The 108,309-nt window shown below is 41.0% G+C and overlaps 11 protein-coding genes across 13 annotated transcripts; 7 read left to right on the top strand and 4 right to left on the bottom strand.

Moving 5' to 3' along the window:
• Nucleotides 1-349: 349 nt before the first annotated feature.
• urb2 (URB2 ribosome biogenesis homolog) lies at nt 350-19,370 on the bottom strand. Its single transcript, XM_022193560.2, has 12 exons — nt 19,302-19,370; nt 18,020-18,166; nt 17,670-17,846; nt 16,209-17,389; nt 15,953-16,091; nt 13,418-15,809; nt 12,761-12,918; nt 12,441-12,551; nt 10,153-10,395; nt 6,628-6,724; nt 5,834-5,967; nt 350-1,283 (listed from the first exon to the last, which is right to left on the bottom strand). The coding sequence occupies exons 2-12, from the start codon at nt 18,143-18,145 to the stop codon at nt 1,086-1,088; spliced, it is 4,956 nt and encodes a 1,651-aa protein (XP_022049252.2). The 5' UTR covers nt 18,146-18,166; nt 19,302-19,370; the 3' UTR covers nt 350-1,085.
• Nucleotides 19,371-19,797: 427 nt separating this feature from the next.
• abcb10 (ATP-binding cassette, sub-family B (MDR/TAP), member 10) lies at nt 19,798-31,467 on the top strand. Its single transcript, XM_022193559.2, has 14 exons — nt 19,798-20,758; nt 21,728-21,934; nt 22,744-22,946; nt 24,321-24,455; nt 24,746-24,892; nt 25,714-25,849; nt 25,960-26,055; nt 26,240-26,449; nt 26,588-26,667; nt 26,825-27,005; nt 27,810-27,853; nt 28,149-28,183; nt 28,360-28,418; nt 28,521-31,467. The coding sequence occupies exons 1-14, from the start codon at nt 20,323-20,325 to the stop codon at nt 28,712-28,714; spliced, it is 2,163 nt and encodes a 720-aa protein (XP_022049251.1). The 5' UTR covers nt 19,798-20,322; the 3' UTR covers nt 28,715-31,467.
• A 4,201-nt stretch (nt 31,468-35,668) lies between these two features.
• On the top strand, nt 35,669-39,773 carry acta1b (actin alpha 1, skeletal muscle b). Its single transcript, XM_022193558.2, has 7 exons — nt 35,669-35,817; nt 36,721-36,857; nt 37,404-37,728; nt 38,068-38,229; nt 38,684-38,875; nt 38,986-39,167; nt 39,295-39,773. Exons 2-7 carry the CDS (start codon nt 36,729-36,731, stop codon nt 39,436-39,438), a joined length of 1,134 nt encoding a protein of 377 aa, XP_022049250.1. The 5' UTR covers nt 35,669-35,817; nt 36,721-36,728; the 3' UTR covers nt 39,439-39,773.
• A 1,017-nt stretch (nt 39,774-40,790) lies between these two features.
• ccsapb (centriole, cilia and spindle-associated protein b) lies at nt 40,791-46,892 on the top strand. Of its 3 annotated transcripts, none has more exons than XM_022193555.2 (5): nt 40,791-40,923; nt 41,868-42,238; nt 43,493-43,603; nt 44,151-44,371; nt 44,455-46,892. In XM_022193555.2, the coding sequence occupies exons 2-5, from the start codon at nt 41,887-41,889 to the stop codon at nt 44,635-44,637; spliced, it is 867 nt and encodes a 288-aa protein (XP_022049247.1). In that variant the 5' UTR covers nt 40,791-40,923; nt 41,868-41,886; the 3' UTR covers nt 44,638-46,892. The 3 variants fall into 3 exon arrangements, with proteins under 3 accessions (XP_022049247.1, XP_022049249.1, XP_022049248.1); XM_022193556.2 differs by lacking the exon at nt 40,791-40,923 and adding an exon at nt 41,474-41,730; XM_022193557.2 differs by lacking the exon at nt 43,493-43,603.
• Nucleotides 46,893-47,097: 205 nt separating this feature from the next.
• rab4a (RAB4a, member RAS oncogene family) lies at nt 47,098-56,842 on the bottom strand. Its single transcript, XM_022193554.2, has 8 exons — nt 56,686-56,842; nt 54,563-54,643; nt 54,032-54,146; nt 53,236-53,298; nt 52,966-53,120; nt 52,674-52,769; nt 51,672-51,818; nt 47,098-50,214 (listed from the first exon to the last, which is right to left on the bottom strand). Exons 1-7 carry the CDS (start codon nt 56,699-56,701, stop codon nt 51,703-51,705), a joined length of 642 nt encoding a protein of 213 aa, XP_022049246.1. The 5' UTR covers nt 56,702-56,842; the 3' UTR covers nt 47,098-50,214; nt 51,672-51,702.
• A 172-nt stretch (nt 56,843-57,014) lies between these two features.
• phf10 (PHD finger protein 10) lies at nt 57,015-67,303 on the top strand. The gene is made up of 12 exons (XM_022193553.2): nt 57,015-57,264; nt 58,892-59,001; nt 59,388-59,518; nt 59,765-59,848; nt 59,971-60,095; nt 60,205-60,354; nt 60,470-60,579; nt 60,733-60,880; nt 61,125-61,277; nt 64,985-65,093; nt 65,784-65,972; nt 66,070-67,303. The coding sequence occupies exons 1-12, from the start codon at nt 57,193-57,195 to the stop codon at nt 66,165-66,167; spliced, it is 1,479 nt and encodes a 492-aa protein (XP_022049245.1). The 5' UTR covers nt 57,015-57,192; the 3' UTR covers nt 66,168-67,303.
• Nucleotides 67,304-68,177: 874 nt separating this feature from the next.
• On the top strand, nt 68,178-70,835 carry psmb1 (proteasome 20S subunit beta 1). Its single transcript, XM_022193526.2, is given in 10 exon segments — nt 68,178-68,210; nt 68,212-68,275; nt 68,278-68,293; nt 68,656-68,763; nt 69,112-69,193; nt 69,310-69,319; nt 69,322-69,382; nt 69,384-69,436; nt 70,006-70,112; nt 70,249-70,835. Coding segments are annotated over 10 exon segments (705 nt in total). The 5' UTR covers nt 68,178-68,192; the 3' UTR covers nt 70,435-70,835.
• A 5,359-nt stretch (nt 70,836-76,194) lies between these two features.
• psmc3 (proteasome 26S subunit, ATPase 3) lies at nt 76,195-78,908 on the bottom strand. Its single transcript, XM_022193549.2, has 2 exons — nt 77,931-78,908; nt 76,195-77,443 (listed from the first exon to the last, which is right to left on the bottom strand). The coding sequence occupies exons 1-2, from the start codon at nt 78,873-78,875 to the stop codon at nt 77,105-77,107; spliced, it is 1,284 nt and encodes a 427-aa protein (XP_022049241.1). The 5' UTR covers nt 78,876-78,908; the 3' UTR covers nt 76,195-77,104.
• On the top strand, nt 78,909-85,238 carry tbp (TATA box binding protein). Its single transcript, XM_022193551.2, has 9 exons — nt 78,909-79,042; nt 79,493-79,723; nt 80,740-80,890; nt 81,033-81,210; nt 81,523-81,610; nt 81,765-81,856; nt 82,045-82,212; nt 82,407-82,501; nt 83,748-85,238. Exons 2-9 carry the CDS (start codon nt 79,673-79,675, stop codon nt 83,825-83,827), a joined length of 903 nt encoding a protein of 300 aa, XP_022049243.1. The 5' UTR covers nt 78,909-79,042; nt 79,493-79,672; the 3' UTR covers nt 83,828-85,238.
• Nucleotides 85,239-86,301: 1,063 nt separating this feature from the next.
• pdcd2 (programmed cell death 2) lies at nt 86,302-91,889 on the bottom strand. The gene is made up of 8 exons (XM_022193550.2): nt 91,571-91,889; nt 90,451-90,559; nt 90,247-90,303; nt 88,878-89,057; nt 88,584-88,733; nt 88,373-88,473; nt 87,620-87,733; nt 86,302-87,089 (listed from the first exon to the last, which is right to left on the bottom strand). Exons 1-8 carry the CDS (start codon nt 91,748-91,750, stop codon nt 86,907-86,909), a joined length of 1,074 nt encoding a protein of 357 aa, XP_022049242.2. The 5' UTR covers nt 91,751-91,889; the 3' UTR covers nt 86,302-86,906.
• An 898-nt stretch (nt 91,890-92,787) lies between these two features.
• rhoua (ras homolog family member Ua) lies at nt 92,788-102,580 on the top strand. Its single transcript, XM_022193548.2, has 4 exons — nt 92,788-93,440; nt 94,026-94,084; nt 95,670-95,858; nt 97,401-102,580. The coding sequence occupies exons 1-4, from the start codon at nt 93,149-93,151 to the stop codon at nt 97,683-97,685; spliced, it is 825 nt and encodes a 274-aa protein (XP_022049240.1). The 5' UTR covers nt 92,788-93,148; the 3' UTR covers nt 97,686-102,580.
• The last annotated feature ends 5,729 nt before the right edge of the window (nt 102,581-108,309 follow it).

Raw genomic sequence — 108,309 nt, 5'->3', positions numbered from 1 at the left:
AGAATAAGCGTCTGCATGCAACAGTGCAGCATAGTGGATGTTACTGGCATTTCTGCGTGGTACAGGAAGATCAATCAGTAACGCAACACCATCATGGAAGCGACTGACCATCCCTGATTCATTTTGCAGCATGAAAACAAACATAAGAACCCGCAGCCAGAGTCACACAGAACTACCTTCATCAAAAGTAGATACTAAAGCAGTGGAGGCAGTATAAACCTGTAACAAGCTCTTCAAGATGCTATGACAACCTACCTGCCAAATACATGCTGGTGCTGCTTGAGAACCTTGTATGAAGCTAACTGAGAGAGAGCTTATTCACAGTGATGTATAAAAATGACCATAAACAGAAGACAAAGAGCGGCACTGTATTTAAATCATTTAGTTCTTGTAAAAATACAAAGAAAGTAATATAGAGGACATGAAGTAGAACTTACACACACATCCATACAGTTTTCAGCAAATCAATACATGGAAATACCTCACTGATTCTTTAAATTCTAACATTTTGTACATTATGATAATCGTATTTTCAGTGACAGGTGGTGGTTTTTCACCGACTCATTCACACAGCGTCTGGTCTGTGTGACATCTGAGGAGGGTTAACAGCTACTTCTGCTCCAGTCATCCATGTGCCGTGTGTTTACGGTGTAATCAGACTTATCTGTCTGTAACCAGCTTTGTTTGTCTCAGCCCTGTTGCAGTTAAATGATATTCATGTGAGGTGGTGCAACTGTGTTTGTAATACCTGCTGCTCTGGTTACAACCCTCTTCAGGGGAATTTCAAGCATCAACTTAACAGGCCTCTTTTTAAATATTTGCGCTTCGATCTGTTGCAATATTCAGAGAGGTGAAACCAGTTTGTTCGGGGACGCAGCCGTTTGTTGTCTTTAGGTGTACATTGTGCGAATTGTATCAAAAAACTGTGTCAGGAGCATGAACAAATGTACAGCGAGCTCATCCCATGCTATCCACAAGCCGGTGTGCCTTTGAAAAGCCAAAGTTGGACATACACACAGCCAGGAAACGCATTTCTGTTTAATTACATTGAAAGTTAAAAGGTCGCCAGTCTTTGTTTGTGCAGTTCAGACTGTGTACTTGTCCTCTCCTTGCCTCTGAGCTTTGTGGTAGTGGGTGTAGCTGCTGTACAGCTCGTTGAACACCTCTCTGACTCCCATCTGCAGCCCGGCCGTCAGAAACTTGATATCCTGCTCCACACACAGGTCCAGTATCTGATAAATGCCCTCAGTTAGATGCTGCTTCACATCTGGTCGCAGAGTCACCTAGAGAGGCAATTCAGAAAAAGGAGAAGACCGCAGAGGAGATGATGAGAGGAAATATTGGATTTTTAAATATGGCAAAAGCAACACAGATAATCTGAGATCAAATGTTTCTCTGCTTCATTATTTAGATCTTTGTTTCACTTGTTGGTATTCCATCAGTAGGCTTTTATACAAGGCAGTCATGATGCTGCCTCTGCTTCCCCGTTTTCTACACGCTCTACACCGAGATCATCTTTTTATGGTAACATGTTACTATATTTGGCAATACGCCACAGCCTGAGGGACAGCCTCAGGCAAATATATCAACCATAAATTATGCGTCAGAATAGCTGAATAATTATTTAAGTGTTACATTCTGCTCTCAATCAGAAGCATCAAAGCACAGACATCACCAAACCTGGCAGCATGTGTAAATGTTAATAGCAGGATTACTGACACATCATATTTTCAAAGAGGTAAAATTATAGCAGAGGGTTAATTATATTATAAAAAAAAAAAGGATCCATTAACTTGGATTTAAACTGCCGGAGGCTTAAAGCCAAAGAAGAGTTTTCCTATTGGGATCATATCCATGTGTTATTATTATAATCTTTCCACTTTGCGGTTAACCCTCCTGTTGTCCTCATTTACGGGCACCAAATAATGTTTCCTTGTCTGAAAAAAAATTCAGAAATTCAGCAAAAGAATTCCCCAAATTTCAGAAAATTTGCAAAACCTTCAGGAGGAAAATTCCAATAATTCCTTAAAAATTTCCCTTAAAAGTTTAATTTAAAAAAAATCCCCCAAATGTGGCAAGAAAATTCTTGTAAATATTTTTTAAAAAAAATTAGTAAAAAATCTTCCAAAGAAAATCCTAAAACTATCTAAAGCGATTACATAAATATCATTTAAACTTCTAATATTTTCTTTAAGAACATTCACATAAAAATCAACCAAAATCCAGCAAAATTCACTGGATTTTGGTTGATTTTTTTTGTGAATGTTCTTAAAAAACATCTACAACGTTTCTTTTTTCCACCAAAAATGTTCAAAGATTTCCCAAAAATGTTGAAAATGTAGATAACAGAAGTTTCACAGTGAAAATATATTTTTTTTCCACATTCTCAAACTTTAAAAATGGGTCAATTTTGACCCGCAGGACGACACGAGGGTTAAATTTTATGTTAAGAATCAGCTTCTTTCTTTCACTGTTGCTCTGAACTGAGCTGAAAGCTGAGTGGACAGCATTATTTTTAAACCCCACTGAAGATCAGACATGAAATTCAATACAGGATTTTGTCAAATGATCCAGAACTGCAGAATATGATCCAGCCTCTATGGACTAATAGTGTTGCAGAGGATCATGAAAACAGGGAGCTGAATGCATTTCATATGCACCTGAGTGACAGAAGCAGAGCAGTGGAACACAACCAAAACTAATTACTGCAGTCAATGAACCCTGCCTAACAAGCCACCAGGATATTCAATAGCATTTGGTTATTCATCTGCGTTACACAACACCCACAGAGGTATACAGGTGTTCCACCCCATGACCTGATGGTATCCACGGCGACCGCAGTCTTCAGACCTTTGACATACATCATGACAAAGAGTGAGCAGGTGACGGCTGCTCTGTGTACCTGCTACATGATCCGATAAAACAATAATGACAGGGTCCATGGTATGAGGGGAACAGGCCATTGTGGGTTTTGTGTACTCAAAGACAACCAATTAAATGACGTGGATGCCATTTGTGCACGAAACTCAAGACACATTAAATAATTCTAGTTTAATGGGTTTTACTGGATAGTTGTATGAATGTTTTTATTGTGATGGTCTTCCATATTTTTTTGTTTTTTTATTTTATTTATTATGCACTTTAAGCACTGCACTTTCAATTGTGTTGTTCTCATACAATTACAATAAAGACATTCTGATTCTGATCACTAACTGTTAGAGCTACTGGAAAACCAAGTATCTTCAGACCTAATGTTATTACACTGCAAAAACTCTAAATCTTACCAAGTCTATTTGTCTCATTTTTAGTCATAATGTCTCATCCCACTGGATTTAAGATAAATTCACGTAACAAAAGACATTTCAGCAAGATGGAGGGACTTGTTTTTACCCTCGTGTCGTCCTGTGGGTCAAAATTGACCCGTTTGGAAGTTTGAAAATGTGGAAAAAATATATATATTCACAGTGAAACGTCTGATGTCCACATTTTCAACATTTTTTGGAAATCTTTGAACATTTTTTGGTGGAAATAAAGAAATGCTAATGTTTCTTTAAGAATATTCACAAAAAAATCTACCAAAATCCAGCGAATTTCGCTGCATTTTGGTTGATTTTTATGTGAATGTTCTTAAAAAAAATATCAGAAATTTTACTGATATATATGCAATCACTTTAGATGTTTTTAAGGGTTTTTTTGAAGATTTTTACTCTTTTTTTTGAAAATATTTACAAAAATTTTCTTGCCAAATTTGTTTTTCTTTTTTTTAAATAAAACTTTTAATGGAAACTTTTAAGGAATTATTGAAATTTTTTTTTGAAGGTTTTGCAAATTTTCTGAAATTTGGGGAAATTTTTTTGCTGACGTTTTGGATTTTTTTCACACATAGAAACAATATTTTTTGGTGCCCGTAAATGAAGACAGCAGGAGGATAAAGAAATCTCAGATTAGGAGATTACATGAAAGCAAAAATCCATTTATGAGTGAAAAACTGCTATTTTTTATTTTATTTTTTTTAGCATATCTTGCTTATTTTAAGACACCTAAACCTGACAATCCCGGTAAAATACTGCTTAAACTAAGTTATCCCAGCTAATTTTAAGATCTCAATATTCTAAATATCATATCTTATTTCAAGAAATCTTACAAAGCCATTTTTCACTTGTTCTATTGGCAGATTTTTTTCACTTATTTCAAGTTAAAAGTTCCTTGTTTTGAGAGGGGCATTCCTTCCAGTGTACACCTAGATCTGGATTCAGACATGGACCAGAATGTTTCTGTTTGTTTGTAATTCTGCTTTTCTGTCTGTGAATGTGAACATCCTCTATTGCCCTTATTGAGGGTCGTCTTCCTTTGTTTTGTTCATAAAATCTTCAGACTTTCCTTCTAAACCAAATAGTGGAGCAGAGAGGCGGGTGTCACATGTTGTACAAGTGCAGAACTCTACAGTACAATCTACTGCCAGTAAACAAGACTGGCTCTGCTCAATTACACACTGTAATATTTGGGTAGACTAGCAGAGTTCTTTCAACAGTGTGATCACCTCTATCTGCTGATGCCGTGTCCATTTGCTACAGCAAATGTACACGTGACATGTTATTACCTAAAACTAAACAAGCATACCGGAAGAAGGTTACAATTAAAGGTTGATTTTACACATTGAAGTCTGTTGAGCCCCACTGTTGCGTAAAGCCTTCTCAGAGAGGTATTTGTCCGATAAATGTCCTATATCCCGAATCACCAACTTTCACTGGCTGAGGTTCACTGTGGGTAATGCAGGTGATAAGTTTTGACAAGGAGGCAGAAAAAAAAATGAATATTTTAGCTTTGCTGCATCCATCCTCATGATTCTGACACTGTGCAACGTTCACTTAGTTGTCAAAGAATAGCAGAGAAGACTTGTTCAGTATAAAAAGAAACTCCAGCAGCTGCTCTACTAGCTGCAGCTCCTGTCTAATAACACCTGGCTGCTGCATAAGTAGTTCAGTCCAGATGAGTGCCAGCGACGGCTAAATTACGTCTGGCTTACAAAGAGGACCTCTTTGGTCCTCCATTAAAAGCACATTATAAATCCAATTTTAGGATTCCTACATGATTCACGCAGACTTCAAGGAATCATAAAACACCTCTTCCACACTATTTGTCCTGTCTCTGCCTGTCTGTCTGCCCGTCTGTCTGTCTGTCTGCATGGGTGCTTTAACGTCTTCCTCTCCGTGTGGAACTCGGCTGGAAACTGCTGAGTCAGGCTGGCGTCACATTAAATACAGTCTGGCAGCGGAAAGGAGGCCCGCTCCTGAGCCAGACGTGACTCACTGCAATGAGGGAACATCCAGCCCAAAGCTCCACTCCAGCACATGGAGTTACAGTAATCCTGGACCTGCTCGCTCAGATTTGGGAACATCTACAATTTGGCCGATGGAAACGCTTCCCGTCTCGGCTGCTGAGCGTCAGCGTCTCCGTCACTTGGCTCGACGGGCAGCAGACAAACTGTGCAGGATCAAAGGATCAGCTGAGATCCTGCTGCCTCTTCCATACATGTGTGTGTTGTGTGTGTGTGTAAGTGTGTCAGTCACAGCTGCAGTAAATCACAGAGGATGACAGATGGCTTTGGATGAGGAACTGTATTGGCTTTGTATGATATTATGACTGTATGTGGTTTTGTGTGTGTGTTGTGTTGTGTTGTGTGCTGGCTTTTCACTGTTCTGTCACCAAATTGTAAAACCATCAGAATGAATCATTTTCCAGTGCAAATACTGGGTAAAAAATAAAATAAAAAGACATGAAGAGCACTCAAAATGTGTGTCTGTGTTGTGTGTTGTGTGTGTTGTGTGTGTACCTTCTGCAGCTCTGTGACATACTGAGCCACCATGAAGGCTGACAGCACGGTGAAGCTCTCAGCCGCAGCAGCGATGTGAGAATACATCCTCTGTATCAGCCTGGAACACTGCAAATAAACGTCACCATCCGCACCTTCACAATGGAGACAGTTTACAGTTAGCTCTTTAATTTGTCCACATGTAGCAAATAAAGTTAGTCCATTTACACATTACACCTAGGATTTCTTCTCTGAAAATGCATTTAAGGCTTAAAAAGCAGAATAAACTGGTCTGTAAGAACATCAAACATTGAAGATGTTTCTATGGTGACCAAGTAGAAATGTTTGTAACAGATGTCTGCAGTTCCCACATTTAGGATGTAAACTGAAAGATGAATCAAGACTGTCTTTAGTTTTCTTATTTTCTGGGAGGCTACTGCCAGCAGTGTGGAAATGTGATTGAGCATGACACAGCGTACCTGTCAGTTCCAGCTTACACAATGCAATTAACTCTCTTCAGCAACATGCAGCGCTATTCTTGGTACATTTCAAGGACAGAAGGGCATCAAACCACAAGTCAGACCTGGATTTAATCGTACATGCTCGTAATCTACAGACAGTTTTCTTATATCACATGAAGGATTGGATAAACTCTCCAGCTTTTCATCGTGCTTTCAAAAGAGAACACCTTGATCTATCTGATGCAGCAACTACACAACATCTAACAATTATTTTCATAAACAAATGTAAAACATTTCTGTTTGACCAAAAACTTTATTATTTGACAACATGCTTATCTGTCCTGTGTGTGTTACCTGTATCGCTGTCTCCTCTCTGCCGACCCTCCTGCATGATAGAAGCCACCAGACGATAGAAGACGTTTATGAACGATGGAGCTGCATTCAGCATCACCTGTACACACAAAGAAGAAGTATATAGTCATGCAAGTATACATATGCCTATCACCTATCACTTATACCTATTTTATTTCGTTATTGTTATTGTCTCAGTTTGGAACAGGTGCACAATGCAATCACTGCGCATTATATGACGTATAACTGTGTTTGTGACAAATAAATGAATGCATCCTGAATCAGCCGCACCATTTAAAACCACTGTCAGACAACAAAACTCCCCAGTGACAGCTTCCCTCCTTTAGCAGAACAGTGCACCAACCCACAGCATAAAAACTGATCAGAAACAAAGAACTCAAGGCATTGATCTGGCCTCCAAATTCCCTTAATCCTAATCTGATGAGTAATGGGATACACGGGATATATAGCAGCAGAACCCAAAGGATCTGCCGCTAACATCTCGATGCCAGACGCCACAGGACACCTCAGAGGTGCTGTGTCCTCCACAATATGAGGCATCTGGTTTCAGTGTTACAGTTGATAAGTATATTTTGTATATACTCTTCCTCACAGATAAAAGGCTGTTAAACTCTATGAAGAGCTCCAGTGGTATTGCTTTAAGGCACGGTGGCTGCAGACCACACCGTTTGTGGTGTTCATGGGAGAGTTGGGACGTATATTCTTGAGGATTTCCAGTTGACTTCATAGAATATTCCTGCCTACTGACAGCTCTAATACGGTCAACGTTCACATGAATCCTGCTCAACCAGATGTCTTGATGTGAGGCTGTCATAGAGTAATAAAACTATTCTGAATTTAAAGACACTTTTAAGGAGAAGTGAAAAGTTTTCCGACATTCAGATTCAATGGAGAACGGGAGGAGAAAGCAGTCCTGAAAGATCCATTTCTGACGTCATTTTCATGGCTTGAGCCATAACAGAGCAGTCACAAACTCGCTGCTCGCAAAACGACTGAGGTAAAAGTTGGATTCCCATGAGAGCTACGTGTGCGTTTCTGCCTGTACGTCTCTCCTCTGGTGCCTGTTCAAGGCCTGCAGCCGACTGAAGGAGGGATGAAGAGGCAGAGTGAATATGAACGAGGGAGGGATGATGTCACCGGCTCTGGTTGGAGCTCAGCGATGGTTTCCATCGACTTAAACCCGCTTCATGCCAACCTACTCTGCATGCCAACCCCGCTACCTCCCCCCCCCCCCCCCCCCCCCCCCCCCCCCCCCCCCCCCCCCCCCCCCCCCCCCCCCCCCCCCCCCCCCCCCCCCCCCCCACCCACCTCTCTGTCCTATCACACCTCCTCTCTCCAGCTCACACCCCTCCTCTTCATTTTGTCCCCAAACTTCTCTTATGTATCACACCCTGGCCAAATCTTTTTCTTTTGTTCTCCAGCTTATTCTCTCGTCTCTTTATCACTTGTGTTTTATTCCCCACCATGAATGTACTCTGCTTTCCTTCACAGTGTCCTTTCTCCTCTCTATTATGCCCCCCCCCCCCTCCCTCCCCCTCTCTGTCGGTCTCCTTTACTGTCTCTTGTCCGCACAAACATCTGATATCAGTTAGCTGGTTCCTGGCCTGTTTGATTCAATGCAGCTGCCCCAGTTCTGTCCTGCTGTCACTGTTTCTGAACAACAACAAAAAAAACACTGTCAACATTTCAGAGAGTGACAAACTGGAAAATTTTCACATTAACACCAGCACAACAAACAGCACTGTGTGGGCAGGAATGTGTACGCTCCCATTTAAAACTTTAATGCGCCTTTCTTTAAGGAAAAACAAAATGTTTTTCCCTTTCTGATTCTTTGGTGTAATTTAAACACTTCCAGTAAAAGCCAACCATGTGGACGTTATGAGGTTTTCATGCAGCTGCAGCACGACTCTGGTGAGCTGCAATATCCTTTGGTCGAAAGCGACATTCCTCTGGGGCATCCTGTGGGCGCGCATGCTGCATTTTCTTCAAATCATGGATTCAAACCAGCGATCTTGACCTGTAGTGACCTTCATTACGCAATTTGGTTTCATAAGTGGGGAGGGTGGTTATTTCTGTCTAAACTACAAAGAGAAACCCTGTCTTTGGCTGATGTTTGGAGAATGGTCAGTAAGCACAAACAGCTTAATCATTATTTTTAAACCAATTAAATGCACAGGTATGGGAAGACTTTGAGTCCTGAAGAGTGTCTACAGTCAAGATTCAGGACAAAATAAGTCAACAAATCACCAGTAAATGCTTAAAAAGTGTAGATGCTGAGAGTGTAGAGTAGTAACTTAACATAAAATCTCTAAATGACTTAAGAACAAATACATGAAATTTAAAAAAGAGCTCTGTGAAATAATGATCTTTTTATATCTCCTGGAGTAGATAAACTCTCTGATTTTGAGGTACTCGAGCTCCTCAGCAGCTCAGTGTCACCTCACATCTGTTTGGGTCTGATGTTCTGTTTAGGTCTGATGTTGTGTTTAGAGTTTGCATGTTCTCTGTGTTTCTGTTCGTTGACGTGTTAAGATGTCATTAATATGGTGCCATTAAACGCTCAATTTAAAGGTGCAGTCGGCAATTCTGGTGAAAAATTGCTGATATTTAGCTGGTTAATATATTTAAACAGTGAGAATGTTGGATAGTTTTGTGTGGATCGGTCCAAGCCACTGTATGTACTTACATTTAAAGAGCATTGGCTTGATATGAAGGGTTTCAGATTATAAATATTTGACTCTACCTTTAAAGGCGGACTTGTAAACTGGGAGAAACAAACACTGAATGCATGTTTGACTATTTGTTCCTCTCACATGATCTTTAACTTGTCTCGGTCTTACATCACTGATGAAGGAACTGCCTAAGCTGAAAATAAACACACCTTTAGATTCAAGCCAAACAAGTTCACACAATGCGGTTAAGGTTTATCAGCAGCAAGTAATCTCTCTGCAATTCACAGTTTACCAGAGTTGTAACTCAGGTGTCTGTGATAAGAATCCTGTTTTGACACAGCGGTCCAACAACTACGACTGGTTTGTCAGAGCTGAAGAGTGAAGCTACTGTTAGTGATAGAGGTAAGGTAGGCTAAAGCAGAAAGGAGCGCCCAAGGAAAGTTTATGATGCTCCAGATTAAAAAGAAACGTGTTGTTCAGAGGAAAGGTTACGGTCCGAAAAAGGCAAACGTCATTAGCATGTGTTGACAGTATACTTACTGTCATTGCCAGAAATGGAAGACAAAGTTCTTCACTGCAGGGTAAATCAACTACTTTGGTCAACTGTGTCAGTTCAGTGCTAAAAAAGATCTAATTTGATACAGTTCAGGCAGTAAAGGGTAATTTTCTGAACACGCAGCTCACATGTAAGGACATTTCTTTGATCTTCTTGCCATCCAGATAATGATACATATTCATCTATAATGAAATGACTTTTCTTTACACTACTCTGCCACTTCGCCTCATTCTCATTTCACTTCCTCGCTCCACCAACAGCTCATTTTCCTCCTCGTACCTGAGGATGACACTGGATGATGGCAAACAGCGCCTCATGAACGGCCAAGAACGCCGACTGGTAGACGGGTGGGATCAGATGGTCGAGGGGCACCGACTGGAGCGCTACGAGGATCAAAGTCACATGATGAGGGTTGGTGATAAGCCCCTCCCCCTGGCGCAGCAGTGATGTCATTGAAGTTACCGTGGGAACGGTAAAGCGAAGAGTCAGGGAGACATCCTCACTGGATGCTCTTACCAAGAACTGTAGCACAAAGAAGATGCACAGAGTGAAAGTTAGAAAGAGAAACACAGTCAAACACAAATATAAAGGCAGGGACACGCAAAATATTTAAGGGATTTTCTTCATGAGTGAAGTTGTTACAGCTTCTGGAAATTAGATATGAAACTGACAACACCAACAGGCCTTTTTTTCACTAGACATTTTGACTGATAAGGAACAACACAGGTGTTACTAACTTCATAAACGATGGTCATGTTGTTCAAGTGTCCCAGTAAACGCTGACAGTGAGCCAACATGCACAACACCAGCTGAAGCAGCTAAAAGGAGTTCAGCCATCACTGATTTAATTATTTACACCTGAGATTTTCCTACTGTGACAAACTGCCCCTTGTTAAAAAAAAACAGGCCTGGTATGTTGGAACAAATTCTGATAAAATAACCTTTTGGGATACGGTACTGTTTTACCCAGTTCCACAGCCTGCTGATCAAGAGCTGCACATTTAAAAAAAAAAAGGAACTTAACAGAAATTCTGCCACTTTTGTAACATTTAAATTTATTGCTGGTAAAAAATGAATAACTTAGGACTAGTAAATGGATGTAATGTCACACTGTCTGGAAGAAATCTGTAAACTACACATCAGGCAGATAACATACGGACATGGTGAGTGTGGCTAACAGGACAGAACAGCATGGTTAGCATATTTAAGTGCTGCGTGTGCGTGTGTGTGTTCACCTGATGGAAATCATACTGACCAAAACAGCCTCAGTGGAAATTACACTGAGCAGGCATCCCAGCAAAAATCAGCACACTGTGATTGTCACATAGCTGCTGGGTCATTTAAGACGGCTGTTACATGTACATTCAGCAGACTGTCACTAAAATGATGTCTGATTTGGAGCAGAAAACATAATGTGAAATATTCCCAGCATGGCACTGTCCCCTACTCGCATTAGCATTGCTGTGCAAGTCATACTGAGGATTCTGTCTCTATGGTTTTCCTTTCATCTGCACGTGAAAAAACGAAGAGTTAAAGCGCTAAATTATTAAAATGTAATGATAGCTATTTTAGTGGCAGTGTGCAAGAATCTCACTAAGCGAGTGCTTTAGATGCACAAAGACAGTTTCACAGGGGTGTTTTCTGCACACATAAGTAAATCCTCATTCCAGTGATTTGTTGAATGATGGGCTTCCTTTGTGAAACAGGCATGTGAGCGATGCAATGTCAAAGAGCTACCAAAAAAAAAACAAGACTGTTTGAATTCTGTTAGCCTGAATGGCAGTTTCTCCTGAGAGGCTGGGAAAGAAATTGCCCCCATGACATATATCATCAAATACAAAACTGGTTTCATCTTAAATGTCTTTCTTATTTTACACATATCTACAGTTGTATATAGTAGTTTAACCTTTAATTCTGTAACCTGTTGTCCTTATTTAAATGTATGTGTGTTTAATTTTGTGTGAGTACTTCAAAAGCAAGAAAACACTGAAGTCAAATTCCTTGCTAGTGTTCACATAAATGGCCACAAAAGCTGATTCTGATTTTGATTACTGAACTGATTCAAGCAAATCCAAGTTACAGACCTGTATTTAAATACATGCACACATGTGCATCTGATCAAAAGCGTACAGCTCTAAGTAAAGTTGTGATCACTCAGACCACAATGGGAAGACTGCAGACTCAACTGATGTGCTCAATATCAATGGAAGGATTTACTCATTTGTGTGCCAAATGCATCAGCAGGCAACAACAAAAGTCAAATTAGCGATTTCTTTCCTTTTTTAAAATTCCCATCAGACTTTGCACGAGAAGTGAATCGCTGTTGGTTAAATACAGCAGTCCATCAGGTTTGTGCCAGCAGAAATTACGCACACGTGTATTTGCAAAATGAGTGAGGAAGTGAGATCTAATCACAAGTGGTCACTTGTGGAGTTGGATTTTACTGCCTGGTGTGAACCGATGTACTTTGACTATCCACTTCTGATCGGATCACCCAAGATGCCTGTTAAAGCAAAGCGTTGATAACTGCATGTGACTCTGCATGTGTTTGAGTGTGTTTTTCTCACCACCATAGCAGATAAAATCTGTGGTGCAATGAGCCACAGAGCTTTAGAGCAGCCTTCAGGTAACTGACAGCAGGACAGCAGCTTAATGATGATCACTGCAGATAGCGGCTCCTGGAGAACAGTGAGTAGAGAAAGAGTTAGTTCTGTATTTCATGTCACACACACAAAAAAAAAAAAAAAAGCCCACTTTCCTTCCAGTCAAGTAAGTGCAAATTGGAATTAAAAACATATATTAAAAACATCCCTGAAAAAACAGATCAGACAGGAACCTCCTTCAGAGATAAAACAATAAAAAGTTGTCAGAACGTTCTTGGCCTCACCCTGTAGTTTCCTGCCCTTAGCTTGCCACTGTCCAGTCCCTCCCTGATCATCAGCAGCAGAACATTAAACTGGCTTGTTGTATTTTTCTCCACCAGGTGGTGTAACAGCTCCTGCACTGATGGCTCCAGTTCACTAACATCTGAAGACAGCCAAGGAGCTGAAAGCAAAGTTGGTGTGCTACATTTAGGTAAAAGATGAACCATAAGAAGACAGAACTCAATTCAATCTAATATACAAGTACATAAATTAGTCTATTAAATAGCAAATTAGACATAAACACTTCAAAATGTTAGCAATATTTGCAGCAAGTTCAACCTGTAATGTTTTTTAATATATATGGGCATAATTTGATGCTGGATTCCCTGAAACTAAAAATAAAGGCTGTGTGATGGAACTTTATTTGCTTTGTGTTTTTTTAAATACACTGTCAAAGAATTGAACAAATTTGGCTTTAAACTTTAGCACTGATCACGGTAAACAGCCAAATCTGATAATTTCTCATACTCGTGAAGCTATTTCAGTGCAAAAGCTCATTTTCTAAGACTCAATGTCAAGCTTATGTCAGTATGTGCACTATGAAGAGGTAATTTATGAGACTACAACACTGAAAGACTGCACAAGCAAATGATGTTTGTTCTTAATATGGACCCATATACCTGTCAGCAGCCTGTGCACATTTTGAAGTATCTGAACGAAAAGCTCATCCAACTCCTTTCCTCCCTCCTTTGCCTCTCCTTGCTGCACCTCCTGCTCTCCCTTGGTCTTCACCACTGCTTTGTAAAAAGCAGAAAGAAAATGAAGAGAGGAAACCAGGAAGTCCTTGGGCCGGGGCGCAGAGCTGATTTCTTTCAGGATTTGCTGGCAGAAGCACTGATAGAGGGTCCTATGTTTCAGCTGGGCGCCACTCTGCCTGTTCTCATCCTCTACCGACAGCGAGGAAAGCTCAGAGTGCAGCATGACGGTAACAACTTCAGCTACAAAGGCTTGACCGAGGATGCTAGCCGGCTGGACGTCGTTCTCACTCACAGTCTGAGGCTTTAGGACAGACTCGACAGCTGGTCCCAGTGAAGCAGTGACTCTTCTGAGCATTTGAGTTAAGGTTTGATCCATTGGTTTGCTTCTTCCCAAATTAGAGGCCATTGCCTGAGAGAAAGATGTCAGTGACGCCAGCAGAAGATGAACAGATAACATGGATGCTCCTGAACTGGATACAGCAGTTTTCCTACTCTCCATTGCCTCACCAGTAAGATAAGAAGCAAACTGGTCCAGGTTGAGTCGAACGCTGCTGTTTCTCATTATAATCAATTGGACCAGAGATCTTATGAAGCCCTGCACTTCTTTGATTAAATCCAACCAACCCGGTCTGCTCATGGCTCGAAACCTTCCACTGTTGCTCTGCCAGAGTAGACACGACACGGCAGCTTGCAACAGAGTACCACCGTGGATGAGCTTCAAGACACTTTGGAAGTTTCTACTCTCCACAAGATAAGTCAGAATCCTGAGCAGCTTCTCGAGGAACAGAGCTTCAACTCCAGATTCAGGAGGATCTGTGGCTATCTGCTCTGGCTGACCAGAGGTGGCAGTGACCATGAAGAAGAGGACGAGGAAAACAAAAGAGAGATCCTCCGAGCTCATCCCATCTGGATTTAGGTTTGTTAGGATTTGGAGTAAAACTCCCAGCTCCTTCATTTGTGTGCCAGTCAGCAGTACATGCACCTCTCCAGTTTTAGATGATGCTAATATGTCCTCAACTATGGTCTCTTTCTTCACCAGTGAGGACAGAGGCTGACTGGCAACTCTCTCTGAAGAGGGAGCTCCAGTTTCTTTCTCCTGAAATGTCAGTAGCGTTGGACAAACCTTGAGTGTACGTGCTGCCTTGAGCACACTGATAATCTTTTGTGTGAGGGACTGAACTACAGCAGAGAACAGTGAAGGCAACTCAGCAAGAATTGAGCTTTGAAGAAGCTGTGAAGATATGAGCGAGACAGTCAGACAGCTGGACACCCGGTCTTTGGATCTGTCCATCTGTCTGGTCAACAATGAGCTTACAAGAACATTTGCTATGCAGCCAACATCTTCTCCACTCAGGTGGGGAACAATCAAAGGCACATTTGACGTGATAAGATGCCAGTGTGCTACATGGTAGGAGTTAGCATTCACGCTGCTTATCTGCCCATCCCACACCTGCTCTCCATCCAGACTCATCTCAAGATTGGACTTAGCTAAAATAAACTGGGTTGCTCTGGTCAGCAGTGCTGCAGTGCTGGATTCACAGCTGGAATCCCACAAAGCCTTCTTGATCTGCTGTAAAGTGAGGAGCTTGAGGAGCAGACAGCTAATGGGACTGCAGGAGGGGGAAGGATGGAGATCTGCTGGTAAGATCTCCCCTGATAGAAGACTCTCTATGTGGGTTAGGACTGGAGCACTAGAAGAAGCTTGGTCTTCATTCTCTTCATTAGCTGCTGAGTCAAGAGATGTGTATTTGGTGCAATGGATATGGAAGAGCGTGTCCACTTCCACCCAGGTGTATCTGAGCAGGAGAGCAGCTTCCTGGGTCTTCTGCTCCCACAGTGCTCCAGTTTTTGGCTTCTTCTCTGTTGTCAACACATGTAGTAGCTCACTGACTAACTGCTGCATTGCCTCCATCAGGTTTTGACTCTGCCGGACAAACAGAACAGGAGACGTGTTGTCTAGCGTCTTTACATTGAATAAAACAACATGAAGCAGTTGACTGAGAGAGGAGAGCTTCAGAGATGCATCTTTTCTCTCTAGGTCCTCCTGCTCTCCATCAATCTCCATCTTGTCTTTCACCAGGTCAGGCAGTAGATGTTTCCTTATGCTCTCCAACACTAGTGAGCAGATCTCTAGGCTCTGGGATGGGGGTGTGTCCAGAAGACAAGTCTTGAGGGACGTAGAGATGCCTTCAGACAGGAGAGGAGGTCGGAGGTCATCCAGAGCTGGCTGACAGATCACAGACAGGAGCTCTGAGAAGAGACGAGGCAGCTGACGGAGCTTAGTGTAGGTTTGGAGGAGGCTGCACACCGTGAGCTGTTGGGAAACAAACATTGTAACGGTCAAAAATGTTCCTCTGAATGTCCAGGTATTTTCATTTTCAATTATGGATGTGGGTCATACTTTTAATGCAATCGATTTGTAAAATATAAAATGTAATTGACTGATTAAATCAAGACCTGTTTTGCCCGTTCCACTCGTGCTTCCATGCATTCAGCATTAACCCACGCTGCAGACAACAGCTGGTCCAGGTCTGGTTCAAGAATCAGATGATTGAGACTCAAAAGCACCTTTAAGCAACGGTACCATGCAGGTATGCTGAAAGCAAAGACAGGAAGATTTTTAAGCATATGACCAAAGAAATAGGATAGCCAAAATGATTCTGAATGTGGAAAATCTTTCAGCAACAATAAAAACGCATCAGCAGCCTGTTACCTTGGCTGGGCCTCATTGAAGAGCATTTGTCCCAAGGCTCTGTAAAAGCTGAGCTGGACCTCTCCATGTCGAATCCTATCTGCAGCTACATTATAAATATCAGCTGACAGAGCCTGGCTGAGCAGGGACTCCACAGCCAGCAGAGCCAGGCTCCAGCTCTCAGGGGAGCTGAGGGAGGCTGGAGGTGACTTCTGCCTGGAGGAAACAGAGCCGGGCTGCTCCGCTTTGGCAGGTGAGGCTGAGCATCCATCAATATGAAGATCTAACGCTGGGACCAATTTGATGAGAAAATAGAAGCACAGCATCCTCTGCTCCTCCTCACCTTCTCCCCTCCCTTTGCCATATTTTTCCAGGAAAAACTTAAACAGCAGACACAACGCATTGGACTTCACAGAGTAGTGCAGCGATGGCTCACAGTAGCCCTGGGCACTCAGCTTACAAAGTACAGCACTGACGGGCTTCAAAGGCCCTTTTGTCCCTCCAGAACCGCGTTTCCTAGAATCTTCTTTTGATGGTAAGAGCTCGTCCTTGTATGAGTTCAGCTGCTCAGAGGGGAAGAGAGCTAACTGAAGGATGGAGTCTACCTTGATGCGGACGTCTCTGCACAGCTGCTGACGGAGGCGAAGCTGTGTGTGAGAAGACGTAAAGTCTCCGGAGGTCAGCAGGTGTCGGAGCAGGACCAGCGGCTGGAGCAGCTGGTTGGTCACCATAGTGAAAACTCTGTTTGGGTTGGCTTGTTGTCGCTGCACTGACAAATAACATGACAGCACCTGAAGCAACACCTCAAATAAATGAGCCGAACGGAGCTTTTCCTTTGGCTTCGTAGGAGATTTATTTCCGTCTATCTCTGGCTGATCTGGTCGACTCGCAGCGATCAGGTCAGTTTGGATAAGTTCCAAACTGGTAGTAGGTTCAGTTTGATGGCATTCATTCATCAGTTCATCTTCACATGTGTCACCCTCGGTCATGTTGACTTCTGTGAGTAATGGCTGCTGTAGTTCATGGCAGGCCAAAGAGGAGAGCTTGGCCAGCAGATCAGCCATAAGTTCATACTTAGTGGTAAAAACCGATGAGAGCGCAGGAGAAGAGAGAATACCCTGACACACACTCAGTATGGTGGACACACATACTGGTGACTTGGAGCCGACGTGTTTACGTTCCTGCAGATGGTCAAGCAGCAGCTAGAGGCAAACAGAACAAACTGTCATCAAAACCTCCACAAATGTAACACGATCCTTACATAGCGTATACATGCATAACACACACCTGGACCCAGCCCAAGGTCATTTTGTTTGTGGGTATATCTATATTAAATGGCCATATTCTATTTGTCTGTGATTTCTGATCATCAATAACTAATAAACAAATGCTGCATTTCTGACAATATCATATGGGGGAAAGAACAGCCTTGGTGGAGTACTGCGCTCTCTGAGTGCATTTCTTGCTTAACTGTTGATGTACCTGTGCCATGTTGAGCCTGAGACTGATGGTCTTTCCCTGCTTGAGCAGAGACTGGAGCTTCCGGCTGTGAAGCACGTCATCAAGGTAGCACCACAGACCTTCCAAGACATCCTGTGAAAACTCCACCTTTTTACTGTACCAGCCTGTGAGGGCATGGGTGCACCAGTCCAACAGCACCTACAGATGGAGAGATCAAAGATGACATGTTGAGAACTAGATATGCTGTAGGGCAAAATTAGGGTGGCCACTTCTCACTACTCTGGGTTCCCATTATTAAAAACACACCTGCATTGAAAACAGGCAAAAGCAACATTGTCATCCTTTGAAGATGCAACAACTCCATCTATTACCTGTTCCTTGTTGGGCAGTAGGCACAGAGAGGAGATCCAGGCAAAACGAGCCAATTTCAGCTTGTCCTCCCATGGAGTCTGTGGACTCTTTAGTTTCAGGTGGATACCTGAGTAGATGGCAGCCATCGCTGCTACTGGTGTGCAGGCCTTAGGAGATAGAAAGACAAGAAGCTCATCTCATTTCACAGTTTTTAGCCACCTCACCACCTTTGTCCTCCATACTCCTGCTTGTGACCTGGAAATAAATTCTGGCATGCCACTATTAAGGATATTTCAATTCCAAAAATGCATCTTGAGGACAGAGGAGGCTTGTTGAAGGAACTCTACACAAGGAATCACAGGTGTATCCTTGATGTTTTCTAAGCAGAAGTCTGTATGGCAACTGTGATGTATAAAAGAGGCATGCCATACAGCAGGAGAGGACTAATAAATGTGTGCATATAATATGTAATGGCTGATTTCTCACTCTTTACCTACTCAATTGTTTGTCTCGCCCCATTTATACTTCATGGAACATGTGTGTTTCACTTACAAAAGCAAAACTGTTTGTAAGTCCCATTATGTCATGTTGTAAAGCAAATTAAAAGTAAAAACTATAAGCTCTACTGAACACTGCTCATCTGACAGGAACCACAAAACAAAAGTATTCGTGAGGCAGCTGTGCCACACCTCACTGGATTGACATCGCTGTGATACAATAGATCTGTCACTGGATAGATAAGAGAATCTGTACAGTAGAAAGAAAAGTGAACAAAAACAGTCAAGCTAAATATTCTCGGTGATCAGCAGTGCTTTACTTACATGTAAGTATCTAGACAACATAAAGACAAAGAAAAATACTAAAGTTAAGGAGACAGGAAGATATGTTTGCAGGTTGCTTCCCAGGAAAGGACCAAAGTAGCCAAAAGCACCCACACCAGACCTGAATCTTCTTTAAAACATACTACTTTCTTTCTACAATAACTCAGAGCACAGATCTTGTTCCCACTCAGATTCAAGAATAGTACAAGTAAAGAGGTTTGCACAATTTGGCGCAGGTGTGATGGACAGGAAAGTATTAATTTTTCCATCTGCTTGAGTCTCACTGACTCACACAGTTTACACTGACTGGCATGCCTTAAAGCTAACTACTAGCTCCATGGCATACTCTTGCTAACGTCAAAACAAGCTAATACATGAGCTGCTACTCGTCTGCACGCAAGAAAATCGTTCCCGAGCTTCAGTTTTACTTGTTTAAGTTACACTTAAATGCACTTGAGAACATTTAACTGATTTAACTTACTGATTTTCTACCGGCACGTGTCTCCTGTTTTCAGATTTGGACGAACTTTCAACTTTCACCCTGCCGGCCAGGCCAAAGCAATAGAGAACAGATGTACAATACCGGTCATACCCATAGATATATACAAACACCGGCCGACGTTTTAACGTTTTAACTATCAAAGCCACAAATATGCTTTTTCACTTTTGTCATTGTAGAGACCCTGTTAAAAAAATATACATATTTTAGGGTTTTTCTGATCATTACAACTGAATTTTGTCAATAAACAAAAAACGAAAGGCAAATGTCTGTATTCTAGAAAATGATTTACTTAATGTAATTTGTCCTGACTGCTCTTAGGCAAAATGTGTGTGTTTATATAAAATTAATTTTAAATATATATAATAACTTTGTGCTTTTTGCGTAAAAATGACGATGAGTTTCGCTTTTGGATCCTCTTTAACCCGGTGACTGAAACCATGAAACTAACGATCTGGGATTGTTTGGTTATGCCTGGGGAAACTTTGCTTATATCATCAGCCGTTGAATTCCCGTCGAGGAGGAGGAATCGTGTGTACATGCGAGCCAAACCGGGGTCACCTTTTCTGTTTCTGTTCTTTAAACCCTTTTCCACTCAAATTAGTTTCATTTTGTAGAACGCGTTTGGTGCTAGCCATTCTCCGTTAGTGTGTGCTCGTCGTCCGCCCGCCTGCCAGGCTAACATTTAGCGGCAGATGACAGTGACAGCAGGGTGTTGGTAGCTGCTCGGTGATAAGAGATAAAGTGGGTTAAAGGCGGCTGTTGGGGGCAGATAAAAGCAATAATAACGGTCTGAACTCGACAATGTAGCAACCACAAGCTCAACAGGAGGACTCGGTGTGTTGATCAACCGGCTGGAGCACTAAAATGTTTCCTCTGGTTGACTCACTCAGCAGGAAACACATCGGTCACTGAATCTGGCTGGACGAGACGGACGATACGCTGAGTTTTTATTTTTTAAAGTTGTTGTCATATTTAGCTAGTACCTGACCAGTTGCTGATAATGCGGCTGTTAATTCGCATTTCAAACTGCACACACAGAGTGCACCTGTGCAAACTGAAGCTAACTCAGTCCAGGCTGTTATGGCTGGAGCACCGGCCGGCTGGAGCAGCTGCCCCCCGGAGGAAGAGACAGTCCGCCGGGGTGAAGTCTTCAGTCCATCCGGTAGCTGCCTTCCCTCCCTGCTCCTCCAGGACCTTCGTGTCGGCGCTGTCCTGCAGTCCCCTCACAGCTCTCTGCTCACACACACCTACAGGCCGAGCACGGACGGTCACACACACACCTGTTGCCTTCGCCAGCTCCTCAGCAGACTCCACACCAGCCGAGTCAGGGAAGACCCAAACGGACAAGGAGAGGGAGAAGACTCCCACCACCGTCCCCCTGGAGGATGTCAAAAGGATTATAAGACTTGCTCACCCGGAGAGATGGACGCTGGCAGGTAAACTGTATTTCCCTGTCTGATCACACAGAGTTATGATAAAGGAATCCATCCACAAAACATATCCAACATCACTGTCTTCTCACCTTCACTAAAATAAGGTCACATATGTTTTAAAGGCGCAGTCTTTACAAATAATAACACAGATGTCATTTTTATTGTAATGTCGCTTCCGTTTTTAAGCTCCCAGCACTTTTTAGCACTGAAAAATGGTTCCTGCTGGGTTTAAATGTTGCATGTTGTCAGTCCAATGAAGTCTCAGAGCTGATAGTCATTTTTTTCCTCCTATCTTTCGTCTAAAGAGGGGATGTGGTGATTGCTATCTCTGTATCATCATTCTCCCAGATCACACGGTACTTTCATTTCAGCTACTTCCTGATTTGGAGTACATTTTTAGGCCTGTTTTAAAAGTCTCACAGTGTGAAGTAGCGGTATGAATCCACTGCAGATGAATTTACAGCTTAAACTTGTGCAAAATGCTCAACATTTAAACACTGTAGTTGAGAAGCACCTGACTCAGCCGTGTCTCGATGGAAGATGAACAAAGAACTTGTTTTTAATCATATTTTCATTTCATCAGTTTCTGTCTGGCAGCTGCTCACAACACACCATCTGACTGTACTTCCCTTTTGCACTTTGTACTGAGGACATACTAGCTTTTACAGGTTTCTCTCCCTCACCCTTCTTAAGTATGTGTTACTTGCTCTGACCCAGTTTAAACTTGGTGTTTTCCAGACTGTAAGCGTGTACATGTAGTGAGTAGTTGGCTACCCTCCAACCCTCAGCTCTTACTGATGTTTCAGAGAGCTTTGCTAAGTAGTTTGAAAACCACTCTGAGCGATGCTGTTTTGCATTCGAAGATACGACTTAATTTTTATGAATTATAGCTCTGGATTTTGCGTTCTTTAATCAACTTTCTTTGCTTTGATCTTTCTCTGTGTTTGTGTCTTCTCTTCTTCTCCTGAGCAGCTGCTGTAGGCTTCCTAACGGTCTCCAGTGCAGTCAGCATGTCGGCTCCCTTCTTCCTGGGCAGAGTGATCGACACGATTTACACCACTGGAACAGACACAGAGACGATGACCGCCTCCCTAACATCGCTGTGCATCATGCTGACCGGAGTGTTTCTGTGCGGTGGAGCTGCCAACGCTGCCAGAGTCTACCTCATGCAGGTTTCAGGTGAGACGAGGGGAGGTCATGTGGCGAAAACAGACACATTTTCAGACAAATTGTCATTAAAAAGAAACACTATACAGTACATACAGCTAAAACTAGGTGTAAACTCACTGATGCCTGTATCAGTAAGCAGAATGTGAGAAATATGCACTTTTATGAATCTGAATGTTTGCTTCCAGTTAGATTTGAAGACCACTCTCACATCTGTTTAACTTGTGAAACTAAAACCACAGCTAGCTATCCTCAGTTAAAATGTAACAGAATCTACCTTCTTGCACCTTTAAAGTCATTTACTAACACATTTTTTCTATATTATTTCTCTATAACCGACAGAAATGACACATTGTTGGTTTATGGAAAGTTCCTTGCTGTAGTTATTTGTTTCCAGCCATCATCCAGATGTAGAGACTTCCTGGAGGCTCTGCATGTTGCCTGGCAGTCTTTCTGTTTGCATTCAGATTACACAAATGAGGTGGCTTTTTAGCGAGCTTTAGAGGTGCAGGTGGCAGATTTTGAACCTTTTTTCACTGACAGTTACATGAGATCTGTACCAAAAAATGGATAAATGCATCCCCCACAATATTGATCGCTCCTTTTTAATGCATTTTCTTTTTGTCTGTCATTTGCCAGTTTGTCGTTGTGACTTAAGAAAGCCTAAAGTAATGTTTTCAAAGTGTTTCCACGTGTGTTAAGTTGAAGATAAGCTTTGTAATTTCATCAACTGATTGTCTGTTAATTAACTGATTGGTGAATTTGCAGATTGATTCATTGCGGCAGTCAACATCTTCCTCACTAATCTCTTTTCTCTTCAGGCCAACAGATTGTTCGTAATCTCCGTGCGTCCTTGTTCTCATCCATCCTCAGACAAGAAGTGGCATTTTTTGACAAGAATAGGACGGGCGAGCTCATCAACCGGCTCTCGTCAGACACAGCAGTGGTGGGTCACTCCATCACGGACAACCTTTCAGACGGGCTGAGAGCCGTCGCCCAGGCAGGTGCTGGTGTCAGCATGATGGTGAGTATGAGTGGTCTGCTGTGGTCGCTTGGTTTGGCCATGAGCGACGGGTCAACAGACGTTTATGCTGTGAAATAGAATACAAAATAAGGTCGCCCTTACTGTGCTATTATTAGCCGCAGAAATAATTCTCCTCGCTTAGATGTGTCAAAATGTTCCAGTGTTTTTCTGTTATCAGTCCGGCTTTAAGAAATGAGGAATGGTGAGAAATGTCATCTTAAACCTGACGTGACAAAGTTCTCTTTAGAAACTTTTCACGAATGTCTCCTTTGCTTTTATAGGAGCTCATTGTGCTTTAGTCATTCAGTCTGATAACAACAGAGCGGGCATGTTTTCTTTTGTGTTCACTACAAGGAAGTAATTCTGAGTTTTATTTATTCTTTACTGTTAGTGCGATTCTTGCAAAACAGGTTTGCTAAAATGCTTCTAGTCCTTACGAAGAAATGGTTAAACTCTGCTGAAGGAGTGCCTTTATGTGTGTACGTGCCACAGTAAGTGCTGACCAACAGGTTGCTGGGCTTGTAGTCGTATTTTTCAAAGTGATTCTTGACTGCATATGTTCTGTCACCATTCTGTCTGCCTTATTTACATTTTACCATCAACCAGTCATTTGCAGATCTGTCATCTGAGACCTTTTCTTCATCTGTATTTTTTCTAGTTCTATTTTTGCTAATTGCACTGTCAGGAACAGAAAATCATTAAACACAAGACGTGCTCACAGCAAACAGTTTGGCTTCCTCACAGGGAAGTGAAAGGATTTCCTGTTGTAATGAACATTATGGGAAATCAGTGGAAATAATTACTCCAATCAGGTGTTCAACTAAGCAGATCTACAGTCTTCAAGCTGAGAGGAGAGACATTTACACAGGTGGCACAGCAACAGCAACTGCACTGACTATTGAAAGCCTCTGTCATGTCATTCTACATGCAGATTTCTACAGTAGAGTCCAGTCAGTGCCATCATTTTTATCTTCTGCTCGAATGCTGCATATTATTTCCTCCAGAAATTAAAGTTTACTTTGTGTGTGCCATATCTCAGGAATTATTAAGGAGCGTTTTCTGCTGATGTAATGTGAAAATATCTGCAGGAGTTGGTGCAGAAAACTTTTTTTTGCACTAGTTCATGTAGATCCCTCAATGCAAAGATCTGCTGTTGCAAATAAAACACAAATAAACACGCAATTTTACGATAAAATAATGAAATTTGGTTCTGCTTTCTACATCGTGGTGTCAGATTTAATTTGAGATTTGTGGCTTTTGAAATTTCACCAATACAATGCTGTTAATGTTTAACCTCCTCTTTTATTCTTCCTTTTCTTCCTCTGATTTTATTTCTATTAACTTGTACTTTGTTTTGCCTCTCTCCTCTTCTAGTTCTACATCTCCCCCAGTCTAGCGAGCTTCGTGCTGCTGATTGTTCCTCCTATGGCCGGTCTGGCTATCATCTATGGCAGATACCTTCGCTCCATATCCAAACGCACACAGGACGCGCTTGCACAAGCCACACAGGTACACAAACAGACTGAAGAAGCTGCAGTAGGAGCAGTGGAGTTACAGATCTCATTTGTCTTTATCTATTTTCATGAAAAATGAGCCAGTGGTTTTGCCATTGTGGGATTTTAATCATATCAGTGAAGCTGTACTGTTTGTCCGTCTCAGTTTTGTGTACATGCGATATGAATGCAGCACTGGCTGTGCTAACTTAATTAAATTTGCAGATGGAGTAAATTTGCTTGTTGATAATTTGATTTGCAATCTGAAAAAGGCACTAATAAAATTGTGTGTGCTTTTGTGTGTAGTTGGCAGAGGAGCGGATCAGCAACATGCGGACGGTCAGGGCTTTTGGTAAAGAGCTGTCAGAAGTCGGCTCATACACACTGAAGACGGACCATGTCTTCGACCTGGCTAGGAAGGAGGCTGTAATGCAAGCTGGCTTCTTTGGAGTGGTAAGTGCATGTGTGTGTGAGTCTGTGTGTGTGTGTGTGTGTGTGTGTGTGTTCTTTCACTGATGCAAACCAAATCCACTATCGGCAAATGAGGTGTTACACAGGGACTTCTCCTTTTTGCCACAATACTTCAGGTTTGTCTCAATACCACATTCTCTGAAACGAGTTGTTTCACCATAAACGAGTAACATCCAGTCGTGCATGCAAGGACAGAGAGTACCAGGTCCCACTTGTGTGCTTCAAAACGGTGTTGAAACAGCTTAAGGGACACAAACCTTTCAGCTCTTTAGCAGGTTTCCCTCTTCACATTCTTTAACAATTGCACGTTTGTAAACATTTTTCACCTGTTAAGTTGTTCCTAAAGTTGGATTACATTAAGCTGTCCTCCTCCCTTTTACATCAGTGTTGACAGACAAAATATCAGAAAGACCTTTCAATCTAACCAGTCAACTCAGTCACCAAAAAAAGGATGCTGTGTAAGAAGATAAAAATATAGTGTGGGCTGTTGAATGGGACATTTCAGTCGGCAGATCTGATAAACTTACAGTATGTGTGCGGTATTTAGAAGAAGATTAAATTCTTACTTAATGTGGAAAATATTTTCCTCTTAATTTGCAATTAAGTTTGTAAAGCTGCCTGTATCTCCTGTTCAAGACTCTGTCTCTAATTCATATCATGAATTGAATGTGAATTGTAGGTTGTAACAGACATCAAGAGAGGCTCATCCGTTATGCGTGTTCTGTGCTGTGTCAGGAAGCCGCAGTGACACCAGATGTTGCATTAATTAAACAACATTGTGTGTGTGTGCGCGTGTATTTCAGACTGGTCTCAGCGGGAACATCATGATTCTGTCAGTTCTGTACAAAGGAGGCCTTCTGATGGCCAGTCATCACATGACTGTCGGAGAGCTCTCATCGTTCCTCATGTACACCTTCTGGGTGGGCATTAGCATCGCAGGTAACACATACATATGCATTCCTGATCTGTGCAGTTTCCAAAGGTGTGCACCGTTTGTGTGTGTGATCGCTAATAGTGTGATGCTTTTTTTTTTTTTTTTTGATGTGCAGGTCTGAGTTCATTCTACTCTGAGCTGATGAAGGGTTTTGGAGCAGGAGCCAGACTGTGGGAGCTGCTGGACAGAAAGCCAGAGTTTCCTCAAAATGGTACACACACACACACACACACACCTGTTTTACCAAGCATCTTATTTGTCATTGTGTTAAAAAACAGCTATATTTTATATTTCTCCTTTTGTTTTTCTTAAATTGTATTGCCATACTAAACCAGCCAGGCAAGTTGAACTTAATATTTCTGTGTTTGTGTCCTTCTTCCTCTCCTCCTCCACAGAGGGCCGAGTCCTTTCTTCAGACCAGCTGAAAGGCCAGCTAGAGTTCTGTGATGTCACTTTTTCCTACCCGACTCGCAAGGAGGCTCCTATTTTCCAGAATCTAAGCCTCTCAGTCCCGGCTGGCACCATTATGGCGGTGGTGGGACCCAGTGGATCAGGGAAGTCAACCCTGGTCTCACTGCTGCTCAGACTGTACGACTCGGATGCTGGTGAGAGCAAGTTTGTTCTGTGTTCCCCCTTACACTGATACGACAGCCACTGATTGGTTATTAGATGCTTAGAAAATCTGATAGTGACAAAACACAATAAGCAAGAGTATGTCAAATTATTCTCCTGTTTGTCTCCAGGTGTCATCACTGTAGATGGTCATGACATCAGGGATCTAAATCCCTACTGGCTCAGGAATCATGTTGGGACTGTCAGCCAGGTAATAAATTGGTATTAGCAGCAGATGTTACCCACACAATACACTTTGCATACACACAACACTTAGGTTGTATTTTCATTTACGGTAGGTGGCCAAAAAAAACATTTTCTTTGTCCTTCTGACTCTCCTCCCCTCCTTTTCCCACCAATGTTCCCAGGAGCCGGTGCTGTTTTCTTGCTCTATTAGAGATAATATAGCCTATGGTGCTGTGGACCCAGGTGCTGTAAACACCGAGGACATCTACAGAGCTGCCAGAGTGGCCAACGCCTATGATTTCATCCAGGGGTTTCCTAAGGGCTTTGACACTGTGGTGGGGGAGAAAGGAGTGCTGCTGTCAGGTGAGGGAACGGAGGCAGACAAAATGATGGAATCAACACCTGCTTCACTTCACAACAGTCAGCTATCCATGCGTTTTAGCAGGATTAACGCCACTGAAGAAACACGTCCACCTTATCGAAATTAGGATCAGTAATGTATTTATACTCCATCATGCATTCATATTTTCTAATGCTTTGCTGAATGTGAACTTCACATAAGAAAATCCCCAAAAAATATTGTAGATTTGCATTTAAAAAATATGTCTTAAACTTATAAAAGACACTTCTTATGTTTTTAAAAGACATGAAACACCTACTGCTTCAAAGTCTTTTTCTAGCTCAAAGTTTCTAGTCTCAAATCACAGTTTTTTTTTTTCACAAGTTATCTTCTAACTTTCTCACAATCATTTGTATTTACTGTATTTGCACATTTTTCATCACATTGCAGAATTCTGGTCAGTTGCTTTTCCTAATACTTGGGTCACATCCTCTCCAGCTGATGTGCTCAGAGTTTATACTCATTAGTATAAAGGCCTCTTTTTTAAAGCTGAATTTAAGTAGAGCAGTTCTTTCTTATTTTTCCCCTCAATGTTTAGTCTGTTTTTATTTCATAAGCAGCTGTAATGTTCATTGAGACTTCCTTGCATTTGCTCTTTTGCGTCTTATTTCGTTTATTGTTTCATTCCTGAGAAGCATCTTTGAAAAATGTCTATTCTTTTTCACAGAATATAAATAGTTTTTAAAACTATCATGTGCATAGTGCAGTCGACACTCTTTAGATGTCCCCTTTATATTTGTGTTCATGGGTAACTGTTTGTTTCTCAGGTGGTCAGAAGCAGAGAATAGCCATCGCCAGAGCTCTACTCAAGGTAGATACAACAGCATTCTTTTTTTTCAACATATTAAGTGACATTTCAGTAAAACAATCTATCTGGATCTATCTATTTGGACACTTGGTTGACTGTTAGTTTTCTTTTTCACGAGTTACATCCACTAATCAGGTAATAGTATGACAGCTGACGTAGTTCATTGAAAACTGGGAGTTCCTGTCTTTGCTTAAGGCCTATGAAAGTAGCTTTGAATTAACGGTTTTAGTCTCACCTTTCATTTTTATATGAAACCTGAGTCAGTATCTTTAATACTGTTTGGGTTTTCTTTTCACAGAATCCTAAAATCCTGCTTTTAGATGAAGCCACCAGGTAAGAATATGAGATTCTATTTTATGAAAATCAAATGTACTGTTGGTCTATGTTGATCATTTTGCCTTTATTTACTGATCAGATAAAATGTGATGCCTGTGCTGTCTTTATAAAATCTAGTTTCCATTATGCTGATTGGAAACACTTCCATAACACGTTATTTTGTCTTTCTTCAGTGCACTGGACTCTGAGAACGAGTTCCTCGTCCAGGAGGCAATGGAGCGTCTTATGGAAGGTACATCTTGCCGTCTTTTCTTTCTTTTCCTTTTAGCTTGCATCAAACATCTAATATCAAACTCAGCTTTCCTTATTTCCTGCTCTTCTCTCCCATCAACAGGGAGGACAGTGGTGATCATCGCTCACCGGCTGTCCACCATTAAGAACGCTGATGCTGTCGCTGTACTCGACCAGCAACGTATAGCCGAGTGTGGGAGGCCAACAGAGCTGCTAGGAAACAGGCAAGGACTGTTCAGGAAGCTAATGGAGAAACAGGCGTTTCTACAGGAAGAACAGCAACGAGCACTTCTCTGAGAGGACGAGGAGCGCAGATAAGTGCGAGAAATCAGGAGGTGAGCTCAGTACCTGGGAATAAGTGGCTTTATTCCAGGTTGAATTCCCCCCTGTGCTGTCTCACTGCTAAAAAGACTACAACAGGTAGCAAGAACGGAAATGTGTATCAGTGAATTCTAAGAAACTGTGTTGGACGTATCTCACTGTGCACTTAAAAAGAAAACCAGGATGAGGTGAAGGAGGCTCTCGGTAACTCTGATTTGAGATCGGTGTCACTGTTTTACACAGTTCAGACACACGAGAGGAAAGTGCAGAATCATAACAAAACCAAAAAGAGTTCAGTATGTCTTGGACAGACCAACTGCTAGTATATATTTGTTTATGGATTTGTGTCTGTATTATTGTTTTGGTTTTTTTTTAACTTGAAGCCTACACACAGAGACTTTTACTGTCATTTTGGAGTCAAAACAAAAAGCAGCTATATGTGGTTACACTGTGTTGTAGAACAGGACTGAACACTCTTCTAATATATTTTGATTTATATATGCACATTTGTCACAAAAGAATATTAGTTGTCCTGAAAATCCAAGCTGAGGTGCTACGAATTTGAAATTAATATTTTTCTGGTCTGAGTTGTATTGGCAGTGAGATTGTTTTGCTTGTACAGTTACGTTCCGTCGTTCTTGAGTTTAACTTGCCTCGGATTTAACTGACAACCGTGAAACTTTGCCATCTTTGTATGTCAGAAAAAATGTAGTGAGTTGGGGACTGAGGCCTCTTTTCTGAATGATGTGCTTTCATCATCAGTGTCAGAAGTGCTCTGTGTGTCATCTCAACAGTGACCTCTAAATCCACAAATCCTTCATCACATCTCATTACTCATTTTTACAATGTTACCCTGTACTCAGCCTTTATGGTAGAGTTTGGAAAAAAAAATGAAACCTTTATCACAGACATACTCAGTACACCGCTTGGTGTTTACAGGATGTGCACTTGACCAGCCTTAAATTCGACATAAACAGCTCTCAAACCACCTACACTTTCACCACGGTTCTGTTAAGCCGGCTAAATATTATAGCTGGCATGGAGAGGCTGCCTAAGAACTCAGAATTCTCCTCAGTAAATATTTGGCTTGTTAACTCCCACTTCCCTGCTCACCGAGAGCCTACAGCAGAATGTTTGAGGATTTCCCTTTTAGTCCAGACATTCTCATACCCCGAGTCGGACTTAAACGTAGTCACAGCTGATTGGAATGAGCCACAGCTGCTGCCAGCCTCTGTGAGAGTGAGAGTGAGAGTGAGAGTGAGAGTGAGAGTGAGGCTGAATCCCAAACCGGCCCCTACACACTATCCCTACACACTACCCCTCCGTTTGCGCGTTCCCGCGGAGGGTCCTCCATATTAAGGGCCGTCCCAAACCGCGTAGTGCGGAGGGAGAGTGGACTGTTCAGCCCTTAAATAGCGAGTCTGCATCGATGCTCACTCTGGACAACTTTTTCAGGAAGTGCAACGTCGAAATGGAGGAGGAAACCAACATATTGATTTGAGTTCCACATGCGTCCCTTATTTCTCCCACGCCTTTTTTACACTGACAGAGCATCACAAAAAGAGTGATGTAAAAAGATAAATCAAAAGAAACAAATCTTCTTCTCTGCTGACGTTTGATTTAATTGTGCACCCCCTGACACCTTAAAATTTGAACACAACTGACAGAATTCATTTATTCATTTGTTGGATTTGAAATGCCAGATAATAGGATTGGAAAACATGTGAGTGAAAAAAAGTGGGATGCGTTCGTCTTCTGGAAGCAGCAGCGATCCTTGTTAGTTGCAACCTGTGCCACAGCGGTACAGCCATGCACAGTAGGCGTCTTTATGTTACCATGGCAATGACGTCTTCCGTTTTCCGGTGAGGCGACGGGGCACCCCATTCCTGACGATCGTATTTATACCCTCCCCCTTCAATAATAGGTGCCCTCCACAGCTGCGAGTGTGACTTCTTTTGGAGTGACACTCGGTAGTGGAGGAGGAGTGTGTAAGGGGCGGTTTGGGATTCAGCCTGAGAGTGAGAGTGAGAGTGAGAGTGAGAGTGAAAACTGCCACTGTGACAATAATGGCATGAAGACTCTCATAACAATGGATTATGGCTCATAGCAGAGACTGAAATCACGTCCACCCAGCACTGATCACAGGTGGTTTAAATACCCTCATGATGTTACATAATTAACCATTACAGTGTGTTGACTATATGGTAGCACAGTTGGAATTCTGTTCTGTATGTTAATCAACACATCCATCACAAAATGTTTATTGTAGTTCTGGTTTTTTTAATCGTCGTTCTCTTCATTCCTTGTCTCACATCAACAGCAAGTCATTTTTACTTGAATGGCGTTGGATGTCCGTGTCACTGTGACATGTTCGTTCACGTTTCAAAGGTAAATATCACTTCAAACGATGCGTTGAACGTCGCCTCTGTTTTGTGTGAAATGATATTGCCAAACTGTTTTCATTATAATGTAAATGGAAAGACATGCAGATAAAAATGACTCATCATCTCGTTGCACTCTGCACTAAATGATTAAGGTGTTTTGAAGTTTAATAGTTGATAATAGATTCATGTATTCATGCAAATCACAGAACACAGCTAAGAATTTCTTTGTATGTAATGAGATAGAAATATGATCTAAAGGATATATGATAGATTTTTAAATGATTTTTTGTGTTTAAGTTATTATACTTCTATGAAAAGATGAATAAACTGAAATATTAATAGTTATTTGCTGAAACGTTTTTTTTTTTTTGCTCATATTGAATCTGAATGCATTTAAGTTTCTTTAGAAAAACACCTTTAGTCACTATTCCTTTACAGAGCTACTAAAATCGATGGTAAAATGAGACAGAGCCAGTCTGTCGCTGTAGGTAAGACTGACATTTCTCTTAACACATGCAGTAAATCGCTTTATAATGAACTTTGTGTGTCCAGCTGTCACTAGGTGGCGCTGCTGCTTCATACACTGAGGCTCTGAGGCGATCTCTGCTCAAGTCGGTGGGATCAGTGTTTATTGAGTCTGTCATACCAAAATATAACTTTGTGGTAATGATATGAGTAATGTGTATTCAGCTGTTGGTAGGTTGTGTTGACATTGTCGTGAGCTCCTCTGTAAATAGACACTCATGCAGCAAGTGGACGCAGTCAGTGGGTTTAACCTCACAGGAGATTGTTGGACCCTGAAGGCAGCATAAGACTAAACAAGTGCTCATCAACTCATTTGGATTGTTTGAAATGGTCAGTTGTCTATTTGCTGTCATAGGAAAGTGACTTCAGAAAAGTGCAAGCACAAGAAGAAATAATGTATAGTTATACTTGGTGTAGACATGCTCACTGATGTTAATTTTTGAGTTTTGTTTACAGAGTATGGTGCTGAATATCTAATTCAAGGACTTAATCTTATCTAAACTCCAAGGGATGCTTTCCTGGAGACAAATTAAGCCTCATTCTGGATTAAACCGAGTTTTAATGGAGAATTTTCAAACAGAAATCAGTTTAGTCCAGGACTAAGTCATTTTCACCTCACTCCTTTAGAACTTCCCTTCTTATTGTGACTCTACAAGGAAGTGTCATTCTCCTTAGAGCCAGCCAGCAGTTGTGTTCATGCAGCAGACCAGGTGCCGCTCAGCCCTGCACAAGTTTGCAATTCCAACTCCATGTGCTGCAGCTCCCCTCACTGCTCTCTGGAGCTGCTATTTGAGGAACTACGGGAAAAGAGCTTCTGACCCTTCCTGGCCTTACGCAACAATATTCCAAGTCTTTATTAGACTAGGCTAGAGGCTTTTATGTTTTGAGATGGGAACACAAAACCTATTTGCAACCTGGACAGAGATGCATCCGTAGTTTTCTGCTGCATTTCGCTCCACTTCAACCATGCTACAGCAGCATGGTTGGAAACTGTTGAGGAATCAGGACCTGCTCAGCCAAGCAGGCTTTATTTAAAGTAAGTCTGGCTGTCAGGATGTGATTCCCATCAATCAGAGGACCTTCATCCGGCTCTGTCTGTCTACACTGTCTGTGTTTCCTCCCAGGCAAACACTCTGTCTTCTTCAGCCTCATTCAGAGCATTACAGAGTAGCAGAAAGCTGATTTGTTTCTCCCCCACCACTTCAATAACAAAATAAGAGAAAACAGGAATTGATTAAACAGCTGAGATTTAATCAATTTAGTTAGGTGTTCTAAGTTTTACCTGTCCATTACAATATCCACAGTATCCTCAGTCATTCTTCAATGCAACAACATACGTAGATAACAAATTGATCTGCATCTCCAGTGAGATGCTCTGTCTGCTCTCTTTAAAAAAAAAATAAAAAGGCTACTGTACATGGTGAGCACGCTGTCGCACTTTAAAAGGTAGGACTCTCGTGTACAGCCAGAGTATTGGTTCCAGCTATTGAATGCCGGCGCTTGTGCTATTCTTAAACTTTCTGTGACTCGCTCACCCTCTGTGCTCTCAGGAGAGGAGAGAAGAAAACCTAACTGAATATGTAGCGAGGTATATTTACTGAGCGCGCTCCTATAAAATAAAAAAATCTAATTCCCTGTTTTAAAAAAAAATGGCTGGCTAAAGTGCATCAGTGATCACTCTGACTACATTCACAAACACTAAAAAAACAAATCTCCAAAGTCTCCCTTCAGCTGCCGTCTTGGTTAGACATCTTCTGACAAACTAAACTCCTGTTTTCTGCCACCTGCCATGCACACCCTTTCACCTCCCCTCTTTCTCCTCCCCCTTCCCCGGCCAGACTCCTTCCATTCTCCTCCCCCTCGGCCCCCCTGACCTCCCCGCCCCTCCTCCCTCCTTCGCTCGCTCCCCAACAACTACCAGCCCCTTTACATTTTAGGCGTTTAACGGGCCCTCGGATCGAGAACGGCTCACAACAAGTGCATAAAAGTAGCGCAACCTTGCCCTGCAGCCCCCAGCCGCCCCCTCCCACACACTCACACATTCCCTAATCCACACTCTCACTACTTTCGGCCTGCGCCCAAGAAGGCCCTTCCCATTTGCTTCCATCCATGAAGACTTCGAAGATTTTTCACCCTCCTCCTGTCCTACTTCTCTGGAGGTGTTAGGGTTCCCCTCAGAAGGTTTTTTTGGTCTTAAAAGAATGCAAGTTCAGGAAGACTACTAAAAACCTGCAGGTTCAGTACATGTAAATAAATACTACCTGAAGAAAGAATGTGCCAAAATATCCAGTAATCCCTTTACATAATGTAGGCGCATTTATATAAGTAGTGATGGTGTCATTTCCAACTACTGGCAATCTTAAGCAAAGCAGAATCCTGCTCATAAAATATTATTTATTGATTTTCTTCCATTTCCACATGAATACAACTGTAGGTGATGACATGTGGGTGTTTTAATAGTTGATTAAATATTGTCTGTGCTACATAATAAACTACTTCTAGTCATTTGTACATAAGCAACATCCACAACCACTGTCTAGAAAGAAAAACCTGACATGCAGCTCTGACTGAAAAGCTCTGGCTGTTGAATTTGTCATGATTTCGTCCTGTTTTCTGCATTCTGTCCCTGCAGCATGTGCTGCTTTCAGTAAGGACCCTCCAGTCGTCTCCAGGTGTCATTAGACATTCCACATCTCACGGCGGTTTGTGTCTCTGTCTTCTGTTTTTTTATTGTTTAATTTACCAAATCATGTTTGTGTCTTTTTCCTTTACACCTCACCTTTCATCACTTATGAGTTTGTTATATGCACCTTGGCATCTCCCATTATTCTGATTAAAACTTGCACTTTTTATTTATTTTTAATGATGTAGATTTGTATTAATATTAACTGAAAGCACTTCATGTCAGCTTCTGTTATCTTAAATGTGCTATATAATCTAAAGGTGACTGGATTCTTCTTCTACTTTTGGTCTGCCAGGCTTCAACACACACAGACATACATGTGCATGCATGTGCACACCCTCTCCATTTGTCACACACACATGCACCAGTTCCCCTCCTCCGTTGGAGTTATAATTAATCCAACTGCTCCAGTGACAGAGCAGAGTAGTCCTGACAGATAAGGTTTCAGCTGTTGGCTGTTCGAACTCACACAGATCTGTGTGAATCTGCAGCCATGTGGTCTGCAGAAAAGCAGATTTGGACAATAGTTATTGCTAATTTGCACTATTAAAATTACTGCATGTGAAAGTAGAAAATAATAATTTTGCAGTCTGTTAATGCTGAAGAGCAAGATGTGATGTCCACATTATTCAATGACATGTTTTATGTGAGTCTGAAAATGGTTGTAATGTTTATATGCATAAAATCCTTCAGGTTTCTGCTCATTGAGGTAACATTATGTAAGTTAAAGTCACTCAGGCTACAAGATTTTATGCAAATAATTATAAATAGTCAAATGAAAATTTTGTTACTGTGATTTTGTGAGTGGAATAATGAAGCGCATGTCAAACTGTTTACATACAGAACGTCCTTCTATGGCTTTTATCAGTTCCTCCTGAGTGATCTATTGATCCCCATAATGAGAATTGAACTCTTAATTGATGTTTTGCAGAAGCCTCCTTGTCAGTCGGTGGTTTAGGACCTGGCTCTCACTGAGGCCTAAATCTGTTCAGATGAGGGAAGCATTTTCCCATTTTAAGGCTGGATGAGGCCTACTAGCAGCAAATCTATAACCCTGCTTGGTAGCAACTGGCGTCTCCCCTAGAAACCCCCCAGTGGCCCGCGCGCTCCTTATACGGCCCTCTAGGTGGGACTGCGGGGCTCGATGGGAGGTCAAAGCGACAGTTCCATATATGGCGCACGCTCTCTGCACATCGGGGGTGCGCAGCGTCACTCCTGATCCCCGTCCTGCAACCTGTTGGATGGAGGCGCGCCCTCCTTCCCACCGGGAGGCGCGCCTCCTTGCTGCTCCCTCCCCACCCACTCCTCAGCCTCGGCCTGTCAGCCTCATCCTAATATGGCAGAGGGCCGGGATGGGGGCCAGTGCTGAGGTTTGTGAATGGTGGAGGTTGGGTATATAAGGTGGACAGGCAGCAGACAGGACCGTAGCTGGTTCAGCAGCAGCACTGGTTGGGTCATTCTCTCCGAGCCGCAGACACACTCCTAAGGTAAGACCCAGCGAGAACCTGCCACTCCTGCAGCCACTCATCCAGGTTGGGACAGCAGACTAGGCCTGATCCATGCAGGGAACCACTGGAGCATCTACTGGAGCAGAAGCTAGGCAGTATCCCAGGACAGGAGGCCTAGGATGAGATACTGCTAAAGGCCACATGGGCATCTTCTTTGGAGGACAGGCTAGACTGTAGAGACCAGAGGAGAACAACTGTTGGTAGCTGAGGCCTGAGAGAATACATAGAAATATTAGACAATAGAGATCTGAATTATCAGGTCTAGAAATTCTGGATAGATGAATTATTTTCTATGCTAGATAGAGCAGATTACTGATAGACAATTTTTTTCAGGGCTGTAACACTGACTCCTGAAAATCAGATCAATTTAAAAGCCAAAATAGTCTCTCAAGATCCAAAAATGAGACAGAAAAAATGTAGATTTTGTTAAATTTTAGCACATCTTAGAGCACTGATTTTGCTTAAATTTTTGAATAGGTTTAAATTCTACAAATTAAAACATTATAAACGACAGATCTTAGTCAGATCTTGCCAAATTCCGACTGACATCTGAAGCAAAACTATATTTAAGCTTTACATCCATCACTTTTAATGATACTTTTTGATTCAAACAGGCCTATACGTCATGCGTAATGGCCTGCGTCAGTGTGCCATGGAGACATTTAGCGCAAGCCATGGGCCTGATCATGTTCATGCTCCAGTGGGTTCAATTATTTTTAGTTACTTAAGTCTAAAATTAAGACACCTGGTATGAGTTTTCAGGAAACTAACGCGTGAAGCAAAGTTTTATTTTGGAAGCAGTTCCTGCGGCATACAGTATGTCGCACCATGGAGATTTGATTCCGTGACACTAAATATTTTTCTTCCGCTCCTCTCAAACAGAAGCCAACATGTGTGACGACGAAGAGACTACCGCCCTTGTGTGCGACAACGGCTCCGGCCTGGTGAAGGCTGGCTTCGCCGGAGACGATGCCCCCAGGGCCGTGTTCCCCTCCATCGTCGGCCGCCCCCGTCATCAGGTAAACAGCGGAGAAAATCCTCCAATAGGTTAGACTTTGAGGGAAAAGACCAATTGGCAGCAGTGATTATTTGACACTGAACGCAATTAACACACCTCAGCCAATTTATCTTGCAATACAGATAAATGTTTAAACTAAATTTAAAAAAGAATAGCTGAGCAATCTTAGCTACGGTATTTTTTGACAGAGGTATCCTGCTGGATTTACTCTAAATATTTGGCAGACATTTAATTCTTTCAGTGTGAGAGTGACAAGTGATATCAGCGTGGAATAATGTACCTTGAGCCATGTAGTTGTGGCTCTCTTTACCTCCAGCAATGTGGCCTTTGCCACTTTGAGTCTAAATTGGTCACAGGTGAACTGACAGTCTTACAATTGCTCTCTGTCTGTCTCTGTGACTCACGCTGATATTTAGCACATTTACGCAACTGTCACTATGCCCGTCCAAAGATTTTTAATCTGTCGGAAAAGGTCATACATTTGTATGGATTATTTGACGTCCCCGCTAACCTTTTACTTATCCCTTTTCTCTTTCCCCCCCTTCAGGGTGTCATGGTCGGTATGGGTCAGAAGGATTCCTACGTCGGCGACGAGGCCCAGAGCAAGAGGGGTATCCTGACTCTGAAGTACCCCATTGAGCACGGTATCATCACCAACTGGGACGACATGGAGAAGATCTGGCACCACACCTTCTACAATGAGCTGAGAGTTGCCCCCGAGGAGCACCCCACCCTGCTCACTGAGGCTCCCCTGAACCCCAAGGCCAACAGAGAGAAGATGACCCAGATCATGTTTGAGACCTTCAACGTCCCCGCCATGTATGTGGCCATCCAGGCTGTCCTGTCCCTGTACGCCTCCGGCCGTACCACCGGTAAGACCGACAGCAACAAACAGCTGCCAGTCACAGCTTCCTAAACACACATAACACATCACCTTATCATAGAATAGAATGCACTTAACACTTCTGACTGATAAAATTACAATGCAAATGCAACACATATTAACTGAAGTGTTAATGGGGCATTTTCCCATTTAAAGCATTTTACGCACAACTTTTACGCACAGTCGACAAGCCTTTCTGCGACTGTTTGTTCACGTTTACGGCTCTTATGAAACTCAGTTTTCCAGTTTAGTCACACTTTTACGCACAATACTTCATAGGATTTTTGTCAAACGGACTTTGCTAAACTCCCTCCTTGCCTCTCTTAAGGTATTGTGCTGGATGCTGGTGATGGTGTGACCCACAATGTCCCAGTCTATGAGGGTTACGCCCTGCCCCACGCCATCATGCGTCTGGATCTGGCTGGTCGCGATCTGACCGACTACCTGATGAAGATCCTGACTGAGCGTGGCTACTCTTTCGTGACCACCGGTGAGGAACTCAGCCAAAAAAAGGATATGGAGGGGAGGATCTAAACAAAGGCTTATACACCACTTTTTAAACAGATACTAGCTGGCGAAATATATTATGAATTGGCATCAAAATTTAAATTTTCTTTTATCGGCATATGTGGAATAATTTGTTCTGACGACTGATGTAAAATCGACCCACAGCATCAGAGATTTGCGCACAAAAACAAAAGCTTTAACCTTTATACTTTTAGGTACATTTTTATCATACCTCTGTGCGCCTTGTACCTGGAAATAATGCTGGGGATACTATTTTAATTTGTTTATTGAAGCAACGAAAAGGAGATGTATACATTTCTGTAACTCAGAGTAAAATGTGTAGTCTAAGGCTATAAATTACTTTGTTATTACGCACATTTTGTCTGTGGTCTCCACTCTGACACTCTGAATAATCTCATCAACTTGTCTCCCCACAGCTGAGCGTGAGATCGTGCGCGACATCAAGGAGAAGCTGTGCTATGTGGCTCTGGACTTCGAGAACGAGATGGCCACCGCTGCCTCCTCCTCCTCCCTGGAGAAGAGCTACGAGCTTCCCGACGGTCAGGTCATCACCATCGGTAACGAGAGGTTCCGTTGCCCAGAGACCCTCTTCCAGCCTTCCTTCATCGGTACTTCAGATATTCATTTATTTCTCTCATAAATACACGAATCAGACATATAGAGCCTTGCGCCATGCTGGGTGCCCCTCTCTTAACACTTATTCCTCTCATCTGACTAGGTATGGAGTCTGCTGGTATTCATGAGACTGCCTACAACAGCATCATGAAGTGCGACATTGACATCCGTAAGGATCTGTACGCCAACAATGTGCTCTCCGGCGGTACCACCATGTACCCTGGTATTGCTGACCGTATGCAGAAGGAGATCACTGCTCTGGCCCCCAGCACCATGAAGATCAAGGTACTTGAAACTTAAATATGAGACCTAAAAGCATAACTTCTTAAACAGAAACTGATATATTTTACGCGTAAATTACACAATTACGCACGATTCCACTTTACTGATCCACTCTCTCCTCCTCCTCTAGATCATTGCTCCTCCCGAGAGGAAGTACTCCGTCTGGATCGGTGGCTCCATCCTGGCTTCCCTGTCCACCTTCCAGCAGATGTGGATCTCCAAGCAGGAGTACGACGAGGCTGGCCCCAGCATTGTCCACAGGAAGTGCTTCTAAATCCTCCATCTTTTTCTCCAGCTTCTCCATCACCACCAGCTATCTGGAGATCAAGCAAGGAGGAGGAACAACCTCTGCGGCACAGCAACACTCTGCTGTCAATGGACTTTCTGTCTGCGCTATTGACATTCATATGCATTTTTTATCCTTTTAAAATGTGCATATTTTATAGCTGTCTGTTGTCTGTGTTGCACGGAGAAAGGCTGTGAAAACCATCACTGAACCATGCATCCACCAAAAAACTTTAATAAAAAAAAATAACAACATGTTGCCCAACACATGTGAATGTAAGTGTATATACATATTGATAATTTATTAAAGTCCATTATTTGGTATATTTTGCCCCTGGCCTTCATTTTTCATATTAGAGGGACAGTACCATATAAACAAAAGCTTTTTGGTCAATATTACACTAAATGGTCAAATGTGGGTGATTTTTAGCATTTAAAAGATACCTTCAAACTGAATTTGCCTTCATAGCCACACAAGTAGGCTACAATGGCATCTTAAAGTACCTACAATGCTTAATAACTCCAGCAAGAATCAGGGAAAGATTGGTAAATTAATCAAAATAATCACAAAAATTGACCTATGACAAACTTCATCCCATATAGGCCAGCTGATCGGGTGAAGGGTGGACTTCATACATTTCAATAAGAGTATTGAAACTGATCCCTGGATCATTACTGGATGAGTGAGAGGAAGGTGACTTTCTGTCCCATCAGCTACTGTATGCTGGGGGGTGCTGGGTGAATGAGGGGGTAAAACGCGACGCCCTCCAGCTCCGACAGTCGGAGTTTGACTTGCCAGGAATGCGCCAAGGCAGCAGCAGCAGCTCCGCTTTAGACTGACCCGGATCAGTAGCATTGGACACCTGACACCCGGCTCTGAATCCCGTTGAGCTGCCTGCCCTGCGTCTCCCTCGGCCCCCAGACCATCTTTAGACAAAACCAGGCTCCGTGTACAGTTGGGCATCTCCACAGCCCTGCCTTATATGCATAGAAGCTCACCCGGTTGTCTGGGCTGAAAGGACAAAGGAGGGCGCAGGGCGGGTCTGAGGTTAGGTGCGCACATTTGTCCTTTTACGCAGCCAGTAATAAGGCACCTTTAAACCATTTTCTCCCGCTCCGGTATTTTCACGAGGTCCCTTGAAGGCATCAGTGGTCAATTAAAAGTACAATCTACCCCAATTTAAGAGAAGACACCCAGTGAATCCCCTTTAAAGGTTTGACTTCATGCGTCAGTACAATGAAACAAATTGTCCTTTCCTCCTCTTTTCCCATCTGACAGAAATCATTATCAGCCAAATGCTGGGCTGCATTCCTGACATCCCAGCCCGGGCCACCTGTTGCGGGTGTGTTTGGCTTTTTAAAAACGTCTCCAGGCGGGCGGAGCTAAGCTGGGAGACGCAGCCTGTGTGATTACAGCAGCGCTGTCGGTGAAGACCATCTGTTCTGCTGCGCTTCCGTGAAATCCGAGTCCAGTGTAAGTATATTTACTGTACATAAAATTAGACTCTTACCGCCCTGAATTTCTCCTGTCGGGCTGTGCGCTGTTGTTGACCAAAGCCGAGGGATTGTCAGCGAGATTTAACGTTTGCTGGGCTATTTCTGCGAGCGCTGACAGGCGATTATCAATGCACCGTATTACCATATGATTAACAGACATCTATACATAACATGGACACATTTATCATGAGGAGGTGATATAGTGCAGAGCAATAAAATAAGCAGTACATTAACACTGTTGCCGCGTAGTGGCGCAGACGATATTGCTACATTTATAAGCAACCTGTTTAAAGTGCTGGGGGTGCAGATCCACCGTATTCTAGCGATTAAAACTAGATTATAATGTGTCAGGTGAGCAGGTTGGGGTAGCTGTGGTGTTTTCTCATCAGGGCTGCGGCTGACCTTTCATCTAGTGTTCAACACTGCTTTTACCACCACAGCCAATCAGAGCAAGAGCTGGCGCCTACGTAATCACGTTCAAGAAATTTCTGCTGCGAACGTCGTAACGGTTAATCAGATCTTCACCTGCGGCTCCCTTGTAAAGGAAAACGCTGAGTTCATTTTCTGAGCGGTTGCTTTGCTTTGTAGTTTGACCAAAACTAGACTCTTGAGTTTTTTGGTGACCTGCAGAGGGGAACTACAAACCTTCTGTGACTGCTAACACGGGTAGGAAGTAGGCGGGTTCTTGAGGCAGAGGGGGAAGCCCTGCTGCTCTTCCATTGGTTTTAACTGCTTCCACATTATGGTTTAAATGTCTGGCGGTGAGGTTGCACAGTGCAAGTAGGTACGTTGTTTAGGTTAATACACAATGTTTTCAGTGTAATAGTGTATGTCATTATTGTCGTTCACTTCTGTGTGTGTGTGTGTGTGTAACAACATTTTTAGCAGAATTTTCAAGCTTTGTTGTCTGTCTCATTTCAGTTTCCTAAAAACCGACAACATGGTGACGAAGAGGATCCGCTCGGAGTACATGAAGAAGTTCAAAGACCCCAAATGGGAGACTTACACTAAATGCTACGAGGAGATGCTGAAGTACCGGCTGACCCGCAGGCTGCTGGAGCACACACACAACCCCTGGTTCTGGAGTGGCTCCGACACTGATTCAGACTCCGGAGGACGAAGCCCGGCCACTCCTCCTCCACCTCCTCCACCCAGCAAGAACCAGGTAGGGGCCGAGGAGCTAGAGGAGTGTGAGGGGGCGAGGAAGGAGCAGCAGACCTCCACCACAGGCCCTGTACCCAGGCTCCCTGTCCAAGAAGAGGAGGAGAACAAGAACGGATCTGCAGGCCAGGGTAATTATGAGCTACAAAAACAACACATTAGGCAAATTTTTGTGTTGTTTTGAAAATTGTACTTCAGTATTACATTACTTGGCTTTCTTTTTGCATCAGCTCTGCTCACGATGACATCAGCTATGTGCCATAAACACCAGCATTTTTTCATTTGCAGCCATTGTTGGATTGTTATTGATGTTACTACTGTGACTATTTTTCAGAAGAAGGATAATAGAGGGCAGGAGGCCTGTGCTTTTCATTCAAAATTGCAACATTTTAAAAACTCTTTGTATTGTAGCAAATTTGCCTTCAATATTAGATTGTTTAGTTGCCTTTTGTAAAGTTTTTAAGTGTTTAAGTTATATTACCATATAGTTTTGTGCTATATTATGAGTATGTAAGTAGCTGATTTGAGACCGTGTGTTTTTTATGATGTAGTGAACTTTGATAATCTCACAACAGGAATGAAACAGGCTAGTTATTACTTAACTTAGCTCTTTGTTAATTTGTCAATGGGACCAAACTTTATAATGTAGCTCCTGTTCATTCTGTAGAGACCTACATTTTCCAGATGTTTTTGTAGTTGTAATTGGTCATGTATAGCAGAAATCAACTGAGCCAAAATATTCATTTGGTCCAGGATGGTATCATTCAAAATCTTCCTGCTCCAGAATTTTTAATCAGTAAGGAGGAAGAAGTGGAGATTTCGAATTGCAAAGCTTCACAAGCCCTGAAATTTGACAGTACAATCTGGTTTAGTGAAAAAGGAAAAAGTACCAGATTTCATGAATGAGTTTCTACAGGTCCCCTCATTTCAAACTAAAAATTATATATTTACATTACATTGGTATGGGGCTGCACAGTGAGGTAGTGGTTAGCACTTTCGCCTTGCAGCAAGAAGATCCCCGGTTCAAATCCTGGGGTGGGCCTGGGATCTTTCTGCATGGAGTTTGCATGTTCTCCCTGTGCATGCGTGGGTTTTCTCCGGGTACTCCGGCTTCCTCCCACAGTCCAAAAATATGCTGAAGTTAGTTGATTATTCTAAATTGCCCGTAGGTGTGAATGTGAGTGTGACTGTGATATGTAGCCCTGCGACAGACTGGCGACCTGTCCAGGGTGTCCCCTGCCTTCGCCCGAGTCAGATGAGATAGGCTCCAGCACCCCCCGCAACTCTAGTGAGGATAAAGCGGTGTATGGAGAATGGATGGATGGATTACATTGGGATACATGCATGTTCTTCTATAGTATTATACGTTGTTACTCCCTCCTCAGGCTCTCAGCATGATGGTGCCGAGGAGACAAGAGTGCTACAGGAGGAGAGGGAGGAGCAGAGAGCCAGCAGCCAAGGCAGCAAACCATTAACAGCTCCTCACAGAGACAAAGGTGATCCAGAGTAGAAAAGTACTGACCCTGAGAGTAAACAATCAATTTCAAATCAAAATTGCAATTTGAGACAGTACAATGTCTCAAATTGACAGTACAATACAAAGACTGCAATTTCTGATGCATGTTGTGCAGCATGTCTGACACAGGGTTTAAATGTTTGTGACAGCTTTTCACCAGCCTCCTTGTGAGGTGGTTCCATTTTTGATGATGTCTTATGTGGAAATACTCAATCTCATGTTTTAAATCTATTATCCAATAAATATGGAACCTAAGCTTGACTTTTAAAAAAATGACATTGCAAATCAAAAATATCAGTTGCTTTATCTTTCAGACAAAGTTGCAATTACATATTTTCGTTCAGCCCTACTGTTCTTAGTTAGAATATAGTGCCTATCAGATATGTGTGAAGCCTGAAACTTCTTCTTCCTATTGAACCCATTTAAACATTTTATTATTAGCAAGTGCAATTACCCTTCATGCTGCCTATTTCTTCTGGGGCCTGCTGTTGGTGATGGTTTAGTCTCTTTGTCTTTTATTTCTATAGTGAAAGACACTGGAGGACCCCAACCACAGCAGAGTAAACCCTCCAAATCCACAAGACAGACTTGGCGCTCCCAGCGGGTCAGGCCTGCACCATCACGGCAGCCCAGGGACGACAGTAAGGAGAGCAGACATCCTTTTGCTCTGTACGGCTCAGGGGAGAAGGATGCAGACATGGCAAGCAGGAAGACGCACAATGTTGGCCCTGCAGCTTCGACTAAAGAGGTAATCTTCTACACATTGTTGTGTCGATGTGTGGATGTAGAACCAACAGCAGAACCTGACCTTTAATGTTTTTTTTCTGGTAGATCCACGAATCGGCTTTGCGTGCTAAGACCAGGCGGGAGGTGGAGCGTCAGATCCAGACCCAGCGAAGTGAGCGCCGGAGAGCTAAGTCTGCTGACCCGGACAAGGCCAGGAAGCTGGTTCAACCCGAGTACAACCCCTGGCTCACTGAGTACATGCGCTGCTTCTCTGCTCGCTCCCGATAGGACACATACAGTAAAAACAACAGGATAATTCTAGACAAATGTACAAATATAAAGCCGTCATTGCCTCTCAAACACTTACAGATGTAGAGTGCGGTGTGGATTTATACAAAGGCTCCTAAATGTGTATAATATTCTCCCATTCAGGATGCAAACTGACAAAATCTTGAACATTGAACTTCACTGTGTGGCTTATATTCTCTCAGATGTGTACTGTCACATTTTTATATACATCAGTTTTAATAAATACAGTACAGTAAGAAACATTTTAAAGAACAGAAGATATTCTTGAAAGAAACTATAGTAAATGAATACATCTATAATGTGCAAATATATAAAGAATCCAAAATGAATTTTACAGCCATACTTTGATGCAGACCCTTTAAACACATGCTGTATATGACGTGTCCATATTTTTATACGGAGATATCAAACCACAGTGGAGGCACAGTGTCTGACTAGATGAAGTCCTGCCGTTAAAACACTGCAGATGTAAAATGAACAGTTATGGAAACAAACACACAGTCACATTATTTGTATTCTAACTTATTGTGTAAAATGGCTTCAGCGGCTAAGTTTTTCCTCAAATTTTTGCCGCTTTCGATGTTTCTAGGCATTTTCTTTTCTTAGTACAGTGCAAAGTATTTATCAACACAGAAATATGCCTAATAGTGTTACAGCTTTAGATTTTTAGGTTACTTACTGCCGTGAAGTGGTTCTCATTTGTGTAATGCTTGATGGATTGATCCTATGGGATTTGGTTTAGATAGTTAATCACTCTGTACTGACGGTCGAAATCACACTTGTGTGTTGTGGCACTTGCATTTCCTAATGAGCTCATGAACACTTTGACATGTAGTTGATGATTTGTAGTCAATATAATGGTTTTATATTCAACCGCCAGATGCTAACTATGTACTTTAAAGCCACTGGATGAATGTGAGCAGTGTGTTTCTGTGGATACTGTAGTATTTGTTTTATACATCTAGTGGTTGTGGGACATTTCTCATCAGAAAAAAGTGTAATATTAAAAACGACATACATGTAGTTTAGATCACTTTCAAAGAAGAACAATCAAATGTTTGTCGAGGCCAAACTTCACACTGAATCAGCTTTAGAGCCAAAAAGAGGACATTAAATGATGCTGAAATAACCTGTAGTCAGAAATAACTAAGTATGTTTTACCAATTTACTGTTTAGTTATGACCAAATCAAAACTGCACTTTCATAAATTGTCACCTTTCTGAAATAATATCTGTACAAAATTAACTCAAAGCTAATTTACGTAATTTATATGTGAATGTAGTGAACATCAGATATTTGTACTCACGTAAGAAAAATGTGACCTTTTGCATTAGAGATTGGATCTCCTCATTGCTATAAAAATCAGTTCTAGTAACCATAACATCAGCTATGTGCCATAAAGACAAGCATTTTTTTTCCTTAGCAGCCATTGTTAGATTGTTATTGTTGTGAATATTTTTCAGAAAAAGAAGAGAGGGCAGGAGGCTTGTGCTTTACATTTAGACTTTTAATGGCTTTTAAAAAAAGTGTTTTATAGCAAATTTAGGTTCAGTGTTGCATTAAATTTTCTTTTTGTAAAGTTTTTCAATGTTTTAAGTTATACTGCAATATAGCTTTGTGCAATATTCTAATGTAAATGACTGCATTTGAGCCAGTGTGTTTTTATAATGTAGTAAACTTTGACAATCTCAGAGATCAGGAACCAAACAGGGTAGTTATTACTTCACCTAATTCTTTGTTAGTGTGTTAATGAGACCAAACTTTATAGTGGAGTTACTGTTTATAATGTAGAGACATTTTACCTATACTTTCCACATGTTTTTGTAGATGTACTTGGTCATGTGCAACAGAAATCCACCAAGACAAAATATTCATTCGGTCCAGGATGGTGTCAGAATGTAGAATGAACCAGAATGTTTAATCAGTAAGGAGGAACAAGTGGAGATTTTGACCAATGAAGCACCAGAAGTGCTGAAGCTTGACGGTAGTCTGTTTTAAAGAAAAAGGAAATAAAGTACTAGATTTCATTCATGAGTCTCCCTCATTTCAAACAACTAATAAAATCTTAAAGACTTAAAGAATGTAAACAACTTGAATACTGTAAAACTGCCTAAATTGTCACATTTTCATGTTTACATATGAGGCTTTTAATATAATCCATGTACATAACTGATGCTTTAGAAGATTTGTTTGGCTTAAATGATAAAGCTTATAATAAAGCATTTAATAAATCACTTTTTTACCTGTTTGTCTCTGCACAAAGTGACATTCTTTGGTTTAAATCTCATTTGGCATCAACAACAACAGACGTCAGTTCTTCCTCTGGCACGTTCTGGCGTCTCAGCGGCTCATAACAACATCATGTTTGTGTTTTCTGCTTTCTTGTGTGTGCTGTCCATTAGAGCTTAAAAAAACCGTTTGAAAATGATGGAATAACAATTCTGGATTTGCAGTAGTTTTTATTTTAAAAACATATGCCTTTTGTCATACACAATAAATTAAAAATCTATGATATTCATAATGACAACAGAAAAACGGACATACATAAATAGAAAACAAAAGGACCTGATGAGATAAACACAAGACAGGAACCTGATGTGGAGCAGCCAAAGCCACCATCAGATATCAAACACATGAGGATAATTTAATGTGAAATACTTCTACCGTTTGAAGTGTGCCTAATTTAAAAGTCTAACTTTTAAGGGATAAAAACTGCTTAAGGTAAAAGCAATAATGACTTGTTGCAATGCTTGAATGCACCAGAAAACAAAAAACATGCCTCTGAATCAATCTGTAAATAAAAAAAAAATCCGCATGTAACTAGCGTTTCATGTGGCAGAACAAGAGACAAAAATAAATAAAGCACACATTAGAAAGTTTTGCTAAATCTTCAAATGCTTTCAGTTAGTATAACCCCACAGCTGGCAGCGTCAGTCAGTCTCATGTAAACAGGCAACATTTAGAAGTGAGAAATCAGTCTTTGTCATGAATGGAATCGTTCTGATAAAGGTGTGTTACGCCACCATGTAACTCAGTGGCGAATCCTGAATCTGCCACTGTAAATCCAAAAATAACATCTCACACAAATGACTTCAACAAACAAACAGAAAGCCCAGTGCTTTCTCACAATATTTCAGGCTGCCTCGGTCTGATTTTTTTTGTCAGCATTCATCCTCATAATGATAATAAAATCCACATCCACGATACACATGATTGCTGAAAACAGTACTGCTCATCTGTACTGCTCACAAGTTGCCAGTGTATTGTAGCTTAACATGATAATACAGTGGAGCATGAAACAGATGCTGAATATGATATCGACTTTAATATACATATATCTTCATAATGAAATACTCTGATATTCTGTTTGAGAAAACATGCGTCAGTCTCTATATACAGGAACACTGTACAGTGTGTAACGATGCTGCAGGAGGACCGGAGGAGAGAGAGGAGGGATGTAAACAATGCAAGAAAGGTACAGATCGAGGGCCAGAGGGCACAGCAGGGAAACTGATAACATGTCATTTGGTGGCAACTTTGCTCAGAGAGAACTTGTATAAGGGGAAAGCAGAGCAGGCATACAGAGAGAGCAAAATGTACAGGCAGTCTGTGAACTGTTAGTGGTGTGTTTAAAACAGCTGAGCAGGAGGTTAATAGAGAAAGAGAGGTGCAGTGAAAAGGGAGGACTATGTAGTTAAAGGTTACATAATTCTTCTTAGATGACAGAACTGATACCTTGCATTAGTATATCAAGCTGAAGTCAGGAGGCAGTTAGCTTAGCTTAGCATGAAGGTTCGTGTGATTCGCTCCAAAATTCCACGTACCTTTAACTGAAGCCCCTTTCAAACATGCACTCCTATCCATTAATCTGATGGCATCCAATCATGTTGACTTCATGGCTGAATGATCACACTGGTGAGTGTTTTGTAAGCTACTAGGTCGGATCTAGTAGCATTTATGTGTCACTTTCAACATGGCACATGGCTGAACTGCATGCAGTCACATTAATGGATAGGGAATGCACAAGATTATGACATACCAACAGCTCAATCTTGTATGTATGGTAAGTATCGTGTGTGTACAGTGCCTCTCTCCATCACTATTGTGGGTGTCTCCAAACGAAGCAGTGAGGAACATTAATGTAAATGTGGTCTTTGTCTGAACAACAGAATGCAGCCAGCAATGTTACTTATTGCATGTATGAAAAAAGCTTAAATAATGTGTGATATCTGCTCAAAATGTCGATTGCTCCTTTAAAGCTGCTGTCCGGAGTTTCCGTTTGTTTTCAATTTATGTATCATTTTTTAACAAAGCTTAAATGTGTTAGTCTAGTTCGATACTATAATATAAAGTTAGTATAACGCGATATGAAAATTTATTCCTGAGCTCCGCCTTCCTCTCATAGACCCCCATGTTATTCCAAAAAGCGCCGGTTGCTGCCGACCAATCAAGTTCGAGCTTCAGCTTTGTCATGCTGTCAATCAACGGTTACGCGCACAGCAAGCAAGCCCATGCAGAGGTGGGCGAGCTACGCACTACGCAACCGCGCGCACATTTGTTTTGCTTGTGGAGGAGAGAGCATCAGGGCTCAGCAACTTCCAGAAAAGTTACCAATCCCACGGCTTGTCAGGCCAAGAGACTGCAGGACGTTTTTTGGCTCGGGGTGCTCGCGTCGCTCCCCGACCACGGCCTCCATAGCCCGCCTGACGGCTTCGTTTAGATGCCCGACCTCTGGAGGAAGATGCTGGGGCGTCTGGGACACACTCTTCGTCAGAGGAGTCATGCAATTCTGAACTCTAGCTAGAAATAAATAAACAATCTAACACATATACACGCGTAAATGCACTAAGTTTGATAAACAACGTCATCGAGAGGGATACACGAGTGTAATCACATATTGAAACTTTACTCGTTCGTCCTAGCAGATTCATGTTATTTTGGTATTAGGACAAGTTAGACTCAATACAGCATTCTAACGTAATTCCTTTATTATTTACTAAATGTACTAAATGCAGAAGAGGGGAAAACAGCAAAACAGGCGAGATGCTGCAGCACTCCGGGCACTCCTCTCATGTACTGCGCGCGTGCACAAATAAAGGGGCGAAATCAGAGGGAGGGACGGTGGGACCAACAGCGTTTTGGGAGACGCTGCGATTCAAACTCCGGACAGCAGCTTTAAGTAGTGCAGCCAGAAGCTGGACAGGAACCAGTAGGAAAACAAAGTGTGAAAAGCGGCGTAGGCAGGTGTGAAGTAGAAAGGTAGGAGAAGCTAGTCAGTAATTCACATCCTGGCTGGAGGACTGGGGAGAGTTTGGTCCAATAGGGGGGCAGATTGTTGGAGGGTGGGCGGTCTCTGGTTACCTTGGAGATCTTCAGAGTTCTGAGAGGGGGCGGGGCTGGGAATTCTGTTCAGTTCTCTGCAGGTGCAGCCATGACAACAAAGGTTCTGAAGGGTCCGTGCAAAGGTCGAAGGTCAGGGAGGAGTCACCAGCATAGCAACCTGAACCCAACATGGTCGGGTTTCCCGTGGCTGTTCTTCTCCTGGTCTTCACAAACCTGTCACACAGAACAGCCGTGAAGCAACAATGTGGGGGCAGAGAGCAGAGGTGCCTCAACAATTTGTACTCAAACGCCTAATGAGCAGTTCTCATCATTACTGGACAAAGACCTGCAGAGATACTGGAAGCACCAAAATAGCATCAACTAACTAAAAGCTATTCTCTGTGTAGCCAAAGCCTGATGCAGTTTGTTCCTCTGAGCCACAGAGCTCTATTGTCCAAAAAATGTTGAGAAGTAAGTCAGTGAGTCACACTGTTGCATTATGTCACCCACAAACACACACTTCATCAGGATCGACACGTCTACTGTCATTCATTCTGAGTCAGTCCCACATCTCACTGCTGGAAATCCTCATGAAACAGACAAAACCTGCCACCCAAATAACTGCTGTGTGAATAGTGATAAAAACTACCAGGGTTCCTGCAGGGCATTTAGAAGCATTAATAGCCATTAAATTGATTTAGTGAAAATGAAGGCCTTAAATGGCATTAAAAATCATTAAATTTGATTCTCAGGGGCATTAAAAATTCTTTGTGCAGTTTTCAAGAAAAATATTTGATAATAACAATATATAATTATAGACTGCGATTCATCAGATATGTGCATCTGCATAAACATGGCGAAGCATTGTGATAATTGTTCCAGCCAGTCGGGTACCGGCAGGCTGGACCAGGTATAGGAGAGCTGGGAAATGTAAATTCCAGCAAAAACGGCTAGAAAACGTGGAATTCAGAAAATAACTACAGCCCGTGGGTGTTCAGGGGTGGTTTCCAGATTCAAAAATAGTGAAATGTAGGAACAGTTTTCATAGAAAAATCATCTTTTACAAAAAAACAAACCTGTGTAATTTGTTGAGTTCACGGTCACGGCATTAAAAATTTTACAGTAGAGCATTAAAATGGCATTAAAATGCATTAAATCTGACTGGCTGATTTCTGCAGAAACCCGGATACAGTTCCAGCACATGTTTTGGTAAATTATTTATCCAATTTCTGAATTTAAGATTTATGTCTTCAGTAGGAGCAAATGGCCATGGAGCTGAGAGAAAAGGTGGGAAAGTGAAAAAGTACTAAGACACAAACAAATGTTGGTTTTGGTTGTTTCATGAGATTTGATGACAGCCACAAAACATATACCTCTTCCTATAAGTCTCTAATTAATGACTATCAGCATTAAAAACCTCATGTATCTTAAGGAGGCATACAAGAGTGCAACCTCTGACAAGTACTGAAGCAGAAAAAATTAGGATTCTGACTGAAGCAGAAATGCCCCCAAAATCGCTCCACTGTCACCGGATGACTGACATAAGCGTCGCAGACCAACAGTGAACGACTATCTGAGAGATGCCGCAGAGAGAAATGAGCAGCATCTTAAGCTGCTTCAGTCTGCTTGTACACAACGACTCTATCATTGTTGTATATCGTGCACACACTACACAACTCTGCTGCGTTCACCTTGTCTGTGTACGTTACAGGATGTGTCCAACTAGCAGCCGCACTCCTGGCTGCCCTGTGGCTGAGCACGACGAGGAGAACGAAGCTGTCGTAACGCAGCGTCGCCATACTGGATACCTGAACCCATCCTCTCTGGATCCAGCTCCCCTGAAAAGAGAAGTGAGAGTGAAAAGAGTGCAAAGACTTTTACTCACTTAACCAACAAACACACAATAATCCTGAGCTTAATTCTTATTAGGGTTGTCACAATATCACATTTTAATGCCACAAGTAAGTTAGTAAATAGAATTCACAGTGATGACATTATTGTGATAATTGTAGAAAATGTAACTTAATAAATTGTATTTGTATAGCACTTTTCTGGGCACTCAAAGACACTTTACAGGCAAGTAATAAAAACAAGTAAACAAATAAAATAGAGCAGGTATAAGAGCATACAACAGTTAAACATTAAAAGCGCACTTGAAAAGGTGACTTTTTATAACGGATCTGAATGTGTGGAGGTCTGAGCATCTTATCTTCACCTTATTGTGTGTTTAGTATCTATTACAGTTACTGCTCTGTGTCGTTTCACTGCTGAAAGTTCAAGCACATAGTCACTGTCACTGTATTATTTACAATAGTATAATGTCTCTATTATTAGTATGATATCAATGATAGTATATCGTAACACTCCATTTCAAATGATCTACTTTGAATTTAGACATCCAAGTTTTTCTTCTGCTACACCTTTAGTACCATTGTTGTACCGTAAACTCATATATATATATATATATATATATATATAGCTGTTATTTTTAAAACTTTGTTCCAGCTCAATGATGAGTTCATAGTCTGCTCTCGTAACTGATGGAAATATTGTTTGTTTGTGACTTGAAAACTCTGAGGACTATGAGGCAGCGGGGTCTGGAGTCATACCTAAGCCTGCTTGTTGATCTTGTTAGCATAAGAAGGGATTTAGACTCGGCATTGTCAGTTATGGGTGAAGACTGCAGCTCCTACCTGACTCTATCTTGTTGAGGATTTTCCGAGCGCACTGGACGAAGGCCTCTTCAACGTTCTCCCCTGTTAGAGCGCTGGTCTCCAGGAACATCAGCTCTGTGATACAAACAAGTGTTATCCGATTACAGCTGCAGCTAGTGTATAAGCTATGTCAGTCAGCATACTCTATTTACAATGATCAGCATAGCAAAAACAGTAGTAAATTGCTTATGACATGGCATAAAACAATGCCTCCTCAGATGTTAACAGTTTTTGTCATCGAGAATCCCACCTGATCAGCAAATGATCTCACCGTTTTCCTGAGCAAAGCGGGAAGCCTCCAGAAATGTGACCTCCCTGTCAGCGTCCAGGTCCTTCTTGTTCCCACAGAGAATGATGACGATGTTTTGACTCGCCAGCATCCTGGCGTCACTCAGCCATGTGGTCAGAGCGTTGTATGTCTCTCGACTGCAGCATACAGAGAAGTAAAGAAAAAGAAGAAAGACAGGAACAGATTACATTTTATGACTGGATAGAAAACACAAATTAACAAAGGACTTTACAGAGTCACACTGTGTGATACCTGGTGATATCATAGACCAGCAGAGCTCCTGCTGCTCCTCTGTAGTAACTCCTGGTCACAGACCTGAGACATAGAATGAAAAAACGCAGACAGAATACGTTACATCGCTATAAAAGTTAAGTTGTTAATCATAGCCCCTACTGGAAGAAGAAAATAATTAATTCAGGGACAGTTTGATTTGTCACAGCAGAAAGTGGAACAAATTATATTACAGCTGTGTTACAGTTGTCACTACAGCACAATACAATACAACACAAACAGCTTTACTAATTCCAGCAGGAGCAATTTGTTTGGAGCAGCTCGTTGTACACAGTTATAGTAACATACAAACAAGTAACGCAATACAATGCAAAATCTGGCTTCTGTATTTAATACCCACCACTCAGTGATAAAGAATCTATTTGCTCAATAATACAGGACTGCAGTGTCACAAAAAAAATTTAGCTGTTACACCTGGCATTTATACACAAGTGGTAAATTACAGTTCAACTATATATATCTTCTTCAACAGAATTACATGCGTGCAAACAGGTAACTCTGTTTTCAGAAAACTCATTTTTTTATTATTTACTTGAGATAATAACAATAATAATTTATTTTTTCTCTCTTTTGTTGTGTATTTTCTACTGAGTCAAATCCACTCAGTTTCAGTTTGATTGATATCATCTCAAGTAAACAATAAAAAAAGTTTTCTGAAAATTTATCAAAACGGAGTTATCCGTTTTTGCAAATGAACTCTTCAATTGGTGGGGTTTGAGGAGTAAATGTGCCAGTAGTTCTTGGGGTTGCTTCCTACCTGAACCTCTCCTGTCCTGCAGTGTCCCAAATCTGCAGTTTGACCATTTTGTTGACCACACTGATGATTTTAGAGCCAAACTCCACTCCAATGGTGTGGTTGGATTCATCCTTAACTAGAAAACAGAGTAAAACATGGAATCATGCCATCATTATTCAATAACTCAGATGAACTGCCAACGCTACATGTTTTATGTAGGTATTAAAAAACAAAAAATCACTATCTGGTCTGAACACATCTCTACAGACACATCGTTCTCTTTAAACTATGCTAAGAAAAGGATTCCAATTATCACCTCTAAATATGTGTCTGTTACTCATTAACACTTGTTTCAACACATTTACAATTTTACTTCTATAGTCTGCAATGCAGTGTGAATTACTACTGTGTAACTCTCCCCTTTGTCTGAAGTATTACCAGTAAATAGTTCACCTGTAGGATTCTAAAACATGACAGTACCTGAGCTAACATTACAAAAGAAAACGTGTGAACAGTAGACAATGAAAGATTTGCTGCAGGGTCCTGACTTACATCTCTTCTCTATAAACTGGTGCAGCAGACAGGATTTGCCTGTTCCAGCGTTCCCAATCACTAGGAATTTAAACAGGAAATCTGCAGAAGGAACACAGAAATAATGGCTCATGTACACAACATGGGATTTATCGACTGTTACGGCATTCACAGCTGCCATAACATCATCAGACAACATTAATCTTTACAGTTTGGGTTTCCAGCCTTTAGCTGGAAGTCTAAAGTTTGTGTTTTCTATCACAGCAGAGATTCTCACACAGAGCCAGAGTGTATAAAGTGGATCAGAGGATTATGTTTTTATTCCACCAGGCTGTATTATAGATGAAAGTCTCACTGTACAGTTCAAATCTAAGCTTGCTTGTCTGGTACAAACTGCCACAAAGGTTACACAGAGGAATGATTATGAGTCCCTCCAGTCAGTGTAAGATCAATCTGTTTTCAGACAAGCACAGACAATACTGTCTGACTCCTCTCATATTCTCCACTCTAGCAGACAATACGAATTACCCAATGTAAAATCTGTCATTTTAAAAACTCATTTGTGTCTTTCTCAGTTAAGATATTAAACGATGCTGATTGAAGCTGCATGGGTTGAGCAAAGTGTTTGTTGTGTTCTAATTCCTTTTTTTTTTTTTACCAGTGGTTGTGTAATTTGTGCAGTAATAGAAGCTTGCAATCTGGGGTTGTGATTGAGCAGCACTTGAGTTTAGGACTGTAGAATATACCGCTTAGTACAGCATCTTGCTCGTAATTACTTAATAACCACGTTTATGTGTTTATGTTAAACTAGAACTAGCTACTTAATTATGATTACGTTATGATCCCTGCTTCTGGCTCTTGCCATTCCTCCTTTTCCCTCTTTCCTTGTCATTCATTCCTGTATCTGTCTTGTTTGATCTGTTCTCCTTTGGCTCCCTCTGTCTGTCACCTCTCCCTTTTGTTTCTCTCGTCCCTTTGTCTTGTCTCTCACCTGTCCACACTCAGCTGATTACTGCAGTGTGAGTCACCTGCAGTAATCAGCTCACCTGCCGGCAATATCTCCTGCTCGCTACTTAAACTTTGCTCATTCACTCTATCCCCGTCCGATCATAGATTCTGTTTCCCACTAAACCTACCACCTCTGGACTGTTTCAGTTTATGGACACTTCTGTTCCCCCCTCTTGTACTCTGTAGTGCACCTGTCTGTTTTGGAGTTACCTCAGCCTGTTTGTTCATTTCCCTGAGTGTGAGTACCTCTCCTTAGCTCTGTTTTGTCAATGCTGTTTGGTTTATAGATCTCTGTTTTTGTATTCCTGGTGTTGGTTCTATTGTGTTGTATTCGAGTGTTGGTGAGTTTTGCTTGTAGAGTTTTCATAGTTTTGGTTTGGTTCTTTCCCTCTAGTTCTGTTCTCCATTATGTATTAGTTTAGTTTTTAGGTTAATAAATCCCTTTCAATTATCAACGTGTCTGCCAGTTTGTGAGTCTGTGCTTGGGTTCTTCAGTCTTAACAGATTATTGGAGTTTACAGCTCTTCAATACTGATACTCCAAATTCCACATGCATGACATCATAAACCACAATACAGCTTAGTTGTGTACTGCTTTCACATGGCTAAAAACAATCTGACTTCTTTCATAAATGCACAAAACCATAACTCCAGCTAGTTGTAGGGATATAAATAAACCCTATTCTGTGGCATCTATAAATAAATCACTGAACACCAGCATATATACACGGTGGTTCTGTGTAGTACTATCCCAGCTGCACTTCAAAATAATAACGGTCCTAAATAAAAATGGTGAAGCTAGAGCAGCAGAGCCTCAGTGAGATATTCAAGCAGCAGCTCCATCATCATCCAGCCAGCTGTCAGCCTCCTGTCCGGTAACCTCTCAGCCGGTTTCTGACCTCGTCAAGTCGGTACATTTTGTTTCTACGACGCCAGTGAACTCTACCGTGAAACCTCTGTGGATTTGCTCCCGCTGACACGGCACTTTTAAGGCCAGCAGCCTCTACTGAGGCTCGGTTAGCCCGTCAGCTATCTGTTTACGGTGAGAAAAAGCTTCGTGGGCACACCTGCCTCATCCCCGCTCGGTGGCTGCGGGAAGCCGTTAAGAGCGGCCGCTCGGCCAGACAGCCTCCTTACCGTAAGACTCCGACATCGCCAGGGTGGCGGTTTGGCAGCCAACAGAAGGAAGGGTGGGATAGAAGTTGACAGATGGATAGCTAGCTAAGTAAAGGAAAATAGTCCTGTGGAGGATTTCCGCGGATTCCAGCTGATTTTCCCCTCCGACTTCCCGTACGTGGTTGTCTCATCCGCGAGCCCAGATTTGTATTGTATATCCAGACTGCCGCAGGGTGGCGCTGTTGGTCTGTATGACACTTGTCATACACACTTTATAGATTCGCTTAAATTTGTTTACAGTTTGTGTTGACCGTACTTTAAAATTCGTATTTACATAACCAGACAATACAATTATTGTGTGTTGTTAAGTATCCAACATTATTAGCCTATTATTAATTAAAACTCCAGTCCAGCGGGTGTTCGTCTTGTTTCTAAACGTTTGCCAACTGCAGCAAAACCGCACTATAGAAGAAGAAACGAAGACACGGCTCGTGAGCTAGCCTAGCTGCTGGCGTTATTTAGCGAAATATGGCTGCTGTGCTCCCCGTCAGACCGCCCTGCGACAGCAACCCCGCTACTCCCGGAGCACAATCCATTAAGGTGACATTTGTACTCCCTAAAAACCCCGAACCACTAACAGCTCCGTCCCCGGAGCTTTGCGCGGTTGCTGGCCGAGCTAACAGCTACCTGGCTATCCAACGGCCACCTCCGTCCATGAATGGCAACTGTTAGCCACTTTAGCATCACCCCTTTGTTTTCAGCTGTGTGGTGAATGATTAGCTATGTTGTTCAGCGTGCATTTACATGTGGTGGTTGTAAACAGAAATCTGTGTGCTTTTTGAAATGTCTAAGTCAGAAATATGATTTTTAATACTGCATTAAGAGTGGTCTGACCATTTCTCTTCGTCCTTGCTGTCACTGTTTCTTTACCAGCTGTGTATGTAAACTCATGTTTTTGTTTTGGTGTAATACAAATACAATACGCAATTAGATCTCATCCTCATATCAGTGATGGGTAGTAGATTTTCATGCTGGTCCATCAGTCCAATGAAAGGTTTGTTCCAAAAAGTGATTGTAGGAGCCATTATCCAAATGGCTGTTATTTCACATGTCTCGTGCTCTACATTAGTTTTTACATTGTGGGATTTTTTTCAACTCATATTTCCACCTGCTTGAAAGTGACTTGGTTTCATGTATTAGGGTTATATTTGAGAGATTGTAGCCCATAGAATAATTAGAGAAAAAAAAAATCCTCAAATCATGTTAATTACAGTTTAAACTAGGATGTCAGACATGCCAAACATGTGCAGCCTAAACATCAAAAATGGGCCTATGGACCTAAAGATCTGTGTCTATGCTCAGTATGACTATTTGATCCACACAAAGCAGGGGCTGATGTTTAATAGTGAAATGATTTGGCTTTACCAAGGAGTACACAGCTTCTCTTTTTTACAAAACACTTGATTGTAATTCGTGAAAAGATTTTAGTGTCTGTATGTTTACTGCATTGTCATTGTTCTTAAAATGACACTTGCTACAGATGGCCTAAATCATCAACAAGGCAACCTTTTGAATACATTTGAACCTTCACATTCATGCAGACTGAGTGCTAATTTTTCTACCTTACCTGAAAACATTTTCAAGTTCAACATACTGCGTGTCTGATTTTATGTCCAAAAAGTGATGCTGAACTACACAGATTCATAAGTTGCGTGTTACATATACAGTAATTCAGGGAGCAATACCTTATATGCATGGCTGTAGGGATTTTTTGGCTTTTGACAGACACCTGTTATTTATTTTATTTATTTCTTTATTTAGGATGGGACAGTGCATATTAATCAACATGAGTCCAACAAAGTCCACATGTAAATATGTCAGAGTTAGCCAGAGTGGCTAATTTTCATCTGTAGTCCCAGGGCAGGTTGATGTTACAAGATTAAAACAAGGTTGTGGCTGTTTCGAATTCCTAAACCTTCTGTCTGTCTTTCATCCATGACCACTGAGACTGAAGACGTTAAAGAAACGTTAAACTAGTCTTCAAGAAATACTGCATTGTGCTGGCCTTAATCATAGAGTGGGACAGCAACATGAACGTTGCGCAGTCATTATACAATAAACACTCTGTGAATGTGTCCCATTTGCAATTATAATTACAGTTTTTGTGTGTGAGCACAAGCATACCGTGTTATGTTAAACACATATTTTTTGTTCTTTTCCACTGTAGGAAGATGTAATAGAAGAGGAATCCAATGATGGCAGCCAACCTCCCAAGAGGAGGAGGATGGGTTCAGGTGACAGCTCCCGAAGCTGTGACACCTCCAGTCAAGAGCTTGGGTAGGTTGGCTTCACTCTTGGCATGTAGCAAAAAAATGACATTGCCATTGCGACAAGATGGTCAATTTTATGTTTTGGTACAATATATTTTGCTGATCCTGCACCCCTAAAAATATATTTGTTGATACATATTTTCATTATTAATGATAAAACTGAAAGACATAACTGTCAATACGGAGCCCTCCTTTGTCTTTGGTGTTCCCCCTTTTTTTTTTCTTAATTTTTTAAAGACATAATTTCTACATTTTTGTGTGAATTTGCAGTTTCAGCTTAGAACCTGACAGTTTCTGCTGATGCCCCATAGCAGTGTTCATGCCCATAAAGAGATGCCACAGAAGATTCATCATTTAAACAGTTGCTAATGCTCTACCCACCTCTCCTTCTAGTCCGACATATTTCCCAGCAGAAAACCTGACAGAGTACAAGTGGCCGCCAGACGACACAGGAGAGTATTACATGCTGCAGGAGCAGGTCAGCGAGTATCTGGGAGTTACATCATTCAAGAGGAAGTATCCTGGTAAGAACTGGAGTGTATTATTCCAATAGTATGCTGTTCAAGTGTGGTTTCTGATGTTAGTGAGAAATCCTTTATCAATGTCTTTTTCGAAACACAGGTGTATTATATTGTAAATGTGTCATATTCTATAGTGAAATATAATTATTTTTTAAGAGAATTGAGACCTTTAAACAATAATACTTGTCCAGTCATGTTTGCCTCCTTATTCTGTCTACCAGTGATGTGTTTTTTTTAATTCTTTTGTAGATATGGAGAGGAGGGACTTGTCCCACAAAGAGAAGCTCTATCTTCGTGAACAGAACGTCATCACTGAAACACAGTGCACTTTGGGTAGAAACCAAACACAGCTCGCACTATAGTTTAACACAAAGTCCTGGCATTTTCTAAGGCAATTCAGATTGCCCTGTGAGTTCGATGCAGGGTGTTTACTGTCTGTGAATGTTTGTCTCCAGGTCTGACAGCTCTGCGGAGTGATGAGGTGATAGATCTGATGATAAAGGAGTATCCCACCAAACACTCAGAGTATTCAGTCATACTGCAGGAGAGGGAGCGGCAGAGGATAGCAAAAGAGTACTCTGTAAGTACACAAACTGCTGATATAGTGCCTATTTTTGCATTTCATGAAAAATATCTACATACATTAATATATTTACTGAACCGTGATGTTCTTTGTCGTCCTCTCACAGCAAATGCAGCAGCAGAACCCTCAGAAGGTGGAAGCCAGCAAGGTTCCTGAGTACATAAAGAAGGCAGCGAAAAAAGCTGCAGAGTTCAACAGTAATTTCAACAGGGAGCGTATGGAAGAGAGGAGAGCCTACTTTGACCTCCAGACTCATGTAAGCTCAGTTTAACAATACAGCTGATGCAGTGATTTCTTTTCAGAGATTTATCGTTGGCAGTGTTTTTAGTTGAATTTTTGGACATCTGTTCTGTTGTTTTCCGTTGTCCCAGATTATCCAGGTGCCCCAGGGCCGGTTTAAGGTGCTGGCTCCAGAACTAACCAGGACAGGGCCCTACCCTGTAGCTCTCATACCAGGACAGTTCCAAGACTACTACAAAAGGTACATTAAAGTTTTCTTCTTTTCTATTCAGAGTAACCAACTCAAAGCCAGTTGTTAGATTTTCCTGAGTGAAAGTAGCCTCAAAGCAGCCTTTATTATCTGCTGTTGTGTCGAGTGTTTTGCACTCATCTGTCATTGTTTTGTACATTGCAGGTACTCTCCCAATGAGCTGCGATACTTGCCGCTGAACACAGCTCTGTTTGAGCCTCCACTGGATCCAGAGCTTCCTGCGCTGGACTCAGAACCCGACTCAGACGACGCTGAGGATGGCAAAGATGAAAAGAAGAACAAGAACTCATCTGTAAGACATTAATCTGCACACAGACTCATAGAAATGTTTGCTGTGTAACTGATCACGCATTCATCCTGCCTAAGTAACACATATGTTAAATGGAAGACTAGTGTGCAGTTAAGCCAGTACCTGTGTGACAGATTGTAGATCTCGTTTCAAAATCACTAACCTCCACTAGACACAAGTCAGATATTTTGTAAACACATTAGTTTTGTTCTTAACTAAATCTCCACTCTCCTCTGTTACTGTACAGGACAGTTCTTCAGGCAACACATCAGATGTGGAGAGTCAGGAGGGCGGAGGCGGACCTGGCCACAAATCCAAGGCCAAAGACAGAACATCAACTCCAGGCAAAGACGGCAACCAGCGCCATTCTGCCTCCCACAAAGCCACCCCAGGGTACAAGGTAGAGGACAAAACCACCTGAACTCTTCTCCAACAACAACAGCAGCACTTTTCTACCCCCTCCTCCTCTTTCTACTACTACCACTCCCTTACTCCATCCATCCCGCCACCCCTCCCTAGCTTTCTTCACTTTGTTCTCCGGCTTCTACAGTTTGTCAGCTTTTCAGCTGGGACAACCTGGTCCACACACACACAAACACACACTGGGGGTCCTTTCTGCAGTTTTTGTTTTTATGATTGCCATGTGGCTTTTTTCCTCTTCATACCAGACTGTGAGCAATAAGAACATTTTAAAGGAACAGTTCACTCGTTTCTTTTTCGCTGCACTTTCACCTTTTTTTTTTTTTTTTCAGCGAAGACAAATTTGAACTTTAAAAGTTTTTCCTTTTGATTGTCTTCAATATACCTCTTGTCTGTCCTCACTTGTCAAAAAAAGATACTCCCAAGACAAGTAAGTGGATGTTTTGGCTGCTAGTTTTCATTTTTGAAAAGAAAATTCTTTTTGTTACTCTGATATAGAAAATATAAACCACATGCAACTGTGGTTGCTTTTAAAAAATAGTTGCTGTTAACACTAGAGGATTTTAACATTTATATCTAAAGTGTAGAAAACACTTAACCTTAATGTTTTAAGTGTGTATTGGTAAAATATCCTGCTTTGTTTATACACAATGTGATGTACTGTTAATAAGTATCAGACAGCTGTTTGACATGGACGTTACCTGTCCCTATAATGTCATCATGGAGAGACGAGGACTTGCTGACCTTGTTCACACTGTGGCTGAGCTGAGCTAGATGCAGTCAGTACGCTGCTGTCTGAGACGGACAAACCATACATCAGCTTTCCTTCCCCTGACACCCAGTAGTAGTACTTGTGCTCCATAAAAGTCTAGAATTTTATTTAAATGCTCGACCTGCTGTTGCCACATGATCCCCACAGCCCACCACGCATTTGTTGATTTGTGTTTATTTTCCACTGTTAAACCTTGCAGAAAAAAAATCTTGTTTTTATTAAAGCTAAAGGGAGTATAATGGACCTGGGTATGTCCAGTTGAGCTCAGCTCAGCTTTATGGTGTGGGCATGGTGGTCCTCGAATAGTGTCTGGTTACCTGTTACAAGTTTCAGTGTGTTCATGTTTAAGTTAATTTTGGCTTGACCTTTACTCATAAGATCATTTTGAGCCTGCAAACATGATATGTTGGTAGCCAGAAATCTCTAGAATTAGTCATTGACTTCCCTGTACTGTATCAATTTGTGATAAATTCCAAAGGATGTAGATGTAAAATCGTTCAGGCCCTATATGGAAATCAGTACACTGGCCAAAGCAAAAAGCCTGTGGCAGTGTAGAGTTTAAATGTGCTTGTCTTTTGTTCAGTGGTAGAATTTAATGTATTTTTCCCTTTTCAAAACAGTCCCAGTAGATCAAAGACTGTTTGGTCATGTCTCCAAAAAAACATCACATTTGATGGAAAAACTTTCAGTCAGTGGTGAAGGCCTCTAGCTGATTAACGTCGCCTCGCTCTGGTCTGTCTACCATCTACAGGACATACGGATGCGGTTCAAGGTGACCTTCTGATTGGTCAAAACTCTACAGTTTTTAAGTAGTGGTTTTTCACAAACCGCTCGGAAATCATTTTTAAAAAATCTTAATTTAAAATTTGGAATTAGATTGATGACTAACTGCCTCTATAGCAATATTTTGTTTAGATGTGATCCATGTTGCATGTTGCACCGTTAATATGACTGATTAAGTTTAATGATTCCAGATATTAATCACTTTGAAAGCTGTGACTCCACAACATTTGTGTAACTCACAGAAGAAGCTTAGAAAGTTTATTTATTTTGTCTTTAATGCGAATTACAAATGAGGGCCAATAATTTTACTAGAATGCAAGTGAGCAGAAAGTTATAAAGTACAGCTACAAAACCTACTACAGAAATTCCTTGACAGCATAGAATCCATTACTTAAATGTCAAAACAAGATGCTTTTCGCCCATGATGGTCCACTGATGTAAAATCTGTGGGTGTGTGTGGTCAGCCAGTACAAAGTTGGCACCTTTCTCCTTTTGTATGTATACCTCTATGGCCCGTTTTGAAGTACCTTGAGCAATATGATGCCACGCTACAGAACGCAAACATACCTGAGAGTGAAAATTCTGATTTTTTTTTTTCTTATATGTGCCTAATATACAGTGTTTATTGTCCAAATTCAGTTAGTTGAGAATAAAAGGTTTCAAAGTAGTTGGATTCAGCCTCTGAACTGCTCATTTTCAATTTCACTGTGTGAATGTTTCCAGTGAGATGTTTTCACTGTCTAGGCATCACCCAGACTTACTAACCATCACAAAATGGGCTACTGCTGGTAACAAAAGCACATCCTGCACCTATAAGTACGTTTTTACAGTTGTTACTTTACAGTCGCAGTTTAAACAAATCTTTAAGCAATGATATCATTCCAACCAGGCCAATCTTATAAACCTCTGATTTTTAAAGTATAAACTCTGCAAAAGAAGTTCAGGAGACTATATCCAGTGCTGTAGTTTCTCACTTTCCTCTCCTGCTGCTGTCTTGTTCTTAGTTCTGTTCTCTGCTTTGTTTCTAGTGTTGGATTTTCATCATTACCAAACCATGTCTTCTATCTACCTTTTAGCTGTTAGGCATTATCTGTTCATTTCCTGTCAGGGAGCATTTTCATGCAGGATGTCACACCATATTTTGAAGCTTTCAAAGTAACTAGACGTGATTTATAATAAACAAAGAAAGGATACATGGTTTGCAAATGAAAAGGAGAAAATAAGGCGAATTTGTGCCATGAACAGGCATTTGGTTAATGTGATTCTGACATAGTCAGTTTAGCTGTATATGTCACTTCTGAAAAAAATAGGAGCTTGAGCTTTTACTTGAGTAATCTGTTGAGGCTTTTGTTTCCCTACTTACAGTACTGGCAGTAACCTATCTGTGTCCTCAGTCTGTATGTCTACCTGTGTGATATCCTGATTTAAATGTTCCCAAGCCTCCTTATCTGTCTGCTCTTTCTGATTCTTTCCTCTCTGTCGTCTTTAAATCTCTTTAGTAAATGTAACCTTCATAGAGAGAAATTAAATAGTGGAATTTGATACAGTATATATATATTTGTGAAATGGTATTGACCATTCTGACATGATAAATACTGGGAAATAATAAATATGGTATTAAAAAAGAGACCTTTACGATCCATACAGTCAGTCTGCTTTTATGCAACCTACCATTTAATAAGAGTGAAACAACAGATGCCACTCGCTGTATGTTCCAGCAAGTCAACAACAGTTCTTCCTTGCATTCATACCTTGAGACATATTTAAATCTCTTGGTACTTGATGCATTGTTGCAGAATTTCTTGTGGTGCTGTGGTGTACAGTAATCTGTGGTCTCTATTTCCAGCGAAGACTGATCAGTTTTGTAGCCCAAAAACTAAAATAACATCTACAGTACACTTGTCAACACTTTTAAGTGGAAAGCAGCTTTGATTCCAGGTGATGAAATCTGTTTCAAGTGTAAGAACAAGTCGACGTATAAAGTCTGTACTTTACTCCTAAAAGTATAAGATTTCTTTACTGAATGTTTGTTTTTCTCCCAGGCAGTTAAAAGTGCTGTGTACTGCTGTATTTCCATGACAACAGGACACTGGTGTGTGATTGGTTTTTATAGCATTATTCTGCCCTTGCAGCCTAAGGTCATTCCCAATGCTATATGTGGCATTTGCCAGAAGGGTAAAGAGGCCAACAAGAGAGGCAAACCAGAGGCTCTCATTCACTGCTCGCAATGTGATAACAGCGGTAAGTGCACACACTAATTTTATAGAGCAGTCTCCTGCTTGTTTGTTGTGGTTTTTTTTATTTTCTACAGTATTTGTTATGCAACATTAGCGCAATTTAGGCCCCGTAATGATAGTGGTGTTCATATTTTTGATTAGTGTTGTCATCATACACTGAGAATTATTCTCACAATACCTTCAGTGTCTATAGATCATCTCCATAAATAGTTAATTGAGCTGTGTAGTTGTCTATTAAACCACCAGCCACCTTCATGTCATTGTGTGTAAGTGTATTGTTTTATTGTATTTATACTGCTGTGTCTAAACACACTGTGTTAATACTTAGACAGTATAGTTTGTAATGTGTATTATTGACTTTTCAAATGATTTACCAATGCTCTGGTGTACAGTTAGAAAATTTGTTTGTGGTTCTGACACTTCAATGCAGTTATTCATCTGAAGACTGTTATAAACATTTGGGAAAAGTAAAGAAAATTACTAAGATGAGTGTTTGTATCCGTTTGAGGCCTCCTGAGAGAGCTCCTCTAAAATAACAGAGCAGTGTAATTAATGTGTGTACATGGGCCTGTTGACATGATACATTTGTGTCTCGCCGTGTGTTTGTATGTGTCTGCATGTGTTGCGTATTTATTTGTATGTGCCTCCGGCTCTTTTGCTTCTGTGCGCGTGTCTCCGTGTCCGTAAACCTCAGGTCACCCGTCCTGCTTGGACATGAGCGAGGAGCTGATTTCTGTGATCCAGACGTACCGCTGGCAGTGCATGGAGTGTAAGACGTGCACCGTGTGCCAGCAGCCTCACCACGAGGACGAGATGATGTTCTGTGACAAGTGTGATCGAGGTTATCACACCTTCTGCGTGGGCATGGACTCCATACCTACAGGTGAGTGGATGGACGGACATCCGCGCAGGTACAGAGACAGTTTGCTTTTTTATTTTTGTTTGTCTCTGTTATTGATTCATTCTGTTTGTCTCCTCAGGTCTTTGGGTATGTGAGGTTTGCGACAAAGATTTCACCACACCTAAGAAGAAAGGAGGAGCCAAAACACCTAAGAAGTCCAAGTCTGCTCAAAAATGACGCACAGATTACATTGATCATAGTATCTTGACCAAATGCTACACACGTCAGTCATTCAACCAGCTGCAGAAGTAGTAATCTTTAAAACATCAGACAATTGTTTATCCCAAAAGCCGTGCTGCAGAATGATAATCATGAAAGCCTTGTTTATGATCTAGAATAAATATGTAACTAAATAAAAACCGTCTAGTGTTGCCTTCTGCCAAATGTCAACAATCGAAACAAGATCTTAATTTGTTGCTCTCAAACAACACAAGAAACATATTAATCATTTCTGTGAATGCTGTGATAACATCAGCAAGGCATAGGTAGAACTTAAATCATAATCAATTCCCATCTGTAAGCCAAACCTTTAGTTTATCTATGTGATTATATATCAGATCAAGTATTAACGAGCAGATTGGAGGTGTTACAAACTGATGATCTGAACTCCAGACAGCATCACATCCATCCAAATGTACCTCACTAAATATTTCAACCACTAACTGTATCACGATATTCTCAGCAGTGACTGGGGCTGTTTCTGTCTGGTTGTGTTTCTTGCAGTGGCAAACTGCTGGGAAGTTGTTTCAGTTGAACAAATGGTGCTTTTCTGTACTACTGAAACAAGCAGTTCGCAAGAGATCACTGATGTCATTGAGTTTCTTTTTAAATATTGTTTTTGTACATTTGTTTTGTATCTTTTTACTTCCAGTTTGTATTTTTTAATACGTTTTTATTTAACGAGGCAGGCCAGTAAAGATAAATCCTATTTAAGTGTAGTCTGAAATAGCGACATGGTGCTTCTGATCCTGTGTGACGAAATGTAAAAGACACTGGCCGTGTTGACCTCATGGCTGCAGGAGTGAGTCTTGATTATCAAAACAAAGTGTCTCAGTCCTTTGTTATTGTTGTACAAAATGTAACCACTTGTAATTACTTTGAATTGTAATTACACTGCAATTAGCATCACTCAACCTGATGATTAATTAATGATTTGCAATTATCTTAAAATGTTTCATTTGTCTTTTTAGATCATTTTTGTTTATTTTGAATTGTCCTTCAATAAGCAGGCTATTAAAGGAATATTTGTTAATAATGTCATGGTCACTGATATCTGAAGTGCATTTTCAATAAAACCTGCTTTAAAAGACTGATTCACTCTTAATCTGTTGTGGTATGATGCTAAATGGAACGTTGGTCTGTTACAATATGTGTTTATTCTACTCTAATAGTATTTATATACATTGTCATGGGCTATAACTTCAGTGTTTCCTAGTTTTACCTTAAAATATATCACAAAGTCTGGGAGTAAGGGAAATATATGATATACTAATGTGGAATTGTGTATAAATGGGTTATAATTCTGGGGTTTAAATTAATAACACACTATTATTAAATTTCCCTCATCCCTCAGAGGACAAGAGAATTGTTATCTGTAGTGCAGATACATACAGCCTATGCATTACTGTGTTTTTATTAATCTATTGTGTTAAAAATACAAAACTTTATTCCATTTTGGTATCTACCTCCTGACCAAGGGATGTAATATCATTATAAAACAAAGTCACAATATGGAGCCAGCTTTATTCTCATCATTTTTGCCTCTCGTGATCGTTTTGTCAGTCATGCAGAATTCTGTGCTGAATATTAGTCACAACATTTTTACCATGCCATTTAGATATTTTATAGATTATGTAATAACGAGCAGTCAAGTAAACCCAAATCTGGACTTTACGGATTTTTACAATCTCTTACTGATAGTTCTGATCTTCTTTTTTGGGAGAAATAGATGAGAAAATACACTATTTCCAGATGGTGAAATATGGGGACGAACTACTCCACTGCCATCTGGATCATGACTTAAACCACCGCCTCCTGTCTGACATGTCTTGCTCTGCATCGACCCGCCTGTGGGGCGCTCTGACACACAGACGCTCTGGACGGGCGGATGTGATGTCGGTAGAAGAAGAGGCTGCCATATTGCAGTGATACAGCGAGTTTACCTGACAGAAGCTTCACCACCTTCAGCTCTCTGAAACAAAGATGCTCTCTGCTCAGGGTTTTTGGAGACCCCGGGAAGATGAAAGATTATCATTACACTGGTCCAGTAGAACACAAGTTCTCTCCATAGCTTTCAACGGAGGGTGAGTGAATTTACGGCTGCTGACCAGTTAGCCTGCTAGCTAGCTAACGTTTACATCCTATTACACTGGACGAGGGCTAACTAGCTACCGGCTAAGCAACTCAAACAAAACAGATGCTAAGTTAATGAAATGTTGCGAATATAGTTTCTTTGCCCAAAACGAAGGTATATTATTTTAATCTAAATGTTTTGAATTACAATATTAACGACAAATTAAGGGAATAATGAATTAATGTCACAGTTTCGTTTTCGATACAGCAGCTTAGCTTCTTCTAGCTTGTGTCAGAAACATCAGCCTGTTTTGAGCGTTATTGCGGTGTTTCTATAAGATGAAGGAATAACCTGTGCTGTGCATTTCCTCAGAACTGTACTAGCTGTTGCCGGGGAAGATTTTGCCATCGTAGCCTCCGACACCAGACTGAGTGAAGGCTACTCGATCCACAGCCGGGACTCTCCGAAATGCTACAAACTGTAAGTGCACAGTCACCTCTCTGTTTAGCTAATGAAAGGCAGCATATTCGGAGTAATCAGACACATTGTCAGCTCCTCTTAATCTTTAACAGTTCAGTTTACTCGCTGTTTTCATAGTATACTAATTAAACGGCCTTTTTAATATAGACGTGCAAGCAGTAGTCACTTTAGATGTGCTTTGGTGCTTCCAGCTGGTACTCAGTAATTACATGAAGTGACCCTCAGCAATGCTGAAGTTGGTTATTTATGTATTAAACATGTGTCAGTTATACATGAATCCCATCAAATTGAAGAATATATAGCTCTGACTGTCACTGATTAATGTGCCTCGTCTTTTTCATCTCACAGGACTGACACAACTGTCATCGGCTGCAGCGGTTTCCATGGCGACTGCCTGACTCTGACCAAAATCATTGATGCCAGACTAAAGGTGAAGTTGGTGCAGAAGGATTGTTTGGTTGTGCTGTCTTTTAAATTTAATTTGTACATTACATTAGAATTTTTGTATTTTGTTTTTTGATATTGAATGGTAATGTCCTCTTTCAGATGTACAAACACTCAACAACAAGACGATGACCAGCGGAGCCATTGCAGCCATGTTGTCAACCATTCTGTACGCCGGAGGTTCTTCCATACTATGTCTACAACATCATTGGAGGACTGGATGAGGAGGGTGGGTACTGATGTTATGATGGGTAAATGTATTGCTTTGTGTGCATCTGCACTGCACTGTAAGGACAAAATACTGTATGTTTTTTTTTTGTTGTTGTTTTTTTTTTTTTTTACAGTCGACACTTTGACCTTGTCAAAGCAGGAAAGCAACATTTGAATTAATTACAGATTCCTCAGTTCTACTTACTGCCCAGGGAGCAGGCATGCACAACACCGAGACTTATTCATATTTACACACGTGGACAAAATTGTTGGTACCCTCAGTTAAAGAAGGAAAAACCCACAATTCTCACTGAAATCACTGAAACTCACAAAAGTAACTAGTGATTTCAGTGAGAATTGTGGGTTTTTCCTTCTTTAACTGAGGGGTACCAACAATTTTGTCCACGTGTGTAGAAATGTGCCTTTCCAGCTATGCCATGTCAAAATGTCTTTTTGCAGGGGGCAAGGACTATTTCTTGGGTTGTTACTTACATTGTTCTTGACTTTTCCATACACTTGGGTTGTTTTGTCTTTGTTGTGTCTCAGCTGGAAGCTGAAAAATTTTGCTGTATTTTATTTTTATTGTAGGCAAGGGAGCCGTGTACAGCTTTGACCCGGTGGGCTCCTACCAGAGAGACACCTACAAGGCTGGAGGATCAGCCAGTGCCATGCTACAGCCACTACTAGACAACCAGGTAGATAGCAAACACACATACATATGGATACTAATCTGCTGTTGCCACCTTTGTTTTACCGTTTAATATGCAGAAAAACAAAGATTTCCTCTTGTCAAGTTTCCTCAAAGCCTGACTTCAACCCGTACTTCCACAGATTGGTTTTAAGAACATGGAGGGCGTGGAGCATGTCCCTCTGACTCAGGACAAAGCGATTCAGCTGGTCAAGGACGTCTTCATCTCGGCCGCAGAGAGAGATGTCTACACCGGAGATGCTCTTCGGGTGTGTGTCATCACCAAGGAGGGCATTAATGAGCAGACAATACCTCTGAGGAAAGACTGAGCAGGACAGCTGATGGTTTCCTCTTTGGTCTGCTTGTTCCACTTTCAACCTGCTGGTTTAGACCCAATAGCATCAGGTTTCTTACAATTGGAGTGTTGATCTAGAGGTTTAACTGGGGAGCACATTTTTTTCCATTAAAAAACAATCCACAATCTCCATCCATTCACAAGTGATGCTTTTCTCCTGCTCCCCAGTTATTTCCTGCAAAGTTTTACTGTTACCACATACATGTTTATGCGGTCTGTCAGCTTCATCCTAGATCAACACGCCTGTTATGAGAAACAAATTCTTCACTCGCCCTTGCCTAGACTTGCTACTGTTTGGATTTTTCATTGTGTTTCGGAAGGATACATCCTCTGCTATTCTTTTTACATTCTTAATAAATGTAAAGAATTATATAATTGGTTCTGCTTGTTCAATATGTGTCCACAGACCTGTTTTTCCAGAGTACACTGCAGTTAATTAATCTTGAGAGAAAAGAACACAGGAAATGTTGCCAGCAGTGACTAAAGAATAAAGGTGTTTTGGGTTTATTTTCAAAATTTTAAACAGGTTGGCATTAAGGGTGATGCCATCAGTACTATAAAGAGCTCAAACTTTATTCTCAAGTGTTGTGATCCAACCTCTAGAGTTGACTGGATGCAACAAAATAACCAGTTATTGGTTCAGGTAAATTAATTTATTGCTCAGTAGCTAATTTAACAGAAAAGTGACCATACAAAGAACACAAGACTGGTGGATGTTGCCAAATCAAAGAGCAGAATATCACAAAGTGAAGACTAACAGTTTGTAATTTAGCTAAACACAAAACAACTTCCGAACTAGACTTAAGTATAGCAGCAACACCCACCACAAGTAACAAATATTAATAGTGTACAAAACAAACTAAACAAAACTGGTGCCTCTGAACACACAGTTCACAAGTCACTAAATGCTTCGAGAGGTGAGGCGAACAAGACTGGAGTGCAGGTCATCTACTCTGGAGTCATCAGTTGAGAGGGGTGGCAGCTGGGGTTCTAGAGAGGCTCTGAAAACCAGTCACAGCTGTCCCTGCACATGTAATCTCCCCATACAAAGGCCAAGGAGGAACCCATCCAATGAACAAGACTGCACACAGTTACTTGTGGCCGTAACATCAAGGAAATCATTACCACAAATAAGCTAGTAGAAGTCTAGGATTCTTCTCATATTAATACATAAGTGCACATTAATATTGTCACATGATAAAGGTTTCCATCATGGGTACTTAAGAAAAAACACAAAAAAAAGCATTTCAGATGTAGTAGTCACATTTAGGTATCTTTACATTATGTACATTCATTCATCTTAATATAATGTTAATGTATATTTTCTAAACAGAAATTAGCAAAACAACAAAAGCATGGGGTGGTTTGATACCAGAGGTACACAGATGTTGGACAGGAGGGATTTATTCATTCTGTGTGTGATTTTTGCTCATCTCTTATTCAGTGTCAATAATGTCCACATTGGAGTCGGTGCCTATTCCAGAGCTTGGTTGATGGTGACCTTTATTTGTTTCTTTAATCCCACCCTCTGATGGTGTCCGCTCCAGACTCACTGAAAAAAAGCAGAGGATTGAAATGTATTAGTCTGCTTAACATTTTGCTATTGTTCAAAGACTTAAGTATTTTTTTCTTTTTTTAATTTGGTGTGAAATGATTTGAGAGGTGGCCTTACTGTCGGGGAGTATGAATGAATTACTTTTTGCTGCTGTAATTTGTGCAGAAATGGAGCGGATAATTTCCACCCGCAGGAGTTCTAGCATGTCCTTCTTCATCTTTTCCATCATCTTCCTCTCCCCGGGTGTGTACTCGGAATCATCCTCCTCCATGTCCAAGGGGTCGCTCCTCTCACTGGAGGGTCTTTCACTGTGGAGCTGGGAGAGGATGTCACTGAAGTACTGTCCACTGTTTGCTTCCACCATTCCATCTGTCTCCTCCAGCAGCTCTCTGATTTGTGGGAGATCTTTGAACTGTGTGTCGCTGAAAACATGATATCTGTTGTCACATCGTTCCACGAGCCACTTGAGGTCTTCACCTTGATTCTCGATGTACATCTCTATGGTTTCCCCTCGCAACCTCTCCCCAAAGGTGAAGAGCACGATGGCATTTTTCCACATTGTATCTGAGAGGCAAGCGAGATTGTTTTCCAGGGCAATTCTGTGCCTCTCTGTGAAACCTTATCTTAAATTCACAGTAATGAGAAAAGCATGTGGCCCAGGGTGGCTGAGGGACAGTGCCTCTTCGATTGGGTGTTGTTTTTGAGTTGACTGTCCCCACGTCTGAATAGACCATCTGGGAGTGTCCACGACTTGGACTATCCTGTCATTGATGATGGTGCGAGTGGCAACACATTTACTTTTATTTTTCTCTTCTTGATAAAATAACTTTGCCATCGTTTTTGCTGCAGTGGTCTTTCCGCTCCTTTTTTCACCAAGTAGCACAATTCGCACCTCAGTGAGTCTATGTGCCCTCCCCTGACGGAAGATGACTTGCTGGGCACGCTTTCTGGCAGCAGCCTTTTGTGCACTTTTTTGTGCCCTGTCAGTCAGAGCTTGATTCATCTCCTCCATGTTTGTTGCGATAGCTTTGTCAATCTCGTAAAACCCAGGGCTGTGTTGAGAGGACAACTTTTCAATCCCCTCAAGAAGGTCTGTAACCTGAGTGCTGTAGCCTCTGCTCCTGTTATTGAAAAAGTACTGTCTGTTCCCACACTTGTCAAGGAATTTATGCAAGCTTGCATCCCGATTTCTCAGAAAGTATGTCATGTCCATGCCTTCCAGCACATCAGCTCCTGTGAACACTACTACAACATATTCCCAGGCTTGCTCACCAAGAAGCTCCATGTACACACGTGGACAAAATTGTTGGTACCCCTCAGTTAAAGAAGGAAAAACCCACAATTCTCACTGAAATCACTTGAAACTCACAAAAGTAACAATAAATAAAAATTTATTGAAAATTAAATAATCAAAATCAGCCATCACTTTTGAATTGTTGATTAACATAATTATTTAAAAAAACAAACTAATGAAACAGGCCTGGACAAAAATGATGGTACCCATAACTTAATATTTTGTTGTACAACCTTTTGAGGCAATCACTGCAATTAAACGATTTCTGTATTTGTCAATGAGCGTTCTGCAGCTGTCAACAGGTATTTTGGCCCACTCCTCATGAGCAAACAGCTCCAGTTGTCTCAGGTTTGATGGGTGTCTTCTCCAAATGGCATGTTTCAGCTCCTTCCACATATGTTCAATGGGATTCAGATCTGGGCTCATAGAAGGCCACTTTAGAATAGTCCAACGCTTTTCTCTCAGCCATTCTTGGGTGTTTTTGACTGTGTGTTTTGGATCGTTGTCCTGTTGGAAGACCCATGACCTGCGACTGAGACCAAGCTTTCTGACACTAGGCAGCACATTTCTCTCCAGAATGCCTTGATAGTCTTCAGATTTCATCGTACCTTGCACACTTTCAAGACACCCTGTGCCAGATGCAGCAAAGCAGCCCCAAAACATTACTGAGCCTCCTCCATGTTTCACCGTAGGGACAGTGTTCTTTTCTTCGTATGCTTGGTTTTTGAGTCTATGAACATAGAGTTGATGTGCCTTACCAAAAAGCTCCAGTTTGGTCTCATCTGTCCAAAGGACATTCTCCCAGAAGCTTTGTGGCTTGTCAACATGCATTTTTGCAAATTCCAATCTGGCTTTTTTATGAGTTTTTTTCAGCAGTGGTGTCCTCCTTGGTCGTCTCCCATGAAGTCCACTTTGGCTCAAACAACGGCGAATGGTGCGATCTGACACTGATGTACCTTGGCCTTGGAATTCACCTTTAATTTCTTTGGAGGTTGCTCTTGGCTCTTTGGATACAATTCCAACGATCCGTCTCTTCAATTTGTCATCAATTTTCCTCTTGTGGCCACGTCCAGGGAGGTTGGCTACAGTCCCGTGGGTCTTGAACTTCTGAATAATACGAGCCACTGTTGTCACAGGAACTTCAAGCTGTTTAGAGATGGTCTTATAGCCTTTACCTTTAAGATGTTTGTCTATAATTTTTTTTTCGGATGTCCTGGGACAATTCTCTCCTTCGCGTTCTGTTGTCCATGTTCAGTGTGGTACACACCTTTTCACCAAACAGCAGGGTGACTACTTGTCTCCCTTTAAATAGGCAGACTGACTGATTATGAGTTTGGAAACACCTGTGATGTCAATTAAATGACACACCTGAGTTAATCATGTCACTCTGGTCAAATAGTTTTCAATCTTTTATAGAGGTACCATCATTTTTGTCCAGGCCTGTTTCATTAGTTTGTTTTTTTAAATAATTATGTTAATCAACAATTCAAAAGTGATGGCTGTTTTTGATTATTTAATTTTCAATAAATTTTTATTTATTGTTACTTTTGTGAGTTTCAAGTGATTTCAGTGAGAATTGTGGGTTTTTCCTTCTTTAACTGAGGGGTACCAACAATTTTGTCCACGTGTGTAATATATTGATTATGATGTACTGTTTGGAAATAATACAAGAATAAAATTTCCAAATGGTGGGAGGTGAGTAAATCATTTCTACATATTTTATATTTGTTATTGGCTCTGTAAATCTATGGCACATTGCTGCTACAATGATGAAAAGATCAAATTCTCATTGTCAAGAGAATGTTTTTCTTGCTATATACCAACTTATTTTCACTTCTTGTTGTCAAAATATATCAAATTCTCATCTTGTGTACAAGCAAGATGAGTCAAAATGTGTCAAATGCTATAATGACGTAGCGATTCCTCTTGCAAAACCCTGAAAAATACATGCAACAATTCATACAACTTCTGAGCAGCACAACTTCAGGTTAGTGAGAGAAGTTGCCTGAAAACATCCAATCATTTCAGTTTTCACATAAAACATCTATATGTTTGTTTGATACACACAAGAAATAACCTTCCTGCCAGCTGAGCATGTTGGCTCACACATTTAGAACTAGTCCTTCCTGAAAGAAACTCTTCTTTGCCCAGGATCGTGTTGCTAGAGGCACTTTTCTCAGACTTTTCCCATCCCACCAGCACCAGCCTGAAAGCTGAGGAACCAAAACTCCATGTTGCTGTAAAGGTGCTGCATCGATCAGGTGAACCGTTTAAATGATGATGGACTCACCTCTCTCTGGATTTAAATCCTTGTCAGCCATGTTCAGCTGCTTTCCAGAGTCCTCAAAGGTTTCTGGTGTGTGATTTCAAACTGCAACTTGAAAATGAAAGTCAAAGAAATGAGCTACAGTCAAACTGGTTTTCACACACACACACACACACACACACACACACACACACACACACACACACACACACACACACACATTCTTTTGTGTTCACAGTAGAGGCAGCCTTGTTTATCTGCGTCTTCTCAGATTAAAATACGATTTTAAAAGCTTCAGAAACATTCATGTCATTAAATATGTTAATTCAACTTGAAATTCCAAAATTACATGTAACCTGAGCTCCATTAGTAAAGATAACTGAACACCTTTGAACTAAGCAAGAAGTCAGATTAATTCTCATTCACATCTTTAATTAATGCATTTTTAGTTTGAAATAAATAAATTTAAAAATTGATCAAAATATCACTGAAATGAGCTAGAGCTTCCTTCATGCTTTTTTTTTTTTAAATCTCTCTATGTATTTATTATTCTTGATTCAATGATTTTCAGTCTTATGGCAGTCAGTAGTTTCAATAAAAAGAGAAGTTTCCAGCCAGATGGGATAATAACATTAATATTTTAATTACATCTGTTGATGGAGAATTACAGAAACGGATCATTTCAACTTTGTCACGTTTGCCTCACTCATGATTGCATCAAAGTAGCTGAACGGCATTCCTCTATGTGAGATAAGCAGCTGATAATCAAGAATGTAAAAGAAAACTTGAAGGACAAATTAATCTGTAGTTATGTGTCGCTATCCCCCTTTTTTATTCAAAATATCGTCATGATAATACTGTATAAGGAACTATAATTGACTTGTTCATGGTATAAACATCAGTAAGAGAGGGGAACAGGCAACATTTCTATTTGGGATATTTTATATTTATATAGTTTCACCAGTTTAATCTTTTTATTGATAAGTTCAGCAGAAACAAGTGTACATGATACAGTTTGGATGAGTATTTCAATTTTGAGCATTTAATTTAGACTTAAGAAAGAAAAATGTGAATATTCCTTACTACTTGTGACTCCCATACATCGCTCAGAGATACTGGCAAGAATTAAAATGACTGACAAGTGATACTACCAGTGGTGTACAGCACATTAACTACTTAATCTAACAGACTAGTGAAATTTTACTGTAAACATCACCTGAGGGATTTGTTTCATTAATGACTGAAACATAATTCCAGATGTGCTACTTGTAAATGGATGATTCAAGACTTGAAAGCAATAAATCCACAGCAGCTATGAGATTATTCTGCACCACCTGAAATCAAGAACATGTTTTTAAACTCTATCCTCTGTATTTAGCTGAAAGAAACAACATCACTTAGTTAAAGCATTTTTTTCATTTTTATTAACTCAAATTAATCATCACTTAACAAGTAACAAGTGTTTTCTCAACAGCTGTGTGAATAATCAAAGACTCTCTCATACACAAATGCAGACACAGGCAGTGTCCTCAGGCGTAGTACTGAAGGTTCGCCTTCTTCTTGGCTTGCACCTCCAGGATTCCCTCCATGTAATCCTCGTGGTTCAGCTCCGTGGCTCCGCGACGCAGCGCGATCATACCGGCCTCCACGCACACTGCTTTGCACTGGGCTCCGTTGAAGTCGTCAGTGCAGCGGGCCAGCTCTTCGTAGTTGACGTCGGGGCTGACGTTCATTTTACGGGAGTGGATCTGCATGATGCGAGCTCTGGCCTCTTCGTTTGGCATGGGGAACTCGATCTTCCTGTCCAGACGACCTGAACGGAGCAGGGCAGGGTCCAAGATGTCCACTCTGTTGGTGGCAGCAATCACCTAAAGACATGAACACTATTACTGTAGTTAAACTGTGAACATTATACTGTGAAATAATACTAGAATCCACAAATTATTTTAGGAAACTCTTTGTATGTATTTTTTCATTTTGTACTGTCTATGATGTTTGTATTTCATGTTGGAATTTTCTTCTTCATTCTGTGTAACAACCATTAATACTAATGGCACCATAACATGATGTTTAATGTCTTTTTTTGACATAGATTTACCCTGACAAAATTTATATGGTGATGTTTGTCATTATTAACGATTGCATTGGAGTAAGGTGATACAATTTCTTGAGCTCTTCAGCGTAATTTCTTTACTACCTTACAATTTTGCTGTCTGAATTACAATTACTGAGTCACATGTACAGTTCCAATTTGACTTCCCATTTGTATGGAGGTAAAGGTAATGGTCACCGCAGCTATACATATTCTACACAAACCTTTCAGGCATTTTAAACAGGTTTATTAGACATCTTTACCTTGACCTGCATGTTGGGCTGAAATCCATCCAGCTGGTTGAGCAGTTCCAGCATGGTCCTCTGCACCTCTCTGTCTCCCGCCTTCTCGCTGTCAAACCTCTTGGTTCCGATGGCGTCCAGCTCATCGATGAAGATGATGGATGGGGCTTTCTCTTTGGCCAGGGCAAAGGCATCTCTGACCAGCTTGGCTCCATCTCCAATGAACATCTGGACCAGCTGTGGACCTGCCAGCTTCAGGAATGTGGCCTTGGTCTGAGCAGCACAGGCCCTGGCCAGGAGGGTCTTCCCAGTGCCAGGTGGTCCGTACATCAGGACCCCTTTAGGTGGCTGGATGCCCAGGTTTTCAAACTTCTCCTTGTGGTTCATGGGTAGCACGATGGCCTCCACCAGCTCCTGGATCTGCTTGTCCAGCCCTCCGATGTCGCTGTACTGCTCTGTGGGACGCTCGTCCACCTCCATGGCCTTGACTCTGGAGTCGTATTCGGTCGGTAAGGTCTCCAGGATCAGGTAGGAGTCTTTATTGACACCCACCAGGTCTCCGGGCTTCAGCTTCTCGGCGTCCACCAGCCCGATCACCGGCAGAAAGTAGGTCTGCCGGGTGGAGGTCTTAATGACGGCGCACTTTCCTTTTCTCTGGGAGTCCAGGTCCACGTTAGCCCCGTCTTCCTCCTGGTCGTTGGGGTCCACGTCGAGTAGCTCGATCACATTAGACACCAGGTACGGCAGCGTTTTGTTCACCTTGATCTTCTCCGTGTTTTCTTTGATTTTATCTTTCATAGCCTGCAGCTCGTGGGTCACACGCAGCACCTCGCTCTTCATAATCTTTATCTCACTGTCGAGAAGACGAGTTCGCTGAACTATCTCCTCTGTAGACATTTTTAACACTTCTTCGCCGATACCATCCTCCACTTCATCCCAAACTGATTTGTCACTCAGCGACGCCATCTTTGCTCTGTGTGTCTGAACTGTGACCCAACGGAACATAAAACTGCAGCTTCCGGAAATAGCCGAAGCCGCTTTGCAATCGTTGAATGCCAAGACCCGAGAATGACCCGAAGTTGAAGCTAATTTAATGCTGTTTCTGCTCTGCTTATAACTACAAGACTGCTAAAGTAAGTTGACGGACAAATACCAACGTTATTTGCAACTTTTTTAACACAAAATGCGCTGATTTTAACGTGGTAACAGCGCGTGTTGCTTACGTTTTCATGTTAGCTAGTGTTGCTCATGCTAACGCTGCGGCTAACTGCCGCTAGCCAGTGTGTTTCGTTTTATAGCATGTCAAGACGCCCTGTTTGCATATAGATGAAGCTGTCAACTATATTCAGCATACTAAACTACTTAAAGGACACGTGTTACATTCGGGCCCAAATGAGTGAAAGAGCATAAGTATAACATCAAAACGTCAAAGCTCGTGTGTGTTCGCGCCACCGCTGCAGCTGCAGCTGCACCAGTTAGGCTCCATTCACTTGCGTGTGATTCACGTAACGTTGATGGATGGTGGTAATTAATCATTGTTAATCACGTGTTTACTTAAGTCGTGGTTCTGTTCATCTTTTCAGGTAGCTGCCAGTGATAAGAAACGAAAAGTCGTGTTCCTGCAGAGCCAAGTCCCCAGTGGTTGTTGTTTCTACTGTAATATAGACCCTAGATCCAGTGCTTTAACACACCAGCTGTGAAGTTATCCAGCCTGTTACTGCCTGCTCTTGGGTGGCAGTAAGTTAACGTGAGGAGCTGAAGAGATGGACCAGAACAACAGTATACCACCCTTCCAGGGGCTGGCTTCCCCTCAGGTAACATGGACTTGACATCTTCAAATTATACTCATTCTTGTACTTCACACAGTCATATCTTCCACCTCATGTTCTTTGCTCACTGTAGCTGCCCAGCATAGCAGCAACTTGAGCCAGCCTCGCATGACTTAGCATCTTGTAGAGCATTAGCATTGTGACTTGTGTCTGCAGTCAAATCCCCTGTAATTCACGCTAATGTGGAACTAATTTAAATGAACAACTTCATTTATTGGAAGAAGTGCGACAGTCATGTTAAACTGGAGTATTTAGAGGGAAAGTTAACCATCAAATGCTAAACAGGTCTGGAAAAAGACTTTTTTTGTGAACAGCCATTTGGTGTGTCAAAGACCGTCATGTACTTGAATTAGTTAAAGTATTTTAAAAGAAGATCTCAGTCTTGAGCTTCGAGCCTCACTTTGGATTTTGCTGCAGATATCTACTTCTGAAATTTCCTGAAGCAAGTCAATATGTGCCCACATTGTTTGAAATGACTTTTTGAATGTGATGCTGTTATTATCACTAGTAGAAAGAAGCTGTGTTAAGTTACGTATACTTTATTGTCTCCTGTGGGAGAAATTTGTCAAAGATAAGGCAAGAAATCAAGCTGCACTGCAACACAATAAAACATAACAAAAGATATTAAGAATACATAATAAATACATGACACATAGAACAAAACTAAAATACACACATGCAGCCATACATACGTCTCGCACATCCCCAATTACCTCCCTTTTGTAGCCGCACCTAGCCACTCATCAGTGAGCTGGACTGAGATGGGGAAAAGAGTTTTTAAAACGCCTACTGCTGCCTACACAGGTTGAACCTACAAATGTTTAGTGAGTTTGACGCTTGAAAGAAAGACTGATGGACTTTTCTTTCAACAAATAAGAGATGTAAATTGGGGAAAAAAAAGTGACACTTCAAAAATCTTGTTGCCCTTTCTCAGGATAAATGTTCATTTTCTGCCTAATCACTGCTTTTTTTTTTCCCCCTGGTGATGTGCCTGTGTGCAGGGCGCCATGACCCCCGTCATGCCAATGTTCAGTCCCATGATGCCATATGGCTCAGGCCTGACACCACAGCCAGTACAGAACACCAACAGTCTGTCTATACTGGAGGAGCAGCAGCAACAGCAACAACAACAGGCACAGCAGGCCAGCACAGGTACAACAAATATCATCATTACTGGCGTCTTCCCCGTTCTGATCAGCTGATCTTAATATTAATCATTCATCTTTCAGTCATTGTAGATATTTACCTTCAGTTCATGTTACAGAGAAAAAAACAAACATTCTCTGTCCTTCAGGCCTTCCAGGGACGTCGGGGCAGACCCCTCAACTCTTCCATTCCCAGACAGTAACAGGCACGACCACCACAGCATTGCCGGGAAACACGCCGCTCTACAACACCCCGCTGACGCCCATGACCCCCATCACACCCGCCACACCTGCCTCAGAGAGCTCTGGCATTGTACCACAGCTACAGTACGCTTCATATCCAACTGGAAGAATTGACAAGAGTGGTTTATGAAACTTTGTCACCTTTTTGTTTTGTTTTGTTTGCCATAGGAGACTGTTTACAAAGTTTACTGTTGGAAATGCATATGCAGACATAAACTGTGATCAATGTCGAACTGAAATGGAGCCAACATTTGCGAGACTACGTCAGGGTGTCTTAGTGTAATTTCTGCTTAGTCAGGAAAGCTTTTGCTCTCATGGAAAGTTCACTACATTGTCAATATTCTTTCTTTTACTCACTCCTGTTGTCTCTGCCTCTCTTGTACTGTTTTCAATCAGAAACATAGTATCAACTGTAAACCTGGGCTGTAAACTGGACTTGAAGACCATTGCACTGAGAGCCAGAAATGCAGAGTACAACCCAAAGGTGAGAATGTTACACACTACAAACTTTTGCTCAGCAGTTTGACTTTTCTAGCTGAAGACAAGCATTTTTTGCCTGTTTAGTGTTAAGTCCAGAGCATGATAGAAGAAGAACTGGTACTAAACATCCGTCTCGTCATCCCAACTGTCTGTCTTAGCGTTTCGCTGCGGTCATCATGAGAATACGAGAGCCCAGGACCACCGCTCTCATCTTCAGCTCTGGAAAGATGGTCTGCACCGGAGCCAAGAGGTCAGATTACAGCTTGTTACTGGCATTTTGTGTGAATGGTATCATAAAAAGCCACAGTCTTTAGTGCAAGCAGTGTCCTCCTGACAGCCTTTCCTTTCAGTAGAATATTCTCAACATTCTCATCTTATCTGCTTTACTGTTCTAAATGTTTGTTCTTACTCAATAATCTACTTGTCATTTCTTTCTAGTGAGGAGCAGTCAAGGTTAGCAGCCAGAAAATATGCCCGTGTGGTGCAGAAGCTCGGTTTTCCTGCTAAGTTCCTGGACTTTAAGATTCAGAACATGGTGGGCAGTTGTGATGTGAAGTTTCCCATTCGACTTGAGGGATTAGTCCTGACACATCAGCAGTTTAGCAGGTAAATTCTGTTTGTTGTAAACTGTCCAAAAGCATAGATAATCACAGCACATGGGATGCAGAACACTCAGGCTGAGGGTAGTTTTTGACAATTTGAAAATAGTCTTTTTGAAATTTTTGCTGAGATTATTCAAGCAATGTTAGACTATTTTCTTTAATTTAAAATAAAGTGATTTGTTTTGTTTTTTTTCCTAGCTATGAACCAGAGCTGTTTCCAGGACTGATTTACAGAATGATCAAACCTCGAATCGTCCTGCTCATCTTTGTTTCTGGAAAAGTTGTACTCACAGGTAAGACCGAACTGCTTCATTTTACTCATTGTCAGTTGTCATCAGACACTTTTGATGCTAATCGCAACCCTGAGGTAGGAAAAATTCGTCAGTTTGAGTTGGTGCTTCTTACTGTGTCTGTGGCCTTGTGTTGGATGGAGGATTGATTAGGTTACTCAAAAAACACAGCAGAACTTTAAATGCAAATGAAGGAGATAATCTAGAGCAGGGCTCGGCAACCTTTACCCTCAAAGAGCCATTTCAACCCGTTTCCCACAGAAAAGAAAACACTGAGAGCTGCAAAATCCTTTTGGCATTTAAAATGAAGACAACACTTTGTACCTCTATGCCCTTGTTAATCAGTCGTGATTAATTAATTACAAAGCCTCTAATTAGATTCATTTTTTAAATTGTGTCCTACCACTAATATTTATCTTACTTGGTTAATGTCATTTTTGCTCCTGGACCTCATATGTTACATAATGTTAGCTGGAAATCAATATTTTGCGAATGTCTATTTAACTTGTAAAATCTATTTATCTTAAGCTAAGAACTTTTCTCCGGCAAGTCGCTGCCCTATTTTCCAAGACGACACTCGTCTGACTCTCTGACCTGCTGCCTGGATGCTGGACGTGACATCGAGCCGTGTTCTCGCAAGTTGCGTCGTATTAACCCGACATATCAAAGAGTAGATACTGAGCAAGACAATTATCCGTAGTTTACCTTAGTACTCACGAGTACCCGACACAATGCAGGACTCTGCTGTGAAGGCAGAGACGTGCGGCGGTATATTTGCGACAATTAAAAAAAGTAAGAAATTTGAAGGAGCGACGGCTAGGATTTAGGAATAGTGGCCCACTGCTGCTGAATGAATGTAGAGCAAACACTGGGATCCGAAGATCAGCAGGACTCCAGATGAATACCCGCAGGCCGGCGAGTGTCGGAGATTGACGGCTGGAACGCATATTGTGACAGACAAAAATTAAGATGTTATAAGATCACCATAATCTTCAAATTTAGAATTAAATTTTAAAAATTAACAATCTAAAATAAAATAAAATTTAATTAAATAGCCTGCTGATTATATATTTTCCAAAGTTACAGGGAGCCGCAACAGAGGGATGAAAGAGCCGCATGCGGCTCCAGAGCCGGGGGTTGCCGACCCCTGATCTAGAGCATGATGCTAACCAGTGTAGAGGTTATATTTTATGGGCTTTTGTCAATGTAATTTAATCTACTTACTGATTTCTACCTTTATTTTTTTAAGGTGCCAAGGTGAGAGCAGAGATCTACGAGGCATTTGAAAACATATACCCCATCCTGAAAGGTTTTCGCAAGACAACGTAGAACCTGTAGCGTTTTCTGTAATTGTGTCCCCATCCAACTCTTTTTACTTCGATGTTTTTGAAGAGTCACATCAAAGTGTCTTCTTTATGTTGACCTAAACGAGTGGACTGCTGTAAGGGCTGTTGTGTGAGGATGTGGCAGTGTCACCTTTTACTTTTCGTCCCTCTAGAGATTCAGATTTTTTTGGAGATCAGGATTTTAAACATTTTTTTCCCCCCAGTGTTTTGCTCACATGTTGGTATATTTAAACTTTTTAGTTTCTACAAGTACTTTTCTGTCCTGATCACATCCCTGATTGTACATAAGACTGTAAAAAAAAATGTAAAAACAATTATTAGAAGAGAAGCAGTCTGACTGGGACTGTTTTTGACTTTATTTTAAGCAGTTTTAAACACTTTTGTACTTTACATTTTTATTCATTGTTCAATCCCCAAATTGTATCAAGACATGTTCTGTCAGAGTGACTATCTTATACAAACCAATAAGCTTTATGTGAGTCTTCATGCCTTCTCCATTCAGATGCTCATTTAGTTGCTCTTAAACTTTGAATTAATTGCCTCAATTGATCCAAGTTTTATTTCCAAAGTTGTCATTTCTAGTTGGTTCTTGAAGGTTTTGTTACTTGGTTTAAGGTCCTGGTACATTTACTGTTTAGTCTGAAACAGATAAAGTGTAATTTCAGACAGAAGTGTTTTAATGTTTAAAAAGTATGTAAATAGTTTATTTTTTTTACTTCAGTTGTAATGACTGGACCTCAACCTTGAGGGGGTGCTGCTCTGCAACTTTGTGGACTAATAGACACCCTGTTAGAGCAGTTGGGTTTGGAAATTTAGACAAATTTAGGCAGGAATGAAATGTAAAGAAAAGATGGGTTTTGGTCTAAAAAAGAAGAGGCTGCCATTGTCCTCCTAAATTCACATGTAGCACTGAACAGCAGTATAATGGGAGATAATCTATACATCATATTGCCATGTATATGTATTGTTTTAAAGTTTTCATATGTATTTTTTGGCTATTCCAAACAGCATTTAATAGTTTTCTTTTGAGAATTATTTTTTTCGACCATTGGAAGACGTGACTGTCCTGGTTCTTCGTGCTTTTTGCTCAGGCACACACTTCGACAAAAAAAGGACATTTAAAATAAGTCTAAATAGCGAATCCTTCTTGATTTGCTCATGTGTGATCCAGCCAGGTTCAGCTGGACACATTCCTGACAACAATGTAAACATTTAGCTGTTAACCAGCTCAGTAATTTAGGTTTTCAGCCCACTGGGTTACTATGTTCCTTAAAGTCAGTTTGATCACTTGTCTTGCAGTAGCAGAAGATGTTATCAAACTCTGTTACATTTACTGCTTCTTCTGAAATTGTTAATGTGCTGCACTGTGCATTAATAAATTATGTACATACTGACTCTTCCTTTACTGTATTAACATATTAGTGCAGTTTTAACAAAAGAGTTGAACAGAAATGGTCATCTTGGTGTCAGATTTGTAGATGTGTATTGCTTTTATCTAAAGTTAAAAAAAGTGACTTCTGTGTAAAATGTAGAAACGACAGTCAACACAGTGTACAGATGTAGGACAGACAAAAACTGGTAGTTACAGCTTCATTCCTCACAACAGTGGCAACATGATTTACATCAAACCTGAGTATAAACATCTTTCCCAACCCAGAAAAATAATGCGGGCATATCTTTGTAAAACCTAAATGCAGTCTTTTTAGTTATTTCAACCATTTAACAGGTATGATTAGGTGTTTGGGGTCAATGTGCAGCCCTTATTAAAAGTTAAACTGTATCTTATGAAAGATGAAACAAGGCATAATTTCTTTCATAAGCAATAAAACACATCTCTGCACAGTTAAATACACACTGACTTTGCTATTTTTTTTAAACTCTGGACTGAACAGTAACCTGCAGAGCCCCTCTGGTGACATGGTTAAAAAATTGTGGCCACAATATAAGCTATGTGTGCACGAAATACTATTAACATAATTTCTGGACAGCTGGGTAAGCAAATCAAGCGCACCGTCTCTACAACCTGCAATAATTGCTCCATACATACGTGATGTTCGTACTGTCATAAGGTCGATGCCAGCAAACTTTGGAGATATTGCGAGCATTAGCCATACTGTATCTGCAAAATTTGCTAGCATTAGCTACTGTAATGCTAGCAAACTTTGGAGATATCTGTGTGACTCACATTCTACAACCAGTTTATTGACTTAACAGCTCCATTGTACTTGTGCTACTTTTACATTGCATTTTTAGCATTTATTTGCCATTAAGCCTTGATTTAAATTTTTTTTTGTCCAAATTACTGACTATCCAATGAAGGTTTAATGTCTTTTTTTCATGTATCAGTCCTCCTGTGATGCATGCAGCTAATTCATTTCTGTTTTAAGACAGTAATCCCAGAGAGGTGCAAGTGACAGTTAAAAATGAACCAAAAAAATTTAGAAAATCATATGAATGCTTGTTTTGATGACTTACAAAAAAAGTTTATTCTGTTATGAAAAGGCACAAAGTCATATTTTATTTGTTTTTGCTGAATATAAGATCCAATAATTCTCTTGCACAACAGTATATAACACTGAACATGCTAAAACTCCACTGTAGGTCAGAAAATATCACCAACACGTTTTTCTTAACATCCACAATTGTTGTTTGAGTATCTGAACTTTTAACGAACTAATACTCAATGTACAGAATTACATATTTGCATCTTTGCCTTATGTAAAGAAATGTGGATAACCATCCAGACTGTGAATATCTGGAGTTTGACATCTTGCTGAGTTTCACTCTGATAGTCAGAGCAACAGCACACATCCACTCTGTTAAATCAGGGTGACATCACTGCAGTGGGGTCCAACCCCCACCACCATCTACAGGACGAAGCGGGTATCATTAATGGATGCATCACTGTAGTGTGATTACTCCGGCCAGAGAAAAGAAAGTCCGTTGTCACCTTGCACACACGATACGAGGACCCTGAAACTGACTCACATGAGTGGAATGCAGCCATCATTAATGTTATCCATTACACCTGCACTTTTCCTGCTATGAGAAGCCACAAAGCTCTATTGTGCATGTTCAATCTGCGTGTGCTGATCTGAGCTGAAGTCCTGCTTCCAGATGAACTCAGGGCAGTACTGGTCGTCATGGTTACAGCTGACAGAGCACGTGTAAACAGCCAGAGTCCCCCAGTCGATACTGGCTCCTGCCGAGTCCACGCTCAGACTGTTCAACAGCTGGGGCATCACCTGCACGCACACGCACATGGTTATTACATGCACAGGGCTCCAACAGGTACACATGTAGTTCAACAAATGGACACAAATATAATCCGACACTTCTGTTTTAATCCTTTCAAGTGGGAACATGATCAGAAAGACTTTCTTCCACCTGAGACTTTAATGTTTTTCTTATTCTGGGAAATGAGTCCTCACAGTTTCACCTACAAGGTACACACAGAGGGGTAACAACTGCATATACAGGTGAATTTGGGGGGGGCATCAACCATTACTGGTGACAGATGAGATATTTGTGCCAGAGATGTTCCTGCACCAAATCTCAGACATGTCCTTTGCAAAGCTAAAAAAACACTCCTAATAATAAGCTTGCATAAACTTTGGTAATGAACTCAGCAACCCTTGAGTGAGTGAAGGTCAAAACTAACAAAAGTTATGACGGTAGGAGAAGAAAAGAAACAACGGCACTGAAGTGAAAGAAAAAAGACCCGACTACGATTTTAAGAGACCAGATTAATAAGCGTTTAACGAGCAGTGAGTACCTGGAACTCAAATGTCCTCTTGGCGCCACAGGTGCATGGTGGGATATCCGGATCTGAGGGGATGTGCTGAGAAGAGACCCACAGGGGTGAGCCGCCTCGACTGTAGCGCAGCACCTGAATTTAACAAAACACTGTGAGATGGACACAGAAAAGAATGTGTGGAAAATGTGTTGATCTTTTTCACTTTTTGTTGTCAGTGTGGTGTTTCTTTGTCTGTCCATCCCATTCTTGGAAAGCTTTGACTGGTCAAGAACAGGCAATGGTACAACTGCTGAAGCTTGTAACTCCTTCAGAGGACTCATAGGGGTGAGATAAACATGAAATCTCTTGAATGCCTTAACGGAATTGCTTCAGATCTGACACCAACATTTACTTGGAATCCAGTTTTAACTGATTAGATTGTAGGGTTCTAAGCTCACAAACATCTTTGACCATAACTAAAGAATTCATACAGTATGACAAAATTTCGTATTAATAGCTAATAGGATAAAATGATGATGCAATAACATTTTATATTGAAAAGGTCAAATTCACTGTGATATCACAATCTTCTAAAAGCACTTTTCTAGTCATAATTCAACATTTTAACTCAGGAACAGAAAGGAGATTTGTGACCATAATTCATATTTGATCAAATAGTGAGTGGCCTTCTATTACATTTCCACCACTACATATGTTATGAATCTGGACAGATATGGATGCTAACTGGTTTGGCGCAGGCATACAATCACAAAACGGTAATTACAGTTTTACCTGGTGTGGCTCGGGTGAGATCTTCGTTTTAAACCGCTGGAACACTTTGTTGTCTTCAGTCTCATGCATAGCCATCTCCTCCAAGTCCGTCTCTGCTAGGGCTGATAGAGAACAGAAAATAGGATAACAGCTCATGAAAGAAATTAAATATGTTTTTTAATAAAGTGGTTGTCTGAGCTGGCACATTACTTTATGTGACCTGAAAACTCACTGTCTGCTAAGGAAGGAACATCTGCGCTTGTCTGAGTACTCTCTCCTTCTTCTTCTTCAGCCTCCTTTGCATCCTCTTCCTCCTCCTCAGGCTCAGTAACAAGCTCAGACTCAGGAAAGAGGAGGGGAGAGGTTGTGGCCGTGGATGCTTCTATACACAGAGAGACAGACAAAGCAGACAAACTTAGTCCACAGTCACTGACAGCTGTACTGCAGTAGCGCATAACCATACAGTATGTAGAGGGTAAGCACCTTTGTCCATTTTTAATCCAAGGAATAACACACACACACACACCTTTGCAACACTCTTTCTTGTGAGTGTGTTTCCAGTGGAGGGTCTGGTGGTGTTTTCCACAGTAAGTTACAGCATGACAGCGGGAGCACGCTTTGTTACCGGGACAACCACACACCCAACACAGTTTAACTCCAGACAACACATTCTGCTCCTCCTCAGGATCGCTGGGAGGCTCATCCTCTGAAGAAAATCAGGCAAATGAAGAAAAGATGACATGTTAAAATGCTTGACGACGCATGGAAGTTGTGTGTAGATGCTGAAAATACACTCAGTATAAAGAAAATAGGTTTTCTGCAGATAGAACACTTGCTGTGTTTGTCAATATGTGCAACATAAATTTGTCTCTGGAGGGACAGTGATGTGTGTCCCTTCACCATCAATGAGTGTTTCTCAAATATTTTGGTCAGGCTAACAGTTTTAACAAAGGAACCTGAAAAAAATATCAAAGATGAAGCCAAACTACCTTGAAAACACAGTAAAACACAGCATTGGTGAAACCTGACTAATGCAAATATTGTAAATACTTGACTCTCTCAACATGCATAAACACTGAATAATGTCACTGAAGGAAAAATGACTCTCTTTCCTCCGAGCACATGGATGAATGCAGCAGCACTGTCATTAAAGACGAGCTGGACAGCCTGTCGGAATGCATCCCCAAAAAAGTCAGTGAGAATCCAGTTCAGGGTTCCTCGCAGCTGTTAGCTGAAGACATCCTGGGATATCATGCATCTGTCATCTAAAGTCACCTTAAATCAAGTTGTTATGATATAAGTCATCTAAAATTATCCTACAGGTTATCACATATGACCCCTGTTCCTATTTGTTTCTCCCAAACTGAAGCTGAGAGCACATCCAGGCCCCCTCTGTCCCTAATATGACCCTGAGAAAGGCAGATGCTGCAAAAGAAGACAGATGAGAGAGAGACAAATGCTGTAGGAAAAACATGACTTGGTTAAGATTAGATATTGTTAATGTGACATTATGGAGTAGACAAGTTGTCGGCATATTAGGCCATAGTCAAAATATGGCATTCCTCCCAACTCAATATATGCCCAAGGTTGAAGAGAATCCTCAGAATTGACACTGCCAATGCTCCTATCATTGTGTTGTTCGTTGTCTCACTTCTCCTGATATCAGTAAACCTTTTTCTCAACCTAAGCCATCCGAGTCCCCAGAGTGAATTCTCTAACAGTCACTTGTTGGTCATGAACAGAAGCTCATCAGGTGTAATGGAGAGCTGCACAAAACCCCACATGATTCTGAGGGGCTATTGTGTAATGCAGTAGATTTAACCTCTGTTCTGTTATGACACTGAAAAACATCTAAAGTAGTTGAAGAAGATTTTAACAGTGAGAGATGCACAAACCTGGAGGAGGCTCATAGGGGTAGAATTCATTCCTTCTGGGCAGCTGACTTCTGAAAACTGGACAAAAGGAGAGAAAGAGGCTGTAAAAATGTACAAAGTGTTGCAATGCCACAAAACAAATCAAATGTACAAATATGAAGGAGATCAGTATCATATAACAACAAACATGACAAACACAAAAGCAGAAAAGATGGTTACCGGTACCTTTCATGCAGCGATTGTCATTACGTGAGTAGCATTCAGGAGTTCTGCAGCAGAACAGAAAAAGCGTTCGGTGGAAACTTCGGTCCTGACCAGATATTGGTGCGTACACCTGCAGCAGAGATGAAGAGGACAACTGGATGGAGCAGAAACAGTTTAAATGAGTCTTTCTAAAGATCTGGAGCTACATGTTTCTGATATGTGGTTAGTGGTCACACCAGCCTCCTCAGTGTTTATTGTTCTGTTATGAATTGTCTGTTTTTTATCTGTAATCTGTCTCTCTAACCTTTACCCTCACCCTAACCATACGAGGCGGAGTGCTGCTGTCCCTGAGTCTGGTTCTGCTGGAGGATTCTTGCTGTTGAAGGGCAGGTTTTTCTTCCCACTGTGTCGAAAGCGCTTGTTCAAAGGAAGTTATCTGGATTTATTAGGTTTCTTTCCGAAATACAATAATGTAAGGTCTTTACATTGCTGTGTGAAGCACCTTGAGATCACTTATGTTGTATATGCATTTTTTAGACGCCTAAAGACTTTGCAAAGATTTTAAATTAATAAGGCTGAGAGATATACAGAAATTAAATCTCTGAGGGTTAAAGGTGCAATACAGTTTAAGCAGAAGTTAAAGTGATTGAGGTTAAGGGTGGACTGCATCATGGTAACAACTCCCTCACCTAAAATGCTCATAAATGATAGTAAAACAAATTTAAAACATATTAATGATTTATTTCAGTACCTGTCTCTTTATGGAACTTTTAGAAATTAAAAAACTGTGTGCTCCTGTTCTCTAGATATACTAACACAATGTTATGTTGTTCTGTGTTCTAACTGTACTGTTTAAAAGTTCAAATATGAAAGGACAATGGAATGGTTTCCATAGAAGATTATTGCACATGAATGCACGCAGTTTTACCAGCAAGCCAGAAAATATCCACATATCTTTCCCATCAAAACCGCTGTTTAATACTTGCTCCAGTATGTTCTTTATTTCATGATTTATCATCACTGTCTGCATTTCTGTACTACAGCTTAATGACGGTCTTATTCCGATCCATAAGTTAAAACAGACTTTAAACTAAACCACAGATCACCAGAATTTATGGTGAAGTGGTTCCAGGACACTAACCTGAAGCAGGAAAGCCAAAGGCAGCCGACATATCTCACACTCTAGTTCGGAAAGGGAGGGCAGGCCTCTCTGGCTGAGCCACGCCGGCTTCCCTCCGACTTTACTGGGGAATTGTTGGGACCGAAGCCGCCACGACTCCGCCTCCTCCAGGAAACCCAGAACTACCTCCGCAGAGGACATGTCGGGGTCGCTGGTTGTCTGTCTGCCAAAGCTTAACGAGCAGAATGTAAATAACTACTGTCCAGAAGAAGTGAGGGTTTCTTTACCTGTCACAACACATGCCGACACAGCGCTGAAATCTGTCCGTGCGGAAACACCAGCCGATGTTTAGTTCCGCGGTCTCACTGTAGAAATAAAGATGAAAATAAATGTATACAACGCGTGAAAAATTATGGCATCTAGTAGCTTGTCTCAAACTTCAGCATTTACATTTTGATGAGGCTTTATTAAAATGTAGTTACGAATCACCACGTTTCCATTTCCTTACGTCCACAAGATGGCGCAAATATCCACGTGTATTTTCTTCAAAGCAAAGGTGCGTCTGAGTGTGACAGAAGCAACACTGGAAAGTAGCATGTATTTAAGTACTCTATTTGTACAAGTAAGACTTTACTTGTACCTTTATTGAATATTTTTGATTTCATGACAATACTCTAGATTTTTAATTAACGTGACAGATATATTCAACTGCTATAATGCAGATTGAGTCTTTTAAAACATTTGACGAAATATGGATGAACCATAATGTATATACTTTAAAAACACAAATATTAACGAAAAATAATGGGTGTAGCTAACCTGTGTTTGTTTAAAATGTAACAGTGATTCACATACTGTAACACCAGACATCCAGCTGTTCCCCAGTTGTGATCTGATAAGACATGACATGTGATTTACTGTAACAGAGCCTATTGGTGAGATAAGACAAAAAAATATTGGGAAATCAGAATTAACACACACACACACACACACACACACACACACACAGAAAACGTGTTTTTAAAGAAAATCAAGATGCCAAACTAAAGCTTATGGAATCATTTTCTCGTAATTATTGTTAATGCGGGCTTGAGAGGACATTACACTAATTTTCGTTCATTTTCTTGGGAAACTACACCACCACTTGCTCGTCCTTGACCCTGACCGAACCTAAACCCAACCTCTCTGTAACTAAGTACTCACCTCAAACTTAACTGGCACGTTAACTTGGTTTTTGTCCTCAGAACACCAGCAGTTCCATACACTGTGAGCAGGTTCGTGTCCTCACAACATGAGTAAAGCTGCTTCACACACACAGGCAGCGTGATGTCACTGGGGGAGTTTGTCTGTCCGTTGGCCGCCGGGCGGACACAGACCGGACCAACGGCTCTGTACGACGGACTTTAACTCAGTAAAACATGGAGCTTTACTGGACTCGGCCTCAGCTCCGGGCTTAGCGGAGCTCCAAACTTCGGTCATTTAGCTATGGAAACCCAGAGGAAGCGGCCAGCAGCATAAAGTCAGTTGACAAAGCTCTCAGAGGCGGACGGAGGAATGAACGGAGTGAAAAGTGGCCCTCAGCGGGACTGACTCTCCTCCATGTCACCCTCCTCTCCGTGCCAGATGCCTGCGCGGGGCGACGGTGGCTACAAGCCGGCGCCGGTGTCCCCTGCTCCGCCTGTCCCGCCGAGGAGGGTCCGGAGCCGAGACAGGGGCTCGGGCAGGACGCGGCGGTCTGGGACAGGGTCAGCGGGAGCCGGGGCGGCGGAGAGGCGGGTGAAGTGTGTGCTGGTGGGGGACGGAGCTGTGGGGAAAACCAGCCTGGTGGTCAGCTACACCACCAACGGGTATCCTACCGAGTATGTCCCGACCGCGTTTGACAACTTCTCAGGTAAATGATGGAGGACTCACAGAGGACTGAAGTCGCTGAATAAACTTTAAACAATCTAATGTAAAGTATTTTTTACTCTTCTATACAATATTTGAATGCTATTTGAATATATTTTACAGTTGCTACAGATGTTTCTTTTAATATTGATTAGCTTTCAGTAAGTTTATTAATTGTTCCACGTGTCAGTGCTACAAAATTCATGTTGTTGATGTTTTTTCAACACCATAATAATTGTTTTATATAATAAGAAGCTATCTCATTCAGATAAACAAATGTTTGTCTCTTTGAAGCTGTCACAATACACTGAATTATATGTTTATTTGACATATTTATAGACTAAATAGAGATTTATCAAAATTTTCAGTCTTTTTTTTTTCATAGATCACTCAATTCACAGAATCTTTTCTTTACCATATTAACGTTCAAGTAGGCCTTTAGTCATTGAATTGTGCGATTTCTGTGTTGGCAGCACATTTTGGCTATTTGTGAGCCTGTATTACTAAATTTATGTCAGCTGATTGCAGCACTAAACCTCACATGAGTGAAACTGACACTGTGTCCGTGTGTGTTTGTGCATGTGTGTAGCGGTGGTATCGGTGGATGGGCAACCAGTCAAACTACAACTCTGTGACACAGCTGGACAGGTCCGTGGTCTCAGTGCGCGCGCGCGCGCACACACACACACACACACACACACACACACACACACACACACACACACACACACACACACACGCAAAGAGAGCAACAGAAGCATTTCCTGTTGTTGTCTTACTCATGTTGGACATGATTCCTCTGACAATTATTCTTTTTTTCTAGTCTAAGTAACGTCCACCAACACAAATGCTTTTTTTTCCCATCTTTTGCCTTCTTTTGATAATTGATACTGTAAATCTACACAGGAAACAGGGGTAAAAATGGATGTATGACATGCCACAAAGGTCCCTGGACAGAGTTGAAACGGGATGCTGCGGTCGTGTGGTATGACCCCCAGGCATTGTGCTATAGGGATGTCCCATAAAAGCTTCTAAAATAGGAATCTAGAATAGTCTTTTTCCAAACTGATTTGTTACAGACATGAAGTGCTTTGTCATGGTTTCATAAAAGTCATACTCAGTAGAATCTCTGCATAGAGGTAGCTTGCAGATGTTTGCTACAAATGCATTTAAAGTTTTCATCCAAATAGAGGTCCTGCTGTACCCACATTTAATTCTTAATATAAATAATACTAAATGCAGCTTTAATGGGCTTAGTTTTTGTCCAGGAAATTATTTGTGTCTAGCAGGTCTTTTTTAGGGAAAATTCTCTGCCTCATAGGAAATGATGCAATTATGTCCACATTTGCTGCAGCAGATGTTTGTCTGAAAAGATCTATATCATTGGGATGAGCAACAACTGGTTAGACATTAACAAAGCATGGCTGGAAAAAATCAAACACACAAATGATAACAAAAATCAACACACTTTTGAGCAGGGGTGTGACAAAATGCACATTAGATACTTCAGGTATGTATTCTCCCTCATTTTTGATAGCACACAGCTGGTAAAATCCACTATGCATGCAGTATTGTGTGTGGGTGCCGCAAACAACGGACAACAAAACGGGTCTTTTTATGATCCACAAACTGGCTGGTGTGGTTTAAATATTAATAAAATTCTTATTTAACAGATTGTTAATAATGTACCGAGTGTGTAGTCCGTGAATGTGGGATGCAAGACGTCACACTCATGAATTTAGAACAAATCAACATTATCAGTATAATGATTGCCTGTACTCAGATATGATGACAGAATGAATGGGAGGATCACAGGGAGAGGAAGGAGACTTGGAGATCAAGGGAAATGCAGAACGACAGGGAGGAGAAACAAGACAAAACTTCATAGCTTTTCATCCATAAATAAACAGATCACTCGGTAGCACTAGATTAAACGTCTCTCTTTCTCCTACACATGTATAAAGAGGAAGAGAGGTCTCAGAAGTTTCCTGCTCCACCAGTGGGACTAAATCTATTCAGTTGCTTCCTCTGCTTAAAATATTTCTCATTATATCATCATTCTTTTCCTTCTTTATCGTGCTGCTCTGTCAAGTTTAGCTAGGACACACAGCACTCATAGTTTGATGTAGTTTATTGGTTGTATAAGCTGGTGGCACCTTCTGTTCATTCAAAATGCCCTGAGCAATGACTTTTACGCTCACTTGCTCCTCTTGATCTCTCCCAACTTTTCCAGGATGAGTTTGACAAGCTGCGTCCTCTGTGTTACACCAGTGCAGATGTGTTCCTGCTGTGCTTCAGCGTCGTCAGCCCCGCTTCTTTCCAGAACGTTCCTGAGAAATGGGTTCCAGAAATCAGGAAACATGCCCCCTGCGCTCCACTCGTTCTCGTTGGGACCCAGTGTGACCTCCGAGAGGATGTCAAGGTGTGGAGTTTTAACGGCTTCATTTATCAGCATTTGTGGAATTTTACAGTTTGTTTCTAATTGTGATTATTTTTTTGTATTCATGTAAAGAATTAAAACCACTCGCCAACCAGCCTACTTAGTGATAGAACGAAATAAACTCACTTACCAGTTTGGTAGGTACATGTTTCTAATAATAGATTATACCATGCTGAAGGATGTAATATTCAGTTATTGCCAAAACTGCAATAGAAAAATATTATTTCTGGTCTATCATCATTTGGCCATTTTTAGACACACTGCTGTTGAATTGTGCCCCAAAATACCGCAAGTGTTTCTCATATTTTGTTCAGTCTATTTATGTCAATGCAGGACAGACAGACTGTTTTTAAAGATGGAAGTAGCCCCCACTTCTGAAAACTCACACAATGTAAAAGTACCTTTAAATGTATTCTCTCGAAAGGCGAGCAGGGGGCGACTCCTCTGGTTGTGAAAGGAAGTTGATTGTATAGAAATCTAAAAAAAAGACCCAACTCGTCACTTGATTTATTAGCGTAGTAAACATTTTTGTTATGAGTTCATGGTGTCAATATGTAGTTTTAGCACATTTTTAACACAGCAGGACATTCATTTTGTAATTTGTATTCCCATTTAGAGCAAAACACAATAAAACAGGGTATGTGGCTACCTTGTGGTTGACAGGTCTGACAGGTCTACACTGTCGAGTTCTCAGTTAATTTCAGACCTCTTGGTTTGAAAACTTTCAGACTTGAGCCTCCAAAACGTTAGTTCACAAGTCTTTGAAATACTGACCGTGTAATACAGCATCATTCAACAGGCCTCCAAACTGCTGCCTAACACTACACACTTAATGCAGACAAAATGTTGCTCTGTTTATGACATGAGCAAAACAAAACCTATTTTTATACTTTGACAACAGGTCTTCCTCTTAGCAGACATTTTGACTTGTCACAACAGAAAATAATTTGGGTGTTATTGAACCGTTCAAATAGGCAGAGACAGTATGAGAGGAAGGTGGACCCTCAAACTGAAGCAGCTAAATGGAATTCAGACATCAACAATTTTACTATGCTTTTCCTACTGTCACATGTTAAGATATATTCTGTGAAAATGACCTGTTCTATTACAATTTATGCAGTTAGATCTGTTTACTGTAAACAGCACTCAAACACAAAGGAGGCAATTTAACAGTAAAACGGTAAAAGTGGAAAAAATTAAAGCCGTACTTCCAGGCATTCATTAATTCTGTTATCTGGAGCTTCCACTGGTAATATTGTCTTAGTCAGATGTCTGTGTTACTCACAGATGTGTCTTATCATAAGTAGTTAAATATCATCAAGTTTAACTGCATGGAACATTCAGTCATCAGTTCCAGATCCTGTAACTGCTGTTGCACTTCGGAAGTCAACACCTGTTACTTTCTGTCTTCTTTCCACTTTCTGGACAGATGCCTCTAAGCTGATGTAGCTCAGCTAAGCTGGTATGCTCAGTTTTATGATCTTTAACAGTATCTTATTGTATATTTGTACCTCCTCTCTTTAGATTCTCATTGACCTAGCTAAGTACAGAGAGCGGCCTGTGGATCCGGCGGATGCTCGGGAATGTGCGATGGAAATCGGAGCTGTGGCCTACATGGAATGCTCCTCTCTGACACAAAAAAATCTCAAGGAAGTGTTTGACACGGCCATACTGGCCAGTCTGCAGAACTACAGCTCCCATAAGCACCCAAGAGGGAAACAAAAACGCAGAAAAAAGCAACGGCAGACACCAGACAAGATGAAGAGTTTATCAAAGTCGTGGTGGAAAAGGTACTGCTGTGTGGCCTAGAGCAGACCTGGGATGAGTTTAGTGTCGATTGGGGTCTAAGACTGATCCTTGGTTGACTTTTTCCTGGTCTGGATTCAACTATGTTGAGTCTGGACAGAAGTAAGACTGCCACAGACGTAAAACGTTTTTGTTTTTCTTCTTCTTGTGGATGAGATTTACTACTGAGCCTCCAGTGTGACCCCCTTTTGCAACAGAAGATGCATCTGCGTCTCCTGGAATTAAACTGGTACGAACCAGTACTTTCCTGTGACTAGCAGAAGATGTGATAATATTGTTTAGGATTAGACTGATCCAGACTGGAACAGGAACGTGGAATTGTGTTTACTCTGGGCTTCTGGTAAAATCCTTCCAAACCTTTTCTGGATTTATGCAGCCTTGTTATGTAGCCTGGAAGGGAACCGGACTGTCTGCAGAATATAATTATTATTATTGCTGACCTAAAAGCAACTGCATGCAATCTTTGTGATTTTTTTTAACCAAAAAAACGGAACTTGCTTCTAACTTTAGAGCGGTTTCAAATACCCATGATTAGAAAGAACTGCTGACTGAAATAGAGCTTTGCCATTTTTGATTTTCTAACCCAGACGTGATCACCGGACATAATTATAGTTAATTTTAGAGCTGCTTTTTATAACTGGAGCCATTGTTACTCTAATCAGAAACATACTTTATTAGGCTGTTAATAATTTTACCCTGGTTACATGAACAGTTTGTTGTGGACCTATGAAATTCATCTGTATCCTGGATCATGGTTTACCTTGTATTTTAGTCTTGATCTGATCAGTTTGTAGAATTTGGTCTGGCTCAGACCGTAGTGTGGTTTCCTCCGTGTCCTGACAGGGAATTTGTCCATTTAGGCCTTAAGAGCTTTTAACGTCACTGGTGAGGCGAAGGCTTTGCTGTGGCTCACATCATATCTAATGTAGACCAGAAATAATGCCCACCACTTTTTACACATTGTCACCTTGATCAAAGATGAAATTTTCCAAAACTAAATGGAAAATGAAACCTACTACATATCTTAGTACATCATATCTTCAGCAGACAATGCTGAACAACACAACATGCCCTATCTGTCTGTATGTCCACTTGATGAAAACATAAGCATTATTCTATAGCAGCAAGTTGTATTTTTCCTCAGAAAGACACAAAGTGTATACAGAGTCAGAGACCTACTTGGGGTTTTCATCGGTGGCTGTGGTAGTTTATCATCATCTTCAATCCCACGCTAGTACTGAAGAACTGTACAGTCTGTGAAAATGGAGTGGTACAAATGTGGTCAGGTTAAATATAAGTCTTTGTACTGTGGTGGTGCATTGTTGTCTGGCTAGCACTTGACCTTAATCTGGCAGGAGCACATTTTGTAATTCATGATCACATTGTTCCTCACAAACCACACTTTGCTCAGCAGACTAACCAGGTAGATTCTCTAGAGTCTCTGTTCCCGTGAAAATAAACAAAAAAAAATTCACCTTTAAAAAGACAACATGGACGTTTGAATTTAAAATCCTGACGACCAGTAACTTACATGTGCAGGCACAAACATAGGTTTCAGATATTTGTACTGCTTGACGTGTGCTTGATTTATCTTTGCAGACACTTAAACAGCCTTAAGTTTGAGCACTTAACAAATTAGCAAGGTGCTCTTTGCTTGTGTTTAGAATTACAAAACAACTCAGCTGGGAGTTTTGTGTTGGTTTGCGGCAGGAAAATGATCTGAACAAACTGGAGTTCAGTTTCAGGGCAGTTGTTGATTTATGTATTATTTTGTTATTTTCTTCCTAAAGTTATGAGCTATAGTTTAGTACATGTTTGTTGCTCTGCATTTGTTCAGCTGTAATTCTGCAACCACAATGCTTTAATTCTATAGAGGCGTCCACTGTTCATCCCACAGTATGTGTTCTGTTTGCTCTGTCAGCCCTGCATCATCAAATGGACTAAGCCTTATATGTCGTAAAGCAGAAATTGAAAAGCAAACTGAAACACAGTATGTGTTACTGCCAAACACTACGCTGCCACGCCTTCCTTTGTACATTGTAGTTACAAAACCAAGAGCACAACTCAGTAATATCTGTATTTCTCTGTAGTACCCGCATCTGAATAGCTCTTTGTATTAGCAGCAGAGAGTAAAAGGGTGCAACCAGGCTGCAGTCTGTTATTAACTTTGAGCAGATCTGCCTTTATTTAGTGCAAATAAGTATTCATACTGATCAGACGTAAATACAAAAACAAAATTCACAGGTGCTTTTATTTTAGCCCAGGGACCACATAGATTTTAGTCTGATTTGTAACCTAAAGTTTGAAAGACATTGTCGAAAATTCATTATTTACTGTTAAGCAAGACTTCATTTGACAGTTAATATCCTGCTGCTTTTGTTGCAGGTGATTTACACCAATGACCTGAACAACAAAAGCCGCAGGGCGTTTCAGTAAATCTTGGGCTGATGTTGAGGGATGTCTTGTTTTCTAAATGCGTGAAATGACAGGTAGCCCAGAGCTAAGGATGCTGTAACTAACAGGTGTCTTCACTCATTAAATGTGATCATTTTGAAAGCGTGTAACCGTTTTTATGACCCTTTTTCTTCCTTAAGAGCTAACCAGCATCACATTTTCTAGAAATAGAGTAAACTGGGTTGAGCCTGGGAAGTCGTTATAATTCTTTCATTAAAGATGTTTGGTATCTAAGACGTGTTTATCTTAACATTAACTTTAAGCTGACAAACTAAAATTTAATCTCTCTGTTTGCTGAGATGTGTACCAGTCACCTCAGACAAGTTGAGGACTTTTGTGGAATATTTTCACTCCGTTAGTTAGCTTGTCTCTTGAAAGCTTTTCTATGAATCTCTACTAAGTGTAAACAGTAGAGATGTGCTGTGTTGTTCTCTAAATCTAAACTGAGTCGAGGCCTCACAGTTAAGCTGTGACTTATTGGAGCTGTTAGCTAGTTTTCTGCTGAAGATGTTACGGCTACGACTCAATGGCCTCTCTGTGTCCATGTTTTACTCTTGATAGCATATGCATTGTTTCTTGCAGTGGAAAAGGCATAATAGGTTTCTTGTCTTGCTGTTTGTGTGTAGTCTTGGCCGATGGTGGAGTTAAGTAGGCTAAAGGCCATGCAGACTCTTATGATAGCTGGCATTTCCTCCGTCAGGTTTTACCTTCTGACATGTTAGAGCAGTAGTTTTGTGTGCTGCATGTGGTAATTTATTCCTGCTTATATGCATTAAAACAGTTTGAATGATAGCTTGGCCTGTTGTTGCTTAGCGAATCAATCAAATAGACAACATCTTACCTGTTTCTGATAAGGATTTGAGGTTGATTCATTTGTCTTTTGGTTATGCTCTCCTAATCTAAGTTGCACCAGCTGATACATTAGTTAAAGCAAGTCCACAGCTGCCACTGTCATGTAGCTCTATGCTGATACTCAGTTTAACAGTAACACAAGCAGAGAAAAGTTGTAAAGTCGACTTGTTAATGTTAATGTTCGTTACATAGCTGAAGTTAGCAAACATGAAGAGCTAATGGTTACACCAGACCCCTGAGTGTTTGAATTATTGTACAATGATGCCTACTTTTGTTTATTAGTGAAACTCTTAAGATGGTGAAGTTACACTTTGATTTTGATTTGAATGTCCTGTAAGGCAGATGTTTGGCTTTGTAATGTTGGATAGATGGATCTCTGAAAGTGAATAATGCTGAATAAGGACAGGCACAGAAGAGACATGGTGGTGACTGTCCTCTGGGTAGACAGGGTGTTGTGCTGGTGTTCTGTTGAAGGTGAGACGGGAAATAAATACTCTGTGTTTAGGATAGGTGCAAACTCAGGATGTTTGATGTTGAATTGAAAGACACACTGTCACAGTTTTACTGTAGTTATTGTTGGAACAGGCTTCCATGATGTCAAAAATGCATTGAATTAACCCTCCTGTTGTCTTCATTTACGGACACCCAAAAAAAGTAAAAATTCAGCAAAAAATAAAAAATTCCCCAAATTTCTGAAAATTTGCAAAACTTTCAGGAAGAAAATTCCAATGATTCCTTAAAAAGTTCCCTTTAAAAAGTATTTCATAAAAATCCCCCAAATTTGGCAAGAAAATTCTTGTAAATATTTTTTTTTTAAATGAGTAAAAATCTTCCAAAAATCCTTAAAATATCTGAAGTGATTACATGTATATCAGGAAAACTTCTGATATTCTCTTTAAGAGTTAACATTAGCATTTCTTTTTTCCACCAAAAAAATGTTCAGAATTTTCCCAAAAATGTTGAAAATGTGGACATCATTGTTGTTTTTCCACATTTTCAAACTTTAAAATGGGTCAATTGGACCTGCAGGACAAAACGAGAGTTGAAGACAGTTTTACTGCTAACTATCTGTACTAATAGAGCTACTAAATGAGTGACTCAAATAGTGTTACTAGATAGAAAGTGAAGACCTACAAAATCCATTCAAAAGCTACAAGCTGGCCCCTTTGTACTGTAAGCAAATCAGTTTAAGCATTCAAACTGAACTGGGTACTAAATTCCTATGCTGGCCTAATTCTTGATTGCACAAGACTGTCCCATAAAGCCCCGCGAGTGCAAACAGAAGCAGCAGGGAGGTGAACAGAGTGGTCCATTCTTCAGATTTATTTGTTTTATTGATGCCCCCAACACACACCTGAGCTCCTCACGTGGAACACCAGCTGAGAGCTCCTCTTAGGAAACCAGCCCACTGAGCCTGCGTGGATCATCGCCATGTTTTCATTTTCCCTGCATGTATAAACATTGTAACAGATAACGTGCTGCTGGAATCTGCTCACAGTGAATTCTCTGTTCGACTGGAGGCATCAGTCAAAGGAGGATGTGTTTGTACAGACGTTTTATACCCTGAGAAATAAAGGATATTTGGTATAATATATGCTGTGTTTTGTTGATTTTGAGACTGCATGCTCAGTGGTGGGAGAATGTCTGTGTTTAATTATAACTCCTGCATGTATGTAACCCTGTACCACCGGCATGTCACAAGAGCCCGCACACTGTAAATGAGAATATGTTTACATTCTAAGCTGGATGCATGGCTGAACGAGTCTGTTTGCAACATATTTATGTGTCTGTTAACCAACAGGATTTCAATATTTCGGTCAGAAAACTGGTCTCAAATCTGCAGGCCTTTGACTCCCGTGTTTAGGACGATGCGTGGCTTTTTGTTGGTAATCTGGATTTCAAAGGCTGAACATGTTTTTTCACGTTGTTTTGGCTGAAGCCTTGTTTTGTAGTTGCACAGCTTGCTTTGTGATAACCAAGCGCAACAACCATGCTGCGCTCAGCTGATGAACATCAGGAGAGAGGGCAGGGGAGATGTGAGCAATGTTTGAGGGCATGAATACACACACACACACGCACACATACACACGCACGCACACAGAACGCCTACAGTAAGTCATCCAACTTCAGACTGGATCATTGTAAACAGACTCTCTGCTTCCAGGCCTTCATGGTTGTGCAAGAGCTTTATTTTGAAGGCTGTCATGTGACATTTGGTTAGTGGTCTGCCTCTGCTCTCTTGAAGGCTGTGTGTGTGAGCTTGTGTGTGTATGAGCTTGTGTGTGTGTGTGTGTGTGTGTGAGCTTGTGTGTGTGTGTGTGTGTGTGTGTGTGTGTGTGTGTGTGTGTGTGTGTGTGTGTGTGTGTGTGTGTGTGTGTGTGTGTGTGGGAGAAACAAACTGCTTTTCTCTTACCTGACAACAGTGAAGGCCGACTTTGTTCCCTTCAGATCAGCTGCTCAGTGACCTCAGCAGTGCCAGGTCCTGTTGGGTGATATTTCTTTCCCCCTGGTGCAAATTAGAACTTAGTTTCAAAATTTGATAATCACAAAATTGAGTTGCGATGAGAAAGCAATTCCAGAAAGTGTTGGATGTCGGCAAACTTTCAGTTTTGTTTTGATACTTTTTATTTGCAATCCAAATCTCCAAAGACCTGCAGTAAATGATTATTTAATACCAGTCCAAATGCAATAAAACGTCCCACTGACTGGGCTGTGAATCTAATCAGGCCGATTAATCCTCTGAACTCCAAAACCTGCCAGCGGGTTTGAAAGGCTCCCTGTCTTTACAAAACACCAAAACACCATTCATCAGAGCCAGGTACTATAGCTACTGAAAAAACTGTTGGATTTTCAAATAGTCCTAAATTTAGTCAACTGTGATGTAACGTCAGAAAAACTCACATTATTCTAAGTATTTTGTTTAAAAAATTTGCACATGTTGATTTCAGTTTTTTCCCCCAAATAAATGTGAAAAGAAATCAAACTTTTGTTTATTCTCCTTGATGATTTCTGCAGTTATAAGAGTATTGTCCTGTCCAAGACATTTTGAGTTCTCTCTACTTCTAGCCATGGTTTCCATAGAGGGGCAGGACTTTGTATTACAGTGAAAGCTATATATATAAATAAATACATAGAAATAATAACAATAAATACCTCAAAAACTCTTGAAACTAAACAGTTTTCATTACTGAAAGCAAATGAACAATAACACATGTAGCAACACAATGAGAGTTATCCCATCTGTAGCCGCTTCCTGGTATAATTACAGTAAATTTGGTCTTTAAAGGCTTTGTGAGTAAAATTTTCTCAAGCTTTTGCAACCATTTCATTCTATGGCATTGCTCAAGTTTTGTACTTGTTTACTTTGACATTCGTCACCACATCCTGTGTTTTGCTTTGGGTGTTTTCAGACTTATAATTGTGAAGAATGTTGCACCATAATAACACAAAACTGCTGGTAAAACAAAATAATCTGCAAATGCTGCATTATTCAGCAAATTGTTGCATTGCAATTGTTAAGCAGGTGTTTTACTGTCTTTGCGGCATTCACTCATAGAAATACAGGGATGGAAAAACGGACACAGGGACACAAACTTGAGGAGAGAGTGTGTAACGTGCATACGGTACATTTACGTTTAGCTTCGTATCACAAAATGTTACAACTGTGCACACGCAAGGAAAGCTGCAGTACTTAAGACATTGGTTTGAGGCTCGGTTCCAGCTCATTTTATAATTTTATAGTCGGGTGTGTGTGCGCGTGTGTGTGTGTGTGTGTGTGTGTGTGTGTGTGTGTGTGTGTGTGTGTGTGTGTGTGTGTGTGTGTGTGTGTGTGCGCGTGTGTGTGCGCGTGTGTGTGTGTGTGTGTGTGTGTGTGTTACATAATCTAAAGAGGAGCCAGAGTGACATCAGTGCTGACTCTTAATGAGCAGAGCTGAAATACAATCTCCACTTTCCTAACAAGCTATAAACCCAATCAATGTGTGTGTAGACAGCTGCTGTGTGTGTGTGTGTGCGTGTGTGTGTGTGTGCATGTGTGTTTGTGTGTTTTAGTTCAGAGAAAGTGAAGAGAAGAACATCAGAGGTATCGACAGATGGGGAGGAGGAGAGAGAAGAACGCTCACAGATGAATAATCTTATAGAAAGTAACAGAGTGACGGAAAAAGAACTAAACTTCTCAGACAAACAAAGTCCTGCCCGTTGGACATTTTTTTGTATCAAAAAAGTTCAGGAGATTAAAGTTGCACCAGTTTGATTCACAGCTGTTTAGTGTGAAACATCAGTGAAACACAAAATCCTCTGAATGTTTATTTGATTGACTTTCCCTGAACCGTAATTCCCATTTTCTTGTGTGAAATCTGCACATTTGTCAAGTTTAAGCAGCCACACAAGGTTTTGTACCTAATTCCAACATATTACAACAACCCTGTCTCAGAAATTACGTTTCATTGGACTAAGCTGTTTTTCCAGTTATGCTGTGCAGCCAAACACAACATTGGTGGTTTTGTTTTTAGTCAATGGAGCCACAGGGACATGTAAGCTGGTCATCATTATGCTTCCTTTAAACCATAGTTGCTGCTGTAAATAAAAGTATTTTCTTGGAGTTGAATAAAGCCACCTGTTTTTACTTGAAGTTCTCAGCTTGTTTTGGTTAAATATGGAAATTCGTCACTATTATTTTAGCTGACACACCATCAGCATTAGTTGTTTTTGATAATCTGCCCAGATTTTAATAAAATAACTCACAACCACCAGCTGACTGATTAGTTTAATATCGTCAGAGATCATTTCATTTATTCAAGCTTGTATAAAAAAAGAAAGGCAATAGAGCTGTCACAGTTCAAAAGCACAAGTAACAAATACACTGATGGCTGAATTACATTTAGCTGTTTCAGTTTGTAGCCTGGTCTCCTAAAAATTACATTCCTCTACAACTAAACTGCATTATTAAGTATAGTTTAATGGAAATATATTTTCTTCTGGATTGCTTTTGTTTGTGAAAAATCATAAATACATTTCTAGTCAACACATCCTTACCATTCAGTTATTAAAAGTCACGACTCCATCCTGAACCTGATGACTGTGAACAGATCTTTCCCTCACAATGTGGTAAATGTGAGTACACATGCATGATAAACTGATTCAAACAGACTAACACACTCTCCAGGGATCTTTACTGAAGCAGAGAAGCTGCTGATTGAATGTGCTTCACCTTTTGCTGTCATACACACATATTTTGTTTGATTTTCAGCATTTCTCTGTCAAAAACATTCTCTATTGATCTCTGTCTTCTTGCATGTATAAGTTGTGAATAATGTCAATAACCTGGAGACAAAGTGTGCCGATGTGTTTGTGATCACATATGTGTTAGTGTATGTGTTCAGAGTTCACAGATTGTGACATTTACACAGTTGAGAAACAGCAGGACACATGCACTTCACGCCCCTACAGCTCCCTCCTGCTCTGCACATACATCTCTCCTGCGGACTGCTGTTGACAGCTGACCGCTGCGTTTACATTGCTGCAGATAATGCAACACATACACTGTGGTCAAGGTCAAGATCTGGTGCATTTTTACATCCTGACCACTTCCATGCACAGTGATGAAACATATTAAGTCAAATGTCTTTGTGGAATATGTGCTAACCAGTGTTTAAACGACTTTTAATGTGGTTTTAAATCATTTTGTGTTTGATCTGACTTTGCAAAATGGCACCATGACGACAAGTTTAGATGTGAAGAAGATCTCAGTCTGCAGCAGCTGTTATCAGAGCTGATTCACAAGAAAGCTTTAGATTTTTAATCACAGGCAGCATGCATCTATCTGAGCCTGTTGTTCACTACTTGAATAAAATGAAAAACATAAGGCCCGATATTTGACTTCCAACTGTCTACAAAAGTAATTTGATGTAAAGACTGAGTAAGCGTTTGCCTAATATATACAGTATATCATGGGTTTGCTGAAATTTCCACACCTGTTTTCACTTGTCCTGGCTGATTAGACCTCTGCTCAGGCTGCAGGTGGGCAAAGCTGGGATGGGATCAGCAGGAGTCAGGACTTCGTGCACCAGTAAGAATGATAACGGCCACAATAGTTTAACTAAACAAATAGGAGCGTTGCAGAGACGTCAATCAAACACAGTCTATACATACCCACACAGTCCTGAGAGAGAGGCTGTAATCAGTGCAAATAAGTGAAAACACATGTGTGGCTTTATTACAGGGAGCAGCGGCTTTAAATACAAGTCCATAAAAGTAAGTAAAACAATCAGATTTCTGTTCTATTCTTACTTAGTTTGATTCAAAGCAAAGGTAAATTTGCTAATCCTCTTTCTGTCCCACCTCTGTGAATTTTGTTTCACAGCAGAGACGTGGAACATTAAGTTTCACAAAGATGTTTTAGAATCGCATAGGCCAGTCCTATATTTACTCGCAGATAGCCTTATGAAGTAACACAGTTAAATACAAAGCAAAAATAAAGAGTGACTCATTTTAGGTCATGACATGAAGCCACCCAGGACAATGTATCATATGACCAAACTGTGTTTTCTATTCGTGACTCTGTGGTAACAATCAGCAACACCTGACGACTTGTGTTTCCATGGTAACAAGCAGTGTCATGTGCGAACATATGTCTCCACGGTTACAGTCAGTGACACATACTGGCTTGTATTTCTATGGTAACAATCAGTAACATCTGCTGTGTCTCCATGGCAACAGTCAGTGACACTTGCTGACTTGTGTTTCTATGGTAACAATCAGTGACACCTGCTGACTTGTGTTTCCATGGTGACTTTTAGTGACACCTGCTCACTCACCTGTGTTTCCAAGGTAACAGTCAGACACCTGCTGACTTGTGCTTCCATGGTAACAATCAAAGACATCAGCCAACCTATGTCTCCATGGTTGCAGTCACTGGCACATACTTATTTGTGTTTCTATGGTAACAATCAGTAACATCTGCTGATTTATGTCTCCATGCTAACAATCAGTGACACTTGCTGACTTGTTTCTAAGGTAACATTCAATGAAACATGCTCACCTGTGTTTCCATGGTAGCAGTTGGTGACACCTGCTGACTTGTTTTGTCATGGTAACAATCAGTGACATCTGTTGACCTGTGTTTCCATGGTAACTTTAAGACATCTGCCAACCTATGTCTCCATGGTTACAATTAGTGACACCTGCTGATGAGTGAGAGGAAGTGGTGGTCACATGAAGAAGCCACAGCATCTCAGTTCTGATATGTTTTTTGAGTACATATTTTTCACAACAGCATTTTGGGTTATCCTAACAAGAAAATTACAGGTTTACTGTGTTTCAT

This window comes from Acanthochromis polyacanthus, chromosome 2 (genome assembly GCF_021347895.1).
Source record: "Acanthochromis polyacanthus isolate Apoly-LR-REF ecotype Palm Island chromosome 2, KAUST_Apoly_ChrSc, whole genome shotgun sequence".
NCBI classification, from domain to species: domain Eukaryota; kingdom Metazoa; phylum Chordata; class Actinopteri; family Pomacentridae; genus Acanthochromis; species Acanthochromis polyacanthus.
Note: the sequence above shows the minus strand (reverse complement) of the source record. Positions and strands in the feature narration are given on the sequence as shown.

Excerpts from the sequence above, each read along its gene's own strand:
- urb2 (XM_022193560.2), bottom strand. The coding sequence starts at position 18,145 with ATGGCTGCCATCTACTCAGGTATCCACCTGAAACTAAAGAGTCCACAG. Across the intron at positions 16,092-16,208 it reads TTCAATGAGGCCCAGCCAAG|CATACCTGCATGGTACCGTT; the intron begins GTAACAGGCTGC and ends CTTTGCTTTCAG. Across the intron at positions 5,968-6,627 it reads GAGAGGAGACAGCGATACAG|GTGCGGATGGTGACGTTTAT; the intron begins GTAACACACACA and ends TCCATTGTGAAG.
- ccsapb (XM_022193555.2), top strand. The coding sequence starts at position 41,887 with ATGGTGACGAAGAGGATCCGCTCGGAGTACATGAAGAAGTTCAAAGAC. Across the intron at positions 42,239-43,492 it reads GAACGGATCTGCAGGCCAGG|GCTCTCAGCATGATGGTGCC; the intron begins GTAATTATGAGC and ends CTCCCTCCTCAG. Across the intron at positions 44,372-44,454 it reads CTGCAGCTTCGACTAAAGAG|ATCCACGAATCGGCTTTGCG; the intron begins GTAATCTTCTAC and ends TTTTTCTGGTAG.
- tbp (XM_022193551.2), top strand. The coding sequence starts at position 79,673 with ATGGACCAGAACAACAGTATACCACCCTTCCAGGGGCTGGCTTCCCCT. Across the intron at positions 79,724-80,739 it reads AGGGGCTGGCTTCCCCTCAG|GGCGCCATGACCCCCGTCAT; the intron begins GTAACATGGACT and ends GCCTGTGTGCAG. Across the intron at positions 80,891-81,032 it reads GGCACAGCAGGCCAGCACAG|GCCTTCCAGGGACGTCGGGG; the intron begins GTACAACAAATA and ends TCTGTCCTTCAG.
- pdcd2 (XM_022193550.2), bottom strand. The coding sequence starts at position 91,750 with ATGTCCTCTGCGGAGGTAGTTCTGGGTTTCCTGGAGGAGGCGGAGTCG. Across the intron at positions 90,304-90,450 it reads TGACAATCGCTGCATGAAAG|TTTTCAGAAGTCAGCTGCCC; the intron begins GTACCGGTAACC and ends CCTTTTGTCCAG. Across the intron at positions 88,734-88,877 it reads CAAGAAAGAGTGTTGCAAAG|AAGCATCCACGGCCACAACC; the intron begins GTGTGTGTGTGT and ends CTCTGTGTATAG.
- acta1b (XM_022193558.2), top strand. The coding sequence starts at position 36,729 with ATGTGTGACGACGAAGAGACTACCGCCCTTGTGTGCGACAACGGCTCC. Across the intron at positions 38,230-38,683 it reads CTACTCTTTCGTGACCACCG|CTGAGCGTGAGATCGTGCGC; the intron begins GTGAGGAACTCA and ends GTCTCCCCACAG. Across the intron at positions 39,168-39,294 it reads CCAGCACCATGAAGATCAAG|ATCATTGCTCCTCCCGAGAG; the intron begins GTACTTGAAACT and ends CTCCTCCTCTAG.
- phf10 (XM_022193553.2), top strand. The coding sequence starts at position 57,193 with ATGGCTGCTGTGCTCCCCGTCAGACCGCCCTGCGACAGCAACCCCGCT. Across the intron at positions 60,881-61,124 it reads AGAAGAACAAGAACTCATCT|GACAGTTCTTCAGGCAACAC; the intron begins GTAAGACATTAA and ends GTTACTGTACAG. Across the intron at positions 61,278-64,984 it reads AAGCCACCCCAGGGTACAAG|CCTAAGGTCATTCCCAATGC; the intron begins GTAGAGGACAAA and ends CTGCCCTTGCAG.
- rhoua (XM_022193548.2), top strand. The coding sequence starts at position 93,149 with ATGTCACCCTCCTCTCCGTGCCAGATGCCTGCGCGGGGCGACGGTGGC. Across the intron at positions 93,441-94,025 it reads CGCGTTTGACAACTTCTCAG|CGGTGGTATCGGTGGATGGG; the intron begins GTAAATGATGGA and ends GCATGTGTGTAG. Across the intron at positions 95,859-97,400 it reads ACCTCCGAGAGGATGTCAAG|ATTCTCATTGACCTAGCTAA; the intron begins GTGTGGAGTTTT and ends TCCTCTCTTTAG.
- rab4a (XM_022193554.2), bottom strand. Across the intron at positions 53,121-53,235 it reads CTGGTCTATGATATCACCAG|TCGAGAGACATACAACGCTC; the intron begins GTATCACACAGT and ends TGTATGCTGCAG. Across the intron at positions 52,770-52,965 it reads CCGCTTTGCTCAGGAAAACG|AGCTGATGTTCCTGGAGACC; the intron begins GTGAGATCATTT and ends TTTGTATCACAG.
- psmc3 (XM_022193549.2), bottom strand. The coding sequence starts at position 78,875 with ATGGCGTCGCTGAGTGACAAATCAGTTTGGGATGAAGTGGAGGATGGT. Across the intron at positions 77,444-77,930 it reads AGCCCAACATGCAGGTCAAG|GTGATTGCTGCCACCAACAG; the intron begins GTAAAGATGTCT and ends TCATGTCTTTAG.
- abcb10 (XM_022193559.2), top strand. The coding sequence starts at position 20,323 with ATGCGGCTGTTAATTCGCATTTCAAACTGCACACACAGAGTGCACCTG. Across the intron at positions 20,759-21,727 it reads GGAGAGATGGACGCTGGCAG|CTGCTGTAGGCTTCCTAACG; the intron begins GTAAACTGTATT and ends TCTCCTGAGCAG. Across the intron at positions 24,893-25,713 it reads AAGCTGGCTTCTTTGGAGTG|ACTGGTCTCAGCGGGAACAT; the intron begins GTAAGTGCATGT and ends CGTGTATTTCAG.